Consider the following 144,179-nt stretch of genomic DNA (forward strand, 5'->3'; position numbering starts at 1 on the left):
TCTGTTGCTACTGATAAGGCTGGAAGAGTCTAAAATAGTTCTGGAGATTTTTCTGCTATGTTCCATACCTTAATCTCAAGTAATATAAAATCTGTTTCATTATTATCTTCCATTCTTGCTCTCCACAACTATGAAGTAAAATGGACTGCTTTCTTCCTTTTTCTCCCTGGGAAATATTTAGCAGAATGTCCATGTAAAACATGGAATTTCTACCTCATAACTGATGAAAACAAACAAACAAACAAACAAACAAACAAAAAACACAAACATATGGAATGATGAAGCAAATAGACTTATGGGAGAGAAGGAAAATCTGTTAGTTTAGAATGTAGTGACTATGAGTTAACAATCTTAGGGGATAAGAATATACGCTGGTAGCAAACAGATTTATGATCAACTGCAACAGAAAGATGTGTGAAAACGGACAAAACTTTAAACATGATGAGTGAGGGGTGTAGTAGAGGCAGTATAATAGGGAAGAGCTTAAGTTCTTAATATAATATTTAAAGGCAAACCAATATATTTCAGTAAATAAGTACAGAAAAATGAGCTGTAAATAGGTATATATATATGCATATCCATAACATGCATATACATAGACAAAATACTATTGTATGCAAACACATTGTATATACATGCAATTGACAGCTTAGTTAAAATCTTAACATTCTAAACAGAGTAACTTACAATTAACTCCTGTCCATCTAGGGTAATTCTACCACTCAGTACCCAAATTAATACATAGAATAATAAATAATACCTTTAAAGCCAGAAAATTTTCTAATATCTACTCCCATTTTCCTGGTGTTATGCTGACTCACCAATGTGGTCCTGAGCTCAGTGGTGCCTGTCTTACTATGAATGGGGAAGGAAACTCTTTACAAGTCATTAGCCAGATTTGCAGAGAAGCATGAGGTTCATGGTGGGGCTTTCTACCTCTTCCTTTTCAGGAGTGGGGTCCATTTTGGACTATTTTTATATCTTCTCTTATCATAGTTTATCTCCTGTTTTTTAAGTTCCCAGCTATAATTTGGAAATTACACAATAGCCCAGGCTGCAACAATATTGCTTGGTATTCAGTCTTGGTGAGTCATAGCTTTACCATAGCTGACATTCACGAAGTTTCAGCTAAAACAGATAAGAAGAGGTCACTTGGCCAACAGTCAATGGTTTAGGCAAATTAAAACCATTTCAGGCCAAGGCAACCTCAAACCATCTTGAGCCCATGCACTGTCTCTTTAATACAAAGTCTGTGACCTTTCACTGGTAATGGCTAAACATCCTCCTTATTGGGATACATTATGTAAGAAATATATGATGTGTATATCTGCATATAAAGGACATCAATTTAAGGTCCAAATGTATTAATGGTTTCCTAAAACATTTTATTCTGACTGTGTGAAATAGTTTGCATGGGATACTAATGTGAGGCCGACACTGAAAGAACACCTGGTATGTTAGCACAGACTCTTCTGCATGTTTTGAACTCTATGCATAAAGCTTTTACATACTATCTTATATTCACTACTATTTTTTATTTATTCAAACTTTGGAAATTTTAATTCTAATTTTATAGTTGTGTTGGTATGTTATATATTTCCTTATAACATATTTTTATGCAGAACTTCTGCATAGGGTATATGTTCTGATAATTGTAAGACTCTTTTTATAGTAATAAGCTATTTGTTAAGATGTGTGCAACATGTTCCTTTAAGATGTTTTACATTACAAATTTACCTCACATTCTGAATAGATTTTATTAATTTCTTTACTTCACTTTTGATTAACTTTTTTTTTTTTTTTTTTTTTTTTTACTTTTGAAGAAGTAAAGCCAGAAAATTATTATAGCTTAACAATCCGAGAAAGATATTGGGAAACAAGAATTGTTTATGAGTTCTAAATAGCCTGATTTGCAATTTTGGCAGTCATTTAAGCAGGCAAGGAAGGGAGGAAGGGGAAAGTACCTGTATGCAGTGGACACAACTTAAGAACATACAATGTCCTTATCACGTAAAAAAGTACTGTGAAACGTACAACTGTGTCAATGTGGGAAAATAAAAAAGTCTTGCTGTATTAACATGAACAAAACACTGTACATATTTTATTGTACATCTATCAGTTTTGGGTGAGAGTGCAAGTAGAATGAGCTCTTCGTGAGAGTATTAAACAGCCTGTACACGAAATAACTTATGGACATCTTTAGTAGGATATTACATATATATTGCATATATATTGTATTAGCAATCTAGAAGAATTCTTCCAGGCAGATTTTTTTTTTTTTTTGGATTCTTTTTGAGGCAGAACCAGTACTAAAACCTCCAAAAAGCCCTGGAAAGAGAGATAAATTGTTCCAGCAATACCCAAAGTGCAGTAATTCTTATAGAGAGTGATAGCTTTTATCTTTTATAATTTCCGTATAACGTTGGTGTTTCAATTTCCAAAAGATGATTTTTCAGTCATTAGATTACATATGCAGTAAGACAGAAAGACAAGTCTAACATCGTCCTTAGCGGTGTTTGGTGTTTGAAGTACACTTTTCTTACCAGTCTAGTTATTGCTCTGCCTTTATTATCACACTATTTTTTTCAACTAATCCAACACATATTTTTCTTCCACTACTGAAGCTACATGTTTGCATAGAAAACAATCAAGACTTACTAACCTAATGAGAAAAAAAAGAAAGACAGTAAGACAAACCTAAAAAAAAAAAAAAAAAAAAAAAAAAGCATGGTGCTGCTTGAGACACGGTACTTTGGAATTTTCCATTTACAGTTCTTCAAATAACACTCCTGTATTTGTTTTAGATATTTTTGAATAAAAAAAAAATCTAGGGCTATGACCTATGACCTAGATACAATGTCAAAAAGATCATCTTATGTGGGACTGCCTGTGTGTTCCATTTCCAAAAAAACACTATTTATTTTTATGCATCACAGTACAATTTTAACACAGACAGAGAATATCTCAGTTTTCTTCTGAAATGTCAGCAACAAAAAAGAACTGATTGTTATCTCTGTTTCCCAAGTAAATTTGGACTAGTAAAACATATTAAAGCATATTAAAACAATTCATATTAAAACAAATTGTATTAAAACAATTCCGTAAATATAGTGTCTTATTTGGTAGTAAAAGGGATCCTTATGAGTTTGGTCTTTCTTCAAATATACTTTTTGGTTGTAATAACGTCTTAAGTATGCCTGAAGGAGAAAAAAAGAAAATGGTGGGTTTTATTGCAATTGGAGGAATATGTTAAAACATGTCTTCCCCTTCTTTGCAGAATTTATTTTGGAAGCATATGAGTTTACATACACTTCTTGGATTTGCAGTTAGGTCTCTAAATCTTTGGTAGGAAATTGAATTTGCAAGAGTATATTTAAATGCTTATTTGTAATAATCTCATAACTGTTGTATGAACAATGATCCCGTTATTCTAATTTCAAATATAGGTACATTATATCCTAAAGAAAATACTTGCTTATATTTAAATAACATAAAGTATCACTAGTGTTCTGCAAAATTCATACTTTCTGAACCTTGTGCATATGGAAGTACATTATTACCATTTATCATTAAATACAATAAAAAATGCTAAACATAACTCTCAACTTTGAAATTCCTGTGAATAATTTTAAAGACCTTAACAGAATAAGTGTCCTGATATGCAATCCTGACACATACATACAAAAAGAGGATAACAGAAATTCTTTTATCAGATACATTGATATTGTATTTTCTCAAAACTTACAAATCACTGAAGCAATACCTTTCAAACATAGTGTATTCCCTCATTTAAATGCAGTCTATACAGCAAAGCCTGAATGTACGGTTTACAGCATACTGTTTTATCAACAATACTAATGATAGACAGACGTGAAAGAAGATTTACATTGCCTTGCTCTGAAACCGAGAAAATGAATTTTTCACTGAAAAAATAATAACAGCAACAACAAAAAATGGTATTCATACTCACCTTTTATTATGAAAACATAAAGAAGAATCTTGTAAAACTTCTTGTAAAACTTAAAATAAACAAGAATACACTCTAAAAATAAGTACTATATTATCATCAACTATAAGTGTTTTGGCAAATTTCCAAGGCCTTAGGTTTTACATAGGCAGTAGTAACTAGCAGCTATTCTGTGCAAAGCAAGATGTTTGTAATGATTATAACGACACAGTGTAGAGACATATATGCCTGGTTCTGTAACAGAAAGTGACATAGGGAAGCATAGGCCTCAGATAAGGTTTGAGTGAAGTGCCAAACCTGTAAAGGTTTGGCATCAGAAACCCCATAACTATATACACCTTGTCCATGGTAAGTGAAATAAATGCAGACCCGGAGCTGGACAAATGTACTTTCAGTAGCACCACAGAGAAGAAGGAAAAGGAATTTGACATACACAAAATGTTCTATATATGGTGAGTTTGGATGTAACATGAACTTGCAAACCAAAAGAGAGCAAGATGTAAAAACATTTTAGAAAGAATACAAAAATGACAATAGATCATTTTCTAGAAAGAGGAAGAAACTCTCAGTATCAAACTCCCTTTAGGGCATACACAGAGTATAGATGACTTAACCTATCCCACCTCACCAGGCAGATAACAACTTTAAGATCTTAATGGGCAGTAGAACAGTGACAAAAGAAGTAGAAACTGGAAATGTGTGTAAAACAATCTTAACAGTATCAATATTGATATTTTTTCTGTAATAGTGATATTCTTAATTTCTTATTTTTCTTTCTTTTTCTGTAATAATTAAATCTGTACTAATAACTTTTTGATTAGTCTTTTAAATTTTCAATTATACTATCAATTTCTTGGCTTTACATAAGAACTTCCTGGTTGTTTTTTTTTTTTTTTTCTCCTCATAACAGGACACTGAGTGCAAGATCTAGGAATGAAATCAACATTTGCATCTTTCAAGGTAAAAGGGCATTCGCTTCAGAAATATGACCTCTCTTTATGAATGTAATTATGACAGAGTGTGTTCTGCTTTCCATGAAATATAAAGTATGAAAATAGTATAAAGAATGCCTTTTGCTGACTCCTCTTGAGTTGCAATTCAAAAATACTATGTGAAATTTGACACTTGATAGTATTTCTGGTAGAAATCTACTCAAAAGAGACAGGGATAGATGAGATTAAAGTTCTTACTTGCTCTTTTTCCTTACACCAGTGATCATTTGTAATCCTTCATAGGCAGAAATGAACATCAGACAAAAATGTAGTTACTGTTCTAGAGTTTTTTTGTAATGACGTATCAATGCTCATCATCTTGTCACTAGAGATCTTTCCCCTGAAGCTCTGAAGAATTGCAAAAAGAGCTAGTTTACTTTAATCTTCTTCTTTTCTATTTCTGTCCCCTCTCTTTTCTCTCTCCCTTTTGCTTTCTCATACAAACACACTGCATTTGTTCAATAAAGGTATTCTGCAGCGTTGTTTTTTTTTTTCCACCTATTTTGTCTGTTCATTTTTTCCTCATTCATCCTCTCCACTAATTTCTGTTGATCCTGGATGAAATCTAAAATAGATTTTTTTTTGTGAAAGACTTAGCAAAGCAATGTTTTTGAACTAAAAATTAAACCAACTCCAAAACAGAGAAAGACAATTCCTTCCCAAGCTATAGTGGAGAGACTAAAACCTGTTTTTTTGTTTTGGTTTGGTTTGTTTGTTTGTTTTGTTATCCTTATGAAATAAGGATTTTTCTTATATATCTTTTTCTGATATTTCTTAGATTGGAAAATAACATTTTTATGCTATTTTTACCTCCTCCACAATAGCAAGTGTAAAAACTTCACTGGCAATAACCACTGAGGAAAAAAATGTTTTCTATTTTAGGTACAATGAAACATGGTTAGGACAGTAGTTTTCAAATTAAATATTTTTTTAAAGTAAACAAGGCTTGAGATAAATTGTGTCTTTTATTAAACTGTGACAAAAAGAAGAAAGGAAAAATAACAAGAAAAAAAAAAAAAAAAAGATGCTTTTGAGCATACAAGAGCCTCTTAAACTTACTGGGCAGTTATTTTTAGATAATACTTCTCCATTTATTTTACCTGGTCTTAGAAAAATGTAACTTTGAACCTCTATGAACCTCTCCTTCTGTCTCCTTCTGAGACAACCATAAAAGTTAGAACACCTTTTGTAAACTACTCTACCTTTTGTAAACTATATATTGTAATTGTTTTTAAATTCTTACCCAGCTTAAGTTCTGGAAAACCTCGATTTTCTTTCTTTTTCTCCTACCCCAGAAATATTTGTCACCTTCCTCATCTAATACTTAGGCTACATTACATACTAAGATTAGTTAGCTATTTCTTCATTTCATAAGATATATTTTCATTTCATAAGATAATTTTTTGGAAAATCAATGAAAAACATTTGACTTCTCTAACAAAGTAAAGAAAGAAAATAATAAACTTACATCACTGAGGTCAGTCATCAATGTTCAGAGAAGCAAGAAATTACATTTAATACTCTTCAAGATGACTGTAATACTCTTGAGACTACTGTAAAATTACCAGCACAATAAAAAGTTGGCCACAAGTTATAGGAGTTTTTTTCCTGTCAAGCTTCAAGTTATGGCTTTTACACAAATTGTATTTATCACCCAAGTTTAGATAGTATTTACCAGATAATGCAAAGGAAAAGAGAAAAAAAAAATATGAGCACATTTTATACCCCAAATATATATTTTAAAATAGTAATATATAAATATTTGTGATTTTTTTTTTTTTTTAAGTCTGTAGAGGTTCCTTCCCCTGAGGCTATGTAAATAATTTGTTCATATATGATCAAAAAAGGGCTTAGATGAGCAACTGGGATGCTTAGTGGCAAAGATTAAGAGTTCCCAAATAAAATCAATAGAATTATGCAAATGTTACCACATTGACTGATGGTCTGCTTTCTGCTTTGTGCTTCTCTTTTCCCCTCTCATTTCTAATATTTCAAAATATTCTTTGTCTGTTAGAGAAATTCAATTCTCCCATGAAAAAAACAAAGGAAGAATCTCTGATGAATATAACATTTCTTGAGAGCAATGTATTCACCATTGCAAAAATTCAGCGTACTCCAAATCAGAGTTACAGCAGCACATACAATATTTTGACAATTTGTTTTTCTTAAATGCCAATGAAGCATGAAGAACACTAAGTGGAATGGGGAAGCTAGTTTCAAGGTAGATTCACTTGCTGCTCTGTATCCACACCTTTATTACCTGTCCAAAAATTATTTGTCTATCTACTTCTTATACTTAAAACATGCACAAGGATATATCATAAATTAGCCATTCATAAGAACTGATAAAAGTATGAAATTACCACTTCTTTCAAAGATTATCATGTTTCCCTCTCATTATTCTTCACTACATAAAAAGGACTGGCAAAAGACCAGGTTATTAAAATTCTAAAATTTATAATCTGCAGACACTTTGCTAACTAATATATCACATAACTGACTCTTTCAAAATACAAATGTAAATAAACAGCTTTAGAAATTTCAAGTAGGAACAAAGACAGTGTTAAGGAAATAAATGTACAAAGCGTCAATCTTTGTCAAATATCAGAGTATTAAATGTCTGAATAACACAGTTAAGCACAGAATAAGTACATTTTAGAAAGAGATTACCAGATGAAATGTGATCATTAATTTATTATATGAAGCTGTGTGAACTACTTACAAGGGATATTTTCACTATTTTAACTAAAATATGGATAAAAATAAAATTCCTTTTCAAGGAAGGAAGGAAAGAAGGAAGTCAGATGGACAGACGGACTACTAGCTTTAAAAATATCATCTAATTTCAAACCCTCTGCCATGGGAAGGGATGCATCCACCTAGATCAGGTTGCCCAAATCAACATCTAACCTAACCTTACAGGGATGGGGCGCTACATCCAATATAATCAGTTTACTTCCCGCTGGAGTTCCTCTCCACCTTCTTGTAGGCCCCCATTTAAGTACTGAAAAGCCACTGTAAAGACTCCTTGGAGCCTTCTCTTCTCCAGGCTGCACAGCCTCTCAAACTGGCTTCATATGATATGTGCTCGAACCCTCTGATAATCCTTGTGGCCCTCGTCTGGACCCACTTTAACTGGTGCGTTAACCTTTCTTGTGCTAGCAGCCCTAGAGTTGGATTCAGTATTCTAGATGGGCACTTACAAGTGTGGAGTAAACAAAAATATGGAAACTGTTTTTTGAATATTCAACAGCTATTAGTGCTTTAAAATTGACTGACATCATAAATCTGTTTTATTAACATACCAACTGGAGGCTGCAGGTAAAACCACAACCAGGTTGTACTATATTTTATATAGATAATGAGCAACAGAGTTCAGAATCTTAGTTGGAAAATCGAGTTGGAAAAATTCAACCACAGAAATTGTGTTCAGAGTATCTAAGTGAAAGTTGAAATTTATTTGTTTAGTTAGCTTTCTCCCATTAAAACTTTCTAATGTTCTCCAAACAAAGAAAAAAAAAAATAAAAATATATATATATATACATGTATATCTTTGCCTCGCATGTACAAGTTACTGAACTTGAAACTCTTATTCCAGGAATAAATGAGCCCAGAGAAACTGCTTTCTGTTCTACTGGTATTTTTCACATATGGCAAGTAATAGAGTGTACATAGAGAGTAAAATTCATTATAAAATTCAAAAATATGTTTGCAAATATTTTTCCCTTTTATAATTCACCTACCTTCAATTATAAGTAAGAAAATTATCAGCCAGTGCTCTAAATTTGGATGTCTTCCAGGTACTATTTATCCTCACAGAACTGTTTGAGCTACAGTTGAGAATGTACTTAACAGTGTGTTAAACAGCATTGCTCGTCTCAATGTGTAGTTAAAAATTCAGAGAAGTCAGCACCACAGTCAGCAACTACATTCAAAGAGAAATTCTACATATGAATCGAATGTGTAGAATTCATATATCAAATTTTACTTTTATTTTCCTCTCCAACACCAATTTTGCAGAGCTTTCTGGATAAGATAACAATGACTTAATATCACAAATATGACAAATATGTTTTATCAAGTCTGCTTCCACTGGGAATTATCAATGAGATATTATATATTATTTTTATAAATATTCATGTTGAAGTCTTTTAATAATACCTATGAATTCATATTACAGGTCAAAACATTATTCTAGATGCTGTCCAGGGTAGGGATGTTAGTCATATCCTACAGAACAAACAGGAATTAGATATGGAGAATGCTAGAGGAGATGCAATAATACTAAACAAAGAAAAAAATCTTTGATGACCTTTCAGTAGACACGAAATGCTTGATAAGTTACAAGCAACAATTGCAAAGGAAAAAAAAAAAAAAAAAAAAAAAACACGATAATAGTCCCTGTCCCAGTATGACCCAGGTAAAGCGGACAAAACTTTTTCAACCTTAAAGTGAAAAAAAGGTCATAAAATGTCATAAAAGAAGATTCAGATGACTAAATAAAAACAAAATAGTAAAAAATATTCTAATTATAAAGTTTAATAGCCTAATTAGATTGCAAAACTAGACTGAAAACTAGAGCGATCTACCATTTAACAATTTAAGTCCATCTATGTATCTCATTTGTAATAGTATAGCTTTGTAGCAGTTAAAAATAAACTTGCTGATGTTCATGTTCCTGTTCATGCTGTTGTTCATCCCTGATGCTGCAGTGAGACTCTTGCATTTACTATCTGAGGTCTGGAAAAAATATCCTTAATAGGTTGTGCAATTATTATTTTTATTATCATTACATTTTACTGTGTTTTTACAGCAACTTAAAATTCACAGTAAGATCTTTTTCCTTAGGTTGCATTTGTGCAAGTGACATGAATTTTACAGTTATTACAGGAATACTAAATATTATTTGTCAATCATTTTCCATAGTCCAAACTAATACAAAATATTTATTTTTGGTCTACTTTGTCTTCTGAAGTTGGTTACTTGGTCTTCATGGATCCAAACTCACTTCTTGGGTTCCACCCCAGCTATTAAAAAGCAAAGAAACACACATAATAGGCACTTAATACCTGTAGGAATTAAAACATTTTGAAAGTTCTATGACAAGATCTCCACCAGGTATTTCATCTGTATCAAAATGATCCATGAGAACATTTTTTTTTCCAAAATGTGCGCTCTTTTCAAGAATTCCTTGGCAAGTGACTCCTTAAAAGGTCCAATACTTCAAGTAGCTCAGTTCCACTTGCATAACTGGTAGCTGGCTATTTTTGAGGAAAAATGCCACTCCACTTCAGGAAAAAAAAAAAAATCAGATTCCTGTGGCCTCCAGTTTCTGGTGAATACGAAGGCTGTGACCTATGGAAGGAAAAAAATTCTCATACAGCAAAAGCCCATCTTATTAATACATACAATCGATACAAAAACAAGACCCTGAAACAGACTACATACTCAAAAAATAATCAGGAGGAACAACAGATCTTTGAGCTTTCAATGCTGAACATAAAACAAGCTGTGCTTCTAAGCAAATTCCTCCATGCAACATACTGTTCTCCTTGCATCACTGGCCTTAATTCAGTCTTCTCTTATCCTGAAATTGCAACTCAATTTCCAGCATAATGTTTTTCAATTATCACAACTAGATTTTATGTGCACAAAGGAAAAACAGGATAATCCATATTTGTAACTATGCACTACTCTGTATATGTTCTAAAATCATTTTGTTTGTTTGTTTGTTTTCCTCATCCTCTGCTATATCTCAGATTTACAGAGTGATTGAGGCACTCCTGGAGGACATCTTGTCCACCCATCATGCTCAAGCAGGGTCACCTAGAACAAGTTGCAAAGGGCCATGTCTAGGTAGTTTTTGAATGTCTCCAAAGATGGAGACAGTGCTTGCTCATCAGTGCTTGCTTTCGCTTCCTCACAGTGAAAAAGTGTTTCATGATGGAACCTCCTGTGTTTCAGTTTGTGCCCATTGCCTCTTGTTCTGTGATTGGGCACCACTGAAAAAAAATGCCTGGATCTTTACATCCTCCCTTCATTTATTTATAAATGAATGAGACACTCTCCCTCCCAGCTCAACTCCCCAGGCCTTTTCTTCTCTAAACAGTCCCAACTCTCTCAACTTTTCCTCATAGGAGAGATGCTCCTGTCCCTTCACCATTTTCATGGCCCTTTGTTGAATTCTGTCCAGGAGATCCATGTCTCTTTTGTATCAGGGAACTCAAAACTGGACATAACACTTCAGGTGTGGCCTCACCAGTACTCATGAGAGGATAAGCATCACCTCTTTCAACCTGCTGGCGTGTTAGGATACAGTTAGCTTTTTGGTACAATGGGTCATGTACAATTCAATGTCCACTAGGACATCCATCAGGACCCCCTATTATATGCTTTATATGAGGTAAATGTTCAATTTCTGGTTTATTACATATACTAAGCATTCTGTTTTCACCAAAAAAGCATCATTTACCTAAGAAAAAACAGAAATAAGAAATCCAAGTTAAAAAGCAGAGTTCAAAGATATTTGATTTTACTGTTTCCAGTATTCATTATTTAGAATTTCAGAAAGCAAATGGAAAATAATTATTATGTTGGACATGAACCAACATAGTTTAATAGGACAAGCATGGAGTAGATTTGTAGAAGATCCTGAGGTAATCTTGAGAGTGAAAATGGTATATGTGGAAACCTTAGCTGAAATGACGAAGTAGTTTATGAGTTCAGGGGAAATACAAGAAAAGTAAGAAGAAATAGAAGGATAAAGTAATGGAAAAATATGAATGTGACACAGCTGCAGAGAATACAGCAATAGACATGGACACTGAATGAGGGGTAAAAACGTATAAGAAAAACGAATAAGGAAAACACAGGAAATACAGAAAAGTATGAATATCTCTTTGTAATGGATACCTTTGTGCCATCATTATCATTTTCTCTCTGGCTATCTCCGTCTTTATAAGGTATCTTATGAAAATGAATTATTATTTTTTTCTTACCCTATTGGCAACCCTCCACCTATTTTTGCTCTCTCTTCTCTTCTGACTGCTTCTGTCAGCTCTATAAAGACTCCTACATTCAAGTATTATAAAAAAGTAGAAATACTTTACATGAGAAAGTATTTTTTAAAGGTCTGGAATGCATTGTATATGTACTATATGGAATATTTTTTGAAAATCTTATTTCATAATTTTTTACTATTTACTAATTTACTATTCAAAAAATCAAATTTGTAAACATAACAGTGATCACTACAGTTAAAGTTGTGTAACAGCTGTAGATCTAAACAATCTATTATTTTTGCTGTATCTTTTCAAATTTTAACTTAGAGTTCCCTGTCTTTCTGCCATAGAGTTTTGTCTTTACCTGGAGTTGACATTTTTTTTTGGGGGGGGGGGTCATGGTTCCGCTAGAGTGGGCAGCTGAGCTCCACCACAGCCACTCTCTCACTCCCCCTCCTCAAAGAGGAACGGGGAGAAAATACAATGGAAAGGGCTCAAAGGCTGAGACAGGGACAAGAAGATCACGCAGTAATTGTTGTAACAGGCTAAACAGACTCTGCATAGGGAGACAGTAAGATTTATTGCTTATTGCTAACAAGCTAGAGAAGTGAGAAACAAAGGAAAGAAATCACAAGCACTTCCCCCCTCCCCCCCCATCCACCCTCTTCCACCTCCTCCCCCTGAGCTGCGCAGGGAAATGGGGGAATGGGGGTTATGGTCAGTCTACAGCACTTCTTCTCTGCCGCTCCTTCTCGGTCACTCTCGTCCCCTGTGCTGTGGGGTCCCTGCCACGGGATACAGCCCTTGATGAACTGATCTGGCGTGGGCTTCCCACAGGCAGCAGCTCTTCCAGAGCTGCTCCAGATATGGGTCCGTACCACGGGGTCCATCCCTCAGGAGAAAACTGCTCCAACCTGGGTCCCCCATGGGCAGCAGCTCCTGCCATGTCACCTGCTCCTGTGTGGGCTCTCCACGGGCTACAGGTCTGGCCTGGAATCAGCTCTGGCAGGGGTCTTCCACAGGTGGCAGCCTCCGTCGGTGCAGGGCCACCTGCTCCACCGTGGTCTCCTCCATGGGCTGCAGCGTGGAACCCTGCTCCACCGTAGTACTCCATGGGCTGCAGGGGGACATCCTGCTTCACCATGGTCCTCACCACAGGCCGCAGGGGACTTCTGCTCCGGCGCCTGGAGCACCTCTCCCCCTCCTTCTGCACTGACCTTGGCACCTGTAAGGCTGTTCCTCGCTCCTCTCACTCTCCCATCTGCTGTGTGGCGCAGCATTTTTTTCCCTGTCTTAAATATGCTCTCACAGAGGCGCAAAACAACATCACTTATTGGCTCAGCTCTGGTCAGCAGTGGGGCCCTTACCAAACATGGGGCAGCTTCTAGATACTTCTCACAGAAACCACCCCTATGGCCCCCTGCTACCAAAAACTTGTAAACCCACTACAGGGGGGAGGAGGGAAGAAAGACCTCGAAAGATCATCGGGTCCAATGCCCCTGCCAAAGCAGGTTCCTCAGAGCAGGCTGCCCAAGTAGGCTTCCAGACAGGCCTTGAATATCTCCAGAGAAGGAGACTCCACAACGTCCCTAGGCAGCCTGTTCCAATGCTCTGTCACCCTCACCGTGAAGAAGTTCTTTTGCATGCCAGTGCAGAACTTTCTGTGCTCTAACTTGCAGCCAGTGCCCCTTGTCCTATCCCCACAAACCACTGAGAAGAGGTTGGCTACATCCTTCTGTCCCCCACACCTCAGATATTTATATACATTGAGGAGATCCCCTCTCAGAGGATCTCTTCTCTAGGCTGAACAGACCAAGGTCTCTCAGTCTTTCCTCATAAGAAAGATGCCCCAGGCCCTGTATCATCTTTGTGGCCCTCCGCTGGACTCTTTCCAGGAGATCCCTGTCTTTCTTGTACCAGGGAGCCCAGAACTGGACACAGTACTCCAGGTGAGGCCTGACCAGGGCAGAGTAGAGGGGGAGGATCACCTCCCTTGGCATGCTGGCCACGCTCCTTTTAACGCACGCCAGGATCTCATTAGCCCTCTTGGCCACAAGGGTACAGTGCTGGCTCATGGTGAACCTGTCGTCCACCAGGACCCCCAGGTCCTTCTCCTCAGAGCTCCTCTCCAGCATGTCATCCCCCAGCCTGTACTGATACTTCAGGTTGTTCCTTCCCAGGTGCAGGACTCTAGATTTGCTCTTATTAAACCTCCTTTGGTTTCTTCCTGCCCATCTTTCCAGACCGTCCAGGTCTTGCTGAATGGCAGCACAGCCTTCTGGCATGTCAGCCACTCCTCCCAGCTTTGTGTCATTGGTGTACTTGCTGAGGGCAGACACTGTTCCCTCATCAAGGTCGTTGATGAAGATGTTGAACAAGACCGGACCCAGCACTGACCCCTGGGGAACACTGCTAGTCACAGGTCTCCAGCCAGACTCTGGTCAACTTTGCTAGTAGGATGTTGTGGGAGACAGTATCAAAAGCCTTGCTAAAGTCAAGGTAGATGACATCCACCGCTCTCCCCCCATCTACCCAGCTGGTGATGCCATCATAGAAGGCAATGAGGTTGGTCGAACACGACTTCCCCTTGGTGAATCCATGCTGACTACTCCTCATAACCTTCTTCTCTTCCAATTGCTTGGAGACGGCATCCAGAACAAGCTGCTCCAATACCTTTCCAGGGACAGAGGTGAGACTGACTGGCCTGTAGTTTCCCGAATCCTCCTTCCTGCCCTTTTTGAAGACCAGAGTGACATTGGCTGTCCTCCAGTCTTCAGGCACCTCACCCATTCTCCAGGACCTTTCAAAGATGATAGAGAGCGGTTCGGCAATCACATCTGCCAGCTCCCTTAGCACACGCATATGCATCCCATCGGGACCCATGGATTTGTGTGCGTTGAGCCCACTGAGATGGTCCCGAACCACTCCCACATTGTAGTGGGTTTACGTGGCAAGGTTTTGGTAGCAGGGAGCCATAGGGGTGGTTTCTGTGAGAAAGATCTAGAAGCTGCCCCATGTTTGGGAAGGGCCCCATTGTTTTGCAGATCCGAGCCAATAAGCGATGTTGTTTTGCGCCTCTGTGAGAGCATATTTAAGACAGGGAAAAAACGCTGCGCCACACAGCAGCCGGGAGAGTCAAGGGAGTGGGAGAACAGCCTTGCACCAAGGTCAGTGTGGAAGGAGGGGGAGAGGTGCTCCAGGCGCCGGAGCAGAAGTCCCCTGCGGCCTGTGGTGAGGACCATGGTGAAGCAGGATGTCCCCCTGCAGCCCATGGAGTACCACGGTGGAGCAGGGTTCCACGCTGCAGCCCGTGGAGGAGACCACGGTGGAGCAGGTGGCCCTGCACTGACGGAGGCTGCCGCCTGTGGAAGACCCCTGCCGGAGCAGATTCCGGGCCGGACCTGTAGCCCGTGGAGAGGAGCCCACGCAGGAGCAGGTGATCTGGCAGGAGCTGCTGCCCGTAGGGGAGCCAGGTTGGAGCAGTTTTCTCCTGAGGGATGGACCCCGTGGTACGGACCCATATCTGGAGCAGTTCTGGAAGAGCTGCTGCCTGTGGGAAGCCCACGCCGGATCAGTTCATCAAGGACTGCATCCCGTGGGTGGGACCCCACAGCACAGGGGACGAGAGTGACCGAGAAGGAGCGGCAGAGAAGAAGTGCTGTAGACTGACCATAACCCCCATTCCCCGTTCCCCTGCGCCGCTCGGGGGGAGGAGGTGGAAGAGGGTGGATGGGGGGGGAAGGTGCTTTTGTTTTTTTTTTCCTTTGTTTTCTCACTTCTCTCGCTTGTTAGTTGTAGGCAATAAATCTTACTATCTCCTTATGCCGAGTCTGTTTTGCCCGTTACAATAATTATTGCGTGATTTTCTCGTCCTTATCTCAATCCTTGAGCCCTTTTCACATATTTTCTCCCCATTCCTCTTTGAGGAGGGGGAGTGAGAGAGCGGCTGTGGTGGAGCTCGGCTGCCCACTCGAGCGGAACCACGACACACATCCACCAGGGGGGAGCCCTCCATTTCCCAGACCCTTTGTCCTATTGCCAGGGGTGAGGAGTCCCAGGGGAGTGTCCTTGAAGCAAACACTGAAGCAAAGAAAGCATTCAGTATCTCTGCCTTCTCAGCGTCTCCCATGACCAGGACACCCCCCTCATTCTGCAAGGGACCCACATTATCCCTAGTCTTCCTCTTGCTGTTTACATACCTGAAAAAACCCTTCTTATTATCCTTTATCTCTTTTGCAAGCCTCATCTCTAGGTGGGCTTTAGCCTTCCTTGTCATGTCCCTGCAGGCTCTGGCAACACATTTATACTCCTCCCAAGAGGACAGGCCCTTTTTCCACATTTGATAGACCTTCCTCTTCCTTTTGATCTTATTGATGAGCTCCTTGCTCATCCACGCGGGTTTCCTGCCCCCCTTCCCCGATTTCCTATTCCTCACGATGCACCAATCCTGAGCATGGAAGTGCTGCTTAAATGTAGCCCAGCTCTCAGAAGCACCCTTGCCTTCTAGCAACCTATCCCATGAGATACTCCCAAGCAGGTCCCGGAAGAGGTTGAAGTTGGCTCTTCAGAAGTCCAGGGTAGCAATCCTGCTTTTAGCCTTACTTCCTTTGCCTAGTTCCATCTGGAACTCCGCTATATCATGGTCGCTGTATCCCAAGCTGCCCCCAACCTTCACATCCCTAACAAGGCCATCCCTGTTGGTAAGAACGAGGTCCAGGAGCACCCCATGCCTCGTCGGCTCCTCCACCACCTGTGTCAGAAAATTGTCCTCAACGCATTGTAGGAAACGTTTGGACTGCTCATGCCTGGCTGAGTTGCTTACCCAGCAGATGTCTGGGTAATTGAAGTCCCCCATGAGGACCAGCGCTTGTGATCGTGAGGCTTCTAGCAGCTGCTCGTAGAAGGCCTCATCGACTTCCTCCTCCTGATCTGGAGACCTGTAGTAGACCCCCACCACCATGTCTCCCATACCAGCCCATGGGGAAAATATATATATTTATTATATGTAATATATATTATATAATATATATATATTATATTATATATATATATAAAGCAAATCTATAGTCTGATGAAAAGCATAGCATAACCAAAACAAGTATGCTACAAATGGTTTAGAAATTTCTGCATATACTATGCCGCATATATACCATCACAGTCTCTCCTGACTGATGCCTTAACACCTGACAGTGGCATGTCCAAGGCAACACCTGTATGTTAAGTGCTACACACCACTGAAAAAGGTAGGCTAAGAGTATAGTTCAAGATTTTTGGTAACTTGTTCTTACATAAATTCTCATGTCAATGTATTTGTGAAAAACAGTCTGTTAAAATAAATGTATATCATATCATATTTCAGCCACATCTTGGTTTGCCCTTAGGCAGTGAATGATATTGCTTAGTTGCCACATTGGCATGGTGGAATAAAAGGTAAAACAACACTGTTGTTTGAATATTAAACATGTTCATCCACATAGAAGAATGTCAATATAAAATCCTACATCCAGGCACAAGAGTGTATAGGCATTTCTGAAATTTCTGTGTGCAAATTTAGTTTTATTCTTTATCTCTCTGTAAGCAATCTAGGGAACAGAGAATTTCTTCTCAACTAAAGAAATGGCAGTTCAGACACTAACTTTTCAGCTTTCATTTTTCCATTTGTCACAGGCATGTCTTTACAAACCATGCCTCAAGCTGTTATATACAGCTAAGGTAATACTTTCAGTGACTTCTTATATTCAAAGCTTAAGTAAGCTGGTCATTAATCCTATAATTGAACAAATAGTATAATTTCACAGGTTTTCTCCTGTATGTTCTTATTGTTTGCTTTATTATTATTATTATTATTTTTCTAAAAACAAACAAAAAAATCAGAGCTTGTGGGAATATATATCAGGCATTATTTTATGTTACCTGAAAACATTATTTGAGACTGAAACTTTTCCCTCTTTATTTTTCTTTATATAAATTGTCTCCCAAGGACTTTAAATACAACCATATATCCCCTAAACAATATTATTAACTCCCTGTCATTTTTAGACAGATTCACAAATTCAATTTGTTAACTATATATATATATTTTTACATTCAATTGGTATTAGTTATTACTAGACATTCCAAGATGTGTTAATGTTTGTGAAAAAAATAAATTTTCTGGAAATGGAAAAAAAAAAAAGAATCAAAAGAAAATAGAAATTCTTTTAAACCTAAGCTTTCCTAAATGATGATTGAATTTTTTTATGACATACAAAGTCCCCTCTGACTTCCTCGTTATATGTCTTTGTTGAATTATTAGTTTGTAAGTGCACATAGTTTGTGAGGAAAAATATTCTCTCTTAGCAGTTCCAGGTTACATAAACAAACTTCAAAGCTTGTCATTAAAACAGGATCTGGGAATAAGCACTGGAAATTGCTTCATAGATGATTAAATAACTATTCTTTGCAGCACTGGACAGCTCAATAACTCCAAAAATAACTTAGATACATAAATTGCTCCTCAATTGTCTCTGGTCTACAATCTTACAATGAAATACTAAGATTAAATTAGTGGTCAATGACTAACAAAATAATTGTCACAAATAGTAAAATCACTGACTTTTGAGAGTACTGTAAGTGGGTTTGTTTAATACATTGTAGTAGTGCGTAAACAACATGATATTTATGTTTCACTGCTTTTGCATTTGTTAAAGTATCAGGGAAAATATGAATATAATTAGCATGAATTCAGTATTTTCTGGGTAATGAGAACAAGAGCAAAGCAGAAATAGCAATAATGGAAGTGCATAAAAGAACAAGATAAACTTTGGATGTGATTAGATTATAAATGTTTTCTTTCATTAATTCAACAGATGTATTCAAGGTAACTGGAAAAGCCAAAACAAAACCAGAAACCTTAGAATAACAGACTCGAATATAAAGAATTAGCAATATCTTAATTTTTTATGTTTACCCGTTTTTGACAGTTAATATTGATTGTTTTCAGGAATGCATGTTTCCTCTAAGTTGTTAAACATCAATAGATAATTCTGGAAGCGTTTAACATAGTTCTTATGAAATTTTTGAGATGTGTACCAACAGGATAATTTCAACCCATCATTTCTACTTTGTCCATTCCCAAGTGTATCTGTTTACAAAATTATTTCAATTTTTTCAGTGGTTGAAGGTGCACATTTGAAAATGTAACAGCCTTGCAAATAGTACGGATAACTAATATAAATTCTTCTGTATGATTCTTGGAATTCCCCTGGATTAGGAGCAAAAATTAACCACTGAAAAAAAAAAAGAAAAAAGAAAAAAAAAAAAAAAAAAAAGGAAATAATCTTGTGAAATATTCCATGAAGCTTTTTCCTTATGGCAATTTTTTTTCCATATAGGAAGATTATTTGCTATTACTTTATTTTATATCATCAAGTGGCTCTCAGTATTTGTACCATATTTATACAAATATGTTTTGATGTGAGAAATTATGAGGTACAAAGGACCCATCCTGCTAAGAAGCTTGAATGAACACGCACCAAAAATAAGAATCCTAAATCTAGACACTTTGGATGACATGCAAAAAATGAATGACATTGAAAAAATGTTATTGTCTAATGTCATGAATGCCACGGCAGACAAGACAAAATGTCTAACACACCTTAATCTTTTTGAAGTGAGTTTTGAATGACTGTATTCTGCAACTACTGGTATGCTGTGAAATGCAGTTAAGATAAGGAAGGCTACTGAAAAAACAAACAAACAAACAAACAAACAAAAAAAAACACTTAACTGGATAAAATAATAAACCATTTTAATATCTAAAGTTCTCAATCTATATTTTCATTTTAAAATTATGAACACTTGTATTGCATTTTAAATTTGTCTTTCACCAATGTAGATTTCATCTGCAGACTTTTTATTTATTTATTTATTTATTTTTCAAACTGGCAGTATACCATAAACATTTTCTTCCATTTGCTCAATACTCCATCACTGTAGACTGGATATAATTTATTTATAAAACTAGAAAATCTTATCCTAGGGCAATGCACTGCAGGAACCTTTCATGTTTAAATGACAGCTATTGAAGGAACAAGACATACTACAAAAATAATGCTAGTGAATAAGAGCTTCCATTATAAGAATACATTAAACTGATGCATTACCAAATCTGTGTTCTGTATCGTTTATCAACAACATTAAGAATACGACAGATTTATTCATAATTCAGAATATTATATCTGTTTCTTAACATCTATATCACATAAAATATTAAAGGTAAAGATAATATTTGCAATTTTTAAAAGTTGGTGAGTTTTTTAATACAATCGAGTAAATTTATTCTAAGTTTTTGTGTGTGTGTGTTTTGGTTTGGTTTGGTTTTGAATATGAGGGGAAAATCATTAAGACTGAGCTGAGATTAGCCAAAGTGAAGAGAAGACTGACTTCCTAACACCAGAAAGAATATATATTTTTCCACTGCAGAATTCATAAAAATCAAATATATTTCACATAGATGAAAATATGACTTAGCAGGGGAGTATGAAATAATATATAAAAATATAAAATAAGGGTGGAAGTATTCCAAGATGACAAAGAAACTGCAACTGTTTTACAGCATCAATGATCTCATTTAAGTCTTACTGGCCTCTTGGTCTCAGTGCTTGTATTCTATATTCTTTTTTTTTTTTTTTTCCTTCCTTCTTCACATTCTCATATTCCTATAATAATATCAACATTCATGTAATTTTGACAGCTTATTCTCTTACATAAATTACTATAGCTACTTCAAGTTCATCCAAAAGAAAATAACATGCATTAGTTTAGCTTTGCATTACATTTTACCACACTTTGTTAGCAAAATAGTACTGCTGTTTTGGCTCAGCAGTCTTAAAGGATGAGAATCAGGATGCCTGCAGAAGGCAAGTTAGTTTTGTATATTGTACAATATACAATATACACAGTGACAGGGAAAGATAAATTATAAGCTCCATCTGCCTAAAAGGATATAACAATGAGACACTCTGCGGAAGACGATAGTAAACCATATCTTCTGGAGCTTCTCTCAGACATGGTTGAGGACCTTGTCATTTCTACTGCCTTTCCTAGCTGCATTCTAGAACATTGAATGAGACCTTCACATGCAAAACTTTTATGACCAGTGTTAATGAGCTTGGAGGGCAGTCTAAAATAACAAAGTTGTTACATGAATCATCAAAGAAAATATTAGAAATATTCTAAACTTGTGAAAGTACTTTCTAAATCTCTGTTTCCATATTCCAAAAACTTTCAATTTTCTGACAGCAAAATAAATTTATTCATGGTAAAACTAACTTTTTTTTAGGATTATTATGCTTTTGTCTGATAAAGATACAAAACAACAACAGCAATATTTTCTCAACTATGCTATCATGAAATACAAATAGGTTGGTACCTTTGGAAATACTAAAACGAGTACTTTGTGTGAGAGTGGATTTTTGTGTACAAAGGATGTTCATAAATAGGTAGCTGGAGATACTAGGATGGCAGTTGGCTATCTCAGCTGTTCATGGTATTAAAGAGATTGAAATGGAGGTGCACAAGACATGTTAGAATATGATTTTTCTTTTAGAATTTAAATGTGCACTTATGATTCTGCTTATGCTCTAGTAAATGGATTTTATGCCTCAAGGAAAATTTCACTAAGTCCTTTAATGGCTACAAATTTTTGTTTGTTTGCTTTTAATTAAAATTCAAATATAAGTCAATTCAATATTGTCAGGACTAAAAAGGTATTTGATTGTTACTCCATTCCTAACTTAGTAGTAGAAAAGAATACTTTTTTGTTTAAATCTTAATGCTATCCATAACAAATTTATTACATAAAATATCCCTCCAGGAATAATATACAGAATTTGTACGCAGTGCAACAATAGGATTCTTCCTAGTACATCAAGCACAAATGGGATAGGGTGAAGATAAAATAGTATTGAAATGGTGAACCTTGCTAAATAATAGGAGAATACCCGCAGGTATGATATCACAGAATCACAGAATCACAGAATTTCTAGGTTGGAAGAGACCTCAAGATCATCGAGTCCAACCTCTGACCTAACGCTAACAGTCCCCACTAAACCATATCCCCAAGCTCTACATCTAAACGTCTTTTAAAGACTTCCAGGGAAGGTGACTCCACCACTTGCCTGGGCAGCCCTTTCCAATGTCTAACAACCCTTTCGGTAAAGAAGTTCTTCTAAACATCTAACCTAAAACTCCCCTGGCGCAACTTAAGCCCATTCCCCCTCATCCTGTCACCAGGCACGTGGGAGAATAGACCAACCCCCACCTCGCTACAGCCTTCTTTAAGGTATCTGTAAAGAGCAATAAGGTCACCCCCAAGCCTCCTTTTCTCCAGGCTGAACAAGCCCAGCTCCCTCAGCCGCTCCTCGTAGGACTTGTTCTCTAGGCCCCTCACCAGCTTCGTCGCCCTTCTCTGCACCCGCTCAAGCACCTCGATGTCCTTCTTGTAGCGAGGGGCCCAAAACTGAACACAGTACTCGAGGTGCGGCCTCACCAGAGCCGAGTACAGGGGGACAATCACCTCCCTAGCCCTGATGGCCACACTGTTTCTTATGCAAGCCAGGATGCCATTGGCCTTTTTGGCCACCTGAGCACACTGCTGGCTCATATTCAGCCGACTATCAACCATCACTCCCAGGTCCTTCTCTGCCTGGCAGCTCTCCAACCACTCAAATATCCTTACAGTTGCCTGTCATACCATGATATTTGAAACTAAAATATAAGTGTCTTCAGTGATGATACTATGTTGGAAAGAACCCTGGAGATTTTCAGCAATTTTAACAATATGACCACACTAAAGCCAGACTATAGAACCACAAATAAAATTTCACTTGCTGCCAATTTAATATGAGGTAATCAATACAGATACTGAAGTGTCAAAAAAAAAAAAAAAAAAAAAAAAAAAGAGTGGGGGGTATTATCTGTCTCCTAAATTGGAATCATCACAGTGGAACTCAACATGGCAACACTCCAGAACTGGTACCAGCTTCTTCCTGTGCTCAGAACAGACTGATTTTTCCCCCTTTGCATCTGTCACATCAGAGTGATAAAGTTCTAACTTTTTGCTTTGCAATATGTACTGGTTTTGCAACAGATATACCACCATATTTAATGTCTTAATTGTAGTTTAAAATGTACATCTCAGGAAGATGAGATTTACTGGAAGGAAGCTAGGGAACACTATCACAGATTCATCCTTGACAAAGACCTCAGGAAAAACTGTGGGGGTGTGACCATGGGGGTCGACAAGCCCCATGGTTGGTGATATCATTGGCCTCTTAATGATGAGGCCGTCAGGAATGTAAAGAGTTTAGAAGGAACAAAGAAGGGTGATTCAGGACACCCCTTGCTGTCTACGACTGCTTGTTCTCCAGCTATGGAAGTTACTGGGTGTTTTAGTAGCAGAGTCCCACACGTTGACCTCAATTTGGTCCCATGTTTCAGGATCAGTAGCCATCTGATTAATAATAAAGGGAATAAGCTGGAAGGTTACCAGGACATTTTTTGTTTCTAAGGACATATTATTCCCCATAGCGTGCAACTGCTTACCTTCAGCCAGTGAAGGTAAGTTGTTTGGCCAATGAATAGTCAGTGGAAAAGTACTGCTGTAGAGAGAATGGTGTAAGAAGGGAGCCTGTCCTCAATAACGGGATGAAGTTATGTCCTCGGTAAGAGAGAAATGAAGTTAGGTCCTCAATAAGAGACAGTTGAAGTTATGTCATCAATAATTTAGCAGTAGCAGTTACTGATCCTGAAAGAACCCTGGTGTCCATGTGGTCTTTACACCACAAATGGCACCCCAGATGGGACATGAAGAAAAGGAACAGGGACCTGAAGAAAACAAAGAGGGACTACTTGAAGAGCAAGGACAAGCTAACATAACAGGGACAAAAACAAAACAATGAATAAACTTGGACAGGCTAACAGAACAGGTACTAGGACAGGAACAGGGACACTGATTGCTGCATGAAGATAGGTTCAGCTGAACTCAGCAAACCTCTCAGAGAAGTTCATATTGAAAATCACTGAAAAGAAGCACACTTGAGCTGGAAGAAAAATGGTAGTGAAAGTTGCTGGAAAGAAGCGCACCTGAGCTGAAAGGAAGACGAAGCTGAGAGAAACGGACCTGCGCGCACAACTGCCGCTCACTGGCTGAAGGTAAGCAGTTGCACGCTATGGGGAATAATATGTCCTTAGAAACAAAAAATGTCCTGGTAACCTTCCAGCTTATTCCCTTTATTATTAATCAGATGGCTACTGATCCTGAAACATGGGACCAAATTGAGGTCAACGTGTGGGACTCTGCTACTAAAAATAACAAGGTTGCGGCGGGATGGCTCACCACCTGGCAAACAATATCTGAGGCCTTAAAGAGACATGTGGGACCACAATCAGAAATGTGTGTTTTGCCAGATAGTGAGGGAGCTGTGGGCTCATCCACCGATCCACCTGCTATGCCATTCCCCCACTTGCAGGTACTGCTATCGCAGGCCTTTGCTGTTGCGCCACCTGGTGCCTGGACATTCTTTTTGATCCAGGCCAGGCCCTGAAAAGGAGCCAGATCTGTTTCCCTTTGATTCAGGAGGAATAGGATACATAAGGCCCGAAGGCAGAGTTGCTTAACAACTTAAAGCAAAACATACATGTATCATTCCCATGAGTAGCCCTGGAACTCTCTGGTGTTTGTAATCAAGAAAAAGAACACTGACAGGCATCAAGCACCTCTCTAGGAAGCTTGTTCCAGTGTTTGACCATCCTTACGGTAAATAATTTTTTCCTAATACATAGTCTGAAATCATCAGATATTTAACAAAACCATCATTCAAAAGCCAATTCAACTATACAAAATTCATTATTATTCTCTCTCTTACTTTTGTCCTTAGAATGCTTTATTTGTTATGTGTTTTAAAGTATAAGACCATTAATAAAGTGGAGTGAACATTAAAATATATCTTTGCAGTGAAATTATTTTTAATAGATACAATGAAACATGTAGTTGTTGTTGTTGTCATTGATTGTTTTTATCTCCGCCAAAAGGGCAGAGTATTCTGTATTACAGCATTTCAATTAAGAATGTACAAACACAAAGACAGCTTTTAAATCATTAAAACACCTACAGCAGTGACAAGGAATTCAGTGCCTACCTTGGCAAACTGAGCCCTCTTACTCATTTGAACTGCATTTTATTGGCAAAGAAGACTTTGCTACCTTTCCTAACAAAAACCCTTCTTCGTGGACCCTAAACCTGGAAATTTGCTAGTACAATCTGGTATCAAGCACACAGTGTGCAAATGTCCAATGTGTGAAGAAGCACTGGAGAATGTCTCAGGTGTCCGGTGTTGAAGAGACTTCTTATTAGCTATCCATTGCAGGCCAGCTCTTTCCCACTGCAAGATATCTGTCTATTCATAAAATAGAAAGGATATTCTATAATACTAAGCCTCCTTTCTACTTGATTTGTAGGGACAATCACATAATTAAGCGTGCTTTTAGGTGTCTAAATAGAGCCAACTGTGCCTCCAAATAATTGTATGTTGAAAAATAAAATATTCACATCAAAAATTAAAGTCATGTAGTTATCTTACATGAGTATTTATTTTTTCAAAGAATGAATCATGTTCTTTGTACAATAAGAAGAAAGACAGAGCATAGTTTTCTACAGAGTGCACAGACACGTGGGCAGGAAAATTCATCATATAAGGTGTCTGAGCAAATCCAGAGGGAATTAATGATCTGCTCTATTCAAGAACATCAAAAAAAAAAATGCCATCTGGTGTTAAGAAGAATTCTAGCCAAGAGCTGGCAGCAAAATAGGTTTGACAACCTTGACACAAAAACTACTTATTCTCAGTGCCAATTATTCTCTCCCTGCCAGTACAAAAGCCTATCTTTCCAAGAATGGCATTTAGCCCCTACTGGCATTTGAAACAGCACACGTCTTTACACCTCAGAGGATTAAAACAAAAATACTTATGCAAAGCACCAAACAGAAATAACAGAATAGACTGGATAAACACAAGAAATATGAAATCACTGTTCGTTATGCTTAAAACTAGTAAGAGCTAACATCAGATCAAGTAGGAAAAAAAATAAAAACACAACATTGGTCATTGCTCTAGCTGGGGAATTTGGAATATAGTTTGTTTCTGATACTGATAATTTTTAAGTCAAAATTCTTTTTTTTTTTTTTTTTTTTTTTTTTCCCACTTCTTTTGAAAGTGGTGTAGTGAATCCTTGTTTCCCTTACAGATGTAAATTTTTGGCTCGACTCTCTATGCCTTACTAAGTACATTTTTCTAGTTTAGTGACATAGGAATGAATAAAACTGAGATTAATTTATTTCACAGTCTTAGCTGTTTCACTATTCTAATTCAAAATAATACTTTGCTCAGTTTTCAGTATTTCTTAACCTGTTTCAGATAGGTATAATCACATTGTGGTGTAAATGCCTGAAGTAACTAGGAAAATAAAACTAACATTCACATTTTTAGGAAAAGGTACAGCATTGAAGAGGCTTTCAGGGTAGGGCATAACTGCATTATCTGAGCGTTCCCTAGGCTCCCAACCTTAGATGCTATCGCGCTGGGGAAACTTGGTGTGCTAGCTCTAAGGAACAGCACGGAGCATAGAATGGAGTGGAGACACCACGGCTAGGCTCTGTAATCAGATGGGACCTCGATTGTTCTTGTGCACAAAGCTGCACTTTTTGCCACCCTAAGCCAAAGACCTGTCATGTTTTGACAAATGCTGTACCCTAGTGTGCTCATTATAATATCATTATAATACCAAAACACACCTCCATCCCAAAAGCTACCCGCCTCCAAGGTGCGACCACCCCTCACTGAGCATGCGCTCTGAATTTCTCGGAGCGTATTACTTTAAACGGAGACGGGAAAACTTTACACCAATCATAACTAAGATATGCTTGACTAGAGCCACTCAAGCTCCACCTAAAAGACAGGAAGTAATATAAATTGGCCCAAGAGAAAGGGGATGTTAGGGAAGATACCACCGTCAGGGGAGATACCATCCCGAGGACAACATCCTTAGGACCTCCTGACTCCTGGGATCAGTCGACGGGCTGAGCCTCTCTTCCCCCCCCATTGGGACGCCTTTGGGTGAGATCTGAATACTTGCTTATATACCTCTATAGAGTCTTTGATCCTTTTAACGCGTTTATTTCTAGGCTGCGCACCTGTAACATCTATAACATCTGTAACATCTATAACACCTGTAAACACTTATAACATCTATAACACCTGTAACATCTGTCACACCTGCAACATCTATAACATCTATAACATCTGTAACATCTATAACACCTGTAAACACCTACAACATCTATAACATCTGTAACACCTATAACACCTATAACACCTGTGTATTTTATGCATACTAGCTTGCTTTGCAGACAGTCACTATCGCCGGCAATCCAAAAGAACCTGATTATCTGTTGCTGTAATAAACCATACTTGATTGCATTGTGATAACCCTCATTGAGTGCAACGAGGGTGAGGGTGGTTATCCGTGATAGTTCAGTGTTCTGAATCTAACCAGACCCCCAGGTGGTTAATGCATTTTTGGTGAATGTCCGAACGGACCCCCAGATGGTTAATGCGTTTTTGGTGAATGTCTGAACGGACCCCCAGGCTGTTAATGCGTTGATGGTGAATGTCTGACTGGACCCCCAGACGGTTAATGTGTTTTTGGTGAATGTCCGACTGGTTCAGTATCCTGAATCTGACCGGGCCCATAACGGTTAATCAGCTACACCCCTTAACGCGACACACATGAATGGGCTTTCTTTCGTTTTCGCTTCCTAAAGCAAAAACATGACCTTAATTTATCTGTTTCCAAGTGTTACAGTTTCTGCGACTAGCCAAAACTGATAGAAATAACTTCTCTTCCTGCAAGTGCAAGAACTCTCTTTTAGTCAGTGGCGCTGGAAAATGGCTACGCTACCTATAAACAAAATACAAAGTGAATTTAAAAAGAGGATTTCAGAAACATAGCAATGATCACCTTCCAAAATCTCTACATTGATCTAAAAAGTAACCACTTCTAGCTTTTAAAATTCTCACATGTTAAGATATGTTAAAAGCAATATGTGATGATTCTCGAGCAATGGTTATACATCTCAGAAAAATTAAAACAATTTTATAGGATTAGCTTTGCTGATAGATTTAAACTGTACAGTGTGTTATTGAAGGTGTTATGATATGAAATACACATAATTGGATGAAAGACTTGCATCCACTTACAACTTGTGTTACAAGTGCAACATGTAACTTGCAGTAGCCATAGGCAATGCCAGATATTGATGCTGTTTTTTAAAAATTATTATTATTATTATTTCATTATTAATTGCTAATAATTAACACTAATTTCTAAGTGATAAATCTAAGAAAATATGTTGCATATTCAGAGGAAAAGAAGTATGGTGTGGTATGATTTTTGACTTGTATAGAATATCTGGGTCCTAAGAAAAAGTACTTGCTTTAAATAGATCCAGTTATCATAAAGCAATCAACTATTGTCAAAAATACAAAAAATATATCATCTTCTAAAAATTTGAGTATAAAGACATGACAATGGCATCTGCATTATATTCTGTATGACCCTATACAACTTGTTCCTTCACTCTTTCACATTCTCTGGTTCTTTTTTTTAGAAGTACATCATTTCTTCTTTCAGAAAGGAAGTAGGAAAATTTAACTATAGTATAAAAAGTAAGAATAAATATCTCTGTTATCTATTTCTTTTCATATGCATGTAGAAAACACATTCAGACAACAATATGCAAACCTTTTAAAAGCACTCAGAGATCAAAAATAAATATAAACAGAAAAGCAAAATCCAAAATTTTAACTGATTTATCACATTTGATTGGACTTACACAACTGAGTTGTAGACATAGCTACAGCTTAGTAAAATTTTAGTCTGTGTGCTTCAATATCTCTGAGCCAGCAGAATGAGAACATTAAGTCATACAGAGGATATAAGACTGACATATTTTAAAATGTACTAAAATTTTGATATGTGTAATTATTTATATACCACAAATGATGTTAGTTTCGTGTCCATTAATATGACTTTTCAATTAGTTCTGTCAAATACAGAGTTTAGAGAAACCAATAACAATATGCTCTTAGCACTTCCACTCAGAAGATCGTGCTTCCTGTGTCCCTGTGATTTCATATATAGGGAAGAGATGAAAGGAGGGGGGGGAAAGTGATAAATGTTACTTAATTCAGAATGAACACTCAGTTCCCAAGAAACAAGTGAGACAAAGCACCAGCAAAGCCTATAAAGTTGATGAAATTTATTGACACTTTGTATATGCATATTCATATTTTTTTTCCAAAAAAAATTATTTTGGTTCATAATGAATGTAATCTATTTTTCATTAAATTAGTGATGCTATGATTTTAATGAGTATCTTCATAAAATCATAGAAATATAGAATGGCTCAGATTGGAAGGGACCTTAAAGATCATCTAACTCCAACCCACCCCAGCCCAGACAGGGATGCCAGCCACTAGATCAGGTTGGCCAAGGCCCTGTCCAGGCCTGGCCTTGAACACCTCCAGGGATGGATATCCATAACTTCTTCTATTCCAATGCCTCACTACCCTTACTGTGAAGAATTTCTTCCTAATGTCTATCTACATCTATCATCTTTAATTTTAAAAACATTCCCCTTTGTCTTATTATTATCTACCCAAGTAAAGAGTCATTCTCTATTTATTTTATAAGACCCCTTTAAATACAGAAAGACCACAGTAAGGTCACCAGGAAGCCTTCTCTTCTCCAGGCTGAACATGCTCAGCTCTCTCAGCCTTTCTTTACAGGAGAGGTGCTCCAGCCCTCTGATCAACTTTCTGGTCTTCCTCTGGACTTTTTCTAACAGGTCCACATCCTTCTTGTGCAGGGGGCCCCAAACCTGGATGCAGTACTCTAAGTGTGGTTTCACGAGGGCAGAGTAGAGGGGGACAGACACCTCCCTCAACCTGCTAGTCATTCCTCTGTTGATGCAGCCCAGGATGCAGTTGGTCTTGTGGGCTGCAAGTGCACACTGCTAGCTCATGTTGAGCCTTTTGTCCAGTAGAACCCCTAAGTCCTCCACAGAGCTGCTCTCAGTGAGTTCTTCTACCAGTCTGTACTCCTGTCTGGGAGTACCCCAACCCAGGTGCAGCACCTTGCACTTGGACTTCTTAAACCTTATTAGGTTCCCATGGGCCCACTTCTCCAGCCAGTCCAGGTCCCTTTGGATGGCATCTCTTCCTTCTTTGGTAGCAACCTCACCACTCAGCTTGGTATAATCTGCAAACTTGTTGAGTGTGCACTCAATCCCATTGTCTATGTTTATGTTTTAAGCATAGAAGTTCTGAAATTCCATATCAAAGTAATGTTTTCAGAAAAAATGACTACACCAAGTAAAGCCTTCCCATTCTCTCCATATGTAGTACAATATTTACATTTAAATTCTTTAAGATACATGCATTTGTGCATGTCAAGTTTTTACTTCTCATGTTTTAAACCAGGTGTCTGTAGGACAAATAAAAGACTTCTTTTAAAGCTGATAAACCATAGTTAACAGACTTCTATGTGTCCAAGTTTTAAGGAACTCAGTTGGTAAAGTATGGTGCGATATCAGAGCTCTGAAGTTAAAAATATCAAAAAAGCTAGACAATTCTTAATATAGAATGTGACTACAATGGTCTAAGAAACATAGAAATGGAAAAAAAAAAAAAAAAAAAAAAAAGCAAAATAATAAATGGATCATAAACAAGAAAAAACATTCCAACGTCCAGCAGAATTCACAAGAGATTAAGAATTCAACTTTTGTGTTAAGATAGTATGAAATTTATTAGGAAAGATTCCAACAAAGACTTTTCTTGCCCATCTACCCTACTGCTCGTATACTGTAAGATAACATTTTTGTTGCAATGTTTAACTCTACTGGTATTTAGTAAAGATATTGAATAGTGGAGAAAGTACTATTTTTTTAATTATTTCCAAGTCTGAAATAAAGATATTAATCTAGTTCCTGTGGAGCTAGGTTGCTGAGAAAATAAAAAAGCAAATCCCGATAATTTGTCACTGAAATTATGGTCTTCAGCAACAGGGAAAAAAAAAAAAAAAAGCTAACATCTCACTGCACCATAACTGGTAGTTACTAGTGAAAGCACATCATACACAGCCCTCTCAATTGAGAAAACTCCTTTTTTCTCTACGTCTCATCCACTTTTTTTTTTTTTTTAATGATAGCAGACAGTTTACATGTAAAGGTCTATATTCCTGATGGGGCATTTCAACATATCTGCTGGGATAACAGCACAGCAGGTTCCAGACAGTCCAGGAGATTCCTGGAGTCTGTTGAGGATAACTTCCTGGTCCAGGTAATAGACGGGCCTACCTGAGGTGAAGCCTTATTAGACCTGGTGCTCACCAATGAGGAAGAGAGCATTAGAAAGGTTAAAATTGGAGACTGCCTGGGCTGTAGCAACCATGCCCTGGTGGAGTTTGTGATCTTGAGGAATAAGGGTCTGGCAAAAAACAGTCAGGACCCTGAACTTCAGGAGAACAAACTTCTGGCTGCTCAAGTAATTACATGCTGGGATCTCCTGGGAAACTGTAATTAAGGGCATAGGAACAGAACAGAGCTGGCAGCTCTTTAAGGACACCTTTCTGAGAGTGTAAGAGCTCTCCATCCCCCAGCAGAAGAAATCAAGCAGGGGAGGTGGACAACCAGTATGGCTGTGCAAGGACCTGCAGCTTAAACTGAGGGAAAAGTGGAAAATGTACAGGCAGTAGAAGCAGGGTTGTGTAGCCTAGGAGGAATGCAGTGGTGTTGTCCAGATATGTAGAGACTGGATCAGGAAAGCCAAGGCACAGATGGAGCTCAACTTGGCAAGGGATGTGAAAAATAACAAGAAAGGATTCTACAGATACATACGCAGGAGGAGACAGGCCAAGGAGAGTGTACCCCTCTGATAAATGAGACAGGAGAACTGGCTTCCTCAGACATGGAAAAAGCTGAGGTAATCAATAAGTGCTTTCCCTCAGTCTTCACTGGTGGTCAAGTTTCCTATGTCTGTCAGGATCCTGAACCTCAAGGAGAGGGTGAGAGGAGTGGATTCCATCCCACTGTGACAGTGAAACAAGTCTGAGACCACCTAATGAAATGTGTGTAAGTCCATGTGTATATGTGTATAATGGTATACATCTCAGGGTGCTGAGAGAGATGGCTGATGTGGTTGCTGTGCCAGTCTCCATCATATCTGAAAAATCATGGCTGTCGGGTGAAGTCCCCAGTGACTGGAAAAAGGAAAACATTATTCCCATTTTTAAGAAAAAGAGAAAGAAAGACCTGTGGAACTACAGGCCAGTGAGCCTCGCCTCTGTGCCTGAGAAGATCATGGAGCAGACCTTTCTAGAAGACATGTTAAGGCATGCATGAGATAAAGAGGTGATCTGAGACAGCTAGCATGACTTTACCAAAGGCAGGTCTTGCCTAGCCAATCTGGTGGCCTTCTATGATGGAGTGACAGCATCACTGGACAAAGGAAGAGTGACAGATATCATCTACCTGGACTTAAGCAAAGCCCTCGATATGGTCCCTCACCACATTCTTCTCTCTAAACTGGAGAGGTATGGATTTGAAGGATGGACTCTTAGGTGGATGAAGAATTGGTTGGCTGACCACATGTTGACCAACAAAGGGTTGTGGTCAACAGTTCTGTTTCTGGGTGGGGGTGGAGGCCAGTCACAAGTGGTGTCCCTCAGGGGTCCAGTGCTCTTCAACATCTTTATCAGTGACATAGATGTTGGAATTGAATGCACCCTCAGCAAGTTTACAGCTGGCACCAAGCTGAGTGGTGCAGTCAACACAATAGAGTAAAGGGATGCCCTCCAGAGGGACCTGGAAAGGCTGGAGAATTAACCCCTTGAGAACCTAATGAGGTTCAACAAGGCCAAGTACAAGGTGTTGCACTTGGGCTGGGGCAATCCCAGGTATTTATATAGACTGGGCGAAGAAGAACTCAAGTGAAGCCCTGCAGAGAAGGACTTAGAGGTCCTGGTGGAAAAGAAGCTGGACATGAGCCAGCAGTATGCACTTGCAGGCTGGAAGGCCAACTATGTCCTGGGCTGCATTAAAAAAGGGATGGCCAGCAGGGAGAGGGAGGAGATAGTCCCCCTCTACTCTGCTCTTGTGAGATCCCACCTGGAATACTGTGTGCAGGCCTGGGGCCCCAAGCAAAAGAAGGTTGTGGAACTCTTGGAACAGATCCAGAGGAGGCCACTAAGATGATCAGAGGGCTGGAGCACCTCTCCTATGAAGAAAGGCTTAAGAAGCTGGGCTTGTTTAGCTAGGTGAAGTGAAGGCTCCGGGGAGACCTTATTGTGGCCTTCCAATACTTGAAGGGAGCGTATAAACAGGAGGGAGAATGCCGGTTTAAATGTGTTCATAGTGATAGTACAGGGGGGAATGTTTTTAAACTAAGACAGTGAAGATTTAGGTTAGATATTAGGAGGAAGCTTTTCACTCAGAGGGTGATGAGGCACTGGAACAGGTTGCTCAGAGAGGTTGTGGATGCCCCATCCCTGAAAGCATTCAAGGCCAGGCTGGATATGACTCTGGGCAGCCTGCTCTAGTGGTTGGCAACCCTGCCCAGAGCAGGGGGATTGAAACTAGATGATCTTTAAGGTCCTTTTCAACCCAGGCCATTCTATGATTCTATGATTTTGTGATCACATTTGAAATTCTGTAGTTCAGGACATAATTAAAGCCCTCAGAGTGAGGAGTAAAACACACTGTAAAATAACTTTTAGCTCTACAGTTCCCAAGCACATCTTCAAATATTAAACAAACCCTGGTAGCAAGGTATTCTCATTACTGTATGTGATCCATGGTTCCATTTTTTCATCTTTTTTTTAACTTATAGGTTCAATAAACTGAAATTCTAGGAATGAACTCATCTACCAAAGGCCCATCCTTCCAATAATAATAAACACAAATACTCTTAAAAACAATACAATCAAGTATAGGTTGTAACTGTGCTTTAAAAATAGAGCAACACTTCCCTAATTCATTTTTTGGTTCTCAGATATTTCAGTCTAATAATAGTGGAAATAAAGGTAGGATTAAAACTCTTCACTACTGTTTCCCTGTATGGAAACAATTTATTCATGAAATGCCCGTAGAACAACTAGAGAACAATGTCTTCTCTTTATACAACATTTAAGAGGAATATATATTTGTAAGGTAGCGAGGAAAAGCTCATGAAATATGTATCATATTCATATAAGCCAAAAAGCATCTTCCTATTAATACATAATTAAAAATGCTTTGTTTATGCAACATCATTGTTTATGTTTTTTGTTTGTTTATGTTTATGTTTGTTTATGTTTATGTTTGTTTATGTTTTATGTTTATGAAGAAAGAAAGAGAAATGGAGAGAAAAATGGGAAAACTAATGGGTAAATTAATATTTTCTATAATGTTATAGCTAGAAAAGAAAAAAGAAAACAACAAAAAAGTCAAAACAAAATATGCATTTTATTTAAAAAATTACTTAAAAACAAAATACAAAACCAGTCTCTTTTTGTTTTTCTGTGGAAATCCATGGTTACTAAATTTTTCAATACATTCAGAAATGATCAATATTCTCCCAGAAAAATATCTGTACCTGTCAGGAAAATCTTTCCGTCTCCTTTTAGGAATTTATTATCTGTTTATTATCAGTGCATTATATTTATTATTTTAAAAATATACCTACTGATGAACATAAGAGATTTCAGAATTCTAGCTTGCCAGCTTTTATTAATTAATTAAAATATTTATTTATTTTATCAAGTCCATTTATGTGCATAGAATTTTGAATTCACTTTCCAGGTCTTTAATATAAGGAGAAATGTAATTGCTTGCTGGATCAGCAATTGCAAAACCCATGTTCCACAGAATTTCCAGAAGAAATATTTCATATAATGATGAGGTTTTTATTAGCTATGAAGGACTGGACAGAATATACTAAACCAACCAACTTACCAAACAATAAACTCCACCCACCTGACATAGCTGGTAAGATACTTAACTAAAATGCTGCAAAGGCATTCCCATTTTCATGTTGCTACTACTATGAGTATTATTTCAATTTATTATTCTCTTGATATTATTGTTTTGTAAGCCCTGCATATATTGAAACTTTCTTTGCAAATGTACTGCATTGTCTTAGGAATATACTTATAAAATAAAACTGCATAAGTGAAACGTTAAAAACTTGAATTATCAGTCAACTTAAACAGCTTTTCTTCTTCCTCATCCCTCTCCATGTTTACAAAATAGAGAATTTTTGTATTTCTTTTTTTTTATTATTTATTTTGTCACTGCTAAAATAAAATATGATTTCAAAGTTTATACAGATTAAGTTTGCAGATTTTTTTCCTGCAAATTATACTTAAAAAAAAAAAAAAAAAAAAAAGGTATTTTCCCCCCCCCCCTTTTTTTTTTCAGTATTTGATTAATGCTAACTTAAGTAATTGCAGAATTGGTCTTGTAGTTTATGCCAGTAACATTATCAGATCTTTTAAGTGTTAGAACTTAGCAGATGTTTCAGTAAATTGTGTTCAAAACTCAGACTTATTTATGGAAAAGAAAAATGCTTTTTCAAGTTATAGCAATACTATCTAAAGATTCTAAAGAGGCTAACAATTATTATTGTTATGCAATTACTATATTATTTATAGTTATGATATTTTAACTGATTCCACATTTCCCATTAAATGTGCTGTTGAGTACTTTGCAAACATTAATTGTATCAGTTTGATCCTGCATAATGGTTTTGTTTTTTTTTTTTTTTGTTTGTTTATCTGTTCCTCTCCTGGCACATCCTTAATGTCGAATATCTCCTATCTCCTTGGTCCAAAGATTTTATGTCCTGTGAGAGTTGAGAAATGTGTTTAACAAAAAATAATACAATTAGTTGTATGTCTGTTGGTTTACAAACATTATGAGCCATTGTATGTTTTTTTGAAGCTGTCCACACCATAAAACCTTATTGGATACCATTTATCTAAATTATTTCACTTTCCAAACCAGTTAAATAAAACTGACAGAACACATTTTGTGAGGTCTAGGATTCTGAATGTTATTTAAGGACACTCCTTCCTTAGTATCTTTAATTGTACACTCAATGTTTAACTATATACAGTATATTTTATTCTAGTTCTGAAATAGCTATGGCAAATAATGTTTTATTATGCAAACTGCTACAGTAAAATTTTGGAAAAGATTTTATTGCAGTTGTCAGAGAATAAGGTTTTCACTTATCCCTGTTTTGCACCATGGTTTAATTTCCCCTATTATCAGCCACATGCACTCATTGCCACACTCCTCTGTGAAGTTTCCACTAACCTGTTTCTTTTGTTTCTTGAATTAAAATATAGTGGCTTTGGCTCATGAGGATGTTTGGACACCTTAGCTTTTCTTTCCGCAGAGGACAAAACAGTCCTTTATCTGACTATCAGTCTATCCTTATTGCCTGCCGCACTGCATGTGTACGTTAAAGATCCATTACATTATAGGACCATAGAGTATATCACTCCATACTCCTGTCATCTAGTCCAGCATTAGATCTTTAGGTATGAGCATACTTCCCCCACATCTCCTTTGAACTCACAACACAAATCTTTATCACTCAATGATAATAATATTCCTATGCCATTGCTAATCTCTGCCAAACACAAAGCTGTCTCCATCTCCATTCCCTACCCGAAAAGTCCACAGTTGCCATCTGAATGCCTGCCTTAACCAAGCAGTCCAAGTGCCTGGAGTTTGGCAGGCAAGGCTGTCAAGTAATTCTCACAATTTTTCATACAGGCTGTGTCCTAAATTACCTTAGATAATTATTTCATCCATAATTATTTCCTCTCCAAAGGGTAAAGGAACACTGCTGTAGAGAAATACAAACTGCTTGTGTCATGCTTGCCTTATCAATAAAGGCAAACTTAATTAGTTCTAAGGCCAAAGGAAACCATTATGAGGATTTAGCCTGACTCTCTTTAACATTGAAGTTAAAATTTATGCAATAGTTCAGTCATTAAGCTAACAACTTTATTATTCATATGGCAAAACAAACCCAGTGACAAAACAAAACAAAACAAAACAAAACTACAACAAAAAAGGTAACCTGCTTTGAGAGGCACAATACTAACAACAACAACAACAAAAATCTTTATATTTAAAACAAAAGCTTGTCTCTTTCCACAGAAGCAGCTAGTAAACATAGAGGTCAAACAATAATCAAGCAGGAAAGTCAAACAAAATAAAGTAATCATATATACATGACAAGGAGCATGGGAGGAAATAAAAAATAAAAAATAAAAATTAAAAAAAAAAAAAAAAAGAGAAAGATTATGGAAGAAGAAAGATTAAATGAGACCCATAGTCTATAAGAATATCTCAAGATTCATGAAAACAGGCTTAAAGTGTTAAAGAATTCTTAGTCAACTTTTTCAAAACTCATAGATATTACTTATAAGATTTTCATGATTTCATGATTTACAATAACTCTTTAATTTAATGGCTAAAATAACCCTCAAGTAATCTTCAAATAAAAGCATTTACACTACAAACTTATCACACTTGTTTAGAAATATTTAGCATCTATTTTACTTTTTATTTTATTAATTTTATTTTATTTATTTATTTTATTTCATTTTATTTTATTTTAATTTTCAGAATGATGAGTAATTTTGTCTTTCAGATCTAGTAACATATTTATATCAATGTTAGGATTTCTTCAAGTCCCAACTTGGAGAAGATTAATTTATTGTCAATTAACATCAGTGTAATAGTGAGAAATAATAATGAAAAATAAAAAATAAAACAGAAAATCAAGAATAAACACAACTTCTCCCCACCTCTCCCTCTTTCCAGGCTCTTCTTCACTCCTGACTCTTCTGTCTAGTCCCCCATCTCAAGCAGTGCAGGGGAATGTGGAATGGGGTTACAGTCAGCCTATGATGTTGTCTCTGCTGTTGCTTTTCCCTCATTCTGCTACATTCTCCAGCATGGTTCTTCCCAAAGGAGGCAGTCCTTCATGAACTGCTCCAATATGGATCCTTCTCATGGACTGCAGTTCTCCAAGAACTGCTCCAGCATGGGTTGATACCACACAGTGCAGTCCTGCAGGAATGTACTGCTCCAGCATGGGTTTCTCCCAGGCCACAAATGCCAGACAACCTGCTCCATCATGGTCTCCTCTCTACCAGCTGCAACTTTCTTCAGGCTGTACCTACCTGCTTTGCTGTGCATCTGCATCATCATGGTCTTCCAGGGAGGACAGCCTGCTTCACCTCTCACATCTTCTGTGAAGCATTCTTTACCCTTTTTAAATATGCTGCCACTAGCATCACTGATGGGTTCAGCTTTCGCCAGTGGTGTGTCCATTTTGGAGTTATCTGGAACTGTCTGCATCAGACATGGGGAAAGCTCCTGGGATTTTCTCCCTGAGCCACATCTGCATCTTCCTTGCTACCAAAACCTTGTCACATAAACACAATACAGCTGTTTTCTGTTTGATTTGTAATAATATCATAATATTAACCAGTATAGTTGTTTAACTTCAGAAGACAGCTGAGCCCCACTTGCTTACTCCCTTCAAGCACTATGGGGAAGAGAATCAGAAATGTAAAAGTTTATAGGTTGAGATAAAAATTTTAATAGGTAAAACAAAATAGGGATTTAATTCACTGTTTCCTCTTGGTAGGCAGATGTCCCCATTTCCAGGAAAGCAGGATATAGTCATACATTGTAGTTACTTGGGAAGACAAATATAATTGCTCTGAATGTCTCTCCCTGCCACTTCCTTTTTACCCAGCCTTTATTACTGAGTACATCATAACGTATAGAATATTCCTTTGGTGTATTAACAGTGCTTTAACTACAAATCCAAAATGTAACACATTAGAACCTATTATGAAGAAAATTTGATCTATCCCATCCAATTATTCAATATAAATCATAAGGATAGTATAATGACAAAATATATTATAATTTCATATTAAAAATTGCAGCTCAGAAAACCCTATCAGAAGAAGAAAATAAAAAAAAAGAAAAAAAAAAAAAGAAAAAAAAAAAAGACATTCCTAGGATATGATTCTAAAATTTTGTAAGGTATAATTTATATTTCTTCTTTTATATATATATATATTACTCAACATATAAATGCCTCCTTTTTTGGAGTGAAATAGGTTTTTTTTTTTTTTTTTTTCCTTGATTAACTCCCTCTCACTGGTAAGAAATCTAAAATATTAGTCTTTCTAGCACATTCATGATGTTAAACAAATTAAAATAATGAAAAGAAATAACCAAATAACCATCATTACCTTATTTTTTTCTGGAGAATTTTCAATGTTATGACAAAACTTTTAAAGCTGCTTTTATTCCATTACTACTTAATTGTTTTGTTTTGTTTTGTTTTGTTTTGTTTTGTTTTGTTTTGTTTAAAAAAAAAAGTGTATTCTTTTCAGGTATGTTAATATTTGAGAATGTTTCCTTTAAAAAAAAAAAAAAAAAAAAAAAAAAAAGTTATTCCAGAAAGAAGTAGAAACATTACTGACAATTTTCTTCTGTGATCTGCATTTTTTAATCAGTGGATTAAAATTCCACGGTTGATCTAATGGAAATGTATACAGCAGTTTACAAAAGCTACTTCAAATATTTGCTTAACATTGAAATAAGATCCAGTGTTTCTGAAAAAGTTGCAAACAATAGAACTGTGTTCTACTTTTATTCCATGTACTACTTTTTAAAGGTAGATAAACAAAATGTACATTTTCATTTTGAAATAAAGAGGAAAAATAATAAGCACCATGTGGCAGATTAAGATTAAGAATAATGAATAATTAATCAATCTAGTCTCAAAAATAAGGAATCCCTTTAGCATCACTCAAATAATTCTGACCTTGCTTTTAATTGCTACTCTGTCACTGAAAATTGAGAAATTAAGAAAATATTGATGTATGATTTTTTTAGCCTTAATTTTCCCAGACCTTTTCAAAAGAAATTCTGAATGTTTTGGCAAGTAGCCAAAACATATTTTAATGATAAAATAAAATAAAATATAATAAAATAAAATAATTAAAAAAATAAAATTCTAATAGTTTCAATAGTCTTGGACTGAAGCCAGAATTGACAGCTATTTTTATGGTTTTATCTGGGACTGTTTCTTCCCTGAAGCTGAGATAATATGCAAACCATTGAAAAGTAGCACTGCAAGAAATGCTCTTCTATAAAGTACACTACAAATATGTTTACTTTTTAAATGGAATTCAGAATATGACTGTTGTCTAAAATATACAAAATACAGACAATAGACTGTCAACAGTTGTTTGGTAACAATATTTTCTATCAATATTTTAATCATGTTTGTTTGTTTTTTTAATTTCATATTTCATATTGATATATTAATTAAAAAAATAGATTCTGAAAAAAACACTTTTTTAGACAACACTTGAGAGCTTCAGTTTTAAAAAAATGGTTGTTGGAAATTTGGTCAGAGCTGTTAATGCTGTTAATAAACCAGAAGAGAGAAAAAAAAAAAAAAAAGTATATTATAATAATATAAATATTATTTAGATGCCATTAGAAATAAATCTCTCTTCTTAAATAAATCTTTAATTATGTTTTTCAAACTTTTTATTGCTTAATAAAGAGAAGGAAAGATGACTGCCATTCTCTAATATATTAGAAGAGAAGTAATAGTGAAAAGATTCTCTTAGTTTAACATTTAGCAGTCTATATTAATGTTTGAAATTTGCAGCTTTGTCTGGTTCCTTAAAATAACCCTGAAGTTAGTTTCTTAGTTTCTTGTTTTTATTTTCTTAAAAAATACATATATAAATATATAAAGTATTGAAATCAGAAATGCTTTCTTTTTTTCTTCTTCACTTTAACTGTGAAACTGAATTAGTCATTTGCATATTTGCAATTCCAGTCCTTCTAAAATATGTGTATGGAACATTTTTCTAAGCAATTTTTTGAACCAAAAAGAATGGAATGTAAGTGATTAATTAGTTGAATAAATATATATATATATTTTTTTTTCTACAATAAAAGGCCACTTACATGTATGTCCTATGGCCTTCAAATTCTGGATTTACCTCAGAACTCATTGTACATTATTTCATTCATACTGCCAATTATCATTAAAGGAAAAGTTCAGCCATTTATTGACAGTAAACATGCAATAAGTTCTGAAAAGGCTGGAAATTATCAATAGAAAATATCCACCACTTTTGCAGCATACTGGCTCAGACTGCAAGAACTGAGGACAATGCCAACGGCACAAGCTGGTTCACATGCTAGAGTAGTGGGAGACTCCACTAACATAGATTTAATTTAATAGCATCATGCAGACTGTTGATAGTGGACTTGCAATGTAGGCCAAAGGAATTAGATATTTTATTACTACCTGAAGACTATTTTAAGGTGAAGTTACTACAATTAATGTATTTTCTCTGTACAGATCATTTGTGCTGCATTTTACCAATTTTTAGAACTTCTTCAACAATTTGCAAGTTTTAATTCCTGTAGATGCTGTTGCTCTCTTCAAAATAGCTGTCATAGATTACTCATGATTTAAAAAGTGCCAAAGGTCAATTTCCTGGTTCTAAAATTTGTAAAGAGAAAATATATACGAAGAAACTAACAGCTGCACATCAGAAAGACTTATGAGAGCTACATTAAACAAATGCTGCAACTGTAGAACTATTTACAGTGTAGAATTTTTGTGGTAGATAAATTAGCAAAAATTTGAAGACTTTATCAAATCTTCTTCTGGCTTCCCAAATGGGAAGTTGGAATAAGGCTTTCTATTTTGAATCTACACTATTTTCCTTTTGTATTGATGGAAAATCTGAAAAACACAAGGGAGAGGCAGCTCTGGTACATGTAACTGAGCTACATTTAGACATTATAGAAAAAGTAACAAAAAGAAATGAGAAGATGGAATCAATCTAAAAATAAACGTTAACAAGAACTTTGTGGTCATTTTTTTTCAACAGTACTTAACCATCCATCCAGAATAAAATTACAGCTGGACTGTTAGATATTGATAGCTACAATGTCCTTATTCTACTATAATATTTTAATACTCTTTTTTTTTTTATAAATTTACATTAAGAAAAATGACACACTGTGAACCAACATATAAGTGAGGATATTTATTTTTCTCTATATTATGTTTGCAAAAGAATTGCACAGATGGTCTGTAAAGTCTAATTAATAAAATATGATGAAGTGTGAACTCTTATGTAATAATCCATGCTTGTGTGAACTCTTTGGGTTATGAATGTTTTATTTCTCGAAGTTTTTTTGTTTGTTTTTATTATTATTATTATTAATGATTATTATTATTAATTATGATTATTATTATTTTCTGAAATGTCCATTTTAAAATAATGCATTTCTTTTAACACCTTTGGTCTGTCTTTACAGCCAGAATTTTTGAATATATACTTTTGAATATGTTCTGTGAGAATGTTTGACAATATGTCATTGTCCTATTTAAATGTTAGTGTACTAACAGATTCATTGCTCTCAAATAATGTCACAAATATTTGGTTACAGGATTGTTAGGAAAAAAAAAAAATCAGCCAACTAAACAAAAAAAGACATATATTACCTATGTGACAATTTTGCATTGGAAAATTATGGACATTTTGAAATCCTAAAAAAGGAATAGATCCAGACTAAGCAACCAAACATCAGAAATTACAGATGAAGATTAAGTTTAGGAAAGTATCAGAGTCCTGATGTCACTCTTTGTTACAGCAGGTAAAAAGTGATTTTATAAATATGCTAATGTCAATTTTCTTAGTTCCTGTAATGCCATATAGCACTGCAGAAGATTTTAACTGGAAGAAGTCTTGAAAAAAATCTTGACCAAAAAATGTCAGGAGAGAAGAGGAAAGGAGAAATGGAAAAGTGTACCTTGTTTTGCAATATGATAAATTTTTCAAACTCAAACCATCCTGCATATAGAAGATGTTTCACAGGGAATGCTTTTAGAGTACATATCTCAGAAACAAATGGTTCTTCAATGACTGCACCTTATGTAGTCATTTATGCCTAAAACCTGTAAAACAGCAGCATCTGTTTAATGTCAAGCATGTAGGTAGGCTACTTGGCACAATATGTTTAGAATCTTAACAACATCATATACAATTATTGTAAAATGTAACCTATATTTTTAGGTGAATAGGACATGGCTATGTAACAAAACAGTTCCTAATTATTAAATGAGACAAAGCTGCACTGTCATATCACATGACCTGAGCATTTGTATGACCAGTTACAGAAAAGACATTTCTACTTGAGAACAATTTCAGCTGAATAAAGCACCAATTTTCTAAACCAACCAAAAAAATGCTGGTGGGAGAAACTTTCCCAGTTAAAAAATTACAGTTGTCAGAGCATATGTACTTACATGATGTTTATGGTTCTTTGATATTAACAACACAAAATTCCATTGGATGACATGAAAATTCCAAAATTTTTCAACTGGCTCAATCATATGCTCAGGACAAACCATGATTAGACTTCAGAAACAAGGCAATAAATCTGAAATAAATAGAAATAAAATCATGGTTGTAAACAGTATAACCATGCCTAGACTTTATTTTTTTCTGAGTTCTAAGACCTGTAAGCATCTATTTCTGTGGTATACACATCATAAACTGACGTACCATCGATGTCAGATACCATCGATTTAATGAGTAAATAAAGTCTAAAAAATGTAAAATAAAATTTGCTCTTTTTCATAGGTCAGATTAGTATAAATATGATGTTATTTTGTCTGTATATAATTTAGCTCTTAACCAGAAGTTACTGTTCTAATATGTTGAAACAACCTTTTAGCCCAGAATAAGATTCCTTTACAGCAGATAGTTCAAATTGGATTTGGTTCTGTTTCAATCACTGTAGAGGAATTCAAAATGTTTGCCCTTCTCTTAAGAAGATTATGATAAAAGGTAAGGGTCTAAGAAAAACAGGAAAAAAAAAAAAAAAAAAAAGTTGAAGATACCTAACAGCTGTGCTAGCTCATAAAAGATATGTCATTTTTTGCGGTGGTCTGATCACTCCTGCATCATGACAGATTATTCAGTGTGTACTTAAGGTGCGTGTATACATACTTAAGGTGTGCGTATACATACACACACCTTAAACCTCTCTAAGCACTCTACTGACTGTCTGAATACTTTTTGCCACCACCCATTCTAACAACAACAAGAAGGTAGCAGTACCAGCAGATGGCCTTGGGTGATTCTTGAATGAAGTCAGGCTACTTTGAATGGAGTTTCTCATAAAATACATCTTTTATTAACAATTCTGGTCCCATTTTTTCACTAGAGATAACTTTCAAGCTAACAGAGCTAACTATTGCTTCATAAAAGTGGCCATTACTATTTCTTTTTTGTTTGTGTTTAAATTTAGGTTCATAAAATATGAAATTTTTGTGTGATAATAAATATATAAGTATTAGAAGTCATAGGAAGTTATTTAGTCAATTTTTGAATAAATTAAGTTCAGTGGTTTCCATGAATTATGATGCATTATTTATTTCGTATGTTTGTCAAATTTCCTCTGAATAATTTAGTAATCTCATAGCATTTTCCATATTTAGTATTTGATTAAGTATAAATCAATATATACATTTATATCTGAAGTCTCCTGTTACCTTTTTCATCTCTATCTTTAGCATGCTCTTCTCTTTAACATTCTGTTTTTTATGAAAAATAATTATCTTCAGTACATGGTTGACCTTTATGTATTCCATCATTTTACATTCAGTTTTATGTTGCCCAAGTATTTCCTTTGTTTATTCTCAGGCCTTTCATACTTTGCACCATCTCAAATTTTTCTTTGGTGGGGCATTTCTATCTAATTTAATCTCTTCTTTTTTTTTTTTTTTTTTTTTTTTCAACAAATATCTGTCCCACTGCCTTTTTCCTTCAGAGATATCAATCATTCTAATTAACTTCTACACTCTCATCAAAAGTTAATCATCTGTTCCCTATCTGGGTCTTTTCCTCTTAAGATACCTGTGTGACACTTGGAAGCAACATTTACTATGTTGCTATGTCTATCCCCATTTGCTATGTCTATCCCCTCTCTCACAGTTTCCATCTCTGTCAATGTAAGTATGAATTATTCCTATTTATTTCCAGAATGCTCACTAACTTAAAGCCTTGCTGTTCAGTCTCTTTCTTCCAATTAATTCTTACATCTTGATAGAGATGGTTGTTGGTTTTTTTCCCTTTCTATTGAGAACTAGTCTTCTCATCTTGACACCTTAATGTTCTCCTAAGTTCTCTTCTTCATTTCTTAGTGTTTCAATCTCTTTAGTCTACAGAATACAAAATAATAACTTAATACAATAATAAGTTGTCATAAATTTGACAAGTTTATAAGCCCTATTGCTCCATATCTAGATCATCTAAAAATATGACACTATTTCTTCTTGGAGATCGTGTCTATGCATGCTGACTCCTGAAGGTCACTCAGGGTAGTGTTAAATGCTCAGTTTACCAGAATATCTTCTGTCTTAACATGATCATATATCAGACGCTGTATCTAGGCAAAAGCCCTGGAGATGACACACTGTACTAAGCTAAGCTTTCAGCTAGCTGCTTATTTTTGCTATGGTTAGCCAGTGGCAGTTGATAGAAAATTAGAATTTGGATTGAAGATCCCTACTGCTCCTGCATTCTGCTTTCAAGGTAAATAGTTGTTACGGGAAGCAGCTGTATCTGACCAGGTAGTATTTGTTTGTAGCCTTGTATTTAGATAGTAGTTACATCAGGTATCCAGAACTTTATAGATGATCTTTTGTGTTTAAAGATAAAATGACTAGGAATTAATGGTTTTATTTATTTATTTTTAATAATATAGTTTAACTAATCTGTGAAGAGTTTGCCTTTAGCTTGGAGATGATGGCCATTTTGATGGAATTTGCTAATTGTACCACCTGCATGGCCATACACATTGAGTGAATGAACATTGTACAGACACCTAGTTCATAAGAGGAACCAAGATGAACAGTAGACGTACATTGCAGAATTGCACAACTTCAACGTGGAAAAAGTGTTATTGCTGGAGATCTCTGACTAAAGAACTCTTTATGTCATGCCAGAAAATAAATGTTTCTGTTGTACCATCCTCAAAAAGTTAAGGACAACAGATATATACTGTATATTTGAAGCTAAAGCTTATTGCCAACACACTCTTTAACAATCTAATCAAAATAGAGCAGATATATTGACTAGTTACAATAACACTAGCACATTCATGCAAAAGAAACCTTATTAATAGTACATCTCTGCAAGAAAACGGTGTCTATCCATCTTCTCTGGCATGTTAACACTTCCAGTGTTTCTCAGAGTACTAAAATTGATCATCTTTTTCAAAATAAAGGGGAGAGGGATTAAAGGTTGTCATCAATGGTCCGAGTTGTTTTGTGGGAAGATCATGATGCTGATATTTTCTTTCTCCACACTATTGCAAGTGTGTTCCCCTCATAAATACATAGACCATTTGGAAGTGGCACAACAACTTGTCTTAAGTGAACTGACAGAAATGACATATCTTGTGTGGTGACTCCCTCATTTGGTCAGACAACCTCAGAAGGCATTCACAGACCCTCAGCTGAAGAAGGTCAGGCACAGGTGACCTGGCAACCAGACAGTTTTACAGACAGGTATAAACCGGCTCAGGCCAAGACAGGATCAGATAAACACGGAGAGCCCGCTTTGTTATGTCAGTACAAAGCCCTTTTATGAGCAAATAGTAAAATCTTATTTGCTGGGACCCACAGTATCTTCAAAGTGTTCACAATTGTTTTCCTGGTAAATAGCCAGGACACCTGTAACTTCTCCCAGGAAATTAGAAACCACAAGAAAATGATAAAAATAACTTCAAGCATGTCCTAAGGCTGAGGAATTAGAAAGCCTAATGAATGTCACATTTCTACTGATGATCTCAGAAGACCTTGTGATAAACCCTACTCTGTTTCCAGAAGACTGAAATTGTTAACCTAAGTTCCCAGAGGAACACTTAAAGGATTCTACACAGTAATTTTAACAGTATTTTTAATTATGCTTTTCTGTATTACATTGTTTGGATTATTAATTTGTTACAATTTTGGAATGAGTACTCCTTTTTGCCTATATTTTGACTGTGGGAGTTATGTCAGAGAAATATGTGGTTGCCCATACGATAGATGTTTCTTAGGTTCAGACTTGAGACTATCCAATGTTTTGTAGACAGATCCTGTTTTCTGGGTAGCTAGATCTCATTATATAAGCTGAAGGAAAGTAAAAGTCTATAACCCACATTTTCAGAAAAGTGAGAAAGAAATTTAGGTACTTATTCTGCACTGAGAGAAGTGCAGTGTTCTTTCTCAGTAAGAAAGGTATAACAGCAAATAGCATAATAGTTTTAGTGATATGATAGGAATAGAGGAGGAAATACAGACAGAAAGTAAAACTTCCATTCCTTCGGACACTGCAACCCCTGATGTCATACAGCATCATATTGACCTCCAATGTACCCAGTACACTATGCTGATCCTGTCTGTGAAGAGGACACAGACAGTTTCAGTCTTTACTATGTTTCCTTATACCTGGTGTAAAAACAAAATTGTCCATCACGTCTTGACAGGTAGGAATGTTATCTTTTTCCTAATATCCAACAGAGCATATCCAGCCACTTGTATCTAGGAACTGTATTCAGTTACAACACCTATCCAAGGTATCCCAGTTACTTCATAGTGTCATACTGCTGTCACTTTTGAAACCATAAGTACAAGGTCTAACGGAGCATACATGGCTTGTCCAAGATCTCCTTGCATAAAAGGTGTTCCATAATGCTACAACACAGTACAACAGTTTAACAGAATAAGGAGTAGAGACTGGTGGAAAGCTGCAAGGGAATTTCCATGGAATGCTTACTACAGATATTTTAAAAACAAATATAACTGGTCATTTCTTTTCTGATAACATATGAACTGATGCAGAAGTATACGTCAAGATCATTTTTTGGCATCATCTGATTCATCTGATAATTGAATTAAATAAGTATAAGATACTAAATAAGTATTTAATTTTATTTATTTCATGTTAGTATATGTATAATATCTTAAGTTATTCATAGAGCATAGTATTGAATAGCACGTTGTAGGTGTAGTTAACTATTAAAAAAATATGATGTATCTTGAGACACACACTAGTTCAATCAAAAAGTATAATCTTGAAGAACATTTGTATGTTAAAAAATGTATAAAATATATATGTAATATAGCATAAAATAATATAAAGAATATAAATAAAACAATAGAAACAATACATAGAGAACAATAAAACAATATCTATATGTTTATAGCATTTATAACAGTGTAATAAATAAAAATATGATAAATACATGTAAATGTTTATACTTTTATAATATTCATGTAATTGTTATAATTTTTATATATAGATGTATGAAAATATAAGCTTACATATGTAATATATACATGTATATATTATATACGCACATATATATGTATATTAAATATATATTATATATATAATATATTATATATACATATATATATGTATATATATAATGTAGTATATATGTGTAATAATATATATGTATATAAAATATATGTATACACTTATATATTTTATATTAATTGTAAATGTATATTACGTATACATTTATATATGTGTGTGTGTATACATAATACAAAACATCAATACCAAAATGTTCTTTCTGATCGTGTTAGTTGAAAATATTAAAAAAAAAAAAAAAAAAAAAGTAGTGAAAAAAGTAGTGAAAAAAGTAGTTCGAAGGAGTAAACTGTGAACAAGGAATCATGAATGTGAAATCTTGTAATTAAAGTCTTTCTAAAGAAATGTATGATCAGTTTAGACCTTAAATGTATTAAATTTGATATTTCTTCCCCTCTGAATTCATGGTAAATTATACTCAACTTGTTTGTATTTCATTTAGTATTTGACATTATTATAAGTCATTGTTACAACATGAGTGGTTTCATTTTATCTCATTGAATATTCCAGATCTCTGTAAGCTTGAAGTTTTCATCAAGGACTAGATTGTTTTATATGTTTATAAAAGATGGAAATTTGTGCTCTGATGTTATTAGAATTTATTCTCAAACTCTGTCTACATGTAAAAAGCTGACAGAAAGTAGATAGATGATGTGTTAGACTTATGAAGCCTATGTAAAAGAGAATTAGACTCATAAAGTAATTTGAATTTATTTATTAATTTATTTTGATCTTCAACCAGATGCAGTTCATAGAAAACTTAAAGAATTAGAACTGAGCAAGGTAAAATTCCCATTAAACCACTTGAAAAATTTCTGTAATTCAAAGGGTGCATGATTTAAACCCATATCCCACTTCACTGATATCTTTTCATTAATAAAAGGGAATGAAGAGAAGAGAGAAGAGATAAGTTTGACTTTTAAAAAATATAAAAATAAAATTAAGAAAAACCTTAACTATAAAAGCATTTTTTACATCCTTTGCCTTGTCAGTACATTTGTAACATTTGTAAAAATAAATAAATAAATCAAAAACTAAACAACAAAACCCACAAACTTAGTGAGGTATAAATGACAATGCTTATTTTATGCCAAGATTTCCATTATTTGTAATGTTTTAATTGCTTACTTATGCTGCTTATTTTTTTCTGGCTGTCATTTATCAACTTTTTATGTTCATTTAGGTAAGTGACATACTAACTCCCTGAAACCTTCTTAATGTTATTACAAAACATTTCTGTAATCCTTAAAAGAGTTATATTTTTTCATATAAAGCACAGCAGTATTTATTTAATGCTATTAAAAAAGGGAAAAAAATGTATTATTCCTATTTTAATTGCATACTGCATAACAAGGCAATTTGTCCATGTTGTTACAATGTTATTTCTACGTAGATTCATAATCTCATTACCATACATTAATTACATATTTATTTAAACAATTAAGCATGAAAATGCCTTTATTATCAGAGATATGATATATGACCTGAAACTCATTTTGTTAATGAGGAACAGGAAATGCTCACTAACCAGGCCAGGTATTTTGTTGGCAGCAACACTAATTACCCTGACAAGCTTTTAAATGAGGACTCTGCATCCAGATGTTTTGTTGCTTTTCCACCTTCTTGACCTCCAGGAAGACATATTTTTCTTTTTCTAACTGGCTATATTCTTTATGATGTTAAAATATTGTGCAAGTGCAATGTATCTTGACTGCATGGTTCTCACAGAATTAGAGTTGCACTATTCAAATTGGGCATATTCCTCTTTAGTGTAGCACTTATAATGTGTCAGGTACATAAAATACAAAGGTACAAGAATTACTTTCAATTGGACTGAATGCACAAAAAGAATGCACAGGGCAGAAGTAAACTTACTATTCTGAAAGCTGGATGAAGAACAGTTAAACTTTATAGTGTTATCTTGTAGACATCGCACGAGTGAAACTATTACAATAAGCTGGTACTTAAATATGTAAACGAACAAGTTCTAATTGTGCTTTACCATCTGCCAACTTCTATTCAAGTCAAGTATCTGTTATTCAAATGTCAAGTGCCTATTATTCAAATGTTGGGCAAGTCAAATGTTGAGATTCTATCTTTCTGCAAAACAGCAATAGGAAAAGTAAATAAAAATATACAAGTGAATGTTTTCATTTTGTTGGTTAGTTTATGAAAAAGAATAAAAGGTCAATGACATGGAATATTGAAAGTCTGATGCCCCGAGAGTACTAGCACAATAGTACTTTGGGCATATACAAAGTATATACTTATATACTTTGGGCATATACAAAGTATAATTGTATCATACAGCATCACATTACTTGAACATTATTATGTTCTCCACTATAGTTTTAATTTCAGTCTGAGGATTTTAATGGTATGCAGAATATTGGAATACTGCAAATCTCTTATTTGACTTCTAGATTACATAACCTATCACTTATACCAGAGTTATAAAATAGATCACATATAAGAAATGATTGTCATAATAGTTGTTTCATTAACCTCAACAATGTTTTTATTCCAATGTATGGAATGTTTATCATAAAGAACACTTCAATAGTCAAAATCAGTTTTTACAGCAAAAACACTAACAAAAACACTACTAACAAAATTTAAAATTTATTATTAATCCATGCCATTTCTAATATCCAGTTATGGATATATTAAATTACACATAATACTATGATACTGGTTTTGTTACCACTAAAAATGGATAAGAAATATATAACTGAAAACTACTTCTTTAGGAGAACAACACAGCTACTAAATACAAGAACATAGGCTCACATGAAATGTATAACTGATGTTTTGGAAAGACATACCATTCTGAAAGACAACTGCATATTACCATTACAATGTTTACTGTTAAAGCAGAAATACTGAATTACGAATTACCGATTCTTTTATTCTTTAATTCAAACAATATGTATGGAATTTATTATCTTTTTATTTGTTGGTGAGCAAAGCTTTTTACAGATATTTTGAATCTGAAGGCTGAATGTTGTCAATGTGGTTTACATATTTAACAATGTAATAAAGCAGCAAATGAGAAATATATCTTCTTTGCTCCCAAATTATATGAAATGCATTGCTTTGTAAATCCTGTCCAACAGTTGTTACCTGTTGTAGAGGTTGTATGATAGAATCATTGAATCATAAAATGGTTTGTATTGAAAGGGACCTTGTCCATGGGCAGGGACACCTTTCACTACATCAGGTTGCCCACATTCAACGTGGCCTTGAACTCTTCCAAAGATGGGGTATCCATAACTTCTCTAGACAACCTGTTCCAGTGCCTCACCACCCTCACAGTAAATATTTTTTTCCCCAAGGTCTAATCTAAATCTTGCCTCTTCTAGTTTTAATCCTTTCCCTCCTGTATTATTGCTACAGTCCCCAATAAAGAGTCCCTCTCTCTCTCTCTCCAGTTTTCTTGTAGGCCCCCTTTAGGTACTGGGAGACTATAAGATCTCCACAGAGCTTTCTCTTCTCTAGGCTGAACAACCCCAGCTTTCTCAGCCTGTCTTTATAGGAGAGATGCTCTAACCTTTTGATCATCTTCATGGCCCTGCTCTGGATTCATTCTAATACGTCCATGTCTTTCTTGTGCTGGGTCCCCAGAACTAAATGCAGTGCTCCAGGTGGAGTGCAGTGATCATGAGAGTGGAGTAGATGAGGAGAATCATTTTAGTAGAGGGGGAGAATCAGAGAATCTTCAAGATTTATTTTTTATTTTATTTTATTTTATTGTAATTTTAAGTTTAAAATGACACCTTTATAAAATAATATATTAGTTTAAGGAAGTTCATAGCACTTTAACAACCTAAGATCTCATATGTGTAACATTAATTTTTTCTTATATTTAGAGATCTATTTCATAATGAAGAAAGCTTTTTTGCACTTTTTTTAGCAAGAGAAGAGACTAAGGAAATGAAGTCTAGGAACTCAACCAATATGCTGTCAACTTTTCATACTCCTTCCTTGAATCTCACATAAGGTGAAATAACATGTGATGAGTATGCCTTACAACTAGATACACCTCTTCCACAAAAGGTCATACTATACTATTCAATCTTACATTCTTCAATAAACCCAGTATTTAAAACACATTGTTGTTCTTGCTTTAGAAATTTCCATAATTCCTCTCTAGTGACATTGTTAGGATCATTAATTAACTCTTTATATTTCAGTTAATTGCTTAAAATTTAAACATATTCATATTCTGGGGATATTCAAAGGTACAATATTCCTTTTCTTTTATAATCATAATTTTCATTGGAATTTTATTTATCCATTTTTTATTTTTATTTTTTAATTTAAAGAACTCTACTGAAACATATGTTAAAGTTATTGGGGAAGACTACAATTACAGTTAACGTTTTTATATACCTGTCACAGTTTTATGCGGTGTGTTATGCACCTGACCTTTACATAGCCCCTCTGGGATAATAATCATGATAGACTTCAGGCCTCCAGTACTCTGAAAAGGTGAGTTCCAGGCTCAGCTGTGCTGGCAGCTCAGTTTGTTACTTTACTGTTTGTACTCCACCTATCTCTGCAGTGACAATTATTTTTCAGTACAACAAGAAAATCTTGACAAATAAAAATCTTTTAGTAAGGGGAATGCAATAATTTGCAGTTAAGTGTAAAATGACACACACACACACACTCATTATAAATATAACCATAAAGTATTTTTGTTTCCCCATAAACAGACTCAGAAACCTGTATGTGATTGATCATTTTTGACATTTAAATTCTGATTCAAACTGTAGATGAACTGCTTTCTTAGATTTTGTCTCTCTTGGCTAATCATTAAATTTTATTAGCCACTTTAAAATGTGGTGCCCAACTTTTGAGTCCATGAGTTATATGCCTAGTATGGATTAATGTTCTCCTCATACCTTCCAAAAGTAAGCAAAAGGGATGCACAGGAACTACAGTTCCAATACTGATTTATATCAATGGAAAAGTATTGAGCTGCACTGTGTATGCAAATAGATTTAAATGACTTGAAGTTGTCTATCATATCAGTTATAACAGGTTTACCTCTTTATGAAGACGGAAGTTCTGATTATTTCTGGTCTGTCATGCAACTCTATTATGTACACTGAAAACAAATCATTAACATCTCAAAAGCTAGTTCACATATATCTGTATGCAAATACAATGGTATTGAACAATCTCTGGGAGTTTACTGATTTTGCTATTCTTCCCAAACACCTAGTAGTATTAAATACCTAGTAATATTAAACTCTTCAATAGGGAATAAAAAATGTTGAATACAACAAAATAAGTTTTTTTTTGTTTTGTCGTTTGGCTCATTTTGTTTCTGTTTATTATTATTATTATTGTTATTATTATTATTTGTTAGTTTTTGTACTTTTTAAATAAAAATATTTTTATTATTCTCCTTATTGGTATTTTTCATTGTCAAAGCATTTGCAATTATTAACTTCTTAGTCAACAACCCTTCACAGTGCATGCATAAATAATTTTGACATTGTACAGGAACAGAAACATAAGAATTATTTTTTTCCAAGCTCACAGAAAGAAGAGCTTACATATATTTTTTATTCTGAAGATAGGGAGGATCATGTTGACCTATATATATATGTCATTTTGACCTATCTATCTATCTATCTATCTATCTATCTATATTTTTTTTTAGGTAAAATGATATAGCTGAATAATTGGACGTAGTGCTAAAGAGTCAGAATTATTTCTTTTTAAATCCTTCCTTTCTACTTTTGGCTGAATGACTAGATCCTTAGCTTTGTACTTTACATAAGCTAAAGCTCTTCAAAATGATATGCAATAGCTTCAGCAAATCAGCACTGTAACAATGTTGAAATAACCTATTATAACCTGTAATGAAGCATTAAAGAATAAGCATATTAAATATTATTAGTTAGGTATTATTATTCTTCATATTAAAATTATACTTAATATGTTGCACTGTAATATACATACATTATTTATTTTTTCTTGGTATTGTTTACACACTAGTGAAAAATTGTAGTGGTTGATTATAAATTGACTATGAGAGCTGGTATGTTTAGATATGAATAGCTTTTTGATATATACGTGAAAAGTGCTAGATAATAATAAAGCAAAACAGGTAAGAAGTATTGTTATATTAACCAAAATATATCCTGATAGAAAAAATATACAAAATATAAAATACCAGAAAATAAAAATGAACAATATATTTGAGCCAAATGTCCTGTTGAAAATCTCAGAATTCTGAAGTTTTATTGTCCTAAGAGAGATGAAATGCCATGAAAAACAATCATGCACATTCTGTTTAATGAGGGAAGGGAAGGGAAGGGAAGGGAAGGGAAGGGAAGGGAAGGGAAGGGAAGGGAAGGGAAGGGAAGGGAAGGGAAGGGAAGGGAAGGGAAGGGAAGGGAAGGGAAGGGAAGGGAAGGGAAGGGAAGGGAAGGGAAGGGAAGGGAAGGGAAGGGAAGGGAAGGGAAGGGAAGGGAAGGGAAGGGAAGGGAAGGGAAGGGAAGGGAAGGGGAACTAGCAAAAAAAAAAAAAAAAAAGAAAAGAAAAAAATAGTTTGTACTGAGAATTTGAAAAGAACACTGATTTACTGACTTTAAAAATAGGCAAGAAAATCTTATGTAGGAGTAAGAATACAACAACAGCAGAACAACTTAACCATTATCCTTGTTTCTGTTTAAGTTTTGTGCTAGCAACATGATATGCAAACATATTTGAAACCTTTGAATGAAACAACTTCGGCCAAGGCTGACCATTTTATCATTAGTGTTTTATAAAGAGGATCTATTAGTAGGTATACTTGTGACAGCATTAAACAAAACATAATTGACATTGGTACAAGCAATTTCACTATTCTGGTTCTTTCTTTAATAGTTGCTTGGCTTAGAATCTTTTGATTTATGTCTTGAGCTCATAGGATTCAAATAAGTCAGTGATATAAAGCATTTTGCTTTGAAATCTACCAAATGGAAGCTGTTTGTCTTAAGCATGAATTATGACTGAAAAACATAATTTATTATTATTTTATTATTATTATCAATTTATTTAATTTATTATTAAACATGAATTATGACTGAAAAACATAACAGTATTCTCAGCTTCTTATAAATCTATTATGCAACACCTGTTACTTTCTTATGAACATCTACTGATCATTTAATAAACTGGTTAAATATAGAATCTTGTTTCATAAGTATGCCTGTATTTGACTATGTACATACAAAGTCTGTAAGCAACATAAAATAGACTACCTTTACCGTCCTCAGTTGTCCTCAAAGTCATCAACTTCAAATCCCTTCCTTCTCCTGAGGTTTTTGTTTCCTGATAGCCATGATAACTACACTGTAAGAAATGTTTAAATAAAATATATTTTTAAATTTAGTCAGTATTACTTGATCAGATTTGTTCTCATGGACTTTGTATGGCTTTTTAATGCTTCAAATACATCTTGATAAAAATTAGAACATTTGAAAATATATGTGGTACCTAAACTGGTAAGGAATAAAAAGAACAATTGCCCCTGTTTAAGACTGTGTTTGTTAAACAAGCAAACAAATAAGAAGTTGTATTATTGTTAATTTTGGTAGAATAGTTGTTTCTTTCATTTTTGTTTTTGGCTTCTTTAGGGGCAATGGTGGAAAGAGATTCTCTCTCTGAAAAAAAAAAAAATGTTAAATTTAAATCTTGAAACAGTGTCATCTATAGAGAATTCACATTGTTTTTCTTTTTGTTTTTGTTTTATTCTCCAGCAGGAATATAACCATTATGCTTCCAGTACCATAAGAAATAGTAAAATGTAGTATTTTTTGAATCCAACATTGAAGGTTTTAAAATCCCAGAACAAGGTCTAGATCTCCACAACCTTATGGTGTTTCCTTGATACCATGAAAAGGGATTTTTTCTCCACGTTTTAGGTACTATCAATAATGATAAAATAATAACAAAAATAATAACCATAACCATAATAATAATAGTTATAATAATTAACTGCTTAATTAATAATTAAAATACTACTTATTGGGTTTAATACTTCTTGTAAAATGTAGGTTTAAAAGTATAAATAAAGTATATATAAAGTCATTTTGCTGAGAATGACACTAACAGATCTGTGTTCGTGGAATAAAATAAGAAAAGCCAGACACAGGTTGGGATATAGATGGCAAAAAAAGCCAATAAAAACCTTGGTTTTCTATTATGCTCATCCAGTCAATATTTTAATTAAGAACTTAGAATGCTGGATCATAATTGTTTTAAGTCAGTAGGCCTTATCAAAATGAATGTAAGGCAAATGAAGTAAAACAAGGATTATTAAAGGCAACTTCAAGAGGATCTTGACATATAGAAGTATAGCTAAAAGAATGAAAACAGCACCTGCTGTACCAGGACAGGCTGAGGGAACTGGGTCTGTTTAGCCTGGAGAAAAGAAGACTGAGCAGAGACCTCATTAATGTGTACAAATATCTGAGGGGATATCTCAGATGGATATAGTCAAGAAGATGGATCTAGTCTCTTTTCAGTTGTGCCCAGCGACAGAATGAGAAGCAATGGGCATGAACTGAAGCATAGTAGGTCCCAGCTCAATATGAGGGGGCACTTCTTTACTGCGAGGGTGACAGAGCAATGGAGAGAGGCTATGGAGTCTCCTTCTCTGGAGATATTCAAAACCCACCTGAATGTCATCCTGTGCAACTTACTCCTGCTCAGGTGATCCTGCTCAGCAGGGGGGTTGTACTAGAGGATCTTCAGAGGTCCATTCCAACCCTGCCCATTCTGTGATTGTGATTCTGTGATTTTTAGTTTATTTACTTATTTACTCTATTCAAACAGAATTTCACTTTGTTTATTCTTACTTATTCCTTTAAAATGATCACTGTTTTTACAGCAATAAATCACATAAGTACAAGTACCATATTAAAACTACACGGGTGTTATGAAGGTCTATGAGAGAGTAAGGGAATATCTACTGGACAGGATTTGCCAGAAGTTATGGTTCACAATATTTCATCAGTTCTTCACCTTTCAATCATTTCATTATCACCAGATAAAGCCTCTGAAGCTCTCTTGTGCTCAGATCTATCAGAATGACTCTGTCAAAAAGCATTCTAGGGGTTACTAAGAAATGACCTCGTAATAAACTGTACTGATTTTAAATGGAAAGCTAATTCCTAACTCTATGAAAGACCATAGCTTTGCCTATTTGAACTGTAGCTCTAAAGAAGAGTGAGAACCATAAATAAATGTATTTTCTTGGTCATTATACTTGATGAATTGTAAAGTCCTGTGGAAATTTTTCATTCTGTGTCAATTTTTGAAAAAGGTAGTTCAGAAGCCTGTTTATCTGCAAAGAATTTAAGTGACTTAAATAATATCACATTTACATTTTTATGTGATACATATGTATTGCTCTAATGCTATTCAGCAATATAAAAATGTAAATGACAAAAATTCAAGTAATATTTAAGCAGAATATGACATACTTAGGCCTGAAATGGGAACAAAACGATAACTGCTCACTGTATTTTCTGCTTTTTTTTTTTTTTTTTTTTTCCAATGCCTGCAAGGATTGATTTTTCTATTTTTCTTTTAATCATTATGGAGATAATCCCATGCTGATTGTTGATAAATCCCTTCAGCTTTAGTGTAGATGGGAGCAGAAGGTGTTCAACTGCTGACAGAACATACCTGCGTAAGGGCTGGTAAGTAGAACAGGCTGGTAAGTTTACAGGCATTTGATAAGGCTAAAGGATGGTAATGCAAAGTATCAGTCAAAGGAAATATTCTGTCTTCACTGAATCTAATGAAATCAAAATTTCATCTACAGGACCAAAATTTCCTGGGACACCATCAAAGTAAATCATAAGGAAGTTAATCTGCCTATTTTTTTTCTACTGAGAAGCAATATCCATTCAAAGCCAACTGGAAGTCAAGAATGGATACAGTGTTCTGATGTAGTGAGGTGGAAATGAGATCACAAAAAAAAAAAAAAAAACAACACAGCCAATAACTTTTATATGGACTTAGAGGTGAAAAACACCATTCTCAGTAATGCGTGGGTTCTAGAGATATGTTTACTATAGCAGGTGTAGCACTGTGAAAATGTTAAGATGGCTATATGTGACTAGTCCTGTTCAGAATACTAGCTAAGTAGCACATAACCAATTTTGTGCCAGAGGCACTAGAACAAATAGTGAAACATCATTGTAACATCAGAGCCAGAGAAATAACCCATCTAACCAGAGGAACAGTAATGGAATGTGTTGAAATGGGATAATAGCAAGTAGGTAAGTAGTCCTGAATCAGTCTTAGGCTTCTGGCAAGAAGGCATTCCTGTGACAAAAATTGGTACTAAAAATTGCTGAAACAAACCCCTCAGATCCTGATTTGAAAAAATCAGGTATCTTTTCCCCTCTCTGTGCACAGTTCTTCTGCCATCAGCAGTTTATTTTAAAGTACACTGAAATTCAGTATATGTTCTTATCATAAGAATCAGCTGCTGCTTCTGTCATGGCTATGATAAAGTGGAGATTAGCATGTCTATTCCCCTTTCCAGCATCTATGAAAGTATATTCACATGCTTCAGAATTTCTTACCCCAGTTTAAAGTCTGTAAGAAAACTAAAAAAGGGAGTATTTTTGGTAAAAAAAAAAAAAAAAATAAAATAAAAAAAAGTCTTCAAATATTGGTATAGTAGATAAAGAGTCAGTAAAGATGATTTGATTAAAATTTCTCAAGATAACAATACAAATGAAGGTTGACTGATATGCAGGTAGCAAAATGTGTTAACAGTGACATAGAAGAAATAAAGATTGATAGTGAGAGAAGAACGATAATAAATGTTAAACACTAAAACTGTGATTCAGAGAAGTTGAAATCTTTAATGAAAATCAAGCAATAAGATCTGATAAATTTTTATTTTATTTTATTTTATTTATTTGCTTTTTTTTTTTTTTTTCACATTCTTTCTTTTCTCAGAAAGCAGGTTTAAGGAATTATGTAAGTTTACCAGTAGCTCTTGTATTTTTTTGCTGGCCTCACATTCCAGTGACAATGCAAAAAAAGAACTTTTAACTATGCAACACTATATTAACAAATTTTTAAAAATCTACTTTTATATGTTTTATAATTTCTGACTTACTAAGTCATTTATCTAAAATATCACAGTATCAGCTGTACATATTTTATGATCAATACTGTTCCTTCTAATACACGTAGTCTTAGCACAGAAAATGCTCTACAAACAGTCTCATAATGATGCTTCTGATTTGTTTATTAACAGTAAATACTTCTGCCACAGTGGTCCTCATAAATTATCAGATCTTGTTAGATAGTTTGAGCTATCATATGGGAGTCACCTTTCTTGTTCTTATTTGTCTGCAATTCTTCAATTATTCTGTGCTTAAATGCAGGTCCTATTTAAATCCTTTTGTTATTATTTCTAGAACCTCATTTCAGATCCTTTTTTTTTTTTTTTCTCATTATTGGTCATTATGACATGTTTTGGTCTCAGATAGTATCTTCATGCAGTTGATACATTCTTCTTCATTTTTGGGGTATCTTTCTTGACTTCTATTCCATTTTGACTTTCTATTAGCAACTGCTTGTTATGTAAAAATAAGGAATGATAATATTTTGATCTGCATTGTTTCCCAAACAGATCTCCCAGTTGTTGACAATGATGTGACTTATGTTTGACACCAAATGCATTATGTGAAAATGTCATCCCTACTGCTGAGCTAATGACATGTGGCTTTCCCCCTGGGAAAAAAGGATCTACCTTTCTTCAGTATAGATCAGAGAAAGAGATGATACTTGATGCTGACTGACTAGGAGAATTATAGAGTGACTTGATTTGGAAAGGACCTTAAATATCATATAGTTCCAAATTCTTCTTGTGGGCAGGAATGTCAAACACTAGATCAGGTTTCCCAGGTACCCATCAAACCTGACCTTGAACACCTCCAGGTGTTTTTTCTTCTGGTAATCAAGGATATTTACAGGCCTTCTAGAAAACACAGAATCATAAGAAGTTAATGACATACTTCTTTCATTTTTTTTATTTTTCTAAGCAAAACTTAAATGAAATAATGATACTGACATTATCTGATTTTTTGATAAACTTATAATATGAATAGAAAGCAGTGTTATTACTCTATTTGGAATTAGACTATAAATGTTGAACAGAGTCAAAGATACTATTTTAGAGACTAAAATTAAAAAAAAAAAAAAGATATTACATTCATAAAGTACAGATCAGAAACAACAACATGCAAGACAAGACAGATTTTGAAAATTTTGAAAGCACCATGGCCAGGTGACAGAAAGACATTGAAAAGGGTTTTCTCTGAGTTTTGATACGGATACTACTGTTTCAAAACATCTTCGGGCCCTCTTGCAGCATTTCTCATCTCTAGGTTTTCACAGATTAAAGGCCCATGTCAACAGTCTTCCTGATACAGCACCATGTTTCTGTTGTTAGTGTAGTGCAGATGAAACATACAGATGCAACCTGCTCAGACCCCAATGTTCTCTAATTATCAGTATTATCTTATTCTTTATCTTCATTCCCATAAGAAAAGTTCTTTAAAAAAGAGATTCTGAATAGGTTCTGTGATGAAACCTACACATTTTAACTGAAAAGACTTAGACAATGCAGTGACAGCTTCAGCTGGATGGAGAGGAAATTCAAAAACTTCAGAGTGACATATATAGGAGCAGTTCTATCAATCTTATCAAAAAATGTCAAGAGCCCTAAAGAGCTACTCCATCTACATTTTTCATCCCCAAACACACATGTAAGAGCCTCTGTTTGATGGTCTCACTGTTTTATAGACCTCAGAATTCTCAGAATGAGAACATGTGGGAAGATAACAAAGAGATAATAGAAGAGTTTATGTCTTCAAACATTAATCAGAAGTTTTATAGTTATTCAGTATGAAGTCATTTATTTATTTTCCAAATCCACATTGAAAGTAATGTGTATGTTTCAGTTGCTTTGTCTGGATGCTTATGTCATTAATCATTTATGTGTGGTCATGATGAACCATGATGAGTCATCTCAGATAACCTGTACAGAACTGTATTATCATTTCTTATGAGTTTGTTGAGTAAAGAGAAATTTTATCATTTTCAGGGGAAATATACAACAATATTACATAATTGTTTTCTACACAAGGATACTTGTAGACTAGGAAGTATTATGTGTGTTCATTCTAGTATCTGCTTGAAATAAGATTCATATCAAGAATATTTGCACTGTCACCTTGAAGGTGTGGTTGGCAATGTTATTATTTATTTCATGTTCATTTTCTTGCTTATAGAAGTTTAATAGAAAGAAGAAAGGGAGGGATGAAGGGAGGAAGGAAGATAGCAACTTGCAGAAAATTAATATGTAGAAGTTTGAAAATACTGCGGATTCTTTTTTTTTTTTTTTTTTCTACATAAAAACATTATTAACAAACTTAGTGTGTACAGATTTGGTCTAAGTGGCATCTATATCTATTGATTTATGTAAAGGAAGGTTATTATTTGCAGAATAAACTTTCTAATGAACATCTCAATTCACTATTTACAACTAGTGAATTTGGAATAATACTTCTAAAGTTCTTTGAATTTTAAAGAAACATTTAGATTTAAGTATAGAGTAAGTCATAATTATCTCTATGTTAATACTCACTGTCCTTCTTTGTTGCTGTCTCTCTTGTCTTCTATTATTATGAAAATTTTCCAGTCAATCTCTTTTATTTTCACTATGCTTACAAAAAAATATGGTTTGTACATCTTTCTCTCTCTTTTTTTTTTTTTTGAATTAAATTAATTGCTGTTTTTTATAGTTTAATATTTCAGATTTTATTAAGTGGTTTTGAAATTGTAAAACAATTAAAAAAATAAGAATCAATAAATAAGACAAAATTATACTGAGATGTAAAACTTAAAGTGTCTCCTATGAACCAACGAGAAAATAAATAAATAAATAAATAAATAAATAAAACAACTAGATAAATAACAACTAAACCATTCACCTTCAAAAAAGGAACTCAACAGGTAAATCAGGATAGGTAAAACTGAAATAGAGAATCAGACATGAAAGATTGAAAGAGGTATTATTTTTCATGACAGTGCAAGAATAGCAAAGACATGAAGACTTTCATAAAAACTACAATAAACACAAAGGAAGGTGTATTTTGAGTCAGGAATTTTAACTGAGTCAGGTAGTTTAATTGCAATTTTTAAAAATGTATTGAAAAAAAATGAAATATAAAGTATTTTATTTATTTACTTACCCATTCTTATTATTAATTCTTTCAATCAATCGATTTACTTATTTACTTATTCATGACTTTTCTTTCATTAACTTGTTTGGTCACCTCTTTGAGCCCAAGTAAACTAGTAGAATTTGCATCAGCTATACACAAGGATTGATAATATTCTTGTAACGATAATTACAATGATAATGTAATAGTATAAAATAAAATCGTATTAATGTAATGATATTAAATAATGTAATAATATTAATTAATGTAATAATATACAATAATAATGTAATTATAGTTACAATGACATAGATAACATAAGAATCACTCTCTTTTATTATGTTGAATATTTTTGCATGATTTTGTGCTTCCTAGCTTTTGTATTAGAAGAACAAATTGACTTTTATTCACTCTGTCTATTCCAGTCTTTATTTTATCACATATTACCACATCCCACCTCCCCAGATTTCTAGTATAGATACTATTGAAAAGATGTTCAATATATTCCAGAGACAAGACGGACAGCACTAGCTCAAGTCTTACCTTTCTTGTAATATTTACAGGCAAATAAATCTTTGTTTCTGTAAAAAAATTAAGTGGCCTGTTTTGCTAACTCATAGCATGTCATCATGCTTTTCAACAGACAAGAATATTCCAAACAACAGATAAAATTTGCAGGCCAACTTTCCTTAACAGAATCAAGATTTATTTATTTTTTTTTTGATACTGTAATACTGTATTTAGAGTTATTGTCTAGCAATGTATATTACTTCAAGGGAACAAAATTTCTTACATTGAAAATGCAGTTATTATTATAATGTTTTTCTGTGGTTTTCAAGGAACACTGAAATAATTGATATTACGCCTTGCAATAAAGATTGATTTTAAATATATATTTCTAAATTTTCTATTTATATCAGAAATCTTTTTTTTTTTTTTTTTTTTAAATCATTGGTAAATTACAATATGGCCTCATCAACATTTTTTCCTAACATTTTTTATGAAGCAGATTGTAGCAAAAGGAAGATAGTGTTTTAAAAATTATGTTTTTGATTAAAATGTTTGTTTGTTTGTTTGTTTTTTGAAATTACAGAAGATAAGATCTGGGATATAGTAATAGGAAATAAAGATATAACTAACTGTCTGTATGCTGTAGAGCTAGGGAGTTCGAGGCCTGATTCAAATTTATTTATTTATTTTACAGTAACAAGCCTTTGACAGCCATTTCAGATCATATAACATTTCCTGATGTTGTAAAGATATTTAATGGATAATTATAATAATAAAATAATTGATTGAATTAACTGATTTTGAACTTTGTATCATGTGGTTTGCCACTAGATTCAGTTTTATCCACAAAAACACTTGAGACCAATTGCTCATATTTGACTCTATTAAACTTTCAGAGTGTGTTCAGCTTTGTCAAATTTTCTCATTTGCATTCATAAAGTAATTGTTTTTGATGCGATCATCAAAAAAAAAAAATCTTTTTGAGCTTTGTGGAGTGTCCTGGTTTCAGTTAGGACAGAGTTAATTTTCTTCCTAGTAGCTGGTAGAATGCTATGTTTTGGCTTAAGATGAGAAGAGTGCTGATAGCATGCCAATGTTTTAATTGTTGCAGAGCAGTTCTTACACCAAGCCAAGGACATCTCAGCTTCTCACTCTGTCCTGCCAACAGGCAGGCTGGGGGTGCAGCAAGAGCTGGGAGGGGACAGACCTAGGACAGCTGACCCAAACTAGCCAAAGGGGTATTCCATACCATCTGATGTCATGCTAAACAATATATAGGGGTGGTTAGCCGGGGAAGGGGGCCGGACTGCTCATGGTTAGGCTGGGCATTGGTCAGCGGGTGGTGAGCACTTGCATCGTGCATCACTTGTTTGTACATATTATTATTACTAGTAGTATTATCATCATTATTGTTATTATTATTATTGTTATTATGTCTTAATAAACTGTCTTTATCTCAACTCGTGGGCTTCACTTTCCCATTTCTCTCCCCCATCCCAGAGAGGGAGGGAGGAGGGTGAGCAAATGGTTTTCAGCTGCCGGCCGGGTTAAACCACAACAGTCCTTTTGGCGCCCAATGTGGGGCACAAAGGGTTGAGATAACGACAGAACTGACCTGAGTGTGTTAAACTAAAAATGGTATAAGTATTAGACCTGCTTAATAGTTACTTGTCATAATGCTGATTGCTTTAATCTCAAGTCTTCTGCGCCTGTTTTCCAAATTGAGTATTATAGCACATTACTTTCCGTACGTGCTCTCTGTCATGTTGTTTATTCTTTACGGGCCCTGGTTTAAGATCATTATGGTACTGTGCATTGTAACAGTGGCTTATGAGATGATTAAATTTCTGGTCATGACTCTAACTTGGTATTTGTACTCAGCAATGTCACCGACTATATACTTTGGAAACCGTAACTTGGAAACTATTAGCAATTACACCTATTGCCTTTTTCCATCAGGGGGCCAATCTGCGGAGGGGAAAGGGAAAGATATTTTTTCCTACTCATTCACTCTCCCTTCCTCCTTCACCACCCCCTTATTCTCCTTGTTCACTCTCCCTTTCTCCTTCACCACCCTCTTATCCTCCGAGCTTGTTACAATAGTTCTCCACAATACTGAATATCCTTGGGATACTTAGACCAGCATGTTGTTGTTGTTATATCTCCTGAATGCGCTTCAGGTTTTGTTTAAAGTTAAACAACTTCTTAGGAATCTCATCCAGAGATCTGTCCTGAGGCAGGATAGTTGTGAGTGGCGGGGAATATGGGAGGATATGGACAGGTTTCTAGAGCAGTGGGCACCTCCAGTGTTTTGGAAATTCACCTCTGAACAACTGCAAAATCCTAAAAAACTTGTAGAATGCTTGAAAAAAAGGGTGTAATGACTGGCAGTTCCAAAGTAACACAAATCACTGTAACATGCTGGGGTCTGGCTCATGCCTATCAAGCTGCAATTGATACTACTGTCAACTTAGTGACAGACCCTGCGGCCACTCCAGGTACTGTGACCGACCCAACAGTCAATCCAACCCCTACAATGGACCCTACAGCCGCTCCAGTTCCAGCTCCTGCAGCCGCTTCAGCTCCTGAAGCTGCTCTGGTTCCAGCTCCTGCAGCCACTCTAGTTCCAGCTCCTGCAGCCTTTTCAACTTTCCCATGTATTTTCTTTTAGTTGGTGGACACTGGTTTGTTCAGGTGGGGAGGAAGGTGAATTCTCTTCAAGTTGGTGGACCTTGTCATAAAGTTTCTCCACAGCCGAGTGCAGGCCTTTAAGGAAGAGGAGAGACTTTCTTCGTACTGCTGGAGTTGATTAGCCACTTCATCCACTGTGGGTTCCTCATCTTCTTTCCAGGCCATTACTGCCAATGAGCTGACATATGATGATGGTGCACTCCATAAAAACTTCTGCCACATGGGTTGTGTACACCTGACTTCATCTGGATCTGTGGATGTTTGTCCGAGGTCTGTGTCCTCATAAACCACATCCCATATGGTTAATTCCCTCAGGAGAAAGATATTTCAGTGTAAAATATGATTGTTCATTTGTTTGTTTCTGTTTCCTTTTACATTTTGAAATAGAAATAAATTCTTAGATACTTTTAAATGGTAAGTGAAGTTCTAACTGTGAGAAGTCTCTATACTCAGTTGCCATAGGCTTCTTTGTCCTATAGCTGTCTGCTTTGATCCTGTGTAAATGGTATACAAATGAAAAAGGTTACCTAGTAATGAAAATCCAGAGTGTCAAATCTCAAAACAGCAGCTTCTTTCCTTCTGGTTTTCAACAACAGACCAGGTGATGAGTAGATGAGAGAGCAGAAAACTATGATTACTTGTTGGTTAAATTTATGATTTATTTTTTTTTATTTATAACTTTTTTTTTCAGACATTGACAAAATGAAGTCTCTTCTCTCATTTACCATTTGTTTATTTTGTAGTATAAATAACTTATTGGAATGTTTTAATAAATCTAGTATAATTGACACCAAAGCCCCCTAATTTCACAAAGTCCCCCCCCTTTTTTTTTTTCTTTTTCCATAGTCTAGACTGAATGCCTACAAATCATTGTCCACTCTTATTTTTGAGTGAATTTGATTTCTTTGCATTATCCAAAGTTTCTTAAAAAAATTTTCTTACAAACACAAAAAGCATTTGAGATTATTGCAATCATATTGCCAGTGTGCGCAACACTAGTAGACAGTATGTTTCCTTTTAATTTACTTATTGGTGACTGATAAAAATACTGATTATTTTGTACATATTTTCAATCTGTCAGAACCAAACCACACAAGAAACATCACATTGGTATCTCAATTAATCTACCTGAAAAAAGTGTTAAATTGTTAGTCTTTTTGTTTATTTCATTGTAGACAAAAGCCTTTCTTTACAAAAAAAAAAAAAAAAAAAAAAAAAAAAAAAAAAAGTTTTCTTTAAAGGCCTTTTCTGATACTTTACTAAAAAATGGTTGTATTTTTCTCTTTTTCTCTCATTCAGTAAGTTTCTCTCATTTCTGTCACTCAAATGATTTCAAGACTTGCACTAGATTTACAACAGTGAAACAATGAGAAGAATCTGGTCTTGTATCTTAAATAATATTTCCTGTTCTGCAACAGGAGCTCCTTACTTCAAAATTCAAACCATATTTCATAGCTGCATTTTTTTTCAAGAAGTGTTTAAAGAAGTGTGAGATATATATTCACACTTATGTGTATATATTCTCATATAATAAAGTATAGTTTAAATAACATAAGTATAGTTTAAATAGCATAATAGCATAATATGACACGAAGTTATAAATTAAGAAAACTATTGTATTCTGCATTGCACATAATCAGAAAACAAATGGCTTGTGCTACACAAAATATCCAGAAGACAATTTCAAAAGGAATGAAGGGAAACAGTGTAAAAAAAATAAAACAATATGACCATGGTTATTCAACCACCATCTCTTTCCAAAATGTACAGACAAAAAGAAGAGAGGGCTTGGTTCCTTCATGATAACAAATTTGTCCTGCATGCTATAAGGACAGGAGATTTCAGTTATTTACAAAAGTTTCCAGGACCTGCTCTAAGCCCTGTTTGTTTCATTCACTGTTTGGTGTGGTGAAAGAAGAAGAAGAAAAGAAAAAAAAAAATGACAGACTCATTTTTTCTTTAAAGATAAACTTCTAATCCCACAGCATCTGACTTTTGAAATATTAAGTCTTTAACCTGCAGAATTTGAAACTTAAAGCAAGTAGGTATGGAACCGTCACTAGGAATGTAAATACTGGAAAGAAGACACTGGAAATCTAGGATAAATATTCATGCCATCTCCGTGCTTGCTTAAATTACACATTAATACAGCTTATATTATAAGAGTATCATCTTGTGAAGTTGAGAGCTAGCTTGAGAGAGCTACAGAACAAAGCACATCACTTCTGGTACTGAAATTACAAAAGATGACAGACATAAATCAATTTCAGGAAAAAGAACTGAATTTTCTATCTGTTCTAAGTGATTAAAAATCACTTCTTTTTAATAATCAGGATTATCTAGTGTTCAGAAACCTACAGGAGGTAAAATCTTTTTAGAAATGTGCTTCAGGAATTTGGCCAAACCTAACGTGCCTAAATTGTAATGATGTGTAATTAGAATATGAAGTTAAAATGACAAGTTTGCTGATGACACCAAGTCAACACACTGGAGGGAAGGAATGTCATCCAGAGGAACCTGAACAGGTTTGAGAGGTGGGTCTGTGCAAACCTCCATGATGTTCAACAAGGTTAAGTGCAAGGTCCTCCATCTGGACCAGGACAATCCCAGACATGAGTACAGGCTGGGTGGAGAATGGATTGAATGCAGCCCTGAGGACAAGGACCTGGAGGTGTCTGTTAATGAGAATTTCAACAAGAGCTGGCAATGTGCACTAGCAGCCCAGAAAGCCAATCGTATCCTGGGCTGCATCAAAGGAAGCACATCCAGCAGGTCAAGCATTCTCCACCTTTACTCTGCTCTTGTAAGAACTCACTTGGAGTACTGCATTGCATTCAGCTCTGGGGCCTCCAGCACAAGAGGGACATGGATGTACTAAAATGAGTCCAGAACAGGAGCTGAAGACGATCAAAGGGATAGACCACTGCTCCTACGAAGACAGGCTGAGGGAGTTAGGGTTGTTCAGCCTTGTGTCAGGTTGCCCAGAGAAGTGGATGTCCCCATCCATGGAAGAGATCAAGCTCAGGTTGGATGGGGCTTTGAGCAATTTGGTTTAGTGGGAGGTGTCCTTCAAACCCAAAACATTCTAATTCTAAAATTCTATGTTAGTAAAATACTGTGAAAGGTCTATAAGGAAAACAGGATAATTCAAACAAATTTTAGATTTAATTGAACAGCAATTTGTAACAGGATAATTTTATTTTCTTGTATTGTTATTTAATTCGTCCATGCCTGTCAGATAAAAGTTCTCATTCCATTGCCATGATATGTTTATAAATTTGCAGCTGTAGTGATTTTTGCCTCTGTTTGTAACAACTGTCTTTCAAAATGTTATTGTGTTTTCATTTTCTTTTTGAGGAGTAATATTCCATATATTGTCCGGTATCCGCCCTCTGAGTTTACAGTTGTTATCATCATAGTTTGCATTAAATTGTATTTAAAAATGGGTGTTACACTGGTAAATTGCTGTATATCATATTTTCTAATGCCATTCATATGCCATAGAGGTAAAAGCAGCTGTCATAAAACAAAATATCTGAAGGAATTAATGATGTACTTAGAATTTTTATAGATTCAAATTAGCCATCAGTGTTAATGGATTTGGTTCAATTTTTCCAAAATGAATTAACAAAAAAAAAAAAAAAGACTCAGAAAAAAAATATTTTACTGATTCATTTTTTTTATTCTGTTCTTTTTGTTGTTGTTGTTGGATTTGTGTAATATACCTAAAATATTCAATTTTCTTGTAATCAAAAGAGTAATGTTTAGTAATTATCTTGTGTCACAACAACCTTGCAGCTGTGACATAATGCAGTATTAATGAAATTTTTGTGTGGCTGTTTACAAAGATGACAAAATGTTGTTTTTTTTTTCTATATAAATAAACCCTTGTCGTCTGAAGAGTAAAGTTTGGAATCCAAAATATCGCAAAAGGATACAAAAGATTAGGTCTCTTCCTAGGAGTATATAACTCCAAATATAACTGTAAACAACACACACACACACATATATATATTATTATATTTTTTCTCTTGCTGTTAGCCTTGATCATGAGTATGTTTGAATTTTGTTTCAGAAAGAAGTCCCCAGCTTTAGTTGGAATAGCTACACAGCAGTGTTTACAGTTATAAAATCTTATAAATCCGATTGTGCTTCAGTTCCTCCAATGAATATTTTTATTGTTACATCTAGATCAAAACTTACTGTACAATATATTTCTGCATCATGGAATTCTTAAAAAAATGTTTGATAGTTTGATCATTCAAGATATATGCACTTAAGCAGATACAAATGTACACTGAAATCAGAAATCCCACTGTATAACACTATATCATCTGTTCTGTCCTTTATAATACAGGTTTTTAAATTCAATTGGTTATCACTGAACTGATTTCAATAATTTTCCTTTCAGTAAAGCAGAGCTTCCAAAAAAAAATGTCAGTCTTCATTTGAAAACCTTGGAATATTGAATTGTTCTGTCCACTGTGTGAAGTTATAAGGCCCGAATCCTCCATGAAATAAATATTACCCCAGAATACTCGTATACAAAACATCCCTCATACCTCACTGTAAAGAATCACATTTCTAACAGGAAATAAATAAATCTCACAGGGAGATGCAAAAGCAATCTATCATTCATTCAGAACATGAATACCTTATTTAGTGAAAAGGGTGATAATTTCCTGGTTGTTTGAAAACAGGTGTTTAAATCAACTGAAAATATTTTTTAAAGATTTTTTCTTTCATGTCTATGCACAAGTGAGTTGGCTATGTAGTGACAATGACTACAGAAGGTACAAGACTGGAGTGAACAAAGCAGAAAGTGAAAGGTTAAGCCACCTATCAAATTTTAATGTACAATTCTTTGCTAAAATCAAAAGGACTATTCCAATCTGACTCTATGTGTGCTTATTCTACATTTTTGAATCATTTCACTTTCTATTTCACAGCTTTCCTATCATACAGACATGTTTTATCAGCCTTAAAGAAGATGGGATGAATAAACTAGATGCATTTTCTTACTTCAGAGAGAGAAAAATATCCCATTTGTTTCATAGAAGGCTAAGTAAGATTCTTTAGCATGTTTTTGCTTAAGGTGTTCAAAGATGTGAATATGTAATAAATGCCAGTAATTATATGGTATATCTTTTTCATGGAAAATTTATGACAAACCGAAGTATTCTTCGAAAAGTATAATTATTAGATGTACACAAAACCATTAATTCAATTTTATCCAATTATTTCTTCAAAAACTGGTTACATTTCCAATAGGAAAAGTGCCTAACTACTGATGAGATGTTTTGTGTTACTGTGAAAAAATAAAGAAAATTAATAAAACAACAATAAAATCGACACAGATTTACTATATACTATTTACAGTAATGCAAACTGCTCCTGAATTGGGTCAGATATTCCAAGCATATGAAAGCATCTGACTGCTTACTATTTACAGTTTCATGAGAATCCTACAGCTAGAAGCTGTTTCTATTTTGTAACCTTGGAGAGTTTTACAAAATGATCTTGAAGTGCCAAATCATATCAGATGAGGTGCAGAGAAGATTTTCTTTCATCACGTTGTTCAGAAGATGACTCCATAATATCTAAGTCCTCAGCTGTACAGAATCTAGAAACATAGTTTTTATGGCTGACTACTCTAGAACAACACCTAAAAAAAAAAAAAAAAGGATATTTGAGAACTTGGAAATTATATTTGCTAGACTCCCTCCTTCTGGACATCCTGTCCAAATTTTCATTTTCTTTGGCTATGTTTTTGTCACAAGATTTCTTAGAGAAAGAGGTCTCTTCCTATTAAAATTTGAGTTGTTGGTGGGTTTGTGTGAGTGTGTGTGTTTGTCCTTTTGTTTGTTTGTTTGTTTTATTGTTTGCTTTTTTTTCTCAGTAAAATTGCAAAGACAATGACTAAATTCATAGATACTGAACTTAATAATGAAAATCATTTTGAAATTACAAAGTTTTTCCAATTAATATATTTCTGACACAAATTATGAAACAAGATGTCCTTTATGGATTATATTCTTACCTCTATTATTTGAATTTTGTTGCAAAAAAATAGGATCATTTTTTTTTTCTTATAGAGAAGTGATTCTTTTCTTATGCTTATTAAAGCCCTTTTACTTTGCTAGGCACATTTAGGTAACTAATATTATTATCTTTTATACTGTCTGTCAATCTTCTTTTAAGCTTTCATTTCTCCAGCATACAACAAACTCTGGAGAAAAAAAAATAAAATAAAAAAATATTTATTTATGAGCTTAATGATCCTTTCACATTTTGCAGAACAGAGGCTTTTACCTTTTTTTTTTTTTTTTTTTTCCTTTGCAGTTTTTTCCTTTCATACATTTGTTAACTATTCTTTTTACAATGGATCACAGTGGTCTTTTCTAAAGTGCCAGTCCACCACTACGGGGATAACATGGGGTGGACTTCATCATCAACAACTTCATCATCACTACTCAGGAATCATTGTGAAAAATCACTAAATAAACTGAATATATTTAAATAAGTAAATAAGCCTTTCATGCCTGAAATTTTCCATTAACCTTAATACCAAAGCATAAAATGATAAAAAGATAGTAAAAATAAATGGAAAATTTTGCCTTATGAGTTCTCATCTCTTAATAGCATTTATGGAAGCAGAAGCACTGATCACCTAAAGCACCACTGATTTTGTTTTGTAATGATATTGAAGACTGATCAGTTCCTTTACAACACTGTTGCTAGAATAGAAGGAAGTTGCAAACTATTGCATTGTTTTTCATTATAAACTAGACTGAACACCATCTGGGGCCAATGGAAACCTTTACTTTGATTTTAATATGCTTTGCATGAGGCTTTGAAGGAGGAAAATCAGATATATTTAAGTGAAACTTTCTCAAAAATGCCCTGAATATGTAACAATTCATGAGAGAAAAATAAGGGAATTAAATTGTTCCCTTATGGTTGTGAGGAAACTACACTGACATTTGCATGCTTCCTTCTGCAACTTTAATATCCCCATGAAAGTTTCAGTATTCAGTTTCATAAGGTTTTTGCTTTCATACAAGAAATTCAATACCTTTTAAAAAGAGTAGACTGGTCATCCTGTACTGAGAAGTAGCTCATCCATATAATTGGAAAGCTGAAGTAGTTGTATTAAAGAATATGTTCCTACTGAAGGAAGCCAGTGCACTAGAGTTAAATCCAACTCCTAAGACTTAGGAATTGTGCTTTAAAGATCTTGGCTCTCTACTGTGCCTTCAAGTGTAACTCCATATACTTCTCTATGAATATATAAAAGATGATCATGCTGAGTAAGACTAAAGATTTATCTGGCTCAGTGTCCTGTCTCAGAACTGGGCAACAAAAATATTGAGAGAAAGAATATGCAAAAGTTTGTTAATTTTTTTTTCTACAATTTTTAGAGTAATGTATTTCTGTAGTTAATTATGCCTTGTATGAAGGTTTTTTTCCTGTTATAAACTTTTTACATAACAAAACAACGATACCTTGATGCATACAAACAATCAAATTTAATACTAATGTACAGACATTAACATTTGCAAATGTTCATGCAGGTGTATATATGTGGAAGCTTGGGGCAATTTCCCACTGGAATACAAAGTCCTAGATATGAATTTATAAGTAACTGCTCAGTTATAAATTCAGGCATACACATTAAAAAAGATTTATTATATTTTGTTTATGTCCCCGTTGTACAGAAACTGACTGAAATGGTGATGATACCTAGGATCATACCTAGGAACTGACAGAAACATTTATAGCTATTTTTTCACTAAATATATGGGTGTTACTCCAATCATTTTAGTGACAATTATGTGAGGGAAATAAATCAGACTGAAAAGTACAGAAATTGCGCAGGTGTTCCTACTTTTATTTTATTTTTTTCTCATTAAACTGCTCATTTGCAATTTTCCCATGTATTCATATGCCTTAGAGCTCTCAGCTGAACGTGTTTATGTTTTCCACACACTATATTCTGACAAGCATTTATAACTTGTTTCTCTGTTAAATAGATTGTATGCCTAAAATAAATAAAGTGGAAAAAAAAATGATAAAGACAACACTGTGGAGCTATTTACAAAAAGAAAGGAGAGGAGAGGAGAGGAGAGGAGAGGAGAGGAGAGGAGAGGAGAGGAGAGGAGAGGAGAGGAGAGGAGAGGAGAGGAGAGGAGAGGAGAGGAGAGGAGAGGAGAGGAGAGGAGAGGAGAGGAGAGGAGAGGAGAGGAGAGGAGAGGAGAGGAGAGGAAGGCAAGGCAAGGCAAGGCAAGGCAAGGCAAGGCAAGGCAAGGCAAGGCAAGGCAAGGCAAGGCAAGGCAAGGCAAGGCAAGGCAAGGCAAGGCAAGGCAAGGCAAGGCAAGGCAAGGCAAGGCAAGGAAAGGAAAGGAAAGGAAAGGAAAGGAAAGGAAAGGAAAGGAAAGGAAAGGAAAGGAAAGGAAAGGAAAGGAAAGGAAAGGAAAGGAAAGGAAAGGAAAGGAAAGGAAAGGAAAGGAAAGGAAAGGAAAGGAAAGGAAAGGAGCTTTAGCCTGTCATTCATTTATTCAGATTATTTAATATTTGATATTGTTCAGCCTCCATTCAATCCTCCAAATTAACACAGATTTTCCATCTTTCAGACTTTTTTTCAGCATGCCGTTTTTACAATGTGGACCTTCTAACCTATCCATTGAAGTAAAACAGATTCATAACTTCTCATCTTCTCTCATCTCATCTAGAGGGAAAATAGAACATAGTCTATTTAGTTTGTCTGTGACTTTAATAAATATAATCTCTCACTGTTAGTGCATTCTGGAAAGACCATTTTCTTGGTGAAAATATTTCCAAATAATGCTAGTCTTGCCAGTGGGTGTACATGATTTGATTCAGTATTGAGGCAAAGGACTCTACACAGGGAGTTAATCCTGAATCATTTATCTCTGGTTTACGTGCAACCAGAAGTACCACGAATTCAGCTGGGTCATTGGCCATTGGCACACACAATGTCTAGTGCAAAAATCCAGATGTTGTCAGTATGAGGGGACTGTACAAAGCAAAAATGAGTACATGAGAGGATGGAGTATTGCCCTAGTATGTTGCACCCAAAATAATGCTTGATAGTAGTATGGGAGAACAAATACATAATCTGTCCCAGAACTTTCTTCTACTATCAAAATTGATCTCACCCACAGCTTTCTGTGCTGGTGCTATGAGTATAAACACACAGAAGAAGCAATTTTTCTGGCCCAACAAATGTTGACATTGGCTATTTTCTCCCTATCACATGTAATAGATGTGTGGAAGCTTCTTTTTAATTTTCAAAATTCTTCAAAGTCTCACACCTTTCATTCAGCATCAGAAGATGGTTGATTTCCATTGAACTCTTTCATTGAACTCTCAACTAAGAGGTTGCTTTCCTCTAAACTTCCTAATGTTACCTGCTGACTGAATTTTCAAACAAGTGTGCTGGCAGTCAGTCCTTAGTAGTGCAAGCATATTTTATACTGCATGCTTTGACACATACAGGAGTTAACAGAAACAACGTCACATGTTACTTTTTAGGCATATGGGAGAATTGTAATTTCTTTTTATCACAGAATCATCTAGGTTGGAAACGACCTCCAAGATCACCTAGTCCAACCTCTGACCTAACACTAACAAGTCCTCCACTAAACCATAGCACAAAGCTCTACATCTAAATGTCTTTTAAAGACCTCCAGGGATGGTGACTCAACCACTTCCCTGGGGAGCTTATTCCAATGCTTGATAACCCTCTCAGTAAAGTTCTTCCTAATATCTAACCTAAACCTTCCCTGGCACAACTTTAGCCCATCCCCTTTTGTCCTGTCACCAGGCATGTGGGAGAATAGACCAATGCCCACCTTGCTACAGGCTCCTTTAAGTTATCTGTAGAGTGTGGTAAGGTCACCCCTGAGCCTCCTCTTCTCCAGGCTGAACAATCCCAGCTCCTGCAGCTGCTCCTCATAAGACTTGTTCTCCAGACCTCTCATCAGCTTCATTGCCCTTCTCTGGACTAGCTTGAGCACCTCAGTATCCTTCTTGTAGTGAGGGGTCCAAAACTGAACACAGTACTCGAGGTGAGGCCTCACCAGAGCTGAGTAAAGGGGGACAATCACTTCCCTAGTCCTGCTAGCCACACCGTTTCTTATACAAGCCAGGATGCTGTTGGCCTTCTTGGCCACCTGAGCACACTGCTGGCTCATATTCAGCTGACTATCCTTTTCAAACTGTTAAATGAGTAAGTGGCAAAATACATTTTTAAGCAACTTGCTGATACGGCAACACTAAATATCAGAGTATTCACATTATACTCATAATATAAGGAATGGAAAATTATTTGTACTGCTGTTAATACAAAACACATTTGATTTTCATGTCTTCAATTAGTTCTTAGATAATTCTTACACAATAACAAAAAAGTTATCATTTATTAATTTCATCATTTCAAAATGTATCTGTCTATGTAATAAAACTTTCCTTGCTAAGCAGCTGTTGGTAAAAATAAAGACTAGAGTAAGTTCAAAAACTGCAGACAGGTTAACCCAGACCATTGATTTTCTATCAAAGGCAATAATGTCTTCATCAGCATTGCAGCCATTTTATTGTAATAACTTCACTGGTGGGATTGTGAAATTAGAAAGTAATGAACATATCTATGAACGGAAAATTGCAGCCAGATATGTAGAAAATCAAAGTAGAATAATGTTATGACAAAACAGTTGTTTTATTACATCAGCCTATCTCCTTATTTCTGTGGCAGTTATATCCATTCAGTCTCTGTATGGGGTGCATCAAGCATGGCATTGCTAGCCAGTCGAGGGAAGTGATTGTTCTGCTCAGCTGTGCACTGGTTCAACCTCACCTTGAGTGCTGTGTACAGTTTGGGGCACCACAATATAAGGACATAAAACTACTAGAGAGTGCCTAAAGAAGGGCTATGGTAAACGGTCTATAGGGCAAGACACATGAGGAACAGCTGAAGTCACTTGGATTGTTCAGCCCAGGGAAGAGAAGGCTGAGGGGAGGCTTCACATGAACCTACAGCTTCCTCAGAAAGGGTGGGTGGAGGGGCAAGCTCTGAGCTCTTCTCTATGATGAACAGCAACAGGACGTGAAGGACCAGCATGGAACTGTGACAGGGGAGGTTCAGACTGGATGTTAGGAAGAAGTTATTCACGGAGAGGGTGTTCAGGCACTGAAGCAGGCACTAGGCTCTCCAGGGTAGTGGCCAAGACACCAAACCTGATAATTCAAGAAGCATCTGGACAACACTCTCAGATATACTGTCTGTTTTTTTACATGTTCTTCTGTGGAAGCAGGAGTTCTATTCAATGATCTGTGTGTGTTCCTTCCAACTCATGATATTCTATAATTCTATATTCAGTATTTGTACAACCAAAAGATGGCATCATCAACAATTCCTGAAAAGTTTAAGTTTATCCTTAGGTCATCATTTACAATATATGAAAGCTTTAAGAAAAAGCACTGTTTTACAAGTCTCATTTTTTCTCAGATTTCAAAGGTAATGAAAGGGCTACATTTTGTTTTTAAGGCGTTTTGGTTCTCTGACATCTTACAAGGCTTAATTGATGAATATTCTCTGTCTCATTTATCAAACAAGATTTTGTAGAATGCTTAATAAACACAGATCAGTTAAGTCAGTTTCTCCTACTGTAAGATTTAACAAACATGCAGTTGTCTATCTAGCAGTGATTCATAATCATAACTTCTTTGTCAAACTTAAGAAACTACAACCACTATCAAATCCCTAACCATTTTAAATAAATAGCAAAGACAGACACTTAAAACATTATATGAACCAAGTGACTTCATTTGTGATTTTTTCTTCTATGTTTAAGCACAGACGCCAAGATTTTTTCAGAGAAGTTGGATCATGTTTCTGACCTTTCTTTTACTATGCTGCATTTTCCTTGGAACACTTATTTTCATGCATAAATAAATAAATATATAAATAAAATTGTTCACAACCACTTGTCTTGTAACCAATTTTATCAGATTCTATGTTAGTGCTGCTCAAGATGTCTGAAGACCTTATCATGGCCTTTGATATGGTTATTTTTGTGATGTTTCTCAGAGATGCATGCAGATAAATGCAGAACAGCTTTTTGTAAAAAAGAAAATAATAAAATAACAAACTATATACATAGTAACTAAAAGTAGCCACATTAGAAACAATTCAGTTGTTCTGTTCTAAATCATTTATCATATAAGGATTATACTCATTTTTGCTAAATAGTGTTTCCTGTTCTGACAGTTTCTTAAAGTTATGCTTCATTTATTCTTGTTTAAGGATAAAGATACTAATATTTTGCAAATATTTTTTTTAAATTAAACTGACAAGAAAATACATATCTAAATATACATACCCATAAATATAAATAGGCATGTAAATAGGAGCTACATTGTATGAATAATATTTTATATATTTCAGCCTCAGTGCAATCTTTGATATGACCTCAGGTCTACATTTTGGAAATTGAATGATCTATCTTAATACTCATCATTTGTTAATATCCTTAAGATAGACCGGTATAAGCATAAAATTACTGGACTTATTCTTTAAAAGTGAAGCATAATTTTTGCAAGGTTTTGTAAAATATGATGACACAGAAATGCTCAATGAACTCCATATCAGAACATTATTTCCTTATTCCTCACTATAAACTCAATTTCTTGAAAAGATACACATCTCACTTTTTCACTTTTTTACTAATGTGGCTTTATGCATGAAGGGAGATGTACAGTAGCTTGAGATATCCATAATGCATTTTTCAGAAGTTACTAAAATAGTATTTTTGAATCAAAATGAGAGTTTTCTGCCAGCTCACCTGCTAGTTTCTGTCTGTTCACTTGGTCAGCTATCATACAAAAACAGCATTTGGATATTTTGGTTGTATACCAATATTTATAAGTTGCTCATCAATCTATATTCACAACAAAATTATCTATTTAATGTCATGCAAGAATTTTTAGCCCTTTGTGCTTATAATAGTTGCACATACATATAATGAGAATCGTGGAATTGTTTGCTTTGGAAGAGATCTTTAAAGATTGTCTAGTCCAACCCTTGCCATAGGCAGGAATGTCATTCTCTAGATCAAGTTGCTCAACCCAATTTAGAATGCTTCAAATGTTGTGGCATCCACAACTTCACTGGTCAACCTGTTCATGTCTCATCACTCTCATTGTGAAAAATTTCTTTCTCATATCCAATCTAAATCTATCCTCCCCAAGTTTAAAATCATTGCCCCTTGCTCTGTCACTACAGGATCTGGTAAAAAGTCTTTCGCCATCATTCTTATCTATTTTATGCTTTTTTTTTTTTTTTTTTTTTTTCCCAAATAACTGAAAGGCCACAATAAGGTCTCCCAGGAGCCTTCTCTTCTTCAGACTGTACAAAGCCAGTTCTCTCAACTCTCCTCACAGGAGAGGTGCTAAAGCCCTTTGATAATTTTTGTGGCCCTCCTCTGGACTCACTCTAAGAGGTCCACGTCTTTCTTGAGCTGGGGACTCCAGATCTGGATGACGTACTCCAGATGGAGTATCCTGAGAGCAGAGTAGAGAGGGAGAATCTTGACCTGCTCGCCACACTTCTTTTTATGCAGCCTGGGATATGACTGACTTTCTGGGCTGCAAGTGCACATTGCACTCACATTCATATCCAGTTTTTATCAAACATTATCCACAATTGCTTCTCTGCAGGGCTGCTTTCAACACATTCATCATCCCTTCCCTGTAGTGTATTGACTGCAACATATAGCTTAGTGTCATCTGCAAACTGAGTGAGGAAGCACTCAATTCCACCGTCCATGTCATTGATGAATGTGTTGAATAGTATTGGTCCCAGATTGAGTAACATTGGTCTCAATATCAAAGAAGTTTGCAATCAAAATCATTTTATTTATTTATTTTAATCTCAGCAAAGTGTATTTTTTAGCTATTTTAGATGTTAATTGGTTAATGTTAGCATTTAGATACTATTTAAACACATATTTAGTATAAACAATAAAACATCACAAAGCATGTTACAGACATTACACTGAAATGAAAATTGCTATTTACAAGCCGAGGACTAAGTTTCTGTTAAGCACAATACAAGAAGACTGTAACAATGTACCATATAGTAAAGGTCTGAATTTGTATTTATCCATGCATGTAAGACCAGTTTCAGAAACATATGAAATATATTTAATATTTTTGCTGTCCTTGAGTACAACTCATGTTCATGTTCCCACCATCTCACACCTTGGCACACCAAACCACACATTTGTAAATGTAAATTCATATGGTATTTTTATCCCTATGATACTTCTTCCTGCTTGGTGCATTCACTACATCATCTTTTTCCACTTTCCTTGCTCAGTTATACCAAACACAACCTGATTACCCAATTATTTTACTCCACTTGCTTCATAGCTTATGCATGAGCACTGGTTTCAGTATACCTGTGACGTCAATCTTCATTAAATAGAGTTGAATTTTCCAGCAATTTTTTCCCTGCTTTGTGACTCACATGACAGTGGCAAACCGACATGTTGTGAATATAAATATTAGTATCAACAAAAATTAATAATATAAATAATATTTCTGTATTTCGTTTTCATATTTTCAGAATTTACATGCAATAAGTTATCGTGTATGCACAAGAGTTTATGCTGTAATCCATAGAAATAAGATGAATCTTTTCTGAATAAATTTTAATGATTTTTTAGGTGCCTAACATCATTTGAAGTGTCATTGGAATACTCTGGATAGTGAAAAGATATAGGCAATATAAATACAAAACCTATAGTTGGTGAGTTGTTGATCTGTTCTAAACCACTTATTTACTTGTGCTGACTAGAGAAAATACAGCTGCTTTAACACAATGTAGCTAAATCCACAGGTTTCAATGAAGCTGTATTATGTTTAGCCATCTACATAATGGAATGATTATTTCTCTGTATTACTTGTAAACATAAATGCTGATTCAGTATCAACCCTCTGTTTTTGTTTGTTTGTTTGTTTGTTTGATTTTGTGTGTGTGTGCTGTAGCAACACAAATTATTTTTTCCACTTCTGGCATTTGTGTCTTAGTACTGGCAGGTTGAAAATGAGCCCTTTTACTTCTTTGTGCGTTCACTTCATTGTTAAGAGATATCGATTTAACATTTATTGCAAACTTCATGAAAAGATGAAGATATAAGTCAATATCACTAAAAAAAATAGTGATTTTTTTTTATTGCTATTGCAACAAAAGCCATCAGAACACTATAAGTAAGGGAAAGCCAGACAAGAAAAATCCAGCCTAAAGACATCAAGTCTTTTTCATACTCACATCTTCGTAATACGTCAGTGGAGAACCTAAATCAGCTAACTTAAAGCATCTTGTAATAACCATAAATGTGTCCGACAGAACTGCACTATCTATCCACTGTATCACTCTTACTATCCAACTTCAAGATCAGATTTTATCACTATGACTTCTAGCTGCTTTTGTTGTTGGCTATTACTTTTTTTTTATCTTTCCTTCCTTTTTTTTTTCTTTTTTTTTTTTTTTTTTTCCCTACTCTGCACATATCAGCATTTATACTCCAGCTGTGAGAATAATCCTACTTACTGTATAATGCTATGATTATAGTCTGTGGTCTGAACTATCAATCAGCTCATCATGAGCATTATAGGCATTAAATAGAGATGTTTCACATATTTTTGTAAGTCTTTCAGCTGTTCTCATATGTCTATTTTTAAGATGAGAAAATCTAGTCCGAGAACAATAATAGAAATATTTTTAAAAATCAAATTTAAAAAAATATAAAATCAAGAACTAACATACAATTGAATAGATATCACTACTAAATTTAGAAGAAAATGTTCTAATTTAGGATCGTATACCCTTAGGTATAAGGGTATAAGGATCAATATACCCTTAGCTTTAATTAATTTAAAATGTTGATTGAAATCGGTGTTTTTGTCCTTCTCTGATTTTTATTTTTTTTTAAGGAAAATAAGAAAAAAAATGGTATTCTTGGCATCTGTTCCACTTGACAATTTGTTCCAAGTATTCACCTATAACAATGATTCAGCTGAATCAGCAATAACTTAGTGATGTATTGTCCCCATAACCAGTGTGAGAAACTACCTATTCACATTCAGACAGTGGAATTGAAATCTTTCTTTCCATGTAACTGTATCCTTCCTATAAGCATCAGATTTCAAATAGGTGTCATTCCTAAAATACTTTTTAAAATACATGACACGGTTGCTAAGGTCTATTCTAGAAGTTTGAAGAAACAAGAGCATTCTCTTCATTGGCCCTTATTTTAAGAAAGACCAGTTACTAGGAATTTCTTTCATAAGGATATCTTGTCCCATTGCTCATACAATTGAATGAGGAAACCTACAGCTTTCAAGCAAGTTAAAGCAATTTTTTTTATTTACACATACAAAAATTTATTTACATTTTACATTGACATATTTAAGTATTTACAAATATAAACGTTCTTTTAAAATTAAAATTAAACTTCAATATTTTAGCTGCAAGCAATACCAGATATCAATAAATTTTGTATTCACTATGATTATTTTAAGACAGTTCATATAAATAGAAAGAATACTTTTAAATTAAACACACAAATATAATTGCACATACACAGTTATTTAGTAAAATAAAAAAGTTTTTTTTTTGTTTTTTTTTTTTTTTACTTTAGTAAAGTAAAAAAATCTACATTGGTAATGCAGATTTTTATTTTTTTTCCAGATATTGTAAAATCTTTATTAATTATTTTCTTTCTAGTTAAGGGTATATTTTAAATAATTTTTAAAGAAATCCATATGAAAATTTTCAATTCACATTTTAAAAGCAAATAAAAGTTAGCTTTTTTTTTTTTTTTTTTTTTTTAATCAGAGGAACACTAACTAATCTCCACTGACTGTATACAATTTATCATTTTATTGAAATTAAGTCTTAACTCAAGATCTGATTTTAAACAATACAGCATGAAACCATCATTCATTCTAGACATTATCAGACACACTCAATTATTTTTCAGGAAATTTTATGCTCTCTTCACATTGTCAAACAGCAGTAGTGAAGAGAAATGATATAAGGCATAGCGACATGTGAGTAATTCTAGGTCAAATTCTAGGTCAATTCTAGCCAAAGATATACAAAGATATACATGTACGAATCCTCTTTTAACTGAACAATATGGAAAAATGAGGAGAAAATGAAGAACATTTCTATGTTCTTTCCAGATCTGCCTCTCTAGAGAGAAGTATGAAGTGTGGATTGCTTAAATGGGATGGGAGAAAGTGGTGAAAAGCAGCATGAAATCTATCTGCCATGTGACCACCACAAAACACATTATGCAGCTAAAATAGAAAGTTTTAAAGGTTTAAATAGTAAATATATGTACCAAAAATTAACTTTGTTTCCACAAAAGCATCAAAAATTTTTCACCTTCAGTTTATCATGCTTATCATTATTCTTAGGATCAATGGGCATTTCTCTAATGAACATAAAGATTAACAGCTCTGACACAGAAAATTAAGACAAGAATTACAGAAACCCAATTCCTGAAATACTGAAAAGTACAGAAAATGAGACTGGCAAGGTAATTTTAAAACGCAGTAGTGGTTGTGCTGGTACTATTTAGCAATAGTACTAAGTGATATTTTTTGTTAATTAAATGATAACCTCTTATGAATATTTCTCAAAAGGATTTTTAAATTGTAAATCTCTAGGACTCAGAGCACCCAATGAAACTAGTTTTCTATTTCTGATCATGATCATGATCATGATCCACATTCTGTTGCCAACAAAAACTATTTCTCCATCTTGTCATGAATCTGTCAAAGGTACCACTGCCAACAAAACTGACATTGCTAATATGTTTCCTCCCCAAATCTCTTAGGCCTCTTTTCCCACTAGAGACATTCATTTTGGGCTTCATAACTTCTAATATAAAAATATTTTAAATCCTTTCTTCCACGTCAAAAGCTTCAATTAATCATCATTACATATCTCTCAGAGATATAGATTATACTTTAAAAAAAATATTTTTTTAAATTTCTTGAAATCTACATTAACATAATTGCCACTACCACAAATAGCCCCGGATAGTGTGGGAGTGTAATCAGAAGACTAGAGAAAATAACTTGAAAGGAGAGTAAAACAAAAATGCATGGTGAAAATGCAATGCAGAATTTTTCTACCTGTATCTACAGCAAAACTTTTTCTAAGTTTTGTAGTTTTTACTCACTAAGATTAGAATCAAGGCCATTCTTTCAGAAAATAGCATAGTGATAGGCACATTTATGTATGTGAATGTTTGTGCAATAATAACATAAAATTCTGTTTTGTTAAGTTTTTATGACTCATCAATTCATACCTGTTTTTGAGTACCAGCAAATATATCATCTAGAAGCTTGTTGTATTGTATTTTTTTATGATTATTTTGTGCGTGTTTTTTGTTGTCATTGTTTTTGTTTTTGTTTTTGTTTTTGTTTTTTCTTATTACTTCATGGTGATTTCCAAGAATACTTAAAATGAAATATTCCCGCCTGTAGTTCACATCTTTTGTGTTTTTTTGCACCCACCTCTAATGAGAAAGCTTTAACACATGTTCATCTGACAATCCACAAAACCATCCAGTCATCTGAGTCTTTGACAAGCTGGGATGATGTAAAGGTAGTCACATGTGTTACTGAAGTCTGCAAATCCTTGATGGCACTGCAAAGACTGTAAACAGGTTGCTTACACTAAAAGAAATAGCAAAACTGATAAACTTGTCCTGTGATCTGGATTGCAACAATCTGTTCATGCCAGCCAAAAAAAAAAAAAAAATCATTCATTGGTCAGCATCAGCATCATAACAATAAGATGGAAGTAATAAGCTATTTCCATCCTTCTCACATATTTTTCTTTTTCTTTTTTGGCTTTACAGTTCAAAGGTAGTAAACTACCTCACTTTCTTATATTTAGCAAGAGATTATCATTGAAATTTGCTCACATAGTTACTCATTATTATTTACATGCATGCCTGTCACACCAGGCTCACCTCTACATGGGAGATTTATTGTCTTTTTTTTTTTTTTTTTTTTTTTTTTTTTTTTTTATGTGAATGTGAGTTCACAGATGTCTCAAAGACCTAAGAAAAATGTATGTTCAATATTCAATTGACATAAACTATACATTTTCATGGTTGTTTTTTGTTTGTTTGTTTGTTTTGTTTGTTTTTTACATTTTTTATAACATCTGTGTGTCTGAAGTACACCTGGATTCTTACACTTTAATGGACTGTTAATTAAAACAATAAGAATAGCTGTCTATCAAACACAAAAAAAAAAAACAAAGGAAGATACAACATCTCAGGTATTCAAGACAACAGGCAGTCAGAACAGTCAGAAATAGACTACCACACCAACATGCATTGTTTCTGATCCTGATTGTGCTGCTGATTTTCCCTGCTCACTAGCAGCTTACCTTCCTGCTTTCTTATCTCTCTTTCCTTCTTATCCCTTGTCTAACCTCATTATCTGAGCTGATGGCAATTAGTTTTTTTAATTATATATTATTTGAGTTGATGGTAATTAGGTTTCTTTTCATATGTTTTTCCTTGTCATAATCTCTGAAACTAAAATAATGCCAGTTCTGAAGAAACAGAAAGGCAGCTCTTAGCTCCATGAGGACAATTTTTTTTATTTGATTGTTTTATTTTTTTTTAACAAAGAGGACCACAACCCCAGGAGTTTATAGACCTGTGGCTAAGATACCCGTGAAGGATACAAAACACTGAAATCATAATAGTGGTCTAAATAAGGCTATTAGGTTGAAACTTGATTTATAACATCCTAATGGAGCTCCCCACGTATTGGTCCATACCTTTTGTCTCTGTCTCCACTGGAAAGAAGAACATAAGTGTCTTTGAAATGTCTTTGAAATATCTTGGTTTGTTTCAGTTGCAAAGTAAGATTTTTATTTTTATTTGTACATTATTTTATTTTTTCAAACAGAAAAATTATTCTCACATAGGTCTATATGACATTCTGTCAAAATAATTGCATGGGATCTCCAAATTCCATCTGAATATGAGGAAAAACTTCACTGTGAGGGTGGCATGGCACTGGAACAGGTTGCCTTGAGAGGTCAGGGAGCCTCCTCTGGAGATATTCAAAACCTGCCTGGATATGGTTCTGTGCAATGTGCTCTAGGTTACCCTGCTTAAGCAAGGGATTTGGAACTAGTTGATCTCTTCCATCCTTAACCCTTCCCTGATTCTGTGAAATGGTACTGTGGTACAAAAAAAAAAAAAAAAAAAAAAGCAGTAATAATATTAACAAATAAATTCTTTCTTGTCTTTAACATTTTCCAAATTTGTTGATTTTTGTAAATTTTCCAAATTTGTTGATTTTTGTATCTTCATATATTTACTGCTATAATCTCATTCTTTTCAGAAATAATTTCAAGGTCAAATAAATGCTTGTGTCAGATATCAAATCACCTTTCTTTAAATCAACATCAACTTGATTTCAAAATTCATTATGGAAATTGCAAAGAAAATCTATTTTTCTTTCAGAATATTTTTCCTTACTTGAGGCAGGATGGATACTAATCAGGAACAGCTGATATAATATGAGTAAATTAAAATTTTCTACCAGGTTTCCAATGTCAATGGGAAAAAAAATGCTGTATCTCTTTTTCTTCTTTATTTGATCTTATCCTTTATGTTCCCCTTTATTCTTGATCCCCTTTCTTTACTTTTAAAATACACTGATGGTGCAACTTTAGGAACGCTTTTTAACACTTTCTTTCTTTGCCAATCAGTTACTTGGGTAACTTGGGTTACTTGGGTTACTTGGTTAACTTGGGTACTGATTTACCAATCAGTTAGTTGGGTGGGCAATTTGTATATTTTGGAACTGATGAGGACAAGAATAATTTGGACACTGAAACTTTTTTTTCCTTTTTTTTTTTTTCATTTTCTTTTTTTTTTTTTCTCTTCTTATCTTACTTATTAAGAAGTATTTTAGTATTTTGACACAAGAGATAATGAATCCATTACTGCAGCTACATTAATTTTGAATTGGATATTAAACAACAGTTCTTCTGAAGGAAGAACAGCATATAATTGGTTGATCACATTATTTCTGATTATATATATTTAAATATATGTCTCCGTATCTTAACATAGATAGCTTTTATCAGCTCCCATATTGATATAATGTATGTGCTCACATGTAAATATGACTTCAATGGCTGGAGAAAGATTTGGGCTTTTTTGCTCTAGCAATTCCCATCAGCTTCTCTGTCTGCCAGCTCTGGATTTCACCAGCCTAACAATTCAATTTCATGATCTTTTATTAAATGCTCTTGGGACCTTAAGCATTCAATATAAATTAGAGTCAGACTAGTAAAGAGCAGTCTCAAAAGTTGAGGAAATATTGCACAGCTTAAAATATTCTATCTGCTTATTCTTATATTAGGCTATAGGAAGCCCTTTTCATCTAGGGTCCAGTTCTTATTCTATTGTTTTTAAGCCTTTTACTGGGGGACAACAACAACAACAACAAAATAATAAAGGCTTTATTTATTTATTTATTTATTTATTTGCATTTAATATGTTAACATATTGTTAACATATTAACAAAAGGAGAACCAGAGAAAACATTGATCCATTAGTCAATGAGAAAGGTCACCTCAAAAACAAGGACATAGACAAAGCATGTTTAATGCCTTCTTTGCCTCTGTCTTCAACAGCAGTGATGGGCTCTGGCACCCCAGATGCCTTGAGCTGGAAGACTGTGACTGTGGGAATGATAAACTCCCAGACAACTCCCAGCTTGTGCAGGATTTGCTGCTCCAACTGGATGCATACAAGTCTATGGGGTCCAATGGGATTCATCCCACTCAGAGAGCTGGCTGATATTATCACAAGATCTCTCTCAATTAGTTTTTGATGGTCTTGGAAATCCAGAGTGGTCCCAGAGGAAAAAAAAGCTGCAAATGTTGTTCCAATTTTTTAAAAGGGCAAGAAAGAAGACCCTGGTAATGACAGGCCTGTCAGTCTCACTTCAGTGCCTGGAGAAAAATATTCTGGCAGTTACTGGAAAACACCTGAGGACCATGCAGTCTTTGGTCATACCCCATATAGGTTCATGAAGGGAAGCTCCTGTTTAATGAACTTCATTTCATTTAATGACAGAGTCACCCACCTAGTTAATGAAGAGAAGCCAGTTGGTGTAATCTTTTGGAATTTCAGTAAAACTTTCTATACTGTTTCTCACAGTATCATTCTGGACAAAATGCCCAGCATATGGCTAGATAAAAACATATGATTGGTGAGCAATTAGCTGACAGGTCAGGCTCAAAGGGTTATAGTAAATAGGGTTACACCAGGCTGGTGGCCAGTCACTAGTGGAGTTCCCTAGGTCTCCCTTTAAGGCCCAGTTCTCTTCACTCTTTTTATAGATGATTTGGAAGTAGGACTAGAAAGTGTTTTGAGTAAGTTTGTAGGTGATACTAAATTGAGAGGATCTGTAGACTCTGTCAAGGTTAGAGATGCCTTGCAGGGAGATGTAGAAAAATTAGAGATCTGGGCAATTACCAACCACATGAAGTTTAACAACAATAAATGAGAGATTCTGCACCCGGGAAGGGACTACTCTGGCTGTATGTACAGACTGGGGGACAAGAGTCTGAAGAGCAGCCCTGCAGAAAGGAATCTGTTTTTTTTTGGTCAACATCAAGTTGATTATGAGTACACAGAGTGCCTTGGCAGCCAACCATACCCTGGGGTGCATCAGGCATGGAACAGCTAGACAGAAAAGGGAAGTGAGGAAGTGCTTGTCCTACTCTTCTCTGTGTTGGTGTGTTCTCACCTCCAGTACTGTGTGTAGTTTTGGGTGTCACAGTATAAGAAGGTCATAAAACTGCTAGAGAGTGTCCAAAGGAGAACTACAAAGATGGAGCAGGGTCTAGAGGGGAAGACATCATGGCACTGAGCCAGATGTCTCAATGTTCAAGAAGTGTGGACAACAGACCACATGAAGCCATGTGGTCTGATTTTTTATATGGTCCTGTGTGGAGACAGGATTTCTGTTCAAGGATCCTCATGGGTCCCTTCTAACTCAGAATATTCTCTGATTTTGTGATTTACTTTTTAGAGTGTTCATTAATTTATTTAAAAAAAAAAAAAAAAGAAAAAAAAAGCAACTGTAGACTGCATAGTCCACCTTATAAGCAAATTACTGGAATTTTTATTAGATAAAAATGACTTTCTTACAGATATGACTGATAGATGGATTGTCTCTTCAAAAAGAAGTAACTTCAAAAGCTGAAAAGAATAGCAGATGAAAAGAAGGTCATTTCATTTGACTTCTCTCAGCAGAAAAACAGCCTATAATGTTTGCTTCAAGCAGTTCATTACAACTACCTCTGAAACTCAGAACAAGAGTATAAATGTACAGATTGACTTGGTTGCTGCTTTAATTCCTCTCCCTCCTTCCTCAATTAAAATGATTTTTAGCAGTGTTTTAAACTTGGAAGAGTGAAATTTTGCCCTGGGTTAAGCCAGCAGTATTCTTCTTGACTTCAAAGAATGATGGCTGAGATCACCTGGGAGTACAGTTTGCCCCTTAGTAATGTGTGGTGATGGAGATGTACGCTAGCAATTTTTTCTGTGGATTGAATTGAGTTTACCCTTAGGATGATACAGAAAAATAGGCTGTGACAAATACTGACATCTCACTTAGACATGTGATACGCATATGTGCACAGCATTCTGACCCACCTCTGTAAGTGCTATATCATTTTCATACTTGCTCCTTCTGCCTCTTACCTTTTCCTCATATTTCTCCTGTTCAGTTATAAGTTGCCTTCACCAGTGCATTTCTTTTGCAGCTCTTCAAAGATGAGGTGGTTTTGTCAAAAACAAGACATGAGTCTGCTTTTTGGAAAGACTCTCAACTATTTTCTTACTACTTATTTCTATTGATAGTGATAGGTTCATGTTCCAATTCAATATTTTCAACTGCCATTACAGTTAATGGTATTACATATGTAGTGGGTTTATGTGTCAAGGCTTTGGTAGCAGCAAGCTGCAGGGGTGGCCTCTGTGAGAAGAATCCAGAAGCTGCCCCATCTTAGATAAGGGCCATTTTCAGCTGTCTCCAAAGGGACCTGCTGCGAGCCAGAGTTGAGCCAATAAATGATGTTGTTTGCACCTATGTGAGAGCGTATTTAAGAAAGGGGAAAAAAAAAAAAAGTTCTGGGCAAGAGCAGCTGGTAGATTGAGGAGTGAGAAACAGCCTTGCAGACATCAAGGTCAATGAAGAAGGAGAGGGAGGAAGTGCTCCAAGTGCTGGATCTGAAGTTCCCCTGTGGCCTTTGGAGAAGACCATGGTGGAGCAGGTCGTCCTTCTGCATCCCATGCTGTAACATGGTGGAGCATATTTCATGCAGCCCATGAAGGAACCCACAGTGGAGGAAGTGGATGTGACCTGAAGGAGTCTGTGGCCAATGGAGAACCCTTGCCAGAGCAGATTCTGGGATGGGCCTGTAGCCCATGGAGAGGAGCTCACACAGGAGATGCTGCCCGTGGGGGACCCAGGTTGGACCATTTTGCTCCTAACGGATGGATCCTGTGGTACTGACCCATACTTGGAGCAGTTCTTGAAGAGCTGCTGCCTATGGGAAGCCCATGCAGGATAAGTTCAGGAAGGATGGAATCTCATGGGAGGGACTCCATGTTGAAGCAGGGGAAGATAGTAACCATGAAAGAGCAGCAGAAGAGAAGTGCTATAGACTGACTGCAACCCCCATTCCCCTGTTCCCCTGTGCTGCCTAGAGGGAGGAGGTGGAAGAGAGTGGATGGTGGGGGGAAGGTGTTTTTAATTTGTTTTGTTTGTTTTTCACTTCTCTAGCTTGTTAGTAATAAGCAAAACATTTCTCTAATCTCCCTATACTGTGTCTGTTTTGCCCATCACAAAACAGACCTTTTTATCATATTTTCTCTCCCCGTTCCCTTTGAGGAGGGGGAGTGAAAGAGCAGTTGTGGTGCAGCTTGGCTGCTCACCAGAGCAAAACCACCAAATCTTAATGTTTTATTAGTATTATTAGTTTAATAATTTGCAGCCTAAACAGCTACATTTTTTTTTCTTTTTTTTTTTTTCTTTTCTTTTCTTGAGGGGTAGGACATAGGGGACATATCATGGCATCTAAAGGCTATTGATATATGAGATTTCTTCAAAAATAGACTCATGGAATTCATTTGGGGATTTCAGACAGTTAGAAAACTAACTGATTGAAGCTATCAACCTTAATAAAAACTACCTGTAATGCCTAGCTGACTTCTTGCTCCATATCAAATGGAACATTCTCAGCGTTCCAAGTCAGCTGTCAGTGATTTTTCTCTATTTAGTTCTTACTGAGAGTGTTTGGAAGATAATATTTAATGAAGCACTGTTATTAGTTATCAATTCCTCATGGAGATTTGATACTTTCTCTTCCTGCAGTGTAACTTTCTGTTGATATTTCATATCTCACTAAGCTCCTTTGGAGCATATAAGGATACTATGAAACATTGAACTAATTTAACACTTCTGATGTTTACCTGTATGCAAATAGAGGAGGACAGCAAAAACCCCTTATTTGTACAAATGCACTTACAACATGTTTAGCTGAAGAAAATGGGAAATTTTTGAAATGTATATGAAAATAAATTCATTTCCCCACATAATTCTGTAGTTAAAGCATGTTATAGGTTGGTTTGTTTTTCTTCTCAGAATAAATAGTATAGAGAATAAAAATGTTGCCCAGGGGAAGAACTAGGACTTTGATTTTACATTTGATATTACTAACCCTGTGCTTCTTCCCTATTTTTCAAGTTATAACAAGGTATAAATGACTGGGCTGACAAAATCTCATAAATCAACTCTCATTTAAATGAATAACCAGTTGTCTGTGTGTGTGTGTGTTTTTCTCAGTATATTTAATGTTTTTAATGTATGAGGAGCGGCTGAGGTCAGCCTGGAGAAAAGAAGGCTGAGGGGGGACCTCATCACGGTCTACAACTTCCTCACAAGGAAGTTGTAGACCGTGATGAGGTCTTCCTCACAAGGAAGTTGTAGAGTGGAGAGGCAGGTGACCTAAACACCAGTGATAGGACCTGCAGGAATGGTGTTAAGCTGAGGCAAGGGAAGTTTAGGCTTGACATCAAGAAGAGGTTCTTCACCGAGTGGGTGGTTGCACACTGGAACAGGCTCCCCAGTAGTCACTGCACCAAGCCTGTCTGAATTTAAAAAGCAATTGGACTGTGCACTTAGTAGCATGGTCTAAATTTTTGGATAGACCTGTGCAGTGCCAGAAGTTGGATTTGATGATCCTCATGGATCCCTTCCAACTCGGGATATTCTATGATTCTATGATTTTATTATGAAATAATTATTACAACTAATGGACTAAAATAAGTAAGATACATGTACTTAAAGCCATGGTGCATTATTTTCAGTACACTGAAGCATAATAAAATTATAATTTAAAATTAACTTTAAAAAGAGGTCATTATTAACAAATTGTACACTGCATAAAATTGTATTGGTTTTACCTTGCTGGGCAGCTGAAGTCCATCACAACTGCTCTCTCACTCCCCCTCCTCATAATGGAAAGAAAAAAAAAATGTTGGAATGAAACATTCCAATATGTATGTTGGAAAGAAAAAAAAAAAAAAAAAAGAAGAAGTCTCACAGGGTGAGATACGGATAATTTAGTAAGAGGGGGAAAAACAAACAAACAAACAAACAAGCAAAGGTCACTTGAAAGCACAGGGAGTGGAAAAAATATTATTTACTTCATATCAAAGAGCAATGTTTTCCATGTCCTGGGAAGCAGAGCCTTGATACACGTAGTGTTTGTTTGGGAGGACAGACATCTTCATATGAGAGCCCTCTCTCTCCTTCCCATTTGCCGCCTTTTATTGCTGAGTGTGATATCATATGGTATGGAATAGCCTTTTGGTCAGCTTAGGTCAGTGGCCCTGGTGATGTCCCCTGCCCAACCTTGCCCATCCCAAGCCTTCTGTCTTGGGGAGGGAGGGGGAAAGGAAGGGGGAGTCTTGATGCTGTGCCAGCATTGCTCCGCAGCAGACAAAACTTCTGTTTGACATCAGTACTGTACTAGCTACAAGTGGAGAGAACAGCACTATACAGGCCACTGTGGTGAAAGTTAACTTCCATCCCAGTCAGACCCAGTATAAAAATGAAGATACATTATTAAAAAAATCTAAAAACTCACCTCATGTCGTTGCTATGAAGTTCTAGAAAGCTGATAAATCAGATATCATTTGTCATAATATCCAATTTATTTTGAAATTGATCTAGAAACAAAAATATATTTAAAACCAAACCAAACCAAAACATATACTAGGAAGTTTTCATGAAGAATTAGGCAATATAGCCACTACTGTAGTCACTTTGATACTTAAAGAAAAGCTATGTAATAAGTTAGCCAAGTGTTGACAGAATCTCAAAATACCCTCTGAGTTTAAGCACACTTCTGTTTCTCTCATTGCATGCCAGAAATTTATCCTCGTCACTTCTGATTACTGTAACAGAGTTCTTCATTTCTTCACTGCTGTGACTGCAGCTATGCACTCAGTCCAGGCAGTTTCTATCTGGGAAACACTTTATTCTCTTCTTTGACAGCTGACAGTGGTTGAGGTGCCCAATCTCTCACCATGTGCATTTGTCAGTTAGGAAAACCTTGTTGGCATTTACAAAGTCATCTTAAGCTCAAGACAGCTTACAGCCTAGTAAAAATAAAAGTATTCATTCACAGCATCCAAAACAAACAGCTATGTTCTTTGCTTGTTTGTTTTGATAAAAGGTGCAGTTGAAGAAATAAAAGTAAGGTAGCAGTAAGACAGAATTGTCAACAGTCCTTCACTTTCTATGCCCATCAGACAACCTATGTACGTTCAACACTATTATGACAAGCTTTCTGTCTTTCTTGTTTCTGAGGTTACATCTTAAGAAAGAATTATTTCATATTTTAGTATCCTGTTTTTCTCACTGTTGTTTTTGTTTGTTTACTTGTTTCCAACTGATGTACTTCAGAGAGTTTAGAGTTTAAAAACTACTTAACTTGTTTATTTCTTCTTTAACAGAAAATATAGACATACTTCACTGAAGTATGTATATATTGGTATCTATGGATATCGAAATATCTCTTTTTTATACCAGATCCTGGGATTTGAATGAGCAATTTATTACTATGTCACAAAAATGGGAGAAAAAAAAAGTTTGTCTTTAGCAGCTCAGTGAAGTCCTTTTTTTTTTTTTTTTTTGAATGAACAGTTAAATGAATGGTTGAAATGACTGCATGATTGAAAATGTTTCCTGGATTAAGACATATTCTCAAATAGTCTCAGAATTTGCAAATGAGGACAGAAAATTAAGCATTTAAACTAATTTTGTTGTTGTTGTTGTTCATTTGTTTGTTTTCTTGTAAAGAAAAAATACATAGGGAGAGGACAAGATAATAAAGAGACTAAGTTATGTAGTAAATACAGCTTAAATGACTCTAGAAAAAGAGCTATCAATAAATGACCTGAAGAAAAAAGAGCCTGAAGTAGTCAGGGAATCATGAGAGAATTCAGATTTCTTTTACTCTAGCTACCTTTTTCTCTTACTACCAAATTTATGTCCTGGATATAAAATTTTGGACAGGAATGTACGATTTGTAAACTCCTGCACTTGTTACCAACTTGCTTTGGGATCCTGAGCAAACCAAAGACTAAGGTCTGCAAAAGTTACAGTTACAGGCCTGTAAAAATGAACATTTTTACATATCACTTTCTTATCTATTCTTGCCATTAATATCATAGGATATTCTGAAATGCATATTAAGAAACGCTCCAGAAACTGTAACTGAATTCAAAAATACTTGTAAAATACTACTAAATGAAAGTATTCAGGAGCTTATCAAACAACAAATTTGCATTGTTATTTGCCCACACATGAATTAGAACCATTTACTTTCCTTTCACATACCTTTACAACCAATGATATGACATATTTTTATGTAAGGGGGATTCCATGAACAACATCCCAGGAAACTTCTCTCCTTTTAACAAGTCAGGATACAACTTTAATGTTTCTGCCAATCTACGCTGAGATAACATATATTAGGATATAGCATAGTTTTTCAACTAAACAGTTCCATGGCCACTGACATAAAAACAGTTCAAAAAAAGTTCTAAAATTCCACTATCATAAAAGATATCCAGATTCTGCCTGCAGATTGTGACTAATTCCTTACTGCAATGCACTTAAAACATTTTTAATACCATTTTATTTCTTTTATGCCTATTAAAATCAATAATTTATTGAGGTGCCTTTTTTTTTTTTTTTATGGTCCCATAATGGCACCATATGGTCAGCATTGCATGAGAAATTCAGCAACCACTTACCATTCTTACGATTGAACATATCAGTATATTAATGCAGGAATAGCTATGTCTAAGAAATAAATGTAAAAGACAAAAGAAAGCGAATGATTTAGAAAAGATGAATAGTATAGAATATTACCTCTCAAGATCAAAACAGCATTCTGTAAAACATATGATAACATTACTTCTTTCAATGAAGCACATGTACATCCTCAATGTAAGTTCAATATTGTAAAAATAATAATAATAATTAATAATAATATAATATAATATATATTATATATATATATTATTATATTATATATTATATATTATTATTATATTATACTATAACAATATAATATAATTATTATATTATTATTATTATTATATAATATTATTATTATATAATTTTATATAATAGTATTATATATTATTATATAAATATTATTATTATAAATTATATTATTATATATTATTATTATATAATTATTATTATTATTATTATTATTATTATTATTATTATTATTATTATTATTATTATTAATTTATTTATTTATTGCTATGCTTTATTGAAACTGATCTGAATCAGTAGGGGGAGCTTTAAGACTCATAAGCTGAAATTATTTAGTGTTCTGCTACTACTGACTTAAAATGCCTGAGGGCTTCAGTGTTAAACATACTGCTTTGCTCAATGAGTAGTGGCACAGGGTTTTCTACAAATGCATGTTTGTTTCCAAAGCACTTGTAGGGTGTCTATAATCACCTTGTCCTTTGTAACATTGATTTTTAATATATATGGTTAGCTTGGGATATTTTATAACCCAAATGAAATGCTCCTGGAATTAAATCTCACAAAGGACTGGAAGTGTATAGTTTATGTATCCAGAAATAGAAAATCATTTGTTTAAATAAACTCAAGCTGAGCACAGTAATTGATGGCTTCTTTACCCCCTAAAGTTCCATGAAATGACTGTGCCTTTATATAGTAATTAAAATGTGCCAACAACTATTTTATTGTCTCCAATGGAACTGTCAAGCATTGTTCCAAATGCAAATTAGAGGAAAGCTGCTAAACATGGTGTTATCTGCCATTATAATTTGTAGGTCTCTATTTAAAAAAAAAAAAAAAAAAAAAAAAAAAAAAAAAAAAAAACCTGTCACATCATACATACACCTCTATTAACAATTAAGATCCTGAGACACTCTGTTCCTTTTTTTTTTTTTTTTCCTGGTATCAGGTAGCTCGTTTCTTTCTCTAAAAAATATTTATATATATAAATATTATATATATATATAATATATATATTGTTCTGACTATTCAACTGTTTCCTCTTTAAAACCCTAAGATGCACAATAACTACAGTCTTTGTATCCTGTGGACAACGTTTCATTTATCAAAAAGGAAAATTACATCAAATTTAAAGAATTCAGCTTCAATCTTATTTTGTAGAGAAAATTTTAGTTACCAAAGTATATTATCAATTATAATCTGGGGGGGGGAAGGAAAAAAAATAAAAAAATGTTAGAGATTAAACAGCAGTATAAGGAATTCTGGAAATAAGCACACTAAATATCCACATCCTACACTGATTTATTTTTCATTATAATTAAAATGCAAGACTAGAAATGCAGAGTTTATACATAGTAGATGTTCCTTTTTCCATTGAGCCTATATCCAAACAAACAACAAAATAAAAAAATGTAAAATTGATGCAGGGATTCTTATTTTTCAGCAAATGTTATTGTATGAAGAAATCTCTTAAAGTATGATGATTTCTAGATTATAATTAACATAATATCACATAAGAAATAGTTATATACTGGGTGGTTGGACTAGATGGTCTCTAAAGGTCCCTTCCAACACAAACCATTCTAAGTTTCTATGATCAGTAACCAGCAGGAAATACCTTTCTGCAATAGAACTAGGGTAAACTGATCTGCAAATTCATATGACAGAAAAATGAAAAAAATATGACAGTCTAGGTGTGGCTAATTTCAAGACGTGTTTATCTTGGAAATAATTTGAAAAACGCCACTTGAAATTAAGCTGTAGATCAAGTGATTTATATATTCATCCTTTCACTTAGAATTAGATGAAATATATACACATGAGAAAAAAAAAACTTTAAATATGCTGCTTAAATGTGATTTCAGAACATGTGGGTAAAAAGATATGATCTATTTGCCTTTTGCTATATGAGGAGGAAACTGAAGTCATCTTTATGACATATCTGTGATAACAATAGAGATGTCTTCTGAAGGTCTTCACTTGTTTCCATGTTAGACATGAATAAATGACAACAGCTCTAAAAGAGATTTTATGCTTCACATAAAAACTGTGTTGGACCATTTAGCTTCCAAAAACCCTCTGAAGGTTTACATCACTCCATAGTTCATATGCACTAGGAAATGCCTTTGCATATAAATTCAGTTGTTTCTTCTTAAAAGAACAGAACTAGTAACTTCACTTCCAGATGAAACTCAATTGAAGGACAAAGTGGTTTTGCTTTTTCACCTCTCTCCCTTAGCACAAGGCAAGACAGCTCTAAATTTGGTATTGAGAATCTGAAAAGCCTTTATTGTGACAAAGGTATACTCACTGTTAAAAATATTGAGTTAAAAATTTCTGCATGAATGTGCTTTTTTTTTCTCTTGTATGATGCTACTTATCTTGTCAACTTATTTTGTCAACAAAAACATACAAGCTTTACTTCCTGTGTGGCCAGGGATAAATGACACAATATATACCATGGAAAATATTTGAGTATTGCAGAGTCTAATGTCATGAACTGTCATGTATGGAAATACATTTTTACCAACTTGATAATAAAGTATATTAAAGCTGATATTGAGATTTCTCAGTGCATGGACCACAACTGTTATTCTAATATTTATTATTCTATTTATTATTCTATTTTAACTACACTGAGAAACAGCATGGACATAATAATAATAATAGTGCTACCTAAAAATAAATTATATAAAAATAATAAATTGATACACCAACATACAAAATGGTAAAGCAGCTTCCAGACTGACAGCAAATCTGAAGTTCTTACAGCTCATGAGGATTAGTATCAAGTTAGTCTCTGAATTGTTTTTCTTTCATGGTACAAGGAATGTTGCTTCCATGAAATAGTGGATGGAAAAGGACACAAATACAAAAACTTCATAGAACCTCAGAATTAAGGTAAAAAAATGCAAAGACCTGTTTCAAAGGCCTTTTGTGGACAGAAATAAAGGAACAATAGGCAATGATGGCAGAAATAATTTCCTAATGCAGTGACTGCAGGAACGTGCTTCCAATATTTGTATTGGAAAAGAATTGATTGGAAAGAAAGTTATGGGTATTTGTGATCAGGGAGCTTTTATATATTTCCCGCTGCACAGAATTGCCTCCAATAGTATTTAATTCATAGATGTCTTGCTATAATTAACCCATAATCCATATAGCAGACACAAGTGTGTTAAGGAAAAGAGCAAAAAGGTGAAGTGTTATATTGTCCAGTGAAGATCCGTATAAGATACCTTTTTCATTATATACATGTTTACTAATAGTATTTTTATGTTCCATATTGTTTGAAAGTCGCATTTGGAAGACACAACCAAACTACTTCATATTATAAGCATAATACTATGGCTGTCTTGAGCTTTCTTGCACAGCTTCATTGATTCTTTTGTCAGTTGACGTTTATTCGAAGATAAGCCTGCCTATACTTTCATGTAGGTGTTGCATTAAGAGGTGTAGCTGATTAACCATTATGGGTCTGGTCAGATTCAGAGCACTGAACTATCACGATGACAAATTCACCAATAATGTGTCACACCCTTATTCTAGTCGAGTTCAAGGAGAACTATCATAGCTAGGAACAATGCAGTTAAGTGCAATTTATTACAGCAACAGGTACACAAGTTCTTTGGATTGCTGGCAATAATTTACTGTCAGCAAAAGCAAGCTAGCATGCATGAAATACACAGGTGCACAGCCTGGAAATTAACATGTTAAAAGGCATAAAGACTCTATATAGATTTCTACGTTTCCACAGAGACACACAGTATAACCAAGTGTTCAAATCTCACCTAAAGATGTCCCGGTTCGGGAGGTGGGGAAGGGAGGCTCAGCCCATCGACTGATCCTAGGAGTCAGGAGGTATCTTCCATAACAATGGTATCTTCCCTAACATCCCCTCTCTCTTAGGCCAATGTATATTATTTTCTATCTTTTAGGTGGAGTTTGAGTGACTCTAGTCAAGCATATCTTAGTTATGACTGGTGAAAAGATTTCCCATCTCCATTTAAAGGAATAGGCCCCGAGAAATTCAGGGCGCGTGCTCAGTGAGGGGTGGTCACATCTTGGAGGCAGGTAGCTTTTGGGATAGAGGTGTTTTTTGGTATTATAATGATATTATAATGAGAAAAAGTACACTAGAGTACAGTATTTGTCAAAACACAACAGGTCGTTGGCTCAGGGTAGCAAAAACTTCGGCTCATCGGTCTCAGTGTGCACAATAATTGAGTCCCCACCTGGTCACAGAGACTAGCCATGGTGTCTCCACTCCACTCTACACTCCATACTGTTCCTTATAGTCAGCACACCAGGATCACCCAGTGTGACAGAATCTAAGGTTGGAAGTCTAGGGAACGCTCAGTTAATGCAGCTACGCCCTACCCTGAAAGCCTCTTCAGTGCAGTACATTTTCTTTAAAATGTGAATATTGGTTTTATTTTCCTAGTTACTTCAAGCAATTACACCACACTATGTATTCTTTATTATTCAAAACCTGCATCTATTTCATTTTTTTTAAACTATTAAATATGAATTTACGTTCCTGTGTGTATCTGTGTATCGCCCCACTGAAAATACTGTGAAAAACAGGAAAATATCAGATTGATACCAAGGACTGTGAATCAGGTCTTTCCTTTGTACATATTTATTGTATTTTTTTACAATTGTTTAGGAATAAATAAATAAATAAAAATGAAAAGACAAATAACAATTAAAAAAAAAAGTAATAATGATAAGAAACAAAACAGAAGCCTTTTTGCATTAATTTCTTTAATCCATTTCCTGGAGGGAATAACTTTCCTTACACAATTAAATGTAAATAAAGAGATCAAAGATAAGCATCTGATCCTCACATGGATGAGTGAGTTGGGAAGAATGAGTTCCCAAAATCTCATTTTTTATTTTTTCCATATTTCAGAGCTGAGTTTGTGGTTTATCAGTTGTCAAAATGGTTAGATTGTTGATGAAGAAAGATTGGTCAGGTTAATTCAAATACATCAAAATGTTGTTCTTAGAATTATTCTTGATCTAATAAAGATCTTTTAATCCTTTTTTCTTTTTTTTTTTTTATGCATTCGTACACTTCTGAAGTATGATAATAAGATCCTTAACATGATCTGTGCACTGCAGAAAGACAAAATGTTTGCTAATATGAAACAGAATTAACTCTGATTTTACTGTAGAAGGGAACATCAGATCATATTAGATTTTTAAACATTGCAGCAGTTGTATATTTTGCTCAAGTAATGATCAGATTAGTGTGAAAATAAATATTTCATTATTAGGAAGGTTTTCAAAAAACTCATCATGATGCAAGAAAACCCAGTTTGTTATACATTTCTGAAAATACAAGCAGTTTTATGGAACAGTTCATATTTTCTGAAAGAGTAAGCAAGGCACTCATAAAAAAATGAATAAGCCATATGCTTTAAGAAGAAAAGGGAGTCTGGGATAAGACACGTTTAATTCTTGTACCTTATATGATTTCCTTGTGTTTTTTTTTGAACATGTAAATAAATACAATAAATAAATAAATAAATTACAACAGATCAAAATTCGTAAAATAGAAAAACAACATATATGGTTTTGTCAAAATTCACAGAAGTCTAGAATACACTCTCAAATAAATACAATTGCATATATAATATATACACTTAGGTGAAGCATAGTAGACATTTTTATTAATGCAAGTGATTTTCTCATATATTCATAAAAGTATAAAATAAACAGATTTGTCAAAAAGAGAATAACACACTGGTCTCAAATGTATAAAATCACATAAATGATATGGCTTAGATGGAATATTTCAGACAGATGGTTACACAGATGTATAGAGACTGCAACAGAGTTTCAGATGCTAACCAGATCCTCCTTGTGATTTAAACACTGCAGTGCATACTGTCATAGGAAGTAGTAGTTACAACATCAGTAATGCCTTGAAGCAGAACTTGCATGTATTGTAAATGTCTATTTATAGAATTTTATTGTTTAATTGTAAAATTGAAGATTAGAATTAAAGTTGTGCAGCTGTAATACAAACTAATACTGTTGCTGCATGCGTAAGAACAATCTGGAAAATCAGCCTACCTATTCTGTTCTTGTACATGTATAAGGTATTACAAATTTTACAAACACCAATATAGGGTAATATACCCCTAATATCCTCTATAGCTTCATAAAAAACATGAAATAATGTTTAAAATCTTTGGTATGCAGACAGCAGCATTCACCTTCATATAAAAATAAACATTGTGTAAATGAAGTCCAATATACACCCTGTTCCACATTATTTTCTTCAACAGTTATTTCTATAATAACAATCAATAGATGTTGTTATATAGCTTGCTTGAAAGCTGTCCTGTACAAGAGAGATTATACAGGCACAAGTGCTTTATTAAGAGCTACTTTATGCTAGGAAAATTATCTGAATTTTCCTGAGTTCCAGGGACTATTACTTCAAAAACTGAATTTAGACATCCTCAGTATATGTTGTGCCTAATAGGTCTAAAGCTCAACAGAGAAAAGGACGGTTTCTTGTCTGCTTGCTTTTTAAAGGTAGGAGAGTCAAGTATAAAAAGGCAAAGAAACACAGAATGCAAAAGCAGAAACCAGGTACTGCAGCAGAAAAGTATAGGGACTAGGAGGAAAACTTAAAAATATGATTCCTTGATACCAGAAGGGGCAATACTAACCTCCTGTTCCCTCCTAACCTAGCAAATTATTTTTGTCTCCTTTACATTTGTGCTAGTTATCAAAAAGATGTGCAGCAGATGAGTTCAGCCTAATAATCTTATTGAAAGTTTCTTCTTTTCCACCAGTTAATTTCTGGTTTCTGGTAAAATCATTGAACTCCATGACTCATAGGACTCAATAACTATTAGTTTTACACGCAAAAGTGGAGATGGAGAAACCTGGGCCATCCTTTTAAGAGGATCAATTTAAAATTAAAATGCACCTACAGGGAAAAAAAAAAAAAAAAAAAAAAAAAAAGATGACTTTTCTTCATCTCAAAGGAAGCTATTAGGTGGGAAAGTTTCTGGCTTGCATATCCTTGTATCCTTTTTCATAAAGGCTTCCAATTATGGAAGACATTTTAAGTATCATCTCTTCTGGTTGTTTAAATTGTATGTTGAGTTCAATACAAATGACAATAGAACACTATTAAAAAAGAGCTGACACACCCCTAAATTCTTCTTGGTAGATAAAACTTTTGATAATGACTAAAATGGATCTCCTGCGTATACCAAACTAACACAAAAGAAATTAATAAGTGTGTGGGAAGACTGAGTGAATGAAAGCTGTTGTCAAAAATATCAGAAACTAATAACACTTCTGATTTCAGCAAAGATGACTTTAAAAAATGTATATGCAATAATAATAAATAAATAAATATATCCTAATATCCTCATGGAGCATCATTCAGAAAGACAGAAAAACTTTACCTCTGGGGAATCTGTTATAATTTGTGTACTTTTGTTGCTGCAATGATATGAATAAAATTTGCTATATTCACTGTTAGACTGCATTTTAATTGATTTGGTCGTATACTGTTTCAGCCAAATATTTCAAAGTTTTTCCAGTTTAGATTAAAAAACTAGACACAAAAGGCACGAAGAAATTAGAATATATTTCAAAAATATTTAGCCTTTGTAGTCTCCTCTGCTGTGTATCCAGTGAGCCAACCCTTCCCAGAAAGAAGTGCTCTTCCTATAAATAAACTCAATGTTTTGCTAAAATGTGGTGTTTCCTTTGTTCAGAAGTCCTCATTGTGGTTGTCAAACAGTTTGTAGCAGTATGCCTCAGGCCAAGGAGGGATTGGTGAAGTATTACCAAAAAATGTAATGAACAATTATTTCAAAAACAGCATTTGATTTTCCTACTGTTTAGAAGCTCAGCATCTACTGAACTGTAAATGTATTTTAAAAGTGATGTTCATTGGTGTCTCTGTGCTAAGGAAGCAGTTAATGTAAAATCACAAGAGATTAATACTATGCTGATCTTATCTTAGGTAGGTAGATACCTGTGCAGTTTTACCTAAGTATTCCGGTATTTACTGTAGGAAATATAAGTATTGCGAAACATAAAACTATTTCATACCTATTGTAGTATTTGAAGAAATTAAAGGAATTTAAACACTGACTGCTATATTCTTTCATTCAGGCCAGATGGTAGAGTTTGCTCATAGCTTTAAATAAGAAGTGATACAGATTCTTACCCCTACACCAGAGAGGTGTTAAGTTGAAGTGTGTTAGATAACACAAAAAATATTTCTTCTCTATTTTAGGCAACATAATTCTCCATGAGGTCAGGAGCAGGGAAGCCATTGCATAGTTGACACAGGTTTAAATTTACTGACTTGTGACTGTTGTGTCACAGTCAAGCCTGGGAGGTTTCAGACACTAAAAGACAGAAAACGTTAGCAACAAGTTTTTCAAATCAAACTGCTTTACTCTTGCATGAAGATTTCTCAGCATGATGCTGTTTGACTACTAGCACTATGTTTGATGAACAGTTGTTGCCAACACCCCCTTTCTGGTGCCTTTCATCAGCTTAATGTAAAAGGATTGTAGAGTGGGCAGTCATGTAAGCACTGTTCTCATCTTTGAAACAAAATTTTGGGGTGCCAAAAAACGAGACTGAAACTTTCTTGTGTGAACCCAACCTTCACTGGTTGTTTAAACTATAGTGCTTCTGGTATGTATCAGAACAACAAAAGTGAAGAGATTGCACAGCTGTTTTAATCAAAGAGCAAGCAAATCCTGTTGGCTACATGGATTTTAAACTAGGATATCCTTGAGAGGACACAAGTAAGAGTTCTATTTAAAAAATAAAATAAAATAAAATAAAATGTAAAGGCACAAAGAGGAGATCTGAGACAGCCAGCATGGCTTCACCAAGGGTAAATTGTGCCTGATGAATCTGGCAGCCTTCTACAATGGAGTAAGTGCATCAGTTGATAAAGAAAGACTGACTGATGTCATCTACTTGGACTCCTGAGAGACCTTGGACACAATCCAATCTGACATCATGATGTCCAAATTGGAAAGAGATAGATTTGAAGGGTGAAACATTCAGTGGATAAGGAATTGGCTTGAAGGTCACACCCAGAGAGTAGTGGTCAACTGCTCTATGTCCAGGTGGAGGGCAGTGAAGAGTCGTGTCCCTCAGGGGTCTGTCTTGGGAACAATAGTGTTTAATATCTTTATCAATGACACGGGATCAAGTGCACACTCAGCAAATTTGTGGATGGCACCAAGCTGGGAGTTGCAGTCAATACAACAGAAGGAAGGGATGCCATCCAAAGGGACTTGGACAAGATTGAGAAGTAGGCATGCTTGAACCTAATGAGGCTTAACAAGTCCAAGTGCAATGTGCTGCATGTGAGTTGGAGCAATCCCAAACAACAGTACAGACTGTGTGGATAACTCATTGAGAGCAGCCCTGCAGAGAAGGACTTGGTGGTTCTGGTGGACAAAAAGCTTGACATGAGGCAGCAGCATGTGCTTGCAGCCCAGAAGGCCAACTGTATCCTGGGCTGCATCAAGAAAGGAGTGGCCAACAGGTTGAAGGATGTGATTGTGCACCTCTACTCTGCCCTTGTGAGGCCCTACTTAGAGTAGTGTATCCAGGTCTGGGGACCCCAGCACAAGAAAGATGTGGATCTGTTAGAATCCTTCCCCCAAAAGGAGGGCCATAAAGATAATCAGAGAGCTGGAGCACCTCTCCTATGAAGACAGTCTGAGAGAACTGGGGCTGTTCAGCCTGAAGAAGAGAAGGCTCCAGGGTGACCTTATTTCAGCTTTTCAATACCTAAAGTGGGCTTATAAAAAAAGAGGGAGAGCAACATTTTGCTCAGTCATACAATGATAGGACAAGGGGAAATGGTTTTAAACTAAAAGAGTTTAGACTAGACATTATGAGGAAATTCTTCACTGAGCAGGTGGTGAGGCACTGGAGCAGGTTCTCCAGAATGGCTGTGGATGTCCCATCCCTGGAGGTGTTCAATACCAGACTGGACAAGTCCCTGGGCAACCTGATCTAGTTGGTGGCATCCTTGCCCATGACAGGGGGCTTGGAACTAAAGTATCTTTAAGGTCCCTTCCAACCCAGGATGTTCGATGATTCTATGTTTCTAAGATGAAAGGAGACAACTGTAGCTTCTACTGACAGCTACTACTAAATATTGCAAAATATTTAACAATAAAATTGTCTATCCATATTTTGGTATACTTTATCCCATTGAAAAAAATCTACCAGCATTTTTGATTTTCCCAACTGTTATTACTACAACTTGCAAGGGAACTGTCTTTGACAGAGCGGAGGTAGGAGGGAAAAAACAGTAAAAGAGCCTGAAAACCCAATTGTCATACTCTTCACTACCAAACTTGCTTATCTAAGCTCTTCCACATTTTATTGTAGGTTAACATTATGCAAGAGAACATAAAACGACAATATCTATAAATTGGGTCCAAGTAATGAGTCTAGTTTTGTCCAAAGTAAATGATTTTAGTGGACATTGAATCTATTGAACACAAAAACATTAAATTGTCTACAGACTGTTTTTATCAGGTTTGCAGATAATTAATTAAGCACAGATGTCTCACCAGAAGATTAAATTAAATGCATGCACAAATACTTCTCAGAAAAGCATAATCAGAGAAGAGGATAAGGAATAATGAGAATTTGAAATACAATATATCAAATGAAGCAAATATGTAGGATAGGGACTAATCATATTGTGTATTACACAGATGATCTGGGAAAGCATATGCACATTGAAAGCAGCATGTGCATCTAGTATTCAAATTGCTGTAGTGTGATTTTATAGCTTCTAAGGAGAGCACATTCAGTTAATTCAGGTAAATCTTGTATGCTAAGTAGTACATCATCTGAAAACTGAAAACATGGGATTTTTCTTTTTTCCTAGTTGCTGAAAATTTCCCAGTCACTTAAAGAAGGAAGTCCTACAGTGTTTTAAATGAATATTTAGGCACCCGTTTTTTCACCTACTTATGCCACTTCATTTTTTCCTATTAGAAGTTACTCAGTAGTCCAATGTTTATCAAGCTGTATCTTATACTACAAACTATACCACTGTGTGTATAGTGGGCATGTAGAACATCCAACTGACTGATACTTCTTTAGCTCTGAGTCTCTTTCACTCATCTATCTGTTGAAGAATTTCATCAAAATAAAGGTAGAGCTCATATGCAGAAATTAGCTTTCTCATTTAACATTAATGTATCAGAGATAAATCCAGAAAGTTAGAGACTCACAAATGGTTATTTTTTGAGTGCCAGAGAAGACATAAATTCAGCATGCCTCTAGTATCCTTAGGATTAAATGAAGTCTACTGAAAGATTGTTAGTGAAATGAAGTGGGACAAGGATTCCAAAACAATTATAACCTCCATCAGAGCATGCAGTTGTTACAGAAGTGTTTTTTTCTATCCTATGAGCTCTGACCTAGAATTGTGGACATTGAGTACTATATTACTATGCACTGACTTAGATTCTAATTATACACACTTCAGCTTTATGGTACTGATGTTTCTGATAGACTACTACCAGAAATACAGCAATAAGGTGTACATACTAGTCAACAATTTCCTTGCATTTGGGGGTTTCATCATTATAGGGGAGGAATCTACTTGATTTTTTAATATCTATCTGTCGTGGTTCCGCTCGAGTGGGCAGCTGAGCTCCACCACAGCCGCTCTCTCACTCCCCCTCCTCAAAGAGGACTGGGGAGAAAATATGTGAAAAGGGCTCAAGGGTTGAGATAAGGACGAGAAAATCACACAATAATTATTGTAACGGGCAAAACAGACTCGGCATAAGGAGATAGTAAGATTTATTGCCTACAACTAACAAGCGAGAGAAGTGAGAAAACAAAGGAAAAAGCAAACCAAAAGCACCTTCCCCCCCATCCACCCTCTTCCACCTCCTCCCCCCGAGTGGCGCAGGGGAACGGGGGAATGGGGGTTATGGTCAGGCTACAGCACTTCTTCTCTGCCGCTCCTTCTCGGTCACTCTCATCCCCTGTGCTGTGGGGTCCCACCCACGGGATGCAGTCCCTGATGAACTGATCCAGCGTGGGCTTCCCACAGGCAGCAGCTCTTTCAGAACTGCTCCAGATATGGGTCCGTACCACGGGGTCCATCCCTCAGGAGAAAACTGCTCCAACCTGGCTCCCCTACGGGCAGCAGCTCCTGCCATGTCACCTGCTCCTGTGTGGGCTCCTCTCCACGGGCTACAGGTCCGGCCCAGAATCTGCTCCGGCAGGGGTCTTCCACAGGCGGCAGCCTCCGTCGGTGCAGGGCCACCTGCTCCACCGTGGTCTCCTCCACGGGCTGCAGTGTGGAACCCTGCTCCACCGTGGCACTCCATGGGCTGCAGGGGGACATCCTGCTTCACCATGGTCCTCACCACAGGCCGCAGGGGACTTCTGCTCCGGCGCCTGGAGCACCTCTCCCCCTCCCTCTACACTGACCTTGGCACCTGCAAGGCTGTTCTCTCACTCCCAGCTGCTGTCTGGTGCAGCGTTTTTTCCCTGTCTTAAATATGCTCTCACAGAGGCGCAAAACAACATCGCTTATTGGCTCAGATCTGGAAAACAATGGGGCCCTTCCCAAACATGGGGCAGCTTCTAGATCTTTCTCACAGAAACCACCCCTATGGCTCCCTGCTACCAAAACCTTGCCACGTAAACCCACTACACTATCAAAATTTATGCTTATTAATCAGAATTTTACTGCAGTTCTTTACTGCAAAGACTCATCTTTGTGCCTGCAAAGTTTTAAATACTACTTATTATAAGTGTATAAAGAAACTATATTAAAATGTTACATTCTAAGTGTTTTTACAGTTAATTTGATAAGACAATAGCTTTATAATAAATATTTAAACATTTAGATCAGCTTTAGTTCAAGGAAACTCTCTTATTTATAGATTTGGACATGTAAATTTCCTCTAAAGTAGCAGCAGTATAAAATTCAGTGAAAATATGTGATTCTAAAAGAACAGTACAGTTAACAATTCTTATTACTGCTGTTACTGGACCAGTTCTCACATTGCAGAGTAACTGCAATGTTACCAGTTGGGTTTGCTTAACTGTCATGCTTTCTTAGTCAAAGGCACAAAGCATTGAAAGTCTGTTGCTGAAGGTATTAGCAGCTTTACTGATTATGTGTTAAACTAGCAAACCAACAGCACTCTTAATGATAATGAAGCTGATATTGCAAAGGGAGTTTGAGGTGGTAGTTTATTTTATTTATTTATTAACTTTTCCACTGTTTTCAGCAGTGATAACCAAACTTAACCACAAGGCAAAATTAATATGTTCTTTGCAACCAGGTTACCCAAGACATGGACAATGTTGGTTAATTTGAAAATTACCTTATGACAGATAACATGTGAAGAAAATTCATTTTTTAGTATTTTAGCCACTGCAGGTGGAAAAGGGTAAAAAAAAGCACAAAACAAACTGTCAATTAATACAGCTGTACTTTGACATTAAGATGAGACAGGAGTGCAAAGAACAAAAAGCAAGAGAAAAGAAAGGCAAGGAGTGAAAGTATTCATGAAGGAAGACAGATATTGTTTCCCAACTCTGGCACATAAGGCCAGAGGTTGTCATTAAAGATGTTTCTGGTGTCATGGCCTCAAACAGCACGTGGTATTGCTAATGCGTGCATTATGGTGTAACAACCCAGAGCATAACAGGCACTGGCAGTATAACATGTATAGTCTTTGTTTAAGTCTTTCTTTATAAGAAGAAGAAGAAGAAGAAGAAAAAAAAAAAAAAAAAAAAAAAAGGAATATTAAATGAGAAATAAGTTAATGCTAAAATCACACATAGAGAAAGAAAAATGTAAAAATATATAGTTATGTTTGTTCTGTTACTTTCTATTCTCCAGGACTTGAGTTACTATATAAAATATCATGGATATCTGAAAGTTATACTTGATCCATACCTGCCCTTGGTCTAAAGTGTACTTTGACTTCCACTGTTATTAGTTTGTGCTTCTCCCCATGTCAAGCTTGTCTCTCCATCCCTGATCTAGGACTCAATGCTATCTTTTTCTACTAAGCAAAATACAGATATGCTTTTCAGTATTACTAACAAGGTTGGGACCATAAAGCAAACATTTATTTTCAGTGTTTTTGTTTGATTGTTTGCTTGTTGCTTTTTTTTTTTTTTTTTTTTTTTATGGAAAATAAGGCAACGTTCTGCTCCTGTGGTACTGATGAAATGCTGTCATTGATTTTTTTAGTCCATTTCAATCGCGTATGAAGTAGAGGTCTTAAATAAAGGAAGTTCCTACAAGTTGTATGGAAAAAAAAAAAAAATCTGGCTGAAGAAGAGCTAATAAAATAGGTGATCCTTGGAGAGAGAGAGTTACAAGACTAACTTAAGTCCTTTCTTAATCACAGCAGCCAACTATGACCACATTGGCATGTGTTCAGCATAATCCATTCAAAACATATCGTCACAAACACAAACAACTTAAATAAATAAGAAGAAACTGTGTTTGCTCCAATATGGTAAAACAAATATAATCGCATTATCGCTCACCTAGCTTCTGTGTTCTTTGTTTTATTAAGACATTAGTCTGGATGAATAAAAACCTTTCATATTTCTGTGGACATATACACTTATGTCTTCATGACTGTACTGCCTGTCTTACTATGACACACCTGTGTGCTTGTGTCATTTTCAAAAAAACATGGCATTCAATATTTAGCAAAACAGAGTGTGTACCCCTCCTAATGTTAAAAAGATATAGGTTAATTAAATCATAACATGTAGCTCCTTGCCAACAAAAAATAAATAAATAAATAAATAAATAAAATAAAAGCAAGAAGCCGCTGAGGACCCACTGTTCTCTTTCTTTTTACTTACATAAGTAAGAGCATTATCTGCTTTAGTACATTAATATATTAAGTACATATATAGCTTTTGCACATGAGCTGCTATAGTGCTTAAGAGATGAGGATGGTGCTGTTCTGTGTTAGAGAATCACGGGCAAATATTTCCAGCCAACATATGCACAGATAGACTGGTGGAGCAACTCCCTGCAGGGCCTCAAGGAGAGGTACCGGGGTGAGCCACCCCAAATGGGGGTGGAACCCCTGTCCTGCCGCCGTCGGGCAGAGGGAGGGGACCTGGGAGTTGAGGAGGAATGGAAACAGGTCCCTGCTTGACCTCGCAGGTGATGCCCTCCCCTTCCAGCCCCACCTTCCCAGGTGCCCTTACGCAACAGGTTTGAGGCCCTGGAGACTGAGAGACCGGTAGCTGAGGAAAAGGAAGAAAGTGTACACAGGAGGATGCCTAGGGCAAGGAAGTCGACTCCACGCCTCAGGACTGCCTCCACCAAGAAAGAAAGAAGGGTGATTGTTGTGGGAGACTCTCTTCTCAGAGGAACAGAGGGCCCTATTTGTCAGCCTGACCCTACCCATAGGGAAGTCTGCTGCCTCCCTGGGGCCAGGGTCAGGGACGTTGCCAGGAAGCTTCCCAACCTGGTTCGCCCCTCTGACTATTATCCTCTTTTGATAGTTCAGGCGGGCAGTGATGACATTGAAGAGACAAGCCTCCAGACTATCAAACGGGACTTTAGGGGGCTGGGGCGACTAGTGGAGGGAGTGGGAGTACAGGTGGTGTTTTCATCTGTCCCTACGGTGGCAGAGAGGGGTACTGACCGGACATGAAAAGCCCACCTGATAAACACATGGCTCAGAGGCTGGTGCCAACACAGAAATCTTGTTTTTTTTGACCATGGGGCACTTTACTCAGCACCTGGCCTGATGGCCGCAGACGGGTCCCTATCTCTTAGGGGAAAACGGGTCCTAGGCCAGGAGCTGGCAGGGCTCATTGAGAGGGATTTAAACTAGGTAAGATGGGGGATGGGGCTGAAACAAGGCTTGTTGGAGCTGTGCCAGGGGGAACAATGGCAAGGCCAAGGGATAAGGCAATGGCCCAGCTGAAGTGCATCTACACCAATGCACACAGCATGGGTAACAAACAGGAGGAGCTGGAAGCCATCATGCAGCTGGCAAGCTATGACTTGGTTGCCATCACGGAAACGTGGTAGGACCACTCTCATGTCTGGAGTGCTGCAATGTCTGGCTATAGGCTCTTCAGAAGGGACAGGCAGCACAGAAGGGGTGGTGGTGTGGCTCTCTATATTAGAGAATCTTTTGATGTTGTGGAACTCAAGGCTGGGAATGACAAGGTTGAGTCCCTTTGGGTTAGGATCAGCGGGAAGGCCAACAAGGCTAGCGTCCTGGTCGGGGTCTGTTATATACTACCAAACCAGGTTGAGGAGACAGAGGAGGAGTTCTACAGGCAGATGAGAGAAGTTGCGAAATCATCGGCGCTTGTTCTTGTGGGGGACTTCATCTTCCCTGACATATCCTGGAAGCACAACACAGCCCTGAGAAAGCAGTCTAGGAGGTTTCTGGAGAGCGTGGAAGATAGCTTCCTGACACAGCTGGTTAGTGAGCCTACCAGGTGTGGTGCCCCGCTAGACCTTCTCTTCACAAACAGAGAAGGACTGGTGGGAGATGGGGTGATTGGAAGCTGTCTTGGGCAGAGTGACCACGAAATGGTGGAGTTCTCTATTCTTGGCGAGGCCAGGAAGGGGACCAGTAAAACTGCTGTATTGGACTTCTGAAGGGCTGACTTTGAGCTGCTCAGGACACTGGTTGGTAGAGTCCCTTGGGAGGTGGTTCTGAAGGGCAGAGGAGTCCAGGAATGCTGGGTGTTCTTCAAGAAGGAAATCTTAATGATTAAGACCGCAGGAGCGGTCTGTCCCCACGTGCCCAAAGACGAGCTGGCATGGAAGAAGACCAGCCTGGCTCAGCAGAGAGTTGCAGCTTGAGTTTAGGAGAAAAAAGAGGGTTTATAATCTTTGGAAAAAAAGGGTGGGCCACTAGGGAGGACTATAAGGATGTAGCAAGACTGTGCAGGGACAAAATTAGAAAGGCCAAAGCTCATCTGGAGCTCAATCTGGCTACTGCCATTAAAGACAGCAAAAAATCTTTTTACAAATACATCAACGCAAAACCGAGGACTAAGGAGAATCTCCATCCTTTACTGGATGCGGCAGGAAACCTTGTTACAAGAGATGAGGAAAAGGCGGAGGTGCTTAATGCCTACTTTGCCTCAGTCTTTAGCGGCAATACCGGTTGTTCTCTGGATACCCAGTACCCTGAGCTGGTGGAAGGGGATGAGGAGCAGAATGTGGCCCTCACTATCCATGAAGAAATGGTTGGCGACCTGCTACGGCACTTGGATGTGCACAAGTCGATGGGGCCAGATGGGATCCACCCGAGGGTACTGAGAGAACTGGCAGAGGAGCTGGCCAAGCCACTATCCATCATTTATCAACAGTCCTCGCTATCGGGGGAGGTCCCAGTTGACTGGCGGCTAGCAAACGTGACTCCTATCTACAAGAAGGGCCGGAGGGCAGACCCGGGGAAATATAGGCCTGTCAGTTTGACCTCAGTGCCAGGGAAGCTCATGGAGCAGATTATCTTGAGAGTCATCACGCGGCACTTACAGGGCAAACAGGTGATCAGGCCCAGTCAGCATGGATTTATGAAAGGCAGATCCTGCTTGACCAACCTGATCTCCTTCTATGACAAAGTGACGCGCTTGGTGGATGAGAGAAAGGCTGTGGATGTTTTCTACCTTGACTTCAGCAAGGCTTTTGACACCGTTTCCCACAACATTCTCCTCAAGAAACTGGCTGCTCTTGGCTTGGTCTGGTGTATGCTTCATTGGGTTAGAAACTGGCTGGATAGCTGGGCCCAAAGAGTCATGGTAAATGGAGTCAAATCCCGTTGGAGGCCGGTGACTAGTGGCATTCCCCAGGGCTCGGTGCTGGGGCCAGTCCTCTTTAATATCTTCATCGATGATCTGGATGAGGGCATTGAGTGCACCCTCAGTAGGTTTGCAGATGACACCAAGTTAGATGCGTGTGTCGATCTGCTCGAGGGTATGAAGGCTCTGCAGGAGGATCTGGATAGGCTGCACCGATGGGCTGAGGTAAATGGTATAAAGTTCAACAAGGCCAAGTGCTGGGTCCTGCACCTGGGGCGCAATAACCCCAAGCAGAGCTACAGGCTGGGAGAGGAATGGTTGGAAAGCTGCCTGGCGGAGAAGAACCTGGGAGTATTGGTTGATAGTCAGCTGAATATGAGCCAGCAGTGTGCTCAGGTGGCCAAAAAGGCCAACAGCATCTTGGGTTGTATAAGAAGCAGTGTGGCCAGCAGGGCTAGGGAAGTGATCATCCCCCTGTACTCGGCTCTGGTGAGGCTGCACCTCGAGTACTGTGTTCAGTTTTGGGCCCCTCGCTACAAGAAGGACATCGAGGTGCTTGAGTGAGTCCAGAGAAGGCGACGAAGCTGGTGAGGGGTCTGGAGAACAAGTCCTACAAGGAGCTGCTGAGGGAGCTGGGCTTGTTCAGCCTGGAGAAAAGGAGGCTCGGGGGTGACCTTATCGCTCTCTATAGGTACCTCAAGGGAGGCTGTAGCGAGGTGGGGGTTGGTTTGTTCTCCCACGTGCCTGGTGACAGGACGAGGGGGAATGGGCTTAAGTTGAGCCAGGGGAGTTTTAGGTTAGATGTTAGGAAGAACTTCTTTACTGAAAGGGTTAGACATTGGAACAGGCTGCCCAGGGAAGTGGTGGAGTCACCATCCCTGAAAGTCTTCAAAAGACGTTTAGATGTAGAGCTTGGCGATATGGTTTAGTGGGGACTGCTAGCGTTAGGTCAGAGGTTGGACTCGATGATCTTGAGGTCTCTTCCAACCTAGAAATTCTGTGATTTTGTGACTATTGGATGTTGCCTGCTTCCTCATACAGGATGAAGACAAGGGAAGATAGATTATTTTTTTCCAGTGGGAAAGTGAGAGGAGTTGATGTCTTGTTGCTTTATGTGAATACTGCAAAAAAAATTATAGATTACTCTTCAGCCAGGGAAGACACTTTATTTATATTGTTTAAAAAGCAGATTCAACAGAGCTGGGAGGGAATTGAGTGACTGTTTTGTTCCACTGTTATTTTGTTCCATTTTGTTGATAAGGAAAGTTCACAGCTTTGGCCGAGCTCAGAGGGTGGTGATCGGAGGAGCAGAGTCTGGCTGGAGGCCTGTGACTAGCAGTGTTCCCCAGGGGTCAGTGCTGGGTCCGGTCTTGTTCATCTTCATTGACGACCTTGATGAGGGAATAGTGTCTGCCCTCAGCAAGTACGCCAATGACACAAAGCTGGCAGGAATGGCTGACACGCCAGAAGGTTGTGCTGCCATTCAGCGAGACCTGGACCAGCTGCAGAGATGGGCAGGAAGAAACCAAATAAGATTTAATAAGAGCAAGTGTAGAGTCCTGCACCTGGGAAGGAACAACCTGAAGTATCAGTACAGGCTGGGGGATGACATGCTGGAGAGGAGCTCTGAGGAGAAGGACCTGGGGGTCCTGGTGGACGACAGGTTCACCATGAGCCAGCACTGTACCCTTGTGGCCAAGAGGGCTAATGGGATCCTAGCGTGCATTAAAAGGGGCGTGGTCAGCAGGTCAAGGGAGGTGATCCTCCCCCTGGTCAGGCCTCACCTGGAGTACTGTGTCCAGTTCTGGGCTTCCCGGTACAAGAAAGACAGGGATCTCCTGGAAAGAGTCCAGCGGAGGGCCACAAAGATGATACGGGGACTGGAGCATCTTCCCTATGAAGAAAAGCTGAGAGACCTTGGTCTGTTCAGCCTGGAGAAGAGATCCCCTGAGAGGGGATCTCCTCAATGTATATAAATATCTGAGGTGTGGGGGACAAAAGGATGTAGTCAACCTCTTCTCAGTGGTTTGTGGGGATAGGACAAGGGGCAATGGCTGCAAGTTAGAGCACAGAAGTTCCGCACCAACATGCGAAAGAACTTCTTCACAGTGAGGGTGACAGAGCATCGGAACAGGCTGCCTAGGGACGTTGTGGAGTCTCATTCTCTGGAGATATTCAAGGCCTGTCTGGACGCCTACCTGGCCAGCCTGCTCTGAGGAACCTGCTTTGGCAGAGGCATTGGACCCGATGATCTTTCGAGGTCCCTTCCAAGCCCTAGAGTTCTGTGATTCTGTGATTCTGTGAAAATGAACAGAATGAGTTGAAATAAAAAGCTCTGTTACATTTTGATGAGTTCTGTTCTGTTTCCAGACTTCACATCAGTTTTTACTTTTTTACTTTTTTTTTTTTTTTTTTTTTTGTAGCAGATGGAATTCTCATTAAATATTTTGATTAAGATGAGACTAAATTTCTGAGAGAAAAAGTAGTCCTTGGAAATATTTACACCCAATGTTTAAGATGTTATTTAAAGGTATTTTACTATCATCATTAAAGATTAAAATATAATAGTTTTATAAGCTTGAAATTTTATCAGCATCAATAGTATAATTCATCATACACAAATAAATAGATCTAGTTCTCATATGTCTTGATTTTATGAAATGTACCTTCCCATAGAAAAGACACTTGTAGAAAGACACTTCAAACTGGCTCAATAGTAGTTCAAAAACTAGTGTACAGGGTTATCAAAGTTCCCCCGAGAAACCAATCTATTATCAGTTGCTGACTGCTGTATCTAGAAAGCAATATTACAGGTATATAATACTGATTACTTGGAAGCAATTGATTACAGATTACTTTTTCTTTTCTCAGTACAGCTGTTACCATGCTGGCTACTATGACCAAGTACTATAATATTGCACAAAATCACGACAGGAATAGTGAGATTGCCAAGAAAAAGTAACAGAGAGTAATTTGAGTTGCTTTTTCACACAAGAAGTGTATGTACAACATCTTAGAATAGAATTTTAAAAAAACTAATTTCACTTACTATTCTTTATTCTTTCAAAAATCCCAGAAGTCTGCCTTGTTCATCTCTATTACTCTGTGCTTTGGAAGGATTATTCTTTTAAAAATAAATAATGTGTGTGCCCTATTAGAGAAGCATATCCTATGTATTCTTTTATCCTTATTTTTTAATCTGCCCTAACTTATTCAGTCTTTTCTGTTATTTTTATCTCTCATGACTGTCGTATTTATCAACCCTCCAGGACTGGGCCTAGTCATATTGAAGAAGGGAGTTGTGTAAACCGACACAGTGCAGCTTCTCTCTTCTAAAGTGACTAATGCTCTGTGCAACACTGATTACAGAACCACAGTATCCTTAATCACCTCCACTGATTATTAGGTCTTCTGTATCCCTTCAATTGTAACTCTTTTCTCCCTGATGTGCATTGTTAGACATCTTCATAATCACGTGATCTTCTGACCCAAAATGTTTTTGTTGAAAGATCTTATGTTAAATGAACAAAAGATGGCCTGATCATAATTTATGTGAATGATCATAATTTATGTGAATGATCACAGTAAGTTATGAACAAGTGCTGCCATTACTCCAGCAATTACTCCTTCATCTGATGAAAATGCTCACTGAAAAAGAAAAGCCAGGTGGCCCAACGATATGTTAGTTCTCTTGACTTTGGCTTGCTGACTTCTAAATGATTCATCTCTATCACCCATAGAGATCACTTTGCATGGTCAATATTAACATATCACATAAAAAGAAAAGATAACAATATAAGATTATGAAGACTGAAATAGACACAACAAACTAAATACCTTCACTCAGCATAAGCTGGGTCTATATTATATACAGATTCAGAGAAGAGTCTACTCAGAGTCTATTATATGTACAGGCTCAAAGATATTTTTTTCGGATTCTGTTAAGAGCATCAATTCGGATTCTGTTAAGAGCATCAATTCATGGGGACCTCTGTCAAGACTTCATCTTTATTTCACAACTGTATCAGAATTATTTTTGCAAAAGTAGTGAGAATCCTATGCTGGAAAAACTATTCAGATCAAGAATTCCACTCTTACTCCCACCACCTTAGTGTACTTAGTGTCTTTTCCGTATCACCTACAAGGAACCTGTCCTCACTCTGTATATTCACTGAAATGTGAGAACTTCCGCAGGAGTCATGTATAAGACATGTACACCTGACTCATATACTTCCTGGCTGGTGAAAGGTACTAAAATGTACCACTAACTTTGACCTTAGTGAACAACTTAATTCTAGAATACTTTAAATAACTTTAATAATGTGATTCTTACATTGAAAACAGAATTAAATCCAAATACAATTTAACTGCTTATATTTCAGCTTAAAATGTCAGGCAAAATGAAGATCCATCTAATAATGGCAGCTTACTTTAGAAAATAAGAATTACGAAAGTAAAGACAGAAACTTTCTGAATATGATATTTTAGTTCTTCTGCAGTAAAGGAAAGGGAGGAATCCACTATTATTTGCTAGATTTTTAAAAAGTCATCTTAATTAACATATCGTAGTTAACACGGATTTTTAGTATATCGCATGCTTTCAATGTCCTCTGCTTTTCATTTCTTTATTTAGTAAATTCTTTGTAAAAACATTTATTTAAAAAAAATATATATCAGAAATTGTTTAAAATATATTCAGACAGCACACAGAAAATGTATCTTTTTTAACAAAATACTTGAAGTCTTCTTTGTATCTCACATTTGCTGCAGAAGAGGCTTGCTTTTTTAATAGTCTTTTTCTCTTTTAACATATGCTCTCTTAGCTGGAATATACTTTCCTTCAGTACATCATAAAGCATACATGATATTAGAACTTGGCAAGATAGCATAAACATATTTTTCTTAATGTTAACTATGAATTGGTAGCACATTCATGCAGTAAAACTTTTTCTTGTGACTTTATCTTACTGTCACATAAAGCAATGTCTGCAAATGTGCTATTAGCTTTGCATTCCATTTTGCAAGATAAATTTAGTTAAGGCACTACAGTAGTGAGTTAAAAAATAAATGCAATAAATGTCAGTAATAATAGTTTACCACAGAATGGAATGATTGCTAGAGATATAAATAAATAAATAAATAAATAAATAAATAAAACGAACAACATGCAGATTGTACAGACAATACAGACCAGTAATAGGCATTAGTTTTGGATACAGACAATGGTTAATATTTTTGACATTGTTTTCATTAATCACTGATAGCATATAAGTACTTAGTATATACTATTAGTGATAATATATAGTATTACACTCACACATTAAAGAATTAAACAAAATATATTTAATATGGGAAATAATATCCATGAATTGCAATACCTGATTGATTGGAGTCAATAGTATCTTTTAAGAAAAGTCTTCAGGAAGGGAAATGAAACAGCATAATAAGAAATAAGAATTTTGCAGGGCTAAGGCAGAGGTCACTAATAATATGACTAAGAGCCTGTCCAGTGAGAACCAAAATGTGAGGGCTGGAACAAATAGGAGAGGATAAACTCTCCAAATAACAGCATAGTCATTGTTGTTCAGAATTTCAAGACAGAGCTGAAAATATATACATGTATATGTTTGCCTTTGTATGACAATTCTATTGCCTTTGATGTGTCTTCCTGACACATCAACCTCATGCATTGTGTATTGCAACTGATTTTATACATCACTTAGATATAAGATATTAGTGCACTTAGGGTTTAAGTTCAAAACAAACCAGTATTAATACCTGATTAATGGGCTTCTACTTTTAGAAATTGTAGGGATGGCAGTGTTTAGAAGAGTGAAAAATCAGTTTTAAATTTTAAAAATAAAAATAAAAATTCCTAGACTGACATTCATTATCAACACACCATATTATCAAAGGAGCTCTTAAACATTTTATATCATTATCACTACTTATTCCAAACAGTTCATGATAATCACATCCTGAATTAGCTGTATGTCACAGTATTCATAGCTAATGGCTACTGTCCTTTGTAAGTCTTAGTCATCAAGGTCAAGGTAGTCAACCTTGAGAGCCTGTTATTAAGAGAAGCTGGAAATGTATCACTATTCTGTTTTTAACTCTCCCCTCCTCAAATTTGATATCTTTTCCTTTTGTGGAATTTCTAGAGAATTGCTCACCCTTGGCCTCCCTTTCCTCTAGACTATGCATTCTGCAATGCTGAGGCAGGACTGGTTTCCCAGTTTCCCAGGCCACAGTGTGTGCCTTACCCTACTGCTTTGTTCTTTTTTTTTTTTTTCTTCTTTTCTACTTTCTTTATTTATTTTTTTTCCTTTGCTTAGCTGCTGCTGCTTTTCAAAAAGCAAAAGCTATCCTTTTCTAGCTCTCAAGGTTGTGTTTTCTCAGAGATCAATAATTGACTATCAATGTATTGTTTACAGATCTGGGGCCTCTGTTTTCAGCCTGTGTTTGTATTTTCAGGTATTTGCTGTTATCCCATGATAAAACTGTACATCACAAGAAGAGAAACCTGGTACAAAGCTCTGGTTCACACAGCATGTTCTCATAGCAAGTTGATAACAAGCCTAATAGGTCACGACTTGAGCCTTGCACATAAGACAGTTACCATGGGGTCTCTTTCTTTCAATAAGCAATGAAAATTTTATTTTTACAGGAGCACTGGTTATAAAAATCTTTATACAAATATAAGATATTAGTGCACTTAAGGTTTAAGTTCAAAACAAACCAGTATTAATACCTGATTAATGGGCTTCTACTTTTACAGACACAAAAATCCTCTGTTTTAGCTACATGTGTTTAAATTTTCCAAGTTTATCATTCCAGTTACTGCTGGCAATGTCTGTGGCAAATCCTTTGGAAGCAAGATATGAGTTCTTCATTAGGTTATACCTTACGATCAAAACGTCTTCGGGTACTTAAATAGACAGCTATCTTTGGAGACTCTCTCTTTGGAGACTTAAATAGATATTCCAAGGCTGTTCTGCAGCTATCCAGCCCAAGACAGGGAAATTCTCTGAGCACTTGAAATTCTTTGCAGTGCTCATGTTTAAACTATTCAAGTGTTTAAACAACAGACAGATAATCACAGAATCATAAAATGGCCAAGGTTGGAAAGGTCCTCTGAAGATCATCTAGTCCAATCCCCCTGCCAAGCAGAATCAACTAGAACACGTTGTGCAGGATGACTTCCAGGCAGGTTTTTTAATATCTCCAGAGAAGGAGACTCCACAACCTCTCTGGGCAACCTGTTCCAGTGCTCTCTCACCTTCACAGTAAAGAAGTGCCCTCTCATATTCAGGCAGAATTTCCTGTGCTTCAGTTCATGCCCATTGCCTTTTGTCCTGTCACTGTGCACAACTGAAAAGATACTGTCTCCATCCTCTTGACACCCTCCTCTCAGACATTTATACACATTCATGAGATGTCCCCTCAGTCTTCTCTTCTCCAGGCTAAACAGGCCTAGCTTGCTCCACCTGTCCTCATACAACAGATGCTTCAGTCCTCTAATCATCTTAGTGGCCCTCCTCTGAACTCGCTCTAGTAGTTCTATGTCTCTCTTGTACTGAGGAGCCCAGAACTGGACACAGTGCCCCAGCTGTGCCTCATCGGGGCCAAAAAAAAGGACAGGATTACCTGCCTTGACCTGCTAGCAACATTTTTCCGAATGCACCCCAGGACACCGTTGGCCTTCTTGTCCACAAGGGCACATTGATGACTCATGGTCAGCCTACTGTCCACCAGGACTCCCAGGTCCCTCTCTGCAGGGCAGCTCTCAAGCAGGTCAGCCCCCAGCCTGTACTGGTGCTTGGAGTTATTTCTCCCTAGGTGCAGGACCCTGCACTTGCCCTTGTTGAGCTTCATGATGCTGCTCTCAGCCCATCTCTCCAGCCTGTCAAGGTCCCTCTGAATGGCAGCAGCACAGTGTCCTGGGGTATCAGCCACTCCTCCCAGCTTTATATCATCAGAAAACTTGCTGAGGGTGCACTCTGTTCCGTCATCCAGGTCACTGAAGAATAACTTGAACAACGCTGGACCCAGTATGGACTCCTGGGAGACACCTCTAGCTACAGGCCTCCAACCAGATTCCTCACCACTAAGCACAACCCTCTGAGCTCTGCCATCCAGCTGACTGTCAATCCACCTCACTGTCCACTCATTTAGACTGCACTTCCAGAGCTTGCCTATGAGTATGTTATGGGAGACAATGTCAAAAGCCTTACTGAAGTCAAGGTAGACCACTCTCCCCTCATCTACCCAGCTAGTCATCTCATCATAGAAGGATATCAGATTGTTTAAACATATTTTCCCCTTGCTGAATCCATGCTGACAATTCCTGAGCACCTTCTTATCTTCCCCCAGAATGCTGTCCTATCACCTTTCCAGGGATGGAGGTGTGGCTGACTGGCCTGCAGTTGCCTGGGTCCTCCTTCTTGCCCTTTTTGAAGACTGGTGTGATATTGGCTATCTTCCAGTCCTCAGGCACCTCTCCTATTCTCCGTGACCTTTCAAAGATGATGCAGAGTGGCCTAGCAATAACATCAGCCAGTTCCTTCAGCACCTGTAGATGCATTCCATCAGGGCCCGTGGATTTGTGGATGTCAAGTTTACTTAGATGATCTCTGACCCGATCCTCTTTGACCAAGGAAACGTCCTCCTTTCTCCAGACTTTCTCTCTTGTCTCCAGGGTCTGAGATTCCTGAGGATTGATCTTAGCAGTAAAGACTGAGGCAAAAAAAAAAAAAAAAAAAAAGGCATTCTGCAACTCTTCTTTCTCTGTATCCTTTGTCACCAGGGCACCTGCCACATCCAGCAGTGGGCCAACATTTTCCCCGGTCTTCCTTTTTCTACTGATGTATTTGAAGAAGCCCCTCTTGTACTTGTCAGATCTAATTCCAAATGGGCCTTGGCCTTCCTTGTTGCATCCCTGCATATTCTGACAGCATTCCTATATTCCTTCCAAGTGGTTTGTCCCTTTTTGCATATGCTGTAAACTTCCTTGTTCTGTCTAAGCTCTGTCAGGAGCTCCCTGCTCATCCATGCAGGATGCATCCATCCATGCTCTTGCCCCCTTTGCTTGCCTTCTTACTCATATGGATGTACCAATCTTGAGCTTGGAGGAAGAAATACTTGAATACTGACCAGCTGTCTTGGACTCCCCTTCCTTCTAGGGCCCTAATCCATGGAATTCTTCCAACTAAATCCGTGAAGAAGACAAAGTCTGATCCCCTTGAAGTCCAGTGTCACAATCCTGCTTTTTGCCCTGCTTCCTCCTCTTAAGATCCTGAGCTCCACTATATCATGGTCGCTGCAGTCAAGACTTCCCCCTACTCTCACAACTCCAACTAGTCTCTCCTCATTCATTAATACAAGGTCCAGCAGCACACCTCTCCTTGTTAGCTTCTCCACCACTTGTGTCAAAAAGTTGTCATCTGGTCACTACAGGAACCTCCTGGACTGTTTGTGTCTAGCTGTGTGGTCTTCCCAGCAGATAACAGTCCCCTGAATGAACCATGGATTGTGATTGAGAGGCTGTATTTCTCAAGCTGTCTGCATGTCCTGGTTTCAGCTAGGATAGAGTTAATTTTCCTCTTAGTAGCTGGTAGGGTGCTATGTTTTGGATTAGGATGAGAAGTGTTGATAACAGGTTAATGTTTTAATTGTTGCAGAGCAGTGCTTACATTAAGTCAAAGGCTTTTCAGCTTCTCGCTCTGTCCTGCCAGCAGGCAGGCTGGGGGTGCAGCAGGAGCTGTGAGGGGACAGACCCAGGACAGCTGACCCAAACTGGCCAAACGGGTATTCCATATCATCTGATGTCATACTAAACAATGTATAGGGGTGGCTAGATAGGGGGGGGGGGGGGGAAAGGGGAGGGGAAAGGGTAGCTGCTCGGGAATAGGCTGGGCATTTGAGCATTGGTCAGCAGGTGGTGAGCAATTGCATTGTGCATCACTTGTTTTCTACACATTATTATCAGTAGTAATATTATTATTATTTCCTGTCGTAATAAACTGTCTCTATCTCAACCCACAAGCTTCATTTTCCTGTTTCTCTGCCCCTTCCCAGAAAGGGAAGGGGAAGGGTGAGTGAGCAGCTGTGTGGTGCTTAGCTGCCAGCCAGGTTAAACCACAACACTGAAGAAAGGTTCTCAGGAACCTCCTCTTCCTGATCAAGTGGCCTGTAGCAAACACCCATAGCCATGGTAGCCTGCCCTTTAATCCTTACCCATAAACTCTTAAAATACTCATCATTCACCCCTAGGCAGAGCTCCACACATGCCAGTTGCTCTCGCACATAAAGAGCAACTCCACCACCTTGCCTTCCTGGCTGGCCTTTTCTAAAGAGCATGTAGCCTTCCATGACAGCATTCCAGTCACGTGAGCTATCCCACCATGTCTCTGTGATTGCAATGAGATCATAGCTTTGTGACTGCATATAGATCTCCATTTCTTCCTGTTTTTTTTTCCCATACTATGCACATTAGTATTCAAGCATTTCAGAAAGCTTAATGCCTATTTCTCATGATGCACGTGTATGTATATAAACACTTCAGATATCTTTTATTAAATTCAGCCCCTCACGGGACAGACTGAAGGTCCTCATCAGCATGCAGTTCCTCAAAAATTTAGTCTCATAGCTTATCACTAAGGGCTGGTTTTATCCCTTTCCCCCTTCAAATCTAGTTTCAAGCCCTGTCAAGCAGCCCTGTTAACTCCTGGGCAAAAATCCTTTTTCTTGTCATAGAAAGGTGCTCCCCATCAGATTAGTCTGTTCCAAGGCCTAATCCATTAGGAATGTGTACTTACAATTATATTGGTACACCTCTGTTTGAAACCAGAGGCCCTGACTATTCATATTGCATATACATTAGTTGAAAGGTAGACCCTGTTTTGAAATAAACTAACCAATATAACTTGCTTAATTTCACAGTGCATAAGTGTATTATTATGATTTCCAAGAAATATAAACTGCAAATATATCAGCTAGTTGTGCTTTATACTTTTTATTTATTTATTTATTTATTTATTTGGTAAAGTGAGTATTATATGAAATCATACAATTCATAAGATTTTTAAGTATGGGGTTATATCATATGTTCTAGCTGCAATCTAAAATCATTGAACCTGTTATGATAAGAACAATGACTATCTTATGCAAGATAAGATATCTTATCTTATGTCTTATGGAAGAAGTGGTTTAGTTGCATCATTATGCAGTCCGTCCAAACAATGAACGTTTAATCTGAGTCCATTTAGTAAAAGTCACAGTATTATCAGAGGACACTCTTACTTCCACTACTAGCTTTGACCATAATTTGAAAGAAGGATATGATTTACTCTTCTCAGAATTATGTCAACACTCTAATTCTTGCTATTTAGAGGGAAAAAAGAAATAGAGGAAAACAAACAAACAAACAAACAAAACAGTAGAAAGTAGAAAGCATTCCAGCAGCAAATGTCATACAAAAATGCAGTACAATAATGAAAACACTTTGTAAAATATACCACCACAGGAAGAAGGAAATAGCTTTTATGTTTACAGTGTTTATGTATCTCTGCTTGCATCTAGTCTCCAGTAATATATTTCTCCAAATCCTCAGTTTATATGCCTTGCTTTCTCATCTGATGACAAGCTTTATGTTTTCCTAGAATCCTATCTCACTTAAAGAGATTTGACATCTGTTAGAGACCATGCAATAAAAACCTAAATAGTTTGTTAGAAAATAAACTCTCTTTCCATTGATGGAAAGTGTGTATTTCTTTTAGCCACAGTTTACTAATTTCCTTTTACTTTATTCGTATGCATTCACTGCTTTCACAAATTACTAATATTATTGATTTAGACTTAAATCTGACAGAAGCCACATATAGTCTTCAGTACCATAAAATGAAATATCCAGAGAGAGAGAGAAAAAAAGAGAGAGAAAGAGAGAGAGAGAGAGAGAGAGAGAGGATGTATAACATTCTATATTTTTCTTTCAAGGTTTCAAAGCAATTTGAGATTTCCCTGGTAGTGTGGGCTGTTCCCACATGTTGTCATTAAGTGCAATTGATTGACATTGGAGAGAAATTCAAGCCATGAAAAGACACATTAAATAATATTATTACATTAATTCTCTTAGTACTTTATTAAGAAATTAAAGTAATGAAACATTTATTCTTAAAGATTTATACCTCAGAGTTGATTTCTTATTCTGATCATTTGAAATCACAGTTTTCACAATCCATTCACAGCTTTCCTCTGTGAAGGGATCCAGTGATCAAGCTCACTCTCTAGCTCTAGGTTATTCAGAAGTATAAACTTTTTTTCTTTTTTTTTCTCTCTTCTAATATTTTAATCTATTTTAAAATAAACATATGATAATCTAATTCTTGAAACTTCTTTTCCTCTGTCCATTAGAACAAAAGTTTAACAAGCTGATTGATTATATTTTTTTCTTTATCTTTTTGTTCTATAGACTGAATTCAATATAGCTAGGGAAAACAATTCTAAAGGGGTTGCTTACAGGATATTGGAGACAGTGGTAAGTCGTGCATCTATGTTGTTTGGAGAAAGGCCTTAAAGAAGGCCCAGAGAAGTTGTGGATGCCCCATCCCTGAAGGTATTCAAGACCAGGCTGGATGAGGTCCTGGGCAACCTGATCTAGTACATGGCATCCCTGCCCATAGCAGGGAGGTTGGAACTAGAGGATCTTTAAGGCCCCCTCCATGATTGTATGGCCATTCCTGTGATTGTATGGCCGTTTTGTGATTCTGTGATTCTAAGATCAATTGATGGTAACTACCTGTTTAGCTGCAGTAGAGAAGAGCTAAATAAACTTTTTCTTTCTTTTCTTTAAGCTTTTTTTTTTTTTCCTTCACCCCTCCCAGTTTTTACTTGATTTACATTTCCTTTGAGTGATTGCTTTGTTAGGCCCAGAAACTGAAAGAAATGTTGTATGCTTCTTTTCTTGTGTGTCACAATTACTATTTTTTTATTTTTCTTACTTCAAGAAACAAAAATCTGCTAAATTTTATAGGGAAACACTGTGATTTGGAAGAGAAGACCATTTGTGGTCACAGTATTTACCTTTTTATCTTTGTCCTGTCATTTTATCCCTCACATTACAATGTAGCGTGCTGGTAGAATGAAAGAGTAACATCACAATGAACCCACAACAGTGCACTGTGAAATATAGTTTAATTGTTGCAATCCAAGGTATTTCAGTTAACATTTAAACATTTAAAATACCTCATGTGATCTCACGAATCAGGTTAGTGATCAGTTGGTATGTTCTTGATTAGCAGCTGTGGAAGCTTTTAAAAGTCTGCCACTTCCCAGAAATCTTTGACTAGCTTGACTAGGTCCTTGAAGACAAATGAGAATCTCCAACAAATCAAAATCATAAGGCTTTCTGCCGACTGAAGATTGTGTCCTCAACTCATTGGGTTGCTTGCCAGCTAATATTCTACTAAAACATCTAATGTCTCTCAAGGAGGTTCTAAAACAAAGAGCAGAGCAAAAAAATAGGTCTGCTGAGGGGAAAAAAAAAAAAAAAAAGAGAGAGAGAAAAAATCAATGGTAAGAAATCAGTAGAAGTTTAAGAAGTTTATACTTCAGGTTTACATGTTTCCATTGAGGAACTTTTTTTTTTTTTTTTTTTTAAATCATGATTAAATTAGAAAAATTTTACTTTGCTAATATTAATTAACTGAATTACAGCCTCTAATTGAAAAGTATTTTATATTAGAATAAGCTTTTATATGGTCAGACACTTCCTAATCTCCTGAATTGAATGCAAGTTAAAGCCCCAGATTTAAACATATTCCACTATTTACAAATGTATGAAAGATTAGGTGCAGCTTTTAAAGATTTCCTGGTATTACTTAAATTCCAGACAGTGTCTGGCTGCTGAGTTTTTCATGTACAATAAACCTATTGTATTGATTGACAAACAAAAGTAGTGTGTTCCAAAAGAGGTGTTAATATTTGGCAAAAGATGAGGTAGGTAAGCTTGGCTGTAAATAAGTGATGTATTATTGAATGATGTTTTTTCAGATGTCTATCATATGAAATTTGTCAAGAAAATTTTTAGGTGTAAAAGTGAATATTGGAAAGTGGCTGATTAATAATTCAGGTTTCTGTAAGGAACCTGAATATAAATAATATATAATAATTATTTTTGCATATTTAAATGTATTTTGAAAATTGAAATATTCAAAAGTATTTTGGAAAATATAAATTTGTTTTTACATAATAAAATTACATTTTAAAGAAAACTAATTAACTATTTAATTATGTCAGTCTTGTCAGTGTTTTTCTTTCATTTATTAATGTATTATTGCTGCTATGAAGATTGTTATGATTCTTCCTTATGATGTGTATGATAAGGAAAAAAAAAGAAAAATAAAGATTTTTATCTTTTGTGATTGCTACATTCAGTCCTTTTAAGTCTCCCCTGAATTCAAGAATTTGCTACGCTGTTATACTTTCTAATTGTATGTCGGCCTGGTCATAGACATTTTTGTCTCCATTCTGTCTCTTTCACTGTTTTGTCTGCTCAGCAAGGCAAAGAGCTTTACTAGTTTTACTAGTAAAAACTACAGCTTTACTAGTTAGAGACAAAGAATTTATGTGTCATTTCAAGTTATATCGGCTCCTTAAGTTGCTAGATGTACTGGTGTTTCTGAACTTCATGTATTGCTATTTTAATGCCTGTTTGACCTAAGAGATATTGAACTGTTTATCACCTACTTATATTTTGTGGTTCCAAATATCAGTTTAATTAGAATTCTTAAAGACTAGTATCATCTCAGAGGACTCATTCAAAGTTGTTGTGGGAGACAGAGGGATTTGGCCAACCTCTTTTCAGTGGTTTGCGAGGACAGGACAAGGGGTAATGGCCACAAGATAGAGCACAGGAAATTCCACACCAACATGTGAAAGAAATTCTTCATGGTGAGGGTGATGGAGCACTGGAACAGGCTGCCCAGGAAGGTTGTGGACTCTCCTCTGGAGATATTCAAGGCCCGTCTGGACACCTACTCTGAGGAATGTGCTTTGGCAGGGGAGTTGGACCCGATGATCTTTTCAGGTCCCTTCTAACCCCTTTAATTATGTGATTCTGTGATTCTGTTCTAATAAAGTACACAAAAAGGAGTTGAAAGTTCTAAACCAGTTTTTGCTTTATTAGAGAAAACATTTTTTATATTTTGTTCCATTAATGTTAGTCAGTGTTTAGTTCATTCAAAATCAAAGAACCACTGAAAATCAATAAAGATTTTTCCAGTATATGAATATAAAGAAGGTGTTATAAAAAGAAATCAAAAAAAGCATGAAAAATGAGAAATATTTTCAAAACTGTTGTTTTGCCTATTTATAACTGAATTCCAATTTCCTATTTAATGAAGGTGACAAAAAATAATGACTAAATGCAAGCCACTATTTATATACTAATTGAGATCCTCATTCCTTATTTGCAAACAAAATAGAAATTCATAAGTTATGTTTCTGAATAAATGCATATTAAATAACATAATAATTTAAATAAACAATTATTTATATGTTTTAATTTATATTTTGTCTTCATAGTTTCCTGCAGTAGTTCATCACCTTGTAATGTAGCATGCTGGCATTTGAAATATTTATACTTATTATTGAAATATAAATTATTAAGTATCTTTGCAAAATTACAGGGCAAAAATAATAGTTGTATATACACGGTAGACAAAATATTTTACTTACTGGAAGGTTGTAATTTAGAACAGACAAATAGAACACCGGGGAAGTAGGAAGGAGTTCCTTCTCATACAGGAACTTAATAATATGATAGAAGATTTTTAGTTGAATTGAAGATTTTTTTGAAGCATTATGTACATTATGATATCAGAGACAAGCTTTAACTAGGTGTAGTTAGAGATCATACATCAATTTCTTATGTGCACATTTCCGTCTACCAAGTATATTAAAAGACAGTCATAACTTACACAAAAATGCTGTCCATAATACCCGAGTTTCAAACTCTTTCAAAGTCTTAATTTAAAGCCAAGGTCAGAAAGCAAACCACTAAAAAAATAAATAAATAAAATAAAAAAAGGAAAACACTATCACATATCACAATCACACTCATTCATCTTTGAGCAAGTCTATTTACTCAGTTTTTCTTTAATCTTGAATAAACAGCTACAATAAAAGTCTTTCTGCTAGAAAAGAATAAGAGAAAGTATATATTCACATGGCTAGTCTGTAACTGTCTAGGAAATGAAAATCTAAAACACTGAATTTCCTGCTAAAACTGTGGAAAGAATTTCAAATGTCAGCATGCTATAGTACAAGCTGATGAACTACTATTAGGCAAAAAATACACATGATGTTTAAATGTACCTAATAAGTGTAGCTCTCATGCTCAGTGCTGATGTCTATAAATCAGATATATTCAAAATGACTGAATTTCATTATAACTAGATATTTTGACTCCATAGACATGGAGACAGTATTCTTAGATGTATAAGGTATGTAAATTCATGGGAAGCTGAAATAACCCCACCACCACCCATCCACCTGCACCTCCCCACCCCTCCCCCACCCCACAAAAAAAATAAATAAATAAATAAAAGAGGAAAAAAAATAAGAGATTTTAAGACATTATATTAGTAGGGTAGTAGGGCCTGTTTTAAGGTAGGATGAATTGTCAAAAAGAGCATCATATGAGATGAAATGGTAAATGCTGAGTCCTGTCTTCTTTCCCCTAATGTTAAAAGCAACTGCTTCAGTCGCATTTTCAGTAACGTCTGAAATGTAAGGATTAAAATGGTTGGCTACTTTAAGTGATGATGCAAGCCTCTATATCTTAGACACAAAACTTACATGCCCACCCATGGTCATATATCTTTAGAATTTTTGGAAGATAAAGAGAAGAGGTATGTCATCTCAGTGCAAATAATAAAGTTCATGGTGTGCAAAAAGGCAATGTCCTATTTTTCCAGTCTCAACACGGAAAAAAAAAAAGTCAAATGTTAAGTAGGAGTACATGGGCAGTATTAACCTGCTGAATTTCTTTCTGAAATTGTTCCATGGTCTTTGAATATTTCCACATACCTGTTTATAATTGCTTATTTTACAGCATGCTTTCAGGATAGTAAGAACTGCTCAGTGGATATGGAGTTGATATGGAAAGATGATAGAAGCTAATGTTACTTGCAAAAGCATCACTTCAGCCAGAGAGTTTCATAAAAACTTGTGCTAATCATCTTAATTTTGGGAAGATTATCCAAAACTCAAAGCCTTCTGAGCTTCATTCATCCCTAGTTACAGGATGATGATTCTACATCATCTGGTTTAGACAGGTACTGTAGCAAATTTCATTTAAGTAACAATTAAAAAGAAGGAACTACTTGAGTTAATTTATTGGAAAATATTTTTTCCCCTGAAGAATAACAGGCACAATAGAACAAAAACAGCTAACCATTTATATCATTTAATCTGGTATGCAGCTCTCTTGAATATGATTCATAGCAAATACTTCTATGCAAAGGCAGTCAGCTGACAACTTATAAAATCATAGCAACTATGGAATGTGCACTATAAATGAAAGCTGCTGTTCATTGTGACCCTGGAGAAATCATGCAGTTACGCCTTAGGTTGCCACATCTTGCTGCTAGTATATGTCATTTGAATCATTTGCCATCTATACTTCTGAGAGATCTTCATACATAGTATGGTCAGCAGTTACTCTAAAAGATATTGCTGAGAATAATAACAAGCTCTTGCTAAAGATATAGAATAGAGAACTTGCCTGAGAATTTGATGTTTCCCAAATGCATTATTCTTTTGTTCGAAGTTGGTTCGAACAAAAAAGTTTGAAGTTGGTTCGAAGTAAAAAGAAGCATGAAAATATTTCTAATACAAGCCTGGAGTTTTCCAGGGAACATGCTGGGGTTACCTGTTCAACCAGGATAGGCTAACATGAAGTCTTAGCACAGGAAGAAGTTTTGTATGGTTCATGACCTTAACAGTTGTTCTAATGGAACTGTCAAGGAGTTTGAGGAATGGAAGAATTTGTGTCTCACCAGGTTCAGCTGTGCAAAGATAAAGTCATGAAGGACTGAGAGGGTTCCTATCACACAGCATACTTTTTTGCCTTCCTTGCATTAGTTAACAGCTCATGTAGTTAAGAAGAGACACTAGAAAAAATGTGTAAGGTATTGTTATTTTTTTTTAAATAGCGTAGCCAGCTGGACCAGGGCAGTGATCTCTCCCCTTTACTCTTCTGTGGTGAGGTTGCACCTCAACTACTGTGTTCAGTTTTGGGCCCCTCAGTACAAGAAAGGCATCAACAAACTGGATCATGTCCAGAGAACAGCTATAAAGCTGTAAGAGTCTTATGAGGAGCAGCTGAGGGAACATGGATTGTTTAGTCTGGAGAAGAAGAGGCTATGGAGAGACCTTATTACTTTCTACAACTACCTGAAATGAAGATGTGGGGAGCTTGGGGTCAGTCTCTTCTCACAGATAACTAGTGATAGGACTAGAGGCCATGAGGCCATTCCCAGGTGAGGTTTAAGTTGGAAATTAGGATAAATTTCTTCTCAGAAAGAGTGGTTAGTCATTGGAACGGGTTGCCCAGGGAAGTGGTGGAGTCACCGTCCCTGGGGGTATTTAATGAAATGTTGGACCTGGTGGTTAGAGACATGGTTTAGTGGTTATTATTGGTGGTAGGGGGATGGTTGGACTAGATGATCTTGGAGGTTTCCTGCTTCTTAGACAAGCAGGAAGGTCATAAATATTTTTAGAGATAATTGTTTTTCTTTTTATTTCTATTATTATTTAATATTCAAATTCATCTGTGGCAGTAACTCTAATTAAAATAATCAAGATCTCAATGAGAAGGTATATCTCTGGTATATATTTGGTCATCCATATTTGGTTTATATAATAGGTTCAGTTTTACGGAGGAATATGAAAATCCTTTACCAAAACAAACTCTTCTATGATTGCATATATCATATATTGTTAGCCTATCTTGTGCAAGAAGTGCATTTTTGGCTAAACGTTGTGGCACAAAGCAGTGCTTCACAGAGATATCTTTCCTATCTCAGGAAAGAGGCTGCATACAGGTATGGAAAGTGTAGCATGCTAGATGAAGAGAATATTACATTAGCATGAAAAGACTGCTACTTACAATCAGCATATCTGTCATGGCACAGAACTGAGCAGGGTGAATATATACTTAATAAACAAACATAATAAACTTTGGTTTCTATTTTTAGTTTACTCTTGGTCAGGTGTACTTTGATTTGAATATTTCCATCCAATTAATTTTCACCAAATTTCACTTTAATGTAAGTACTTATAATTCCACTTAATATAATGCTGTGGATCCTGATTTCTGCACTGATTGTCAAAGCAAAGTCTGCCTTCTTGGTTTCCCCTACACTCTCTTTTATATATACATGGTGTGTATTTTTACTTGTACAATCTAACGTTTGACTGACCTTGCAGAATCAGTTTTGTCCTTTCTGTGAGGATGTAGGATGTTTAAATCTGTTGCCCTTACACGGTGTGCAGAATGTAGTGTAACTTTTTCAGATGAGTTCAGAGAAAAAGAAAAAAAAAAATGTAGATAGCAAATATCTCTTCAATAGCCCTATTTATGTCCTCATCTAATGGCTACAAAACCCAAGACATCTTTCCAAAGTGTTCCCATCTCTTGGTCACCTATGCATATACATGAAGGTACTTTATATTTGTAAACTGAGGCTGCTTGATGGTACTTTAATCTGTGTGACATGATAAGATTTATCACATTGCAACGGCTTGCTTTGATGTGAACTTGAGTAAATATTTTATTATTATTGTCATTATTATTTTAAGAATGAAATCAAAATGGAATAACCAAGGCTCTTCAGAATATAATAAATTTTCAAGGGAACACAGTGTTCCTAACCTACCCAAAATGCCACATATGTGATTGGGCTTTCCTGTACTTTTGCAAATATTTATTCTACTGTTAGGATGAAACAAATCCAGAACTCAGGCCTCACTAAGGAAGATAAATAACTGATTGCTGGACAACTTTTAGCAAAACTCAACTTTCTTAAATGCTGCTAGGCAATATTTATGTTTCAGGGTAATCCCCAATAAATATCTCTTGATGTTTCAACAACATTGGACACTTCTTACATCAAACATAGGTTAATTGGCTTTACTTATTTACATCTAAGAAGGAGGATAACCATGCCTTCAAAATATATTTTTTATAAAATATTTGCTAGTGTGTGTGCAGTACTTAATTGCTAAAAAGTTTCAAGAGAGTGCATAAACAGTAATACTGCTTGCAACCCACTACATGCTTCAAGTATGCACAGGTAATTCCGTATAAGCAAGGGAAATAGCTCATTTAATTCCTTCATCTGAACTCTCCTAACAACTAAGTGTCTCATAATAGCAAGTGTTGAAAAAAATAGCATCAAAACCATTTCAATTATATGGAAATCATTTAACATTCATACAAAGTAGTCAAAATACATCTTTGTTATAATTTGTTGGTTTGTTTCGTAATCTGTCTCTACCAGCAGACATGAAATTTAATAAAAGAAATAAGTAAAGCAAGCATACATGAATTATAGTATAGCTTCACATTTTGTTTAGGAGCTGTCCCAGTTTAATTAATCAAAACATAGATCTTGACAGTTCCAGTGAAGTCACCCCTTAAGTCACCACATCTTTAAAAGTGCAGAGCTATCACTTTTTTTTTTTTTTTTTTTTTAATATACTAATATTAATGCAAGACAGCATTAAATCCTAGAGGAAGGCATCTTTCCAATTGTTCCTCTCTCTCTGTTCACCCCAGATCAACTCATGTTTCAGTAACTTCTTTGGTAGGTTCCTCCTTAGTTCTTCGGTCTTGTAGCTTACATCATTGTATTACATTATTTAAAAAATATCGCTGGTCAGTAGAAATTTCTGAATGTCAAGTACCCTACACCCTCACTATCTAGATCTACTTGAAAATACTCTTCATAGCAACAATTTTTGTTATATAAAAAAAAAAAAAAGCTAAGTTGTCTGCAGCTATAAAAATAATTTTAAAAGGCAAAATAAGGCAAAATCCTCTCTAAGTTACCACATATCAAAAAAAAAAAAGATGCATCTGTGGTACTCTTTTACATATCAATACAATGCAAAGCAAAAACACCTTCTTTTCTGCATGTTCACACAATAAATCAAGCTGACTGCTTTATGCACTATGTAAGTTTTAACTATTCGCTTCCTTGGTAGGCTACTGTAGCTCCTTTTAAAACATATTTAGTAGCTATCATCCCTACACTTTAATGATTTTTCTATAACTAGATTTATGCATCAGATCAGTTGTAGAATAAGTGATTTTAAAAGGGGTGGAAAGACTTCCTTTCTACATTAGCATATATGTTTTAGTATATATCATATCTCTGTACTTTTAAGTCTGTGTGGCATCCACAAAGCTAGCCATTAAAATTATTTTAATAGCATTTTTCTGAGTGCCTGAAAAAGAGAGAATTTTCAAAACAAATAATTAGGTGCAGTTGTTCAAAGTGCTTTCTTAATTTAGGTAGAAAAACTCTAAAACTATTGGTAAAACAAATTGGAAAAAATGGAGCAAATGGCTTTTAATATTTCCGTATTTCTAATTGGAATTCTTAACATTGTTTGTATTTGTTTAATTGCTGCTTCTTTATTATTTATTTTGTCCTTGTGTCTGTTGCGGTCTTTGGGCTATTTAGGAGCTGTTGAGCTGTTTTTCTTAAGAGTGACACAGCTAGGGTGTAGACACCATATAGTTTTTTGTTTCCTGCCTTTTTCTGCACCATTTCTCTCTCTCTCTTAATTTCAAAAACAATTTCTTGAAAGACAGAAATAATCTTTTGATTCAGAGATTGCAGCCAAACTGATCCTTCCCATATGTGAGTGCTACTAGACACCAGCCTGATGCTCATCTACTTTGCTTGCCATCCTTCTCACCCCATGAGTCTAGAGTTTCTGGCTACAGAGATGTAAGTACTCAGCTTGAATGTGCATTGACTTCAAAAGTGATGTGGGAGATGAACTCCTTTTTGCTGTGTTGGGAAGGTGTACCCAGATTGACATTTGTCAAAATATGCAAAATACAAATATACAATTATACAAAAGCTGAACATGAACACAACTTTTTTTTTTTTTTTTTTTTTCTTTTTGGCTATTTGTCCTGCATTCTTCGGTTAAAAAAAAAAAAAAAAAAAAGTTCAAATACTGATAGTGATGTCTATAGGCAAATGTATGGGCATATGTACACAGTACACAGAACTTGCAAATTTGGCTGAGGAACAAAGATCATAAATGAAATTTTTGTTGTCTCACTCCTGTGTGCTCCTGTGTTGTCCTAGGAAATAAAGAATTAATGCACACCCAGGATTGAGCTGAGAATCTGAGAGGAACCTTATCAGCTTTTCATTAGAAATATCTCTATAATATATATTAGGGTAAGGTGTAATTTTTTATACTTCTTTCTGAAGCACTTCTCTGAATGAAGATAAAATTTCATTAGATTCAGCCCAAATATCTTAAATAATTTTAAATAAGGTGTAAGACCTTTTAATCACACTGGAAATCTTTATCACTAAAAAATATTCTTTTCCTTACATAAAGGAGTATATATTTGCATTAAAATACAAAAATGTTTTGTATTTAAAAAAAAAAAAGTAATTAATATTCTGTCTTCATATTTTTTTGTTTCAGTATTTATCACAAAATTAAATTAAATTAAATTAATTTAAATTAAAAATGAAACAAAACAAAACAAAACAAAACAAAACAAATAAAATAAAATAAAGCTCTTATTTGATTTCAAAACTACTGATCTACTTATGTCTAATATCTTGACACATTTTTGTTCATCCCAAATCGAGTGAAGGAATTCCGAATCAAGTGAATAATTCTGTTGTAACTCCAAGTGTCCAGTACTGCATGAAACACTACTTTTTTTTCCCTTCTGTGTCCATGTTAGTCCTTCTGTCCTTTTTTTTCTATCTTGATGGCTTTATTTATTTGCTTATAGTATGTGCAATATAAAAGTTCAGTGATTTGAAAGAGTACATGAAGATTCTTTTTCATGAATATCAGGAACTGCTACTTTTAGATTCTTTTAAAAGTCACCACCTTGAATTGTTTCTGCTTTGTTAAAAACAACCATACAATAATATACAAAATAACATGCAAAAATTGTGCAGAGAAGGGCGACGAAGCTGGTGAGGGGCCTGGAGAACAAGTCCTACGAGGAGCGGCTGAGGGAGCTGGGCTTGTTCAGCCTGGAGAAGAGGAGGCTCAGGGGCGACCTTATCGCTCTTTTTAGGTACCTCAAGGGAGGCTGTAGCGAGGTGGGGGTTGGCCTGTTCTCCCACGTGCCTGGTGACAGGACGAGGGGGAATGGGTTTAAGTTGAGCCAGGGGAGTTTTAGGCTAGATGTTAGGAAGAACTTCTTCACTGAAAGGGTTGTGAGGCACTGGAACAGGCTGCCCAGGGAAGTGGTGGAGTCACCATCCTTGGAAGTCTTCAAAAGACGTTTAGATGTAGAGCTTAGGGATATGGTTTAGTGGAGGGCTGTTAGCGTTAGGTTGGAGGTTGGACTCGATGACCTTGAGGTCTCTTCCAACCTAGAAAATTCTGTGATTCTGTGATTCTGTGATTCTGTAATAGTCTATGTATGCATTAGTTTCTGGTTAGAATGTTTTTTAATGAACTATAACTTTCTCATGCTATGCTAACGTGCATTACTTAAAACAAGTAGCCTGTAAATCAAACATAGGGTTTGAGGCAGGGTAGCTAACCACTTTTTTACTTTTTTTTTTTTTTTTCCCATTCAATACACATCAGTTTTTATTATGTAATTGTTGCTGCATAGAAGCTGTTAATATACCATGCTGTATTTTCTTCTTTTTTTTTTTTCTCAGTAATGTATCATTCTTACATAGAGATGTACATTCATAAAGAAGCCCTCATTTGGCACCATTGCAGAATATCCTCCACAGGGCACCACATGAATTGAGAACACAAAAAATCGTGTTAATTTGTATCAGTAGAATATGCAAAACACCTATATTTATACTATAACATTAGTAGCTTTATTAAATAAAATTCTGGTGAGAAATGGTGGCTATAATGTACTTTAGTGGAAAAGGCTGTCCTACAAAATGATAAGCATTGATATTTTGCTGTTGAATAGGAGATGCAGAATTTTCAATCAACATTATCAAATCAGTGAAGTTCTTTGTCTATTGCTAGAAATCAAAACTACTTATATATTCTCTGCTGCAGCTTGAGTTCAGTATTTTTCTCACTTAGAAATATATATTTTTAAAATTATTTCTTCTCTATCCGCAGAAAAATATTATTAAAATGGAGTGGGTAAGACTGTTGATTGCTTCAGTGCATTAAAACGAGCTTGTTGGCATTAATCAAAAGGTACTGTATGATCCATTAGCTGTGAAAGGCTTTAAATAATTGATTTGCAGCATGGGAGATTAACATGGAATCTCATTAAATAGAATTTTGTTATAGTTTTCATTTAAGTAGAACTTATTCTTTGGAAATTGCTTGATATGGGAAAAAAGCTATAGCTGAAGCTATAGCTGTCTCAGCTGAAACTCGTTACTGCTAATATTAAAAAACCTCCATCATATTACATGTTTTTTTATTTTATTTTATTTTATTTTATTTTATTGAACAGAAATCTGACATCATAACAAACATACGCCATTCCCTAGGCATATATTGTCTGACAGAAGTGTTTGTTGAAGCTTGCAATATTACTACTTTTTTGGCTAAAGATTATGTAGGTTAAATAAGTCTTGCTATAGATTGACTATGATGTTCAGATTTAAAAAAAAAAAATAGTGGTGAGGTTATGATACATCGATTAAACAGAATTTGACTAACCTAATATTTTGGATATTTAACTAACAAATGAGAGAGGTCTGGATATGGGTGGATGCCCACTGCAGACACTTTCAAATAGATGTTCCTCCCTTACACAACAGTTCACCCTTCTGCTAAGTGATAACTTCTTTCTGAGCCTTACAGGTTTCCTCAGGAGAAAAAGTCAATTACATAGATGCTGGATATATTCTGGAAGTTTGTTATTTTGTTCATGTATAAATTCAGTCAGGTGGTCAAGAGTTGGCTGTGTAGTCTTTTCTACATCTATAGTTAAATCAAGTCTTATAATCATTGCACAAATCTGATTTTACCTTTAAGTAAATGAACATAATACCAAAATTATTAAGATTCTACCAGTGTATCACTTTTCTTTATATATATATAAAATATATATATATATATATATATAAAATATATATATATATATATATATATATATATATATATATATATATATTGTCTTGCATGGTCTGGCCTGACCATCCATCATCTTGCACATCCCAGCTTCATAGTTCTCTAGTCAATAATATCATTTCTTAGAAATGAAGCAATATTTCCCTCAGTCTGTGCACTCCAGCTGTAGTGAGGCAGAGAAGTTGGAAGAAAACTGTCCTGTTTCTCCACTTCCATGGACTAGCTGTGCTCTTTGCTATCCTCATCAAATGCTTGTACACAGCCAAGCTTCTATCTCCATGTGATAAGTGAGAGCCTGTAAGTCTCAGCAGATGCAATGGGGAAGAGAGAGGATGGAAATGAGATAACTACCAAAGTCATGTAACTGCTGCATTGTAGGTTCATCTTGCAAACAGCATTATGGGCTTGAATCATTCAAGAACAGAGTACATTTCAACTCAAGAAATCAGACTAGATAGGGCACAGGGAGGGGGACAAGAAAGTTCCAGATTCATGTCTACATGTTTCAAAACGAGAAGGGAAGGGAAGGGAAGGGAAGGGAAGGGAAGGGAAGGGAAGGGAAGGGAAGGGAAGGGAAGGGAAGGGAAGGGAAGGGAAGGGAAGGGAAGGGAAGGGAAGGGAAGGGAAGGGAAGGGAAGGGAAGGGAAGGGAAGGGAAGGGAAGGGAAGGGAAGGGAAGGGAAGGGAAGGGAAGGGAAGGGAAGGGAAGGGAAGGGAAGGGAAGGGAAGGGAAATATACTATAATCAAGAGTGAACTTATTCTATTAAAATTCTTTTGTTTTTACTTTTTTCACTTAAGGGATGACTATTTACAGCATGATTTTTGTTTTGTTTTGTTTGTTTTTCTATTTGTCTGTGATTTAATGTTGGATTTGACCTCTTAATTTAGATTTCTTTTTTTTTTTAGATTTCTTTTCTCTCAGTGTTTCTGTGATCTCATCCATTCCCTCTATTTCAGCTAACTTTTTTCTTCTTCTTCTGTTTCTAGACTATTTTTAAATCTCTGAACCATGTCTTATACTGACATAAGTGCTTTTCAATGCTTCATTTTGTTTCTTCAAAAAAATTCCTAAAATGTTATGCATTTTTGGTACCAGCACACTGGTACCACTTTTGTTTGAGACACAGAAAATACTCTAGCTAAAGTAAAAACACTATAAATCCTCAATGTATTGTAAATTTTATTTTTCTTTTCTTCACACCATCTTCTAAATCAGTAAATAAAATTATGCAAACATCTTCCTAAGTAACATTTCAGAAAAAAATAGAATCGACAATTTTAATTTTTATCTTCCCTCTGCTAATCTAATTGTATGATCCTAAATGTGTCACTGGTGTGGCATCAACTGACATTCTTAGTGTGATAATCTAATAAGTGTCAATTTTAAGAAGCAACATATTAAACAGTTTGGACAAAAGTTGACATTAATAGTTTAATATTTATACCTTCAATTCAATTTCAGTTCCAGCATAATATTTACTGTTCTTTTTATCATTTTATGGGACAATTACATCTCACAAATCAACAGTTTTGATCCACCATCCTCTTAATGTGTGTAGTATGGCCATTTTGCATGAGACTTTAGTTAAAACACTGTTGAGCATCCTGGAAATTACAGTTAAAATAAAAATGAAAAAACAACAATGGTTATGAACATCAGATGATCTCACTTCATTGGACCATTTCTAATAGAGGTGAAGTTCCTTAGAACAGAAGAGTCAAGGATCTGACACTGCTGCCACATAATAAGTGCTTCTAGCGCTATTAATCTGACAATTTTAGTAAGCAATGACTTCATTTTCTTCTCAAAAAGAAGACACCTAAAAATTCATGTATTAAATCTAAATACTTCAATGCATACAAAAATCAAATAGCCCACAAACACAGTGCTAGCTTACCCCTTTCCTAATTAAATGAAGCAAGATTATCTTTTTAAATTTATACCAAGTGAATGCACACAATTATAACAGTGTAACACGTTTGTAACATAGCTATATATTTGAAATGTATACATTTATTTATTTATGTCATATTTGTGTCTGTACTATCCACTGCTGTAGCAAAGAAAAAAAAATGACAAAATTAATAAAATAAATATATATCTATTTAATGTTCCCCATGTTTAATAATAATCCTCCCTCTTAAACTAGGAAAAGTCAATAGAACTAAAAGCCTCTCATTTAATTAAATAATAACATATATTATATGTTATTATAATATATATAATATATTATATATTATAATATTATTATAATAATATAATATATAATATTATATATATTATAATTATATATTATATATATTATAATATATAATATGTATTATATATATAACATTAGCTTACAACTTCTTTCTCTATTCATACACTAAACCTTATTTGGAATAAGGACCAGAAATATTCCATTACCTTCAGTGAAAATTGTGTAAGAACCAGAATAGCATTTCACCTCATGCTCACATTTAAATTAGGAGCAAAGTATCTAATTTATGTTAATTTCTTGGACTAAGCCATATACTTGCATAAATAAATAGGCTCAGAATTTGCTTTATTAATTATTCTTTGGGCTTCCTTAACCACCACAAGGTAGATGTTGTATTCCTTCATATGTTAAATTTTATTTTAACTGTTTAATAGAATCTTAGAATCATTCAGGTGGGAAAATGTTGAGGGATTTTTGAAACAGCAAAGATCCCATGGCTTGCTGCAGCTGAGCAAACCAAGCTACCAGGGCAGCTATGAGAAGTTCCCATGACAGTGTTCCCACATTACTCAGTTGAGGAATTTAGAAAAATATTGCCAGCAGCTGGCTTCAAGGACAAGGTCTCCATGACTGCTAACCACAAGGGGGCTGTTTTCTGGCGGGTGAGGTTGTTTTCTTGTAGTTGATTGTCTGAGTGCTTTTGACCAATAATCTTGTGTGAGACACTATCCATCCCTGTTAAGTTCACTATAAAAGCTAGGCTATTCGGGTAATAAAATGGAGCATGATCTGACCATATGGGTGTCTGTCATGCTTTCAGCCATTCTTCCTGCAACAGGAAAAGACCTTTAAGGTCATCTAGTCCAACCTTTAACCTAGTGCTAAAGTCCACCACTAAACTATGCTACTAAATTCCAAATCTACACATCTCTTGAAGACCTCCAGGAATGGTGAGTCAACCACTTCCCTAAGCAGCCTATTCCAATGCTGCACAACCATGTGAGTCAGCACAGGCAGGCAACAGTAATGACCACAGACTTGCAGCTAAAATGCAAAGAGTAGATTTATTCATGTGACCTCACCAGCTGGGGGATCCCCAAAGCAGCACCCAAGAAGAGGTACACAAGCATGGGCACACAAATGGGAATGCAAGAGCCACTAAACAGGGTCCATGATAGGAAATCATCGGCCTGCTGTTTTCACCTGTTTTTATCAAGAGTTCACACAGGTGCAGTTGTTATCAAACACATCTGATAAGGCACCTCCAATTCCACTAAATACCTGTTATCTATGCACACATATGCTACTGTCAAACACACAGAATACAAACAACAGCAGACATAATGTGTACGTTTTTCTACACTGCTGCTCTCCAGCCTTTATACATATCCAGCTGCAAAGTCATTTGAGCATATTTAGATCCTTCCTAGCCAGTCTTCTGTTTGGATCCCATCTTCCTTGCCAATATTCCACTTATAACCCATTCCTCACAACAACACCCTTTCAGTAAAAAATTTCTCCTAATACCCAAACAAAACCTCACCTGGTGCAACTTGAGGCCATTTCTCCTCATTTTACCACTTGTTGCTTACGAGAACTCGACTCCCACCTCCCTTTAAGGTAATTGTAAAGTACAATAAGCTCTTCTCTGAGACTCCTTTTCTCCAGGTGAAACAACCCCAGTTCCCTCAGTCACTCACTTGTTTTCTATACCCTTCACCAGTGTCATTGACTTTCTTTGGACATACTCCAGCTCCTTGATATTCTTGTAGTGAGGGGCACAAAACTGAACACAGTATTCTAGGTGTGGCCTTACCAGATACAAGTACAGGAGGGCAATCACTTCCCTAGTCCTGCTGGCCACACTATTTCTGATACAAGCCAGGATGCTGTTGGCCTCCTTGGCCACCTGAGCACACTGCTGGTTGTCTATCAACCAAAAACCCAGGTCACTTTCTGCCAGGCAGCTTTCCAGCCACTCTTCCCCCATTCTGTAGTGTTGCATGGGGTTGTTGTGCCCCAAGTGCAGGATCCAGAACTTAGCCTTGTTGAACTTCATACTGTTGGCCTTGGCCCACTGGTCCACCCTATCCAGATCCCTCTGCAGAGCTCTCCTTCCTTCAAGCAGATCAACAGTCATGCTCAACTTGGTGCCATCTGCAAACTTAATGAGGGTGCACTCTATCCCCTTGTCCAGATCATGTATACATATATTGAATAAAACTGACCCCAATATCAAGCCCTGGTGGACACCATTAGTGACCAGCTTCCAGCTGGATTTAACTCCATTCATCAAAACTCTTTGTGCCAGGCCACTCAAACATTTTTCAATCCAACCAAATGTACACTTGTCCAAGCTTTGAGCAGTCAGCTTCTTCAGGGAGAACGCTGTGTTAAATGGTGTCAAACACCTTAGTGAAGTCTAGGTAGACCACATTTGCAACCTTTCCCTCATCCACTGAGCATGTCACCTTGTTGTCGAAGGAGACCAGGTTCATCAAGCTGGACCTGTCTTTGATAAATCCATGATGAGTGGCCTGATTACCTGGTTGTTCCTGTAAGTGCTGAATGACAGCACTCAAGATAATCTCCATGAGCCTCCCTGGCACCAAGGTCAGAGTGACAGGCCTGGGGTTTCCCAGATCCTCCTTCTGACCCCTTCTTGTACATGGGCATTGCATTTGCCTGCCACCAGTTGACTGGGACCTCCCCGATAGACAAAATTGCTGATAAATAATAGATAAATAATTTCTTGTTTATGTATTTATAAAAAAACATTTATTATTTTCTTTAACAGCAATAGCCAGATTGAGCTCAAATTGGGCTTCTAATTTTGTTCCCACATGTCCTTCTCTATTTACAAGAAAAAGGTCCAGTGGAGCACTGTTCCTAGTTGGCTCACTTCCCAGCTGTGTCAGGAAGTTATCTTAACAGTATAACAGTACTTAAATGATTACACTTTAATGTTCTTTTGTGTGTCAAATAC

The sequence above is a fragment of the Aythya ferina genome (assembly GCF_964211825.1).
Source record: "Aythya ferina genome assembly, chromosome: 4".
Classification (NCBI taxonomy): Eukaryota; Metazoa; Chordata; class Aves; order Anseriformes; family Anatidae; genus Aythya; species Aythya ferina.